At 38.0% G+C, this 144,179-nt stretch overlaps 4 protein-coding genes across 4 annotated transcripts in view; 1 reads left to right on the forward strand and 3 right to left on the reverse strand.

The window, feature by feature from the left end:
* Positions 1–5,368: 5,368 nt before the first annotated feature.
* LOC111191659 (SLX4 interacting protein) lies at positions 5,369–93,229 on the reverse strand. Its single transcript, XM_022667199.2, has 9 exons — positions 93,138–93,229; positions 91,255–91,300; positions 75,904–75,996; positions 73,741–73,861; positions 24,934–25,011; positions 22,810–22,898; positions 11,132–11,241; positions 10,852–11,020; positions 5,369–7,487 (listed from the first exon to the last, which is right to left on the reverse strand). The coding sequence occupies exons 2-9, from the start codon at positions 91,279–91,281 to the stop codon at positions 6,972–6,974; spliced, it is 1,203 nt and encodes a 400-aa protein (XP_022522920.2). The 5' UTR covers positions 91,282–91,300; positions 93,138–93,229; the 3' UTR covers positions 5,369–6,971.
* A 151-nt stretch (positions 93,230–93,380) lies between these two features.
* Positions 93,381–104,304, forward strand: mkks (MKKS centrosomal shuttling protein). Its single transcript, XM_022667198.2, has 5 exons — positions 93,381–94,018; positions 94,659–95,696; positions 97,870–98,051; positions 98,911–99,021; positions 102,469–104,304. Exons 2-5 carry the CDS (start codon positions 94,661–94,663, stop codon positions 102,871–102,873), a joined length of 1,734 nt encoding a protein of 577 aa, XP_022522919.2. The 5' UTR covers positions 93,381–94,018; positions 94,659–94,660; the 3' UTR covers positions 102,874–104,304.
* A 2,327-nt stretch (positions 104,305–106,631) lies between these two features.
* srd5a2b (steroid-5-alpha-reductase, alpha polypeptide 2b) lies at positions 106,632–126,318 on the reverse strand. The gene is made up of 5 exons (XM_022667227.2): positions 125,925–126,318; positions 115,304–115,467; positions 113,906–114,007; positions 110,535–110,685; positions 106,632–106,934 (listed from the first exon to the last, which is right to left on the reverse strand). Exons 1-5 carry the CDS (start codon positions 126,197–126,199, stop codon positions 106,868–106,870), a joined length of 759 nt encoding a protein of 252 aa, XP_022522948.2. The 5' UTR covers positions 126,200–126,318; the 3' UTR covers positions 106,632–106,867.
* A 6,122-nt stretch (positions 126,319–132,440) lies between these two features.
* The window catches only part of memo1 (mediator of cell motility 1), a 22,031-nt gene continuing 10,292 nt past the window's right edge, over positions 132,441–144,179 (reverse strand). Inside the window, exons 6-10 of the mRNA XM_022667196.2 lie at positions 143,223–143,365; positions 141,445–141,521; positions 139,763–139,867; positions 136,559–136,691; positions 132,441–133,795 (exon numbers count right to left, since the gene is read on the reverse strand). Coding sequence (XP_022522917.1) covers positions 136,560–136,691; positions 139,763–139,867; positions 141,445–141,521; positions 143,223–143,365 — 457 coding nt within the window. The 3' untranslated portion in view covers positions 132,441–133,795; position 136,559. The remainder of the gene's footprint in view (positions 133,796–136,558; positions 136,692–139,762; positions 139,868–141,444; positions 141,522–143,222; positions 143,366–144,179) is intronic.

The raw sequence follows: 144,179 nt of genomic DNA on the forward strand, positions 1-144,179 counted from the left end.
GTGTTCTAAAACTTTTGACCGATATATATAAATATACAATATCTAGAAAAAAAAAATAAGAGACTTAAAAATGATGAGTTTCTTTGTTTTTACCAACTTGAAAACATCTGGAATATTTAAGAGGAAGATGGATGATCACAAGCCATTAAGCTGAAGTGCTTACATTTATGCACCAAGAGTAAAGCAGCACAAAGTTATCCAAAAGCAGTGTGTAAGACTGGTGGAGGAGAACATGATGCCAAGATGCATGAAATTAAAACTAATGTTATTCCACCAAATATTGATTTCTGAACTCTTAAAACTTTATGAATATTGTTTTATTTGCGTTATTTGAGGTCTGATAGCTCTGCATCTTTTTTTGTTATTTCAGACATTTTCTGCAGATTTTCTGCTCTAAATGACAATATTGTTATTTGTAATTTGGGAGAAATGTTGTCTGTAGTTTATAGAATAAAACAACAATGTTCATTTTACTCAAACATAAACCTATAAATAGCAAAACGGCAAAATCGGTAATGCTGTAAATCAGGGGGATGTTAGGACCCACTGGTCTCCTGGAGCAGGGTGGGGTTTGTGTTGTTGAGATTGTTGAGTCTGTTTTGTGTTTAATAATTTTATCTGATTGTTTTATCGAAAGGAAAAACCTGTGCAGTCGTTTTGTTCATTTTTTAAATCGGTGAGATCAGAGATTTTTTTTTTGTTTGAGATTGTTCCTGTTGTTCCTGGCATATGTTTTGTCTTTGAAATTTATATTTATTAAATATTTTATATGAAAAGAATGTTTGTGTGAATTGGATCAGAATGTCCTTTTCATGATATAACAGAAGAACCATTTACAGTTCCCCAAAGAATGACTGTATATAAGCATGAACAAGTCTAGCGCCTCTGCTGGCTGGTTGCAGTATTAACAAATTCACTTTACTATCAGACAAAGATAACTATACAAATAAATATACAAATAAAAAGCAGTTTTAAATGATCATTTTGATCACCAATTTAGTTCCACTCTTCTTTACATAATTGTTATATTTCACACCCATTAGAGGATTTTCCAGCATTTGTAATCCATTCAGAGACAGTGAACTTGTAGTTTGTGTGCTTTGGGTCATTGTCCTGCTGCAGAACCCAAGTAATCCTGAGCTTGAGCTTCACTAAGGAACAGATGGAGGATTTTCTCCTTCAGGATTTTCTGATAAACAGCAGAATTCCTGCTTCCATCTATTACAGCAAGTTATCCAGCAGCTCCAGATCATCACACACACTACCACCACCATGTTTTACATGGTTCAGTATGATGCTCTTTTACTAAAGTTATGTATTTTATATTTTTACTCCAGATGTAACAGGACACACACCTTCCAAAACGCAATATTTTTTTTCTTCACTTTTTCACATATGTTCAGGTTGGTTTAGATCCCTTAAGATTCCCTTAATAATTAAAATGATTATTTAAAAACATTTTTTTAAATATATATTTAATCAGATTATCTTTGTCTGATATTAAAGTTTAATTACCAGAAAAAAAAATTAAGTATATGTAATTGTAGTAATTGACAGGCAGTTTTTGCTTAAACGGACCTGTTATCAGCATTAGGCTGAAGTTTGGTGTCGGGAATCATTTGCTTCTATGAGCTGTTTGGCTACTCCCTTATTGTGACATCACAATCACATAAAGAAAACCTGCATAGAACCACCCCGAGTCCACCTCTCACCCATCAACCCCCACCAGAGCCCCGCCCACTGGATCTTCTAGTTGTAGAAACACCATTTGGGACTGCTGGTTGAGAACCTCAGACGGTACACAGCAGAATTAGCCAGCAGACTTCTTCTGAGGGAGGGATCTGTACCTACTGTTCTGGGTGAGTCAGAAGATGAAGGAGATGTAAAGGGACTGAAAGTGGTAAGAATAGATTAGCTGGTGAGATCTTTATCTATATCTTTATGTGAGAGTGATTTTGTGTGAAGTACTTCATGAAAATGGTTTGTGTAGCTTATAGACCTACAGTATTCTAATTTGTGTAAAAAAAGAGTATAATATGTCCCCCTTCACAGATTAACACTCTGATTGATGTGAGCGTAAATTGGCCAATGTGCATGCCTCCACTGAAAGTGAGTACAGCTTTTACATTTCTGCAAATATTTTAGTATATATCAGTTTACCAACACGATAACAACCCAGACACACATCTCAAGATGACAACTGTCTTGCTGAGGAAGCTGAGGGGAAAAGGTAATGGACTGGGTAAGCACGTCTCCAGACCTGACCCACACAATTGAGCTCCTGTGGGGCATCCTCAAGTGTAAGTTGATGTCTAACATCCACCAGCTTTCAGTAGCAACATGTGAAGCTCTAGTGAACTCTAGTGAACACAAGAGAATTAAGGCAAGTGTTGAAAAATGTGTTTTTAACAATATATGAACCATAAGGCACTATCAATTTTCTATTTTGTGGTCTATTTTTATACTTTAGATCAGGGGTCACCAACATGGTGCCCGCGGGCACCAGGTAGCCCGCAAGGACCTTATGAGTAGCCCGCAGGCCTGGTCTAAAAATAGCATTTTTGTTGCTATTCTTTTTTTTTTTAAATCACAGTTGCATTGATGTAATTTTAGATTATATTACATTAATATTAGCTTAGAGATAGCCTATAGTTTATATATTATTATACAATATAATGTAATATAATATGTAATATTATATTAAAATATAATATAAAATGTAAACACTTGCAGAGATTTATAATAATAGTGTTGCCTATTGATATCTGTGTCTTCACATAGATGAATGTCATTAATTATTAATAATAACATATAATTAAAGGTAAATTGAGAAAATTTGTAATTTCACGAGTGTGTATCAAACTGGTAGCCCTTCGCATTAATTGGTACCCAAGAAGTAGCTCTCAGGTTCAAAAAGGTTGGTGACCCCTGCTTTAGATGCACCAGATTGTAAGGTACATTAAGCGATACTAGTTAGGATGCCTACATCGAAGTGAGCAAGGGTGTCGCTATGTTTCCCTTCTATTGGGAAGCATCTAAATAAACAAAACTGTAATTCTAAAAAAAAAAAATTATAATAACATTTTCTTTTAAAGTTAAACGAGTGCTGGATGATAATCTACTCCGATTTCTCCCTTGAAAACTGTTTATTTGGGTGATTAAAGTACTTCCGTTTATTTACAGGAAGCTTAGATTTCCAGTATTTTTTCTCCAGCGCTAAGGCTGGGTGCAGCAGCATTAGCATTAGCTGCTAACCACAGCACTAGCAGGAACGTAAATGCCACTCGATAGTGATACACTGAGGAAACCTGAGTCTTCCGGTAATTCAGTGCGCTAGGGGTCGACAATTAAGTTTGGACATGGACCAGGTATTTTCCAAGCCATTACGTGGCCGGCCACAAAAAAAAGAAAAAAAAAAACTCTATTTTGTAAAATGAAGTGTAATGAAGTGTAATGGGATGGAGTGCTACAGACTAGTAGCTCTCCAGCCCAGAGGGTTGTTGAACCCAATTGCAGAACAGATGGATAGATGGATTGATGGATGGATGGATGGACACACAGCTCCTCACCTGGGATGCAACCCGTGTCATCAGGGTCGTGGTACAATACACTACCACTGCCTCAAATAGTGAATTGGGACACGGCCGGCGAAGAAAAAAACGCCTTTATAAGGAGATAGAGAGCCCAAGAATGGGTGGAAAAACAGTCCGATTTACTCGCCTCTGAACAGTAAAAGAGCTAGCGATTACCACTGTTAGCGGCTAATGCTAATGCTGCTGCACCCAGCCTTAGTGCTGCAGAACTTAACTAAAAAAAAGAATTCATACAAAAGGAGCACCGGATTATAAAACACACTATTTAGAGATGAATGTCTGTGTGTGTTGAGTTATTTTCAGAAGACTGTAAATCTATCTATTGTTATACACGCTGTAAATTGACTACTCTAAGTTATATCTCCTTTTCTCTCCTGTAGTGTTGCTTGATGAAAAGATCTAATAAAATATTCGTATGAATAAGTGTGTTGGATGCTGTGTGAGCGTGATAACGATGATGGATGTAGAGAAGACACCTCCCAGCCCAGCGTTCACCACGCGCACTTCTGCCGCTGCTTTATTTCCCTCCTGTGAGACGCTTCTTCACTTCGGCTGTAATAAAGAGTAACAGCAGATCTGCAGATGATGAACGGCGGGAGACGACGGCTGACGAGGAAAGTGAAAAACACTGATCACTTAAGGCGTGCGAGAGCTGTGTGTGCGAGAGTTAGGAAATCAATCATGCGCTCGGCTAAAGCTGGAAGATCTGATGCTTAAGACGAGTGGAGCCAGAGATTTGGGTGGTAGCCATGGTGTTCTGGAGGCTCCTACATGTCTGTAGTTCAGATCTCCAGCAGGAAACTCAGTCTGAACGCAGGACGCGTGTTTCTGTTTAGAGCGCTGTTGGGTTTATTGGGTCGGCTCTTTTTTTAAGCGCCGTGTTCTCGTACGACGGAGCATCACGACGAAGAGTTCTCCAGAAATCTGAGCTCAGATCTCAGTAATCTCTCACAATCGGGATCAACAGCTCTCTGTGTTTGGCGTTCCTGTGGTTTTGTGTGTTCGTCTGCATTTCTAAGCATTTTTAAACATTTGTAAACATTAGTTTCACATACAGTGGCGTCCAAAAGTATTTACGTATACCATTACAGGATTTTGTCACATTACAACCAGAGATTTTAAATGATAGACCAACACAAAGTAGCACATAATTTTAAGAATCAATTCCCTTCAGAAGTCTCTAAATGAGTTAATAGAGGTCATCCAGCTGTGTGTAATTTAGTCTCAGTATAAATACAGCTGTTCTGTAAAACACTAGTGAACAAACAGCATCATGAAGACCATAGAAAATCACCAGACAACTGTTTCTACAAACCAAACACTGTGAAACATGGTGGTGGCAGCATCATGCTGTGGGGATGCTTTTCTTCAGCAGGGACAGATTTAGGAAGATGGATGGAGATAAATAAATACAGGACAATCCTGGAAGAAGAAAAGCTGTTGGAGGCTGTAAAAGACTTGAGACCTTCCAGGAAGACGATGACCCTAAACATACAGCTAAACAGAGCTCCAGTGGAATGATTTAGGTCAGAGAATATTCATGAGTTAGAATGATCCAGTTAAAGTCCTAAAGACCTAAATCCCATTGATCTTCTGTAGAGAGACATAAAAACTGCTGTTCACAGACGCTCTCCATCCAACCTGACTGATCTTCAGCTGCTTTATAAAGAAGAATGGAGTAAAAAATGAAATCTCTAGATGATCAAAGCTGAGATCCAAAAAAATCCCAAAACACCTTCAGGTGTAACTGCAGAGAAAGGAGGACCTACTAAGTATTGATATGGTATTCATTTATTTATTCATACTAAGTATTCATTACACTTCTCAATTATCTGAATCATACAGCAGTTTGTCCACATGTTTTGTGTGAATATAAAAGGGTTGGCTTTAAAAGTAGACCTATGAGTGCTGCCAGCATTGCTGCAGAGGTTGAAGAATTGGGAGGTCAGTTCGGTACAGTGCTCAGATCATACACCAGACACTGCATCAACTCTGCAAGTCTGCATGGAACCGTCTGAAAAGAAGGCCTCTTCTGAAGCTGATGCACAAGAAAGCCTGTAAACAGTTTACTGAAGACCAAGCAGTTCAAGAGCATGGATTACTGGAATCATGTCCTGTGACAACTGCCTCGCAGAAAAAGCTGAAGCGTAAGGTGCCAAGCATCTCCAGACCTAAAAAATTATTGAGCATAATAAGTGGGGCATCCTCAAACAGTAGTTGGAGAAAAGCAAGGTCTCAGAAAAGCTCTAGTGAAATCCATAAGCAAGAGGGTTAAGGCAGTGCTGGAAAATATTAATAATAACAGAGGAAATGTCTGTGTGTTGAGTTATTTTGAGGGAACAGTATATTTACACTGTTATACTGTAGCTGTACATTGACTACTTTACACTCCTTTAATTTCCCCAAACATAATCAGAGCTCCTTATAATCTGGTGTTCCTTATGTATAAATTCTACTAGTCAGATATTAAAAAGCAGTAAAGCCACTCCACTGAAGTACAAAGTTATACAGGAGTTTCAGTAAAGTTTCTCCAGCACCGAGACTGGAGGAGCATTAGCATTAGCTGCTAACCACAGCTAAGAACTAGCTCTTTCACCGCTCAGAGGTGAGTATATCAGACTGTAGTCTGTGTGTTTACCGTGTTAAGACAAGATCCGTGGGACAAACTGCTAGCTGATATCACCCTGGCTAACCAGATCACTCAGAGTCCCTGTCAGGTGGCATTAGCTGCTAATGCTAATGCTCCAGCTTTAGTGGAAATCTGAAAATCTAGGTGCTTAACTCACCTAAATAAACAGCAGAGACAGGTTTCAGGAGAGAAATCTGTGTAGATTAACATCCAGGGAAACATAGCGAACCCCCTGTTCCTTACTTGTGTCGCATAATGCACCTTATAATATATAATCCAGTGTGCTTTATAGTGTGAAACATATGGTACTATTGAATAGATATATTGTAAAAGGGACTGTATCTGTATGATCAAAAAAATAATACAAAAACAACCAATACATAGATATTGTTTAAAAATGTGTTTTAATTTTAAAATTAAGTTTTTTTATGTAAGATGATTAAACACGTTGAAGATTCTAAAGAATTACAAGCCCACTGCTTCTACTTCTTCTTCTTCTTATTTTTATTAAATACTATTGAAATGTGCTGAGTCCTTGGCGTAGGTGATTGGTTGATTGGGCGATGAGTTGTGCGTAGAGAAACGTGTATCCCGGTGGTGTCAGGGATCCTCTGCTGCTTTCACCCCGTAAATCGCCGCTTGCGGCTATATTTCTTCTTATTATTATTATTAATATCTTATGCTACAGAAGAGTCCTCTGCGTACGTGATTGGTTGACTGGTTGAGTGTGTCGAGTAATGTGGTCTCTCTCAGGGTTTTTTGACTCTGCGTAATCGGGAGACTCTGGGAGCGCTGGGTTTCTTGTCTGCAGCGGTTCTGGGTCCGGTAGAGGATCCGGAGGATTCGGACTCGGCGGAGAGGACTCTCAGACTATGGGTGATGTGTTTGGTTGAGATGCTGCTGCCAAGGGGGAGGGGCTGGGGCTGTTTTCCATGAGTAAGCAGCTCCTCTTCCAGAACCCCTTCAGAACCAGAACCAGCTCCAGCACTGGCACCGGGGCGACTGGACCTGGGGCCCAGCTCGGAGCTCCGCGAGCTAGGTCTGCCCGAGCCGCCGCCAGGCTCCCGGAGACACACCCGCTTGGCCTGTTGGTGGGCGGGGCCAGGGCTGCTCGGGAGGCGTCTCCTCCGCCGAGTCGTCTTGGGATTCGGGGGGACGTTTGGTTCGTGTTCAGGAGCGTGATGTTCTCCAGAACTCTGAACTGAACCTTCCCCAACCTGAAAGTCCTGTTCGATCTTCTCTGTATCACTATCATCAGCTTTTACCTGGAAACAAACAAACAAACAAACAAACAAACAATCACACATTCCCTGTATCATCATGCTCAGTTCTTACAACTTTCAAATAAAAAAAAACAAAAAAACAATTCAATCAATCAATCAATTAACTTTTATTTTCACCCAGTAATACACATTGACGCTAACCCTCATTTACAATGCAGCCGAGCATTAAACTTAAAAGGACTGAAAAATTTAATTTAAATCAAGTTTTAGTCAGGGGAGCTAAAATAAGGAACTTCATAAACAAAACAAAAAAAAATTTAATGGTAAAAGAATTAAAAAACAAGCAAACAATATAACATTTAATTAAGAGAAAATATAATAATTCAAAATAAAAGGATAAGTGCACTAGCTAAAATGTAAAAGCAATAAAATATATATAAAGAGGTAAATAATTAAAATAATGAAATATAAACACAAATAAAGAAATAGAGGACTAAAAATTAAGTAGCTAAAACATAGAAAATAGAATAAATAAAAGGGCAAAATAAATGAAATAAAAAGGTAAATGGCCAAAGGGTAAAACAGGGAATTAAATAAATAAAAGGATGACATGAAATAAATAAAATGGTAAAAGGTAAAAACAGAAAGGTAAATAAGTAAAAGGACAAAACAAATCAAATACATAAAGAGGTAAAGGGACAAAAAGTAAAACAGGGAATAAAATAAATAAAAAAAAGAAATGAAATGAATAAAAGGGTAAAAGGTAAAAACAGACAAGTAAATAAGTAAAAGGAAAAAATAAATCAAATATATACAGTGCCCTCCATAATTATTGGCACCCCTGGTTAAGATGTGTTCTTTAGCTTCTCATAAATTGAGTTTTGTTCAAAATAATATAGGACCACGATGGGAAAAAAAAGTAAAGTCCAACCTTTAACTCAAGTAAATTTTAAGGGGGAAATAAAATCCCTGACTAAGAAATAATTATTCTTCATAAAATCACCTGTTCCACAATTATTGGCACCCCTAACAATTCTTAGGAAATAAATTTAATAAAAGTATTTCTGTCACTTCTACAGTAGTTTACGAAGTTGATCAGAGTATGTAGGAACATTTAATTAGTAATTCACAACTTCCTGTTTCCCTGGGGTATAAATATGACGTGACACAGAGGCCATTTATCTTCAACATGGGAAAGACAAAGGAACATACCATTCAAGTGAGGCAGATGTGTGTTGACCTTCACAAGTCAGGCAATGGCTACAAGAAAATCGCTACTCGCCTACACCTGTCCATATCTACTGTCAGAGGAATTATTAAGAAGTTTAAAACAACTGGAACAGTGGTAAACAAGCCTGGACGAGGACGCAAGTTTATTTTGCCACCACGCACAGTGAGGAGGATGATAAGAGAAATAAAAAGTTCTCCAAAGCTCACTGTTACAGAATTGCAACAAATGGTAGCTTCTTGGGGTCACAAAGTCTCCAAAACAACCATCAGGCGCTATCTACATGCCAACAAGCTGTTTGGGAGGCATGCACGGAAGAAACCATTTCTCACTCACAATCATAAACGCAAACGTTTGGAGTTTGCTAAGCGGTACTATGACTTCAACTGGGACCGTGTGCTTTGGTCAGATGAAACAAAGATAGAGCTTTTTGGCAACAAATGCTCTAAGTGGGTCTGGCGTACCACAAGAGCTGAGTATGCAGAAAAGCACCTCATGCCCACTGTGAAATACGGCGGGGGATCAGTGATGCTGTGGGCCTGTTTCTCTTCTAAAGGCCCTGGGAACCTTGTTAGGGTGCATGGCATCATGAATGCTCTAAAATACCAGGACATTTTAAAACAAAATCTGGTGGCTTCTGCCCGAAAGCTGAAGATGGGTCATCACTGGGTCTTTCAGCAAGATAATGACCCTAAACATGTGGCCAAATCTACACAGAAATGGTTCACCGCACACAGAATCAAGCTCCTCCCATGGCCATCTCAGTCCCCAGACCTCAACCCCATTGAAAACCTGTGGGGTGAGCTGAAGAGGAGAGTGCAGAGGAGAGGACCCAGGTCGTTGGATGATTTAGAGAGAATGTGCAAAGAGGAATGGTCAAAGATCCCTCTTTCTGTATTCTCCCATCTTGTGAAACATTACAGGAGAAGATTAGGTGCTGTTTTGTTGGCAAAAGGGGGTTGTACAAAGTATTAACATCAGGGGTGCTAATAATTGTGGCACACATGATTTGATGTTAAATAATTATTTCTTAATGTGGGATTTTTTTCCTACTGAATAAATTCACTTGAGTTAAAGGTTGTATTTTACTCTTTTTTTCCATCGTGGTCCTATATTATTTTGAACAAAACTCAATTTATGAGAAGCTAAAGAACACATCTTAACCAGGGGTGCCAATAATTATGGAGGGCACTGTATAAAAAGGTTAATCTGCTACAGGCTGTGTAAAGGTGATTTTAGGAGAAATTTAAAGTTTAAAATGAGATTAATGTAGTGGATTGCAGCTCACTGCTGTTCTGTAGCTTAAAAAAAGGTTTTTCCCAGTTCAGTAAAAACTGTAGGAACCTGACAGGTGATCCAATCAGTGGAGCAGGTCTGATCATTACTGGTGTTTATAGAAACTGTGGATGAGATATAAGATACATATGGCAGGAGAGCGAGTTATAAATGAATGTATAGTTTAAAATTAGCCAGTGTGTTTCCCGTCAAGCTTCTGGCAGATAAGCATGAACTATGAGTTTATTTGCATAAAAGTACCTACTGTAAACTGGTAAGAATAGAGCTGGTGAGATCTTTATCTTTATGTGAGAGTGATTGTGTGTAAAGACTCCATGAGCATGTTTTGTATAAATTGTGTAAAATGTACCCAGAAATTCAGAGCTAAGGAACCCTGGGGTGGATTTTTACTTTCTGGACCTGGACTACCCATCTCTACTCTGTGTGTAACTATGGGTTTAAATAGGATCTCCGATGGATTTGGTGTTTTACTGAGACTCTAAGACTAGGTGACTGCACTTAGCAGGGTATTATTACACATGTTGTAAAGCAACATATAACATTGCAAAGACTGTTATTAGTGTAAAAATGTCTTTATTTTAAAACGTTTCTAACTGTTGTTCGTCTTACTGGCTTGTAGTGCTGTTAGAATGTTGCATGAATATTCATGAGCAAGAGCCGAAATCCTATCGTTTTCCCCGCCCCCTTCCGCTCCTCCACCGGATTAAAGCAGTGTTATACTGGATCACCAGAGCACTTCTTTTTTAACAAAAACAACCTGCTCACATGACATTTATTCATACTAGAGACACAACTAGACATTTTTAAATGAAAGTAAAAAATGATGGAATGAAACCTTTAAGGCATGAATTAATGATTTTTATTTGTAATTGGTGCTCTCACCTTGTCTGCCTCATGACCCCTCTGCACATCCTCATCTTCCTCTTCCAGTGCCCCTACCTCCTCCACTCCGTCAGCTGCTGTCTGTGTTACTGCAGCCCCCTGTTTCTGGTTCTGGTTGTGGGTTTCGTGTTCTGGTTCTGTTGGAGGATGGGCGTCGACCTGCCTGGCTCTGTTAGAAACCACACGTCTGTGTTTAGTTGAGATGTTCCGGCATCGCTGAGGTAAATCTTACCGTGGCCCGGTGCCAGACCGGATACGGTTACATCAGAACCATACTCACCGTATCTTCTGCAGGGCGGCCATCTTTGTTATTGTGGAGATGTTTAACGGGTGCAGGGTTTCTCTGGAGCTGGAAAAATACCCCGACCTGCTCGGTCCACTCTGCTCCGTCTTAATATAAACAGTGATAAAAAAAAATGAAGAAAATATTATTACTGGCTTCCTATAGAAATGCTGAGCTCACTGAAAAATCCCCATTACTTACTACAGCACCTGAAACTCAATCCCCACGACTTAACATCCAACCACGGTTCCACAACCAGAGGACTGAGCAGTGCTTTTCTAATCAGGCATTTACCTCAGTAGTGCTATTCTAATCATATACAGTGGCTTGCAATAGTATTCATACTCCTTGAATTTTTCCACACAAACTTAAATGTATTTTATTGAGATTTTAAGTGATAGAAAACTACAAAGTAGCACATAAATGTGAAGTGGAGCAAAAATGATTCATGGTTTTCAAAATTTTAACTAAATAAAAATCTGAAAAGTGTGACGTTCAAAAGTATTCAGCCCCCTACATCAATACTTAGTAGATCCACCTTTCACTGCGAGTTTTGAGGTTTGTCTATACCAGCTTTGATCATCTAGATACTGAGATTTTTCCTCCGTTCTTCTTTATAAAGCAGCTGAAGATCAGTCAGGTTGGATGGAGAGCGTCTGTGAACAGCAGTTTTCGTGTCTCTCTACAGAAGATCAATGGGATTTAGGTCTTTAGGACTTTAACTGGATCATTCTAACACATGAATATTCTCTGATCTAAATCATTCCACTGTAGCTCTGTTTAGCTGTATGTTTAGGGTCATCGTCTTGCTGGAAGGTCTCAAGTCTTTTACAGCCTCCAACAGATTTTCTTCTTCCAGGATTGTTCTGTATTTATTTATCTCCATCCATCTTCCATCCATCAACTCTGACCAGCTTCCTAAATCTGTCCCTGCTGAAGAAAAGCATCCCCACAGCACGATGCTGCCACCACCATGTTTCACAGTGCAGTGGGGATCAGGGTGTGTTCAGGGTGATGAGCAATGTTTCTTTTCCTCCCCATATAGCGCTTTATATTTAGGCCAGAAAGTTCAACATTGGTCTCATTTGACCACAGAAACTTGTTCCACATGTTTGCTGCAACTGCAAACAGCAATTTGTTTGTTTCTTTTAATAGTGGTTATCTTCTTTCCGCTTTCTTCTTTATAACCTGAGCTGTGGATCTCTGCAGCTCCTCCAGAGTTACCACGGGTCTCTTAGCTGCTTCTCTTTAACCCTGCTTTAAACTTCTTCTCCACAACTTTATCTCTGACCTGTCTGTTGAGATTCTTGGTCTTCATGATTCTGTCTGTTTACTATTGTTCACTAACAAACCACTGAGGACTTTACAGAAGAGCTGTATTTATACCGAGACTAAATTACATACAGCTGGACTTTATGAACTAATTAAGTGACTAATGAAAGCGATTGACTGTACTGGATTTTATTTAGGGGGTTCAGAGCTGAATACTTTTGCATGTCACACTTATTTTTTTTACTATCACTTAGAGTCATTATAATTTAATATTTACCGCAGTGCAATTCTAATTATGAATTTGCTTCAGTAGTGCTATTTTAATCATACATTTACCTCTTTAAATAAATCAGTTCAGCAGCTCATCTTATCTAAAGTGTGGTGCTGTATTGTTTATATAAAACCCACAGATCAGATGTGATCAGTATCACTATCACTCAATAATTAAAAGTGGTGGATCAGTCGTGTAAAAGTTATGTTTTATTAAAGCTGCACGTCTGTTTAAACACAGTGAGGGTAAGAAGAAGAGAGTGGGCGGGGCCAAACTCAGACTGTCCTGAACAGAATTCATTGTGCTGATACATGGTGTCGTCATGAGAACAGGACACGGGGACGGCAGTGTTTATACTTGGTCTCTTGGGCACTGCCATCAAAACACAAGGGGAAGCCTCTGATTGGCCGCAAACTCTTATTAGATCACACTGATTTCCTCCCCGTCTCTCGGCCTGCAGAGTCACGTTCACCGGGACGGGATACGCTCGCACACGAACGTGAAAAACACCACTGATTTATTCTCACCGCACTGCACTAATACACTTACACTGTTCACACTCAGTCACACGCGCAGATACTACAGGATGAGTCACGTTTTCTATCATAACACTGAAGAGAATCACAGAGAATCACAGTCCCCAGAGTTCACAGTGCTGACGTCCTGCACCCTTCACATCATCATACAGGACTGTGAGAAAGCATCGGGTGATCAGATGTTTTATGAAGAAAAAAAAACCTAAATGCTTGATTTTTGATCAATTCATCTCATAGTTGATTAGATAAGCCTTTCATAAACGTTTTTTTTTTTCTTCAGTTTTTGGCTTCATATTTTATCTGAAATGATGCATTAATACTGTGGTGTTTTATTAGGCTTTTATGTTTTTCTGACTGTCCTGCAAATTACACACTGCAGGATTCAGCACGATGGAGTTAAAAACAATAATGGTGTTGAAGGATGACGAGGTTGAGTGTGACAAGAGTTGACTGTGATGGGGTTCAGTGTTATGAGAGTTGAGTGTGACGGGGGTTGAATGTAACCATGTTGAATGTCATGGGATAAGTGTAAAGGGGTTTAGTGTGACACAGTAGTGAGTGACAGGGTTGAATGTTATGTGGTTGAGTGTTATGGGGTTGAGTGTGCCAGGGTTAAGTGTTATGGGGTTGAGTGTTATGGGGTTGAGTGTTATGGGGTTGAGTGTAACGGGATTAAATGTAACTTGTTGAGTGTGACGGGGTTGAGCGTGACGGGGTTGAGTGTTATGGGGTTGAGGGTGACAGGGTTGAGTGTGATGGGATTGAGTGTAACGGGATTAAATGTAATTTGTTGAGTGTGACGGGGTTGAGCGTGATGGGGTTGAGTGTAATGGGGTTGAATGTGATGGGGTTGAGTGTAACAGCATTAAATGTAATTGGTTGAGTGTGACAGGGTTGAGTGAGCCACTGCTGAATGTAACCATGTTGAATGTGATGGGTTGAAAGGATTGGGTGTGATGGGGTTGAGTGAGACAAGGTTGAGTGTGATAGGGTTAAGTGTGACAGGGCTAAGTATTGAGTGTGAAGGGGTTGAGAGTGACAGCTTTGAGTGTGATGGGGTTGAGTGTAACGGGATTAAATGTAATTTGTTGAGTGTGACGGGGTTGAGCGTGATAGGGTTGAATGTTATGTGGTTGAATGTTATGTGGTTGAGTGTGCCAGGGTTGAGTGTTATGGGGTTGAGTGTTATGGGGTTGAGTGTAACGGGATTAAATGTAACTTGTTGAGTGTGACGGGGTTGAGCGTGACGGGGTTGAGTGTTATGGGGTTGAGTGTTATGGGGTTGAGGGTGACAGGGTTGAGGGTGATGGGATTGAGTGTACCAGAGTTGAATGTGACAGGGTTAAGTGTGACAGGGCTAAGTATTGAGTGTGACGGGGTTGAGAGTGACAGCTTTGAGTGTGATGGGGTTGAGTGTAACGGGATTAAATGTAATTTGTTGAGTGTGACGGGGTTGAGCGTGATGGGGTTGAGTGTAATGGGGTTGAATGTGATGGGGTTGAGTGTAACAGCATTAAATGTAATTGGTTGAGTGTGACAGGGTTGAGTGAGCCACTGCTGAATGTAACCATGTTGAATGTGATGGGTTGAAAGGATTGGGTGTGATGGGGTTGAGTGAGACAAGGTTGAGTGTGATAGGGTTAAGTGTGACAGGGCTAAGTATTGAGTGTGAAGGGGTTGAGAGTGACAGCTTTGAGTGTGATGGGGTTGAGTGTAACGGGATTAAATGTAATTTGTTGAGTGTGACGGGGTTGAGCGTGATAGGGTTGAGTGTAATGGGGTTGAATGTGATGGGGTTGAGTGTAACAGGATTAAATGTAACTTATTTGAGTATGACGGGGTTGAGTGAGCCACTGCTGAATGTAACCATGTTGAATGTGACGGGTTGAAAGGATTGGGTGTGATGGGGTTGAGTAAGACAAGGCTGAGTGTGATAGGGTTAAGTGTGATGGCGTTAAATGTGACATTACACAATGTAACCATGTTGAATGTAACAGAATTGAATGTAACAGGGTTGATTGTGATGGGGATGAATTTAACAGGGTTGAGTGTGTGACAGGGTTCAGTGTGTGATGGGGTTGAGTGTGTGACGGGGTTGAGTGTGTGACGGGGTTGAGTGTGTGACGGGGTTGAGTGTGTGACAGGTTTGAGTGTGACAGGTTTGAGTGTGAAAGGGTTGAGTGTGTGATGGGGTTGAGTGTGACAGGGTTGAGTGTGACAGGGTTGAGTGTGACAGGGTTGAGTGTGTGATGGGGTTGAGTGTGTGACAGGGTTGAGTGTGTGACGGGGTTGAGTGTCTGACAGGATTGAGTGTGTGACAGGGTTGAGTGTGTGATGGGGTTGAGTGTGACAGGGTTGAGTGTGTGACGGGATTGAGTGTGTGAGGGGGTTGAGTGTGTGACAGGTTTGAGTGTGACAGGGTTGAGTGTGTGATGGGGTTGAGTGTGTGACGGGGTTGAGTGTGTGACGGGGTTGAGTGTGTGACGGGGTTGAGTGTGACAGGGTTGAGTGTGTGACGGGGTTAAGTGTGTGACAGGTTTGAGTGTGACAGGGTTGAGTGTGTGACGGGGTTGAGTGTGTGACAGGGTTGAGTGTGACAGGGTTGAGTGTGTGACGGGGTTAAGTGTGTGACAGGTTTGAGTGTGACAGGGTTGAGTGTGACAGGGTTGAGTGTGTGATGGGGTTGAATGTGACTGGGTTGAGTGTAACAGGGTTGCATTTTTTTTAATACTAGCCAAAATTCCATATTTGGCAGACAGTTGGTGTTTAGCACATTATAAAGTTGTAATTTTTGCAGCATTATTGTTTGTTTCTACACTTTATTGAAATGTTGAGCTTAAAAATCTCAATCTAATAATAAAAACATGGAATTCATGTAAAAAGTGACAGGCTTTAGCAGTTATTTGCAGTATTTTATATGGGGTATATAATGGTATAATGGTGTGACGGGTTTTAATAAACAGTGCCCTGAACTGTAAACAGGGAGTCATTTCTGTAACAGCCTGAAAATAGGTTATTGTTATTATGGGCTGGATTTGTGATGTTGATTAATGACTGGAACCTTATTATCTACCAGTTTTACTGTTTTTTTTTCCACAGACAGAAACCCAGGCTTTGAAGTGCTCTCTCTCTCATTTTACCTGTACTGAAGAACAAGAGAGAGAGAGAGACAGAGAGAGAGAAAGATACAGAGAGAGAGAGAGAGAGAGAGATACAGAGAGAGAGAGAGAAAGAGAGAGGATGGACAGAATAGGAGGAGAGCGGCTTATTGAATCTCTATAACGTGCTCCATCAACAGAGCTAATGACGACCAATCAGCAGCCTGATCCCTGAGTGAGCAGGAACAGAGCGGGGGCTTGTGCAAGTGATCTCTACAGGTAACGGATCATTGAGCAGCATTTAACCCAAACAACAACTAGAGCCCCGCCCCCTCCCCACCCCCGACCAATTATATTCCAGAACGGATCACATCTCAAACCCCGAACTCCGGCTAAACACCAGCCGTTTATTAGCAGGGTTAGTTAACCGTTAGATTAACCTGGTTGGATAAGTCCAGTTTACGCCATTGGTGATGCAGCATTAGCAATATTTGGTTTAGCATGATCACTAGCATTGCTAATGCACTGATAATCCTGGAACCCCCAGCATCAATCATTCAACCTTTATTTTGATTCATAAAATACTTTCAGGGCAACCCTCTTATTTTCAATGTAGCTGAGCATTTACATAAGCAGAGATTGATATGACAAATAAAATAATAACTACATTTAATCATTTTTAAATAACAGTGAATAAAAAATATCAATCAATCAAGCTTTGTTTAAACTCGGAGTACATTGAGGGTGGCCCTCATTTACAATGTAGCCCAGCAATTTCATAGAGAAGGGATTGACAAAAAAAAGTAAAAAAAAAAAAACTATTAAAAAACAGCATTTTAATAAGATATATAAAATTATTATTTCAAAAAATAATAATTAAAAATATATTATTAGGAAATAAAACAAAGAAGGTAAAAATATGAACTTAACAGTAGGAGTCATACAATCATAGATAAAAAAATCAAAGGTAATAGAACTAATAAAAATGCAACTACAGATGAATAAATAAAACTAAACACATAAGAGAGTAAAATATAAGTAAGCAATAACTTAAAAACAAGAAAAGAAAAAAGAAAGAAACAAAAAAGAAATATGAAAAAAAAAACAGCTAAAACAAACCAAGATTTAAAAATTAAAAAAGTTAACCTAAAAAAAAAAACAACAACTACAAACATACCAAAGATCATAAAAACTAAAATCAGCCAAAACAGTGGCAGGCTGTCTGAAGGTGGCTAGAGACTAGGAGTTTAAAATGATTGAGTGACACCAGCGAGCTGAGCTTTAGAGTTTCCTGTACTGATAAAAATAGATAAAAATAAGAATAGAATTAGAATAAAAAATAATAATAGTTATAAAAAAAAATTGGTTTAATTGATAGGAAAAGAAGATAAGATTAATACAACAAAAAAAAAACTGTTAAAATTAAGCTAAATCTAATTTTACAGAATAAAATAAAAAAATACAAATAAATGAATGAACTAAAATAAATAAATAAATAAATAAATAAATAAATAAATAAATAAAAGTAATAATAATAATAATAACAATAAAAAGGTTAAACATAAATAGTATGAAATTATTAAAATAAATAAATAAATAAATAAATAAATAAGGAAAGAATTAAAAAGAAAATAAACTAAGAGAAAAACAAAAAACTAAAATAAGAAACAAAAGTTAAATATAAATAAAAATAACAGATACTAAGAGAAGAACTAAATGAGAAATAAAAGTTAAGAATAAATAAAATTAAGTAAAACAAGTACTAAGTGAGGAACTAAAATAAGAAATAAAAGTTAAGAATAAATAAGAATTAGTAAAACAGGTACGAAGAGAAAAACTAAAATAAGAAATGCTAACACCGCCGCAGTAACAAGTAACAAGTGCGCCTGGTAGCTAGCAGGCTAAGGCTCCAGAAGCAGAGCAAAGCAAAGTTAAATGAGGCTCACAGCCAACATGCTAACAGTGCTGTAGTGATGTAGGATAAGTCTGGTAGCCAGCATGCTAACACTGCTGTAGCGATGTGGGATAAGTCTGGTAGCCAGCATGCTAACACTGCTGTAGCGATGTGGGATAAGTCTGGTAGCCAGCATGCTAACACTGCTGAATGTAAAATTACTGAATGTTTTTTTGTTTTTTTTTAACTTTACATTTTACACTCCTGTTAAAACCCCCCTCTTTGCTGAGTTCCTGTTTCTGGCTGCGAGTCCTGTGAGTCCTGCGGATTGTGAATCAGGCCAGAATCAATCCTGCATGAGCAACGACTGCATTTCTCCTATAACCACTTTCTATAACCCCACAAATCATGTGACTAATCTCTAAACCCACAGCGCAGATTACAAACATACCAGCACTCGCCCAGAGTCACAACAGCTCTGACTGAACATCAGTTACAGCCTAAAGCCTGGACTGCAGCCGCTACAACATGCTCTTATATACTATATATACCCTTATATACTATACTGCAGTACACAGGAGTATACCTAGTTCAGGGGCTATAGGGTATTATAGAGAGTGAAGGGAGATTAGAGTACTATTAATAATATAGGTTGGTATAGTGGAATACAGGGTTACAGGGTAGTATAGGGTATTATAGAGAGTGAAGGGAGAATAGGGTGGTATTAATAATATAGGTTGGTATAGAGGAATATAGGGCTTTAGGGTAGTAAAGGGTATTATAGAGAGTGAAGGGAGAATAGGGTGGTATTAATAATATAGGTTAGTATAGGTGAATATAGGGTTGTAGGGTAGTATAGGGTATTACCGAGTGAAGGGAGAATAGGGTGGTATTAATAATATAGGTTGGTATAGAGGAATATGGGGCTGTAGGGGAGTATGGGGAGTATAGAACTGTAAAGAGTAGTTTAGAAGATTAAATGGAAGTTTAGGAGGATAAAGGGAAGTATAGGGCGGTATAGAAAAGGTTAGGGTAGTTATAGCATAGTATAGGGATAATAGTGAAGTTTAGGGGTATATGGTATTATAGAGAAAATAGGGTAGTAAAGGTTACTACAGGGAAAAAATGGTAATTTTAACAGGTTAAACAGTAAAAAAGATTAGACAGTAGTTTAAGAGGGTATAGAGCAATATAGGGTAGTATAAGGAATGTAATGAAGTTTAGGAGGGTATAGGGTAGTATAGAGATTATAGGGTAGTATAGAGATTATAGGGCAGTGTACAGATTATAGGGTAGTGCAAGGATATAGGATAATTTACACGGGTGTAGAATAGTATATACATTACGGGGTAGTATAAAGATTAAAGGGGTAATGTAGAGATTATAGGAAGGTATAGAGTTTAAGGCAGTATAGGGAGTATAGGATAATTTAAGAGGGTATAAGGTAGTATAGAGATTATAGGGTAGTAAAGAGGTATAGGATAATTTAAGCGGGTATAGGGTAGTGTAGAGATTATAGGGTAGTGTAGAGACTATAGGGCAGTGTAGGGAGTATAGGATAATTTAAGAGGGTATAAGGTAGTATAGAGATTAATAGGGTAGTAAAGAGGTATAGGATAATTTAAGCGGGTATAGGGTAGTGTAGAGATTATAGGGTAGTGTAGAGACTATAGGGCAGTGTAGGGAGTATAGGATAATTTAAGAGGGTATAGGGTAGTATAGAGATTATAGGGTAGTATAGAGATTATAGGGTAGTGTAGGGAGTATAGGATAATTAAAGAGGGTATAGGGTAGTGTAGAGACTATAGGGCAGTGCAGGGAGTATAGGATAATTTAAGAGGGTATAGGGTAGTATAGAGATTATAGGGTAGTGTAGAGATTATGGGACAGTGAAGGGAGTGTAGGATAATTTAAGAGGGTATAGGGTAATATAGAGATTATAGGGTAGTGTAGAGATTATAGGGCAGTGTAGGGAGTATGGGATAATTTAAGAGGATATAAGGGAATAAATATACTATAGGGTACTGTAGTTAGTATAGGATAATTTACGAGGGAATAGGGTAGTATAGAGATTATAGGATAGTGTAGGGGATATAGGATAGTTTAAGAGGGTATAGGGTAATGTAGAGACTACAGGGCAGTGTAGGGAGTATAGGATAATCTAAGAGGATGTAGGGGAGTATATAGACTATAGGGTACTGTAGTTAGTATAGGATAATTTACGAGGGAATAGGGTAGTATAGAGATTATATCATAGTGTAGGGAGTATAGGATAGTTTAAGAGGGTATAAGGTAATGTAGAGACCATAGGGAAGGCATAGGCTGTATTCGGAATGGCATACTACTATACTGCGTACTGCATACTGCACTAGTATGTACTGCATACTACACACTGCCCAGTATGTAGTATTTGGTACTGCAACACTTTTGATTGTAGTACCCTACATGGCCCCATGACACACCAGTCAGTCCTCTGTAGTGCTCCGAATTCCTCACAGTGAGTTGTAAACAGAAACAACCCAAGAAAGTTCCAGTTATATTTAAATACGTTTTCCTATTTATTTTAGTAGATTACTATTTTCATCTATGTAAGTACCATCAAGAAGAAAACATTTAAACAAACTCTTATTCATATTTACACAATCTCAACTATAAAAGAAATGAGACAGGTTGCACAAGTGAAACAATTTTATTAATTTGTATTCAAATCATTCCCTTATTTAAAAGAAAAATATGTAGTAAAACTGAGGGAATTATTTATTAAATCAAAAGAACGATTTTTTAAACAAAGGTAATTATTTATTAAATTAACAGAACGATTTATTGGAATTATTTATTAAATAAAGAGAACGATTTATTAAAACTGATGGACTTATTTATTAAAATAACAATCATTTATTAAAACTGAGGGAATTATGTATTAAAGTAACATAATAATTTATTAAAACTGAGGGAATTATTTATTAAAATAACAGAATAATTTATTAAAACTGAGGGAATTATTTATTAAAATAACAGAATAATTTATTAAAACTGAGGAAATTATTTATTAAAATAACAGAATAATTTATTAAAACTGTATGTTGCTGCACACTGCGGAGGGTGCCGGCCGCGGAGAGCGTTCGGCGCGGCAGCGGAGGGTCCCGGCCGCGGAGAGCGCTCGGCGCGGCAGCGGAGGGGCTCGACAGCGGTGAGCCCATACTTCCAAAATAATTCCCCTAATTTAAAAATATATATATTTCCATAATTTGAAAATCTCTCGCACTCGCCACCATCTTGTTTTTTTCTGAAGCGAGCTGGAGGAGCCAGCCGCAATGCATGTTGGGATGCAGTACACCACGAAGACAGCTCTCCATGCACACTGCGAAATCGGAGCGGAGTAGTACACCATCCGGGTACCTGTAGTGCACTACAGATTCTCAGTTTGGTTGCATACTGCGTACTGCATACTAGCTTTAGGCAGATTTAGTACGCGAGTAGTATGTAGTATGCCATTTCGAATACAGCCTTAGTATAAGTTAGTAGTTAGAAAAGTAGTTTAGGAGAATATAGAGAAGTATAGGGTACATTATACTACTAAATACTTGTTATACTCATGAATTATCATTATCAGTGGCATAAACTGCTCTTTAAAATACCAAAATATTGTTTATCAATTATTACTGGGACAATTTAGCTGATTTTCTCGTATCTCTCGGCTCCAAAACCACCAGTGTGGTGAAGTGAGCGAGAGCGCCACCACAAGCCTGGAACCCGCCAGTCACCACGACACGTCCAAGCCCAGAGAACCACATCCTGAAGAACAGAACTGCAGAACAAGCCACTGGAAACTGAGTTACACAATCTGAACTCTCCACCCTCAGCCTGCAGCTCTCAAACCATTAGAACCGCCTCTTTCATTCAGAGCCAGAGCAAGAATAACAATAACAATAAAGCCTTTAACTGAAAAAGCCCGGACAGCAGCGTGAGGCGTGTACCCTGCACCAGGGTGGGCGGGGCTTCACACATTTCACATAAATCATTTTAGGATCGGAAAGACAATGTTAAAAAGAGAAGGAATCGTTTGGGTCTCAGAGCAGGACTTAACACTGACCCGGTGTTCACCTACCCATAATACACTGCACTGAACCAATCCCAGACTCCCCACCCACAACACAAACCAGCAGCACCACAGAACCATCAGTAACTACAGAATCAGGAAATCACTTAAATAGAACCTTTCTGACAACATGAAGCAGATAAAACATCTCAAAAAGCAGCACATTTTTCAACAACAGATGAGAAAACAAAGTTATTGATCATCTATCAGTCTGGAAAAGATAATAAAATCATTTCTAAAGCTTTGAGACTCCAGAGAACCACAGTGATTCACTATTATTCACTAATGGAGAAACTTGGGTTCTGCAGCAGGACAATGACCCAAAGCACACATGCGAGCCAAAATTCCTCCACAGAGATGTGAAAGACTTGTTGCCAGTTATCAAATATAATAACAAGATTTAGGGGGTAAACACTTTTTAATTTTTATACATTTGTATACATTATTTCTAGTATTTGCAGTCATTATCAACATTATTAACATATTAAAATATTAACAGTCTCACCACGTCCGGTTTGGTGCTTCCAGCAGGAGCTGTGTTTTCATCAGATCTGCTCACACACACCACAAACCGTTCAGGAAAAACACGCAGTTCTGTAAAAAAAACAGATTAATCACAGCCAATTAATAATCAGCTCAAATCTCATCGCATTCCACATGTTAAATTAGGAGAATTATGGAGAAACTATATAAGACTTTTTTCAGAGAGAGTGTAGGGGCTGAAGATTTCTACAGGCTATCTGCAGAAATTGAAAAAAAAAAATATATATAAAAAAAGAATTCAAACTTTTTTTAAATAGCCCTCACTACAAAAAAGTAATTCTTAGCTAATTAAGTCCATTAAATCTACCTTAAATAGCTAACATATCTATTTTTTTGCACTGCTGTCAATAAACTATTAGATATAAAAATGAATTATCTTGTTTTCAACTTACCTTTACTTTTTGTAAGCAATGCAATCTAATAAAAGTGTCTTTTGCTTGTTTTAATTGTCTGTTATTTCCTGAACTAAGCAAAAATATCTGCCAATACAATAAGACACTTAATGTCTTAAATCACTTAAAACAAGTACAAGGAAGATAAGAAAAATTACTCTGGCAATATCACCTTAATGATCTCAAAATGATAAATATTTATATGATATATATTTAATAGACATTAAAGAGGATTTTACTTGTGAATATATGGACACACATATGCTCACTTGCTGAAAAAACAACCTAAAGAATTTGATGAAATATTGACGTAAAGTAAAAACGTAAAGTAAAAACTATGAAAAATATATTGTATTGAAGAAAAACAAAAAAACAAAAAAATGTACACAGTAAAATTTACATGAAAAAACATACATTAAAAAACTGAGAAAAATATATATTATAGAAAAAACTGAAAAAAAAAACACGAAAAAAAAGTACATTAAAAAATGAGAAAATGTATAAAAAAACTGAATACAGTAAAAAAAAAAGAAAAAAAAAAGAGAAAAACAATGTATACTGTAATTGTGGGTGTAAGGTGATTTAAACCAATCAACGTGACACTTTGCCATTCTTTTTAAGAGTCACGTAAAAAGGGAGGGGAAACCAGCTAATCTGGCAGAATTTGGACATTTTGGTGTGCACCCACTTGTGTAGGAGACTTTTAGACATTAAAGTCTGTGTGTTGAGTTATTTTGAGAGTACAGTAAATTTACACTGTAATACTGTAGCTGTACACTGTATTAAAGCGTCATATCTTCAGTATTTCCCATGAAAAGATATATAAAGATATAATAAAATAGTTTCTGCTATTTTATCTGTTGTAAAATAAGTAAAATAGCCTGCAAACCAAATTTGGGAAGCACAAAATGCAATGCTCCAAAATAAAGCCTGTGGCTTTTTAAACACTTTTAGAAGATGAATTTAAAATATTTTAAGACAAATTAGGCCTTTATTAGCTAAATAAGTTTAAGATCTCTATCTTACACCCTGTTTAAGGCGTGTCCCAATGTTCATAGCTATCTTACACCCCACCAACTGTGTATTTTCACTCCTTTCTCCTGCCTGGTTTAAACAGCAGCAGAGCTTCTGAATATATCTACACTGATGGGCGTGGTGTTCTGGAAATGAGGTGTGTTCAGGTACATTTCTGGAGTTTTACTTGTTCATCTTGGTGACAGAAAACACAGGAGCTCCACTGACTGAATATAACCTAGACAGACGCCAACAGTCAGACGTTCAACTTTTACGTCAACAATAAACAGAATAGTAAATAAAATAACATTGCTGTTCCTGTAAATGAGCTGCTGGAGCTCCTTCACAGCGACAACCAGCAGCTCAGTTTCCTCTGCTGAGAAGCGTTTGTTGGACACGTCCAGGGAGCTGCACCGTTAAAATAGCAATCCACCAAAGTCTGAGCTCACCTGACTCTTAAAGGCAATGATGAGCAAGAGACGCTCTGATTGGTTTATTTCACCTTACGCCCAAAATTAACCACACCCATGATTAATTAAGAGAATTAGTACATGACTTTTGTGCACTTTGAGACGCACAAGGTGTACTTTTCCCGACGTTATGATAGTAAAGACACACTGACGGTCTATAGAGCAGGAGGAAACGGGTTCTGTGGGTTGAGGTAATGAGAGGTAACTCACTGTGGCGGTTGTGTCTGAGAACACAGCGCAGATTGACGTGTCTCTTCATGAAGTACGCTGCCAGCAGCAGAGCTCCTCCTGCCAAATCAAACACAGATCTGATTAAATTCACTCATTAAACCACCTGCAGATCTCAGATACTAAACTCACGCTCTGAGAACAGGAGTATTTACATACCACACTTCCCTCTCATCACCACCACAGAGAGAGAGGGGCGGGGATAAAGAAATCAGATGCAAAGAATCCAATAAAGCAGACATGATGTACAGTGAACTCAAAAGATATAAAGGTTAGTAGTAAACTCCCAGCAAAAATATTCTTTATTTAAAAACCAGAAGAATTGTATTTTGTTAAAACAAAAGTTAAATAATTTTGTATAAAAAATGAGAAGAAAATTATATACAAAAAACTCCCTGTAAAAACTTGTATATTAAAAAAATAAATAAAATCATTAAAATCATATTATGGCAAACCTAAAAGAAAACCTCAAAATAAAATAATGAGGTAAAGAAAATAATGAGAAACAAAATTTAAGGAAAAGAAAAAAAACAGTAAAACCGTAAAAAAACTAAATAAAATGTATAATGTAAAAAAAAAAAAAAAAAAAAGAAAAATGTATACTGTACAAAAAACTTCTAATTTATATTGAAAACAAAAAAATACACACTGTAAAAAACTGGATAAAATGTATACTGTAAAACAAATCCTGAAAAATAAAACAGAAAAAAAAAATGTATACTATATAAGAAACAAAAAAGTATTCTGTAAAAACAACAAAATAAATACTGTAAAAAAAACGTGAAAAAATTTATATTTGTAAAAAATAAATAAATAATTAAATAAAACTTTAAAAAACTTCTACTGAAAAAACACCACAACTGGAATTTTTTTTATAAAAAACTGAGAAAAATGTTTACTGTAAAAAAATATATCTGTTTTTTTACAAAACAATTAATTGGTAAGCAGCTTACAGCTAGTCAGTGGTAATGGAAATAAACTGAGTTTTGGAAATGGATTTTAAAAAATACAAATTTTCAATCTCTTTACTCAGTCTATAGTAAAGCTGTAGTGCTGGAACAGATGGAGTTACTGCTGTTACTCTCTACTGCAGCAGCATTCAACACTTACACACTTACAGCACATTCACACTTTCACCATAATAACTAGAAAACGACACACAAACACTGTAGAGAACTCTGTAACTATTAAAAGTAGAAGTTGTTTTCTTTAGAGAAATTACAGATGAAGTCAGAGAGCGGTGAGTTCTGTTTCCTACACCTTCAAAAGAGAAACTGGAGAAAACTGCTACAGGAAGACGTCTGGCTGACCCACATGAAAACAGCAGCTTTAGCCTTTAGCTCAGATTAACATGATTAAGGACTGAGTCTCAGTTAATATGACATTAATAGAAGAACTGTGGTAATAAAGTTATTAATAATAAAGATAAATCTAAAATAAAAAAGCAGCACTGCTGGTTACTGTTACTGAGCTGCAGCAGGAAGTTAAACAGAGCCAGAGTCGGACAGGCTTTTGAAGTTCACTATAACAACTCTGACTCAACACTACAGCTATTTACAATCTCCACTGAGAGAGTTTTATTATCATCAGCCTGAACTCAGCAAAACATCCACCTGGAGCTCCTCACTCTGACCATATATACTCTTCTCTAATGAGAAATATCATAGAATCACAAAAATATTCAATATAACAAAAAATCTAACTAAAATACTCTGTGAAGAAGCAAACTTCTTGAAATTCTTCTTTTCAGATCGACAGATCTTAAAGTATTTTATCTTTATTTAGTTGAGTTGTTGTTGCTTCTTATAATCTGGATATATTCACTGTATAGCTGTAACTCTACCTCTTCACTACTTTACTTTAACTGATGCTCTCAAACACATTAAGAGACAAGAAATTCAAGTAATTAACTCTTGATGAGTTCAGCACAGCTGTTAACTGAAAGCCTGAATTCCAGGTGACTCTACCTCATAAAGATGACTGAGAAAATCCAGCAGAGATGATCAAAACTGATCATCTAAAACAAGAAGAGCTTGTTCTACAATGCAGAACATTTTAAAATAATGAAAAAACACTGAATTTATGGTTAAGAGCTTTCAGACCTCAAATAATGCAAAGAAAACAAGTTCATATTCATAAAGTTTTAAGAGTTCAGAAATCAATATTTGCTGGAATAACCCTGGTTTTTAATCACAGTTTTTATGAATGTTGGCATCACGCATCAAGAAATCAGATGCAAAGAATCCAATAAAGCAGACATGATGTACAGTGAACTCAAAAGATATAAAGGTTAGTTGTAAACTCCCAGCAAAAAATATTCTTTATTTAAAAACCAGAAGAATTGTATATTGTTAAAACAAAAGTTAAATAATTGTGTATAAAAATTTTAAAGAAAATTATATACAAAAATTCTACTGAAAAAACTCCCTGTAAAAACTTGTATATTAAAAAATAAACAAAATCATATTATGGAAAACCTCAAAATAGGTAAAGAAAATAATGAGAGAACAAAATATAAGGATATAAAACAGTAAAAATGTAAAAAAAAATATTGAAAAAAATTTTTAAAAACTTAAAAATATATATATTGAAATCTGAAAAAAATAACTGAATAAAACTGAATAAAACGTATACTGTAATAAAATCCTGAAAAATAAAACAGAAACAAATAAAAATGTATACTATACAAGAAAAAAGTATAATGTAAAAACAACAAACTGTACACTGTAAAAAAAAAAAACTTGAAAAAAATTATATTTGTAAAATAAAAATAATATACTGAAAAAACACCATTTTGGTGAAATATTGTAGAAAAAAAAAACAGAAAAAAATTATATTAAAAAACCTGTTGGCATCACGTTCTCCTCCACCAGTCTTACACACTGCTTTTGAATAACTTTACGCCTGCACTCCTGGTGCAAAAATTCAAGCAGTTCAGCTTGGTTTGATGGCTTGTGATCATCCATCTTCCTCTTGATTATTTTCCAGAGGTTTTCAATTTGCTAAAATTCAGAGAGTTCTAAAGGAAAATATCAGAACATCTGTTCATTAAGTGAATCTGAAGAGAAGGTGGATCATTCAGCAGGACAATGACCCTAAATTCACAAGTCGTTCTACTAAAGAATGATTAAAGAAGAATAAAGTTAATGTTTTGGAACAGGGCCAAGTTAAAGTCCTGATCTTAATGTAATGTAAATGTTGTGGGCGGAGCTAAAGTGATCAGTTATCATGTGAGGAAATCCACCAACATCCCAGAGTTGAAGCTGTTTTTCTAAAAAGTAAAAAATATATAAAATATAAAATAAGTAAAAAGATAATAGTAAAAGTAGTAAAATGTTAAGAATGATAAGAAATGATAAAATTAATAATAGAATTTATAACAGAACAAGAATGAATTAAAAAAACAGAGTAAAAAATGAAAGTAATAATAAATAAATTAAATTAAATAAAAATAAGAAGAAACTAATAAAAAAAATGCAGTTTAACTGGGTTCTTTTTATCTACTTTTAGAACTTGTGATGATAAAATCTGATGATGTTTTTGATCATATTTATACAGAAATATTGAAAATTCTAAAGCTTTAAGCACTGCTGTATCTCTGAGCTGTTTTAATTTCCTTTATTTCCTGTAGTCAGGGTTCATACACTTTTTCTTTTTTTTTTTAACAAATACTGCCTTTTTTACATAAAATATTTAAAAGTAACTATGTAACTTTTACTCAAAGTACATTTTAAGATGGGTTTGAAATTGAGTACTTTTTTACTTTTAAACGAGTAGATTTTTAGATGGGTACTTTTACTTAAGTAGAATTTTAGCAAAGTAAAGGTACTTCTACTTAATTACAATTTTTCAGTACTTTTTCCACCTCTGCATTATACTGTGCGTAATTGAGGGAGGGGACATGGCAGGTGTGATGTATTTGTGCACTTGTGCTTAATTTCGAGTTGATTGTGATGTACTAAGAGAAAGTACGTGAGATTCTGACTACGCACGGTTTGATAAATTGATAAAAAAAATTCAGCTCTGAGCGTACAGAACATTTTAGTAGGACGTCCAGCAAGTAGCAAGTCTCAGTACATGAATCTCCTGGAATCCAGATTGTTGTGGTTCTTTTAGACTGGTTTCTCTGCCTGAACCCTTCCCTCAGTGAAATGACTTCATTCTGCGATCTGCTCTCATTCTGTTTTAATTTAAGAGGCACCAGGCGGAGAGACTGGAATCTCCTAACCACGCTCTGTTTGTCACTGCGGGAGGAATGCAGGGCAAACTGGGGTAAAGACGAGGCTGTGTTGCCTAATCTGAGAGGAATCTGCCGGCGAGGAGCGGGATCTGCTGAACCATGCGAGCAGGGGCGTAGCAGCAAATTCTGGGCCCTGTACACCCTCTATGTTAATGGGCCCCTATCCATGCCAGTAAACAAAGGAAAGTGAGCGAAAAAAAAATCAGGATTTTCATGGGCCCCTCTCCCTACTCGGGCCCTGGGTAGTCAGGTCCACTTTTCCCCCCACTACCACGCCCATGCATGCGAGTTATCTGCTGCTGCTGCTGTAAACAAGCAAACAGGCATGAGAACCATCAGCTCCGCTGCTTTAAACACATCCCCAGACACCCGGTCTGCTCTGAGAAACTGTAACACATCCCGACATCACCACAAACACACACTCGCCAACACACACACACCCAGAACCACGCAGCAGAACAACTCGTTAAGCTAACACACAACACAGTGATGAGCTATGGATCACAGGGAATTTAATACTTGATGGATTTAGAGCTTAAATCTAAGAGAATCTAAGGGTGCCTGGTTTAAATAGTAACTCACAACCTCAGAGAGTTCTTCGCCATGAGGTGGCATGTTGAAAATCCAGTGGTCAGAATCCAGAGAGAATTGAACCCAAAACACGAAATTTAACATGTCTAATACAGTAGCTGTGTGTTATGGGAGTTATTTTGAGGAAACAGTAAATTTACAGTACACTGTAGTAGCTGTACGCCGACTATTTTACACAGTATTAAAGTGTCGTATCTTCAGTGTTCTCCCATGAAAAAAGATATAATAAAATAATGGATTAAGAGCCTAAATCTAAGAGAATCTAAGGGTCCATCAGTCTGCCTTGTTTAAATAGTAACTCACAACCTCAGAGAGTTATTTGCCATGAGGTGGCATGTTGAAAATCCAGTGGTCAGAATCCAGAGAGAATTTAACACAAAACACCAAATTTAACATGTGTAATACAGTAGCTGTGTGTTATGTGAGTTATACTGTTATACTGTAGCTGTACGCTGACTACTTTACACTGTATTAAAGTGTCGTATCGTCAGTGTTCTCCCATGAAAAAAGATATAATAAAATAATGGATTAAGAGCCTAAATCTAAGAGAATCTAAGGGTCCATCAACCTGCCTGTTTTAAACAGCAGCAGAGCTTCTGAATAGATCTACACTGATGGGCGTTGTGGTCTGGAAGTGAGTTTTGCTTGTTTATCTTGGTAACAGAAAACACAGGAGCTCCACTGACTGAATACAACCAAGACAAACATCAACAGTAAGACGCTCATCGCTATCTTGGCAACACAGATGCGCTTGTTACGCATGAACATGAACAGACAGCAGCACAAACCCATATTTTACATCAACAACAATCAGTTTCCTCTGCTGAGAAGCGTTTGTTGGACACGTCCAGGTAGCTGCATCGTTAAAATAGCAATCCACCAAAGTCAGAATAATGAGGGAATGATGAGCAAGAGACACTTTGATTGCTTTATTTCATGTTACGCCCACAATTAACAAATAACCACACCCATTATTAATTAGGAAAATATTACATGCCTATTGCGCTGCGTTTTGAGATGCACAAAGTGTACTTTTCCTGTCGTTACGATAGCAAAGACACCCTGACACGCCCTAAATCAAACTGCACTTTGCATAGAACACGACTCGCTTATAGATCACTAAAATAGGACCTTAAAATGTGTATGATATTAGCAAATTATGTGTATGATATTAACAAACCCTACGTACACAACCACTTTATCTAGAGGGTTGTGAATGTTATAATCAATACATTTTAAGGACACAAGGAAGGATCTATTAAGTGCATTTATATTTTTGCTAAAATAAATTAGAAAACAGCTATCCTGAAGGTAGGTGATCATGCTCTGCTTCAAAATGTCACAGTGCATGTTGGAAGCACTCAGAGATCCCCAGACCACGATGCTACCACCACCATGCTTAACTATAAGCAAGGGACGGTTGTCTTGTTACTCCTCAACAGGATGGCGCCACACATGCTAAAGATTATCCGTGTCAAAGAAGTTTATCTTGATCTCGTAAGACTACAGGAAATGGTTCCAGTAATCCATGATCTTGGACTGCTTGTGTTCAGTAAACTGTATACAGGCTTTCTTGTGCATGAGCTTTAGAAGAGGCTTGCTTCCAGGACAGAACCATGCAGAGGCACATTGCAGTTGATGCAGTGTGTATAGTGCCTATGGTCTGAGCACTGCAGGCTGACCTCCCACTTCTTCAACCTCTGCAGCAATACTGGCAGCACTCATGCCTCTATTGTTTAAAGCCAATCTTTGGATATAACTGAACATGTGGACTTCTGTGTGGAACATGTTCTGGAAAACTGCTGTATGGTCTTAAGCATTGCTCTGTATATGAGTTTTAGGCTGTTAGCAATTATTTTATAGGCTTGGCCATCTTTATATAGAGACACTATTCTGTTTCTCACCTCCTCAGAGAGTTCTTAGCCATGAGGCGCCATGTTAAATATCTAGTGGCCAGTATGAGAGTTATTTTGAGGGAACAGTAAACTAACAGTGTAAACTTTACACTGTATCAAAGTGTCATATCTTCAGTGTTTCCCAACAATAAATATAAAAAGATATAAATAAAATTAAATATAAAACAATAAAGGGTGTACTCACTTTCTTTTACACAAATTGAACAGACGACCTGCGCTTTACACTGTGCCAAAATTTCTTGAAAAATGGACCAATAGAAATACTTCAAAATGACCCGAAATAAACTATTTCTAATTTTACATTGACTTCCATTGAAAGTTTAGAAGGTTTTTTCTCTCTCCTGTAAAGTTGCCATTTTGGAGATACTTGTTTTTCATTGGACAGTGATGATTATCATAATAAAGGTAACACTTTAAAATAAGACTTCCTTTATAAAGGGTTTATAAATGGTTATTAATTAGGTTGCAAATATTTAAAAACCCATTAATAAGCAGTTAATTCATATATAACACATATATAGAAATTGCAACAGTGAGCTGAAAATGAGCAAAATAATGATTTCGCACTTGTTTATACTGTCAAACATCAGATCTTTCTAGATACTTATTTTACTTTGTGTTTTCCATCAATCATCATTAAACCTGTCAAACTCATATTAATATATTTGAGTATGTTTAACTCTTTACCATATATTAAATGACTAAGTTGCCACTATGTCATGTGTGTAACTGCTTATCAATGGTTTTTTAAGGCATTTACAACCTAATCAATAATAAGTAATAATCTAATTTACAAACCATTTATAAATCCTTTATAAAGGTAGTCTTATTTTAAAGTGGTACCAAAATAAACAATATAGTTGGACTAAAACTAATCAAAACTGCAGACAAAACTGCGCACTTCCTTCTTTAACACACTTCTGTTCGGAAATACAGAAATCATCAGCTGAAAAACTCATCAGGGGGAAAACGGGGTTAAACTGAGGCCTGCAGCAACGAAACCTCATCCTGCATAATTGCCATCAATAAGAATGTTTTCCCCCCAGAGAAGAATAGAAAAAGAGCAATTATCCTGTGAGATGGGTTGGCCGACCTGCCGAGCAGGATCCTGCAGATGATATTTATGTCCTGGTTTCAGATGATGGGCGTTCCTCAGCTGAAAGAGTTCCCACGTGCAGCATCGGACGGGAATGACAACAAAAGAGCGTCCTGGAACGCTGTAGCTGAAGCTGCTGCTGCTGATTCAGATTCAGATAAAAGCGATGTTTCCTCAGGTGCTCCTCATAACCAGAACTGGTGTAATAAAAGGTCAGTAAGAGTGGAGAGGAGTTTAATATCAGATTCTCCGACTCCTGAGATGGGTTAAGTCCCTCAACTGCTGCAGGGAGGAAAAGAAACACCGGTGCAAAGACCAGAGATCAGGTTTTAATGCAACAATCGGTACAACAGCAGTCCATTTTCCAAACACTGGATACCGCTCCTCAGAGTTCAGGTCACTTTAGGAAGCTGCCTTGATAACCCAGCTGTACACAGACCGATGCTGCACTCGAATGATGAAATTCACAACATTTTTAAAATGCCTGTCCCCACTATGCTCGTGGAGGTAATACAGTAAATGACCCAGTTATGGTTAGCGAACCGCAGCTAATGCTAAGGGTGTGCGATATGACGATAACACCAAACACCTTTGTTTACTTCCCCTCCCCTTTCTCACGAGCATGTAGCCATGAAGGAAAACACAGCAAGAGGAGATTTAGTCCTCAAAAAAAAAAAAAAAACGTTGAAATCAATAATATGGATCTGGTTTTGATTTTTACAGGCCAATGTAAAAAGGCACAACAAACCATTTCAACAGCAGCTAGCGGAGGCTAATGCTACAGTTGGACCTGAACAAACAATGCTAATACATCATACATGCGAGCTTACTGCAGCTTAAGGTCTGAAGGACACTCTTAATGGTGGGGACTTGTGATTGGTGCTCATATGGTAAAAGCCTTGGAATTCTCACCATATTAAAATAACCTTAAACCACAGTAGAAACACAGTAAGTAAGTAAGTATAAGTATTTTAAAATGATAAAATGACTCACTTTAATTTACATAGCATGTTTTTCACACTATAAGATGCACCGGATTATAAGGCAAATTATCAATGAATTTCTATTTTCTATTCTATTTTCATTTAAAAGGCGCATCAGATTATAATGCGCATTATGCAACACTAGTAAGGAACAGAGGTGTTGCCATGTTTTCCTTCTAATTCAGCAGGTCTCTTAGATGTAAAGCTAAACTGTTTATTTGGGTGAGTAAAGCGCTTACAGTAAGTTTAGATTCCCGAATTTCTCCAGCACTAAGGCTGAAGCATTAGCATTGACATTAGCAGATAACCGCTAGCGTTAGGAGCTAATTCCACCAAACAGCACTACACTGAGGATCCCTGAGTGTTCCAGTAAGCCAGGGCGCTATTAGCTAGTGATTCGTCACTCGTAGTTTGTTTTAACACAGTAAACACGCAGACTACAGTGCAATATACTCACCTCTGAATTGCTAAAGATTTAGCGTTTAGCACAGTTAGCAGGTAATGCTAATGCTGCTACAGCAGCGCTAGTCGAGATTAGCAGCAGGCTAGAGGCTGATATTACTCACCTCTGAACGGCAAAAAAGCTAGCGCCTAGCACTGTGGTTAGCGGCTAATGCTAATGCTGCTCCAGCCTTAGTGCTGGAGAAACTTCACTGAAACTCCTGTATAACTCATAAGTTACACCGGATTAAAAGACGCACTGACCATTTTTGGGAAAATTAAAGGATTTTAAGTGCATCTTATAGTGTGAAAAATTACGGTCATATTAAAATGTTTTGTTTACACAGAATTACACTGAATAAACTTCAGAAATATAGTGTTAGTTAATTAACCTTTTTTTTAAACAAACTGGCAAAAATGGTTTGATGTGCTTTAGTGCTCTACTAAAAAATGGGCACACTGTTTGGTTGTACTCAATTAACATGAAACGAATCAAGATAAAATCATTATCGTGATCCTGAATAAAAAAAATAAAAAATTACAAAAATTACAGATTCCAGTCCGTTTCCACAGCAGTGTTGCACTGTTTGCTGTTGTGTTCTGTACCTGGCAGCCCAGTGTGAGGAAATGGGAGCGGGGAAATGTTTCCTTAATATCTGATAACATGAGCAGGATGTATGAGTTACTACAGAAAATATAATCCCTTATAGTCTTTTAAACAGCAGCAGCAGTGACTTCAGCAAAGAAAGAGACAAAGAATAGAAAAGAGAGAAAGCAGTGAGTAACGAGTGTGCGCTCTCTGTCTCTCTCTCTCTCTCTATCACTGTTCTTATCTCATCTGTTCCTAATCACTCAAGCCTGAGACCAGAACCGGCCCTTTAAGAGTTATGGGAAAATAAAACTCCTCAGTCACAACATTTGTCTTTCTCCAGAGCCGGCGGCGTTTTTCCTCTCGCTCCCTCGCTTTTTATATCCTCCACTCCAGCAGATCAATCCGCTGTTTTTTATGCGCTTGTGGGAAAAAAAGCTGCGATTCTGTCTAAATAAATGTAAATTAAAACAGAATGTCTTGCAAATCTCATACATCCATATTTTATTCACAATTTAAATAGAATATAACATATATTAGATGCTGAAAGTGAATCATTTTACCATATCGTAAAAAAAGAAAAGAAAAGTGTATTTCCACTTGGGTCTCGACCGCCCCTATAAACACTCCAAGCACAAAAAATAAGGAGCTGTTTTGCCCCTCCCTTATAGTGACATCACAATAAGAAAACCTGCATAAAAACCACCCCACCAGAGCTCCACCCACTAGATCAGTCAAAGAAATGCCATTTCAGTCATTTTGATTGAGAACCTCAGACAGTACACAGCAGGATTAGCCAGCAGATTTCATCTGAGGGAGGGATCTTGACCTACTAGAAGACTTTATCTTACAAAAAAGGAGATTTTTTTGGTGTGAAATGGACTTGGGTTTAGTGAAACGTGATAGTAAGTATAACCTTTTGTAGTATAGCCCACCTAGTTTCACCCCTAGCATTCCCAAATACAGCACTTTTACTTGATGCTCACAACAGGCTCACAATGCCGGTGACAGGTCATAGCTTGTAAATGGTGCAAAAAAGCCATTTTTTGCATGGGTATCTCTATGCCCCTATCATTAGCACTGTAGGCCTGTAGGTTGGGGGTATTGGCAAAAAGTTCTGTATTTGGAAATGCTGAGGGAGAACATTGTCATTCAGAGGTGAGTATATCAGCCTGCATCCTGCTGCTAACCCTGACTAGCACTGCTGGAGCAGTATTAGCATTAGCATTACCTGCTAATCGCACTAAGCGCTAGCTCTTTCTCCATTTAGAGGTGAGTATATTAGACTGTATTCTGATAGATAGATAGATAGATAGATAGATAGATAGATAGATAGATAGATAGATAGATAGATAGATAGATAGATAGATAGATAGATAGATAGATAGATAGATAGATAGATAGATAGATAGATAGATAGATAGATAGATAGATAGATAGATAGATAGATAGATAGATAGATAGATAGATAGATAGATAGATAGATAGATAGATAGATAGATAGATAGATAGATAGATAGATAGATAGATAGATAGATAGATAGATAGATAGATAGATAGATAGATAGATAGATAGATAGATAGATAGATAGATAGATAGATAGATAGATAGATAGATAGATAGATAGATAGATAGATAGATAGATAGATAGATAGATAGATAGATAGATAGATAGATAGATAGATAGATACTATTCTAAATTCTAGAAATTCTAGTAAGGCTACCCTTAGTGAAAAGTTTTATTTTTTATTATTATTATTATTTTGTATTGTTTCCTTAGCTTAGCTTAGCTTATTTTAGCTAAGCTGAATTAGAAGGTAAACATGGCGTCCCTCCTGTTCCTTACTAGTGTCTTATAATGCATATTATAATCTAGTGCGCCTCATAGTCTATATAATATATATAATGTATAACATACTTCACATTTTGAACTGATTAATGAAATAAAGTAACTTTTTAATGATATTCTACTTTTAGGGATGCACAAGTACTAAATTTTATTGTGAATAAACTATGAATATATGAGATTTTCAAATACATTTATTACATTTTACACAGAGAGTCTCAGCTTTTTCTTTTTTTTGTAATAGTTGGGTTTGTTGTAGCAGCTTTTTTTAGTTGGCAGCTGATAAAGTTCATGTGTTTCTGAGCAGCTTGTTGATCTGACTGTGCTGAACTTCTTTTTCCTCCCCCTCCTTTATCCTCATTCTCTACTCCAGTAAAGTTCAGAAGTATTTGTACTCTCTCTCTCTCTCTCTCTTCCCTGGTGACTGAAGAGAGCCAATTCCCAGGACAGGCTGACTGGGATGTCTGGCTGCGGAGTTGGGAACCACAAAAAGGCCCGATTTCAGAGATCAGCTGTTGCTGGACTCGGAGGCGGAGGGGCAACGCGAGTTACTCTTGGCCTAAAGCCCGGGTTTATGCTAGGCTAACGTTAGCATGCTGCAAAACGGAAAAAAAGACAAAAAAAAAAGCTGCTGAACTGAAGAACAAAATACAGATACTGATTCACATTCATTAAAAATGGCCTGGAATTCAGGCTTTCAGTTAACAGCTGTGCTGAACTCATCAAGAGTTAATTACTTGAATTTCTTGTCTCTTAATGTGTTTGAGAGCATCAGTTGTAAAGTAGTGAAGAGGTAGAGTTACAGGTATACAGTGAATAGTGAATATTTTAGTAATGTTCTAATCCAGATTATGAGAAGCAACAACTACTCAACTAAGTAAAAAAAAAGACTAAAAAAATGAAGAAAAATACGAATTTCAAGAATTCGAAAGCATCCTCAGGTACAGTTACTGCAAATACCAAAAAAAACATTATGCTGATGAAACTGGCTCTCATCAGAGTTAACAGCTCCCCAGATAAGGGCACCTAAATGCTTTACAGAGTATTTTGGTTTGTTTAACACTTTTAAATTACTACATTATTCTTTATGTGTTCCTTTATAGTCTGTTAGATAGTCTGCCTAAATTTCCTTCGGGATAAATAAAGTATCAATCAATCAATCAATCAATCAATCAAATAAATAAATAAATAAATAAATCTATCTTTACTATTCATTTACTATGTAGGAAAAGAATACTAAATATAAACACTGAATAAGAAGGTGTAAAAGATACACATATCAAAGCAAACAGCAGGGCTCGATCTAAACAACAAAGAAGACTTGGCCTGCCACCAACTATTAGTGAGTAATCCAGCACAGAAAAACAGAAAATTAAAATTCATTATAATGCTATTATTTCTGATCAATTATATTGCAACTATATTATCGTTCATTACAATTATTTCTGGAACAATATATATATATATATATATATACATACACACATATACATATGGATGTAGTCACCAAGAAATAGTTATCATGACAGGCCTATTCATAATTATATGTGGGACAATGTATCAATATCACAACATATAAGGGTTTATGAAAAGCCAAATGGCCATTTTTCCTACGTTTGACCTCACATTACTCTAAAATTCTACAGTAAAATCACTCAATACTTAAATCACTAATAGTATAGCAAGCGTTCTCTAAGAATTTAATGGTGTCATTTGATGACATTTGAACAGTTTGATTTGCTGGTTGTATAGAACTCCAAAATCTGGTTTATACAAGAGCGAACAGACATTTTACCTAGGTTTGAATTCTCATTACTCCAAATTACTACAGTAATATCACTTGAAACTTATCATTTTAATATATGAGAATAAGACATTTATGAATTTAGAGGTATATGATAACTCTTATTTTTTACATTTTATAGGAGTCTAAACTTACCATTCAATTAATTCAAATTCTTACAGTATTATTACTTAAAATATACATAATAAATACTAGTAAAAGTGTTCTTCTAGACTTCAGTAATGTTATTCAATAATCCTTGAATTTTCTTATTTTTAAGAGTCTATATACAACTAAATATGCATTTTTTTTACATCAAGTAACAATGAAATATCATTGAAAATTAAACATAATTAATAGTATAGAAAGTGTTTTTCAAGACTTTTCAAGTGTTTTTATTTGATAACACCTTGATTTTCTTCATTAATAAAAACATAGTGAATTTAATCTGAAAACAGATGTATTTTATGTTTAATAAGAGAAAGGTCTGTATATTCAGAATGTTTCACTGTTCTACAGATGGTAGTTGTTGTGTTTATGGTGTTTATGTGTGGATTAGAGCTGATTAAATGATGTTTATTAGGTGTAAAACTCGTTTCTGCAGGAGAAGCGAGCGCAGCTTTCTCTCCCAGCTCTGGTGTAAACACGAGTACCGTAATACACAGTGTATACACTCACTCACACTCTCACACAGATTCATCTTTCTTTTCTGCAGCAAATATCTTACTTTTGTATTGATTATATCTATTAGTTATTATTATGATGCTGATTTTTCATCAGCCTAATTTTTTGTGTAGTGCACTAAACAGAAGTGAGCAGGCTAGTGCACTTCTCTGTGCACGTCTGTTTGTTCACAGAGTCACCAGGGTTTGTAGAAAACAGAGAGAAAGACAGATTGTTCACAGAGGAGACGTGAAGATGAACTGTCTGACCCACAACCGGAATGCTCCATCACAAGACATCACCACAACATGTCGCCCCACAAGCTATACATACACAGAGCCAGAGACATACATAACCCAAGCCTCTTTACATCTCCACACACACACACACACACTGTACACACACACACCCAGACCTCCACCAAGAGGGAAAAAAAACACAACAAACCAGAAAAATGTGAAACACAATCTGAAGTGAAGAATACTGCACACGGAAAACATCTAAAAATCATTCCAAAACGATCAAATCAAACTTTAAACATGAATTTTAGCAAATAAAAAAAAAGTTGAACTGCTTGATTTTTTTGCACCAGGAGTAAATCAGCATAAAGTTATCCAAAAGCAGTGTGTAAGACTGGTGGAGGAAGAGAACATGATGCCAAGACGCATGAAATTAAAACTTAGATTACTTAGATAAACTAGGGTTATTCTACCAAATATTGATTTCTGAACTCTTAAAACTTTATGAATAAACTATGCTAATAAATGCTCTAAATGACAATTTTTATTTTTATATTTTTATGTGAAATTTGAGAGAAATGTTGTTTGTAGTTTATAGAATAAAACTGTATAAATAAACTTGGGTTGTCAACGTTAAAGCATTAACGCTTGCAATTAATTCGGAATCAGTACGATTTTTTGTTTATTTATTTTTTTGATGCAAGTTAATTATGCCACCAAGTCTGACCCCAACTTCTGCCATAATCTGCCCCGCCCCTGCCCAACATGCAGATTTTTATTTTATGGAACGGTTCGCTTGTGGTGAGAACAAGATCTGGTCTCGATCTGACCCAGCTATCAAATATACTTCTATTTTATTGAGCTAAACTGCTGATTAGGTTCAGTTGAATCTGATTTATATATTAGCCAGATAATATACTGCTATCTCTGCTGCTGCTCCATGCTGTTTACAGACTAAAATCACAGTACGTGCTGCATATACTGCTGTTTTACAGCATTCTTTGTTGGAACACAGAGTCTTCTCACTATATTTACTTTCACGCTCCCGCACCAGACAGCTCAGAGGAGCTGACCAATCAGAGGAGATGATGTGCTGATGTGGTTTATTGGTGCGTATTTTGGCGCAGTAGGTTTATGTCTGTGTGAAAACAAACCAAACAGAGGGAGAAACGCTCCAAATAAACAGCCAATAAAAAACGCAAAAATCAGTGCCTCAGAAAATTAAAATCTTATATAAGAGCAATTGGTACTTTTGGAAGTGTGGGCAGTGTGCCAAGTCCTGCTGGAAAATGAAATCCGCATCTCCATAAAATGTGTTTTCAGCAGAGGGAAGCAAGAAGTGTCCACCTGCTTTCCACTGCTACTGACAACTTTTATGGAGATGCAGATTTCATTTTTCAGCAGGACTTGGCACACTGCCCACACTGCCAAAAGTACCATATAATATTCTAATTTCCTGAGAGATTTGAGTTTTTTTTTATTGGCTGTTCACTATCATGGGTATCATAATGCGACAATATTGTATTGCAAGATGTTCTGTAATTGTTGGAATCTTGTGAATCTGAATGGAATTGATACTCAGCTCTGATATAAAAGTATATATTTTGTGGTATATACTGTAGTGTGATGTTCAGGTGAGGAGCGGCGGGAGTGTGTGTGGTCAGATCTGGGTTTTTCTGGAAGAACTTCACACCGTACGCGTGACTGCAGATAAGTCCAAGTCTCACATTCCATTCAACCTCTTCCACCTGAAACAATATTTACACACCCCTCTTCTCCTCAACATCTGCGTGACCCTCTCCACGCGGTCACCAAATGTAGTGGCGTGACCCAACAGAACAACCAGGACACCTCGTCACCAGCAGAACCGCGAAGAACTGCAGCGCCTTTAATCACCATTAATCAACATTTAAATATTAAAAATTGAATTTCATTACACATATCTAAAGCTGCTTTTCCACTGCAGGTCTAAATGAAACTAGCTAGCTAACTGTACTTTGAACTACAGAACCGTTCAGTGGGAGGAGCTTAAAGACTGATGGATCTGCCTATTGGCTAGCCAGGCTAATCCACCACTATACCATTGTGTGATGAACTCAGCCTAGCTAAAGCGATGTTAGCTATGTTGGATGGATTTTAGATGCTAACACAGATTTGGCATCGTTGGAAGAACCTGGTCACCAGCATTGCTAACACAATATTAGCAACATTGGATTATCCCGGTTGCAAGCCTTGCAAATAAGGAGTTAGTAACGTTGGATGAACCTGGTTGCCAGCACTGCTAACATAGTGTTAGCAACATTGGATGAGCCCTGTGGCTAACATTGCTAACATAGCATTAGTCATGATGGATAATCATGTTTTTCTCCGCAGAGTTAGCTAGCTAACTGTACTTCAAGCCATAGAACCATTCAGTGGGAGGAGCTTAAAGACTGAGGGATCTGCCTATTGGCTAGCCAGGCCAGTCCCCCACCATAGCAATGTAGGACAAACCCATCCGGCAGAATTGCTAAAGCTAACTTAGCGATGGTGGATGGATTTTGGATGCTAACACAGAGTTAGCGCCATTGGATGAACCTGGTTGCCAACGCTGCTAACACAGAGTTAGCAACGTTAGATAAGCCCAGTCCTGAGCATTGCTATTGTGGCATTAGCAACATTGGATGAGCCCTGTGGCTGGCATTGCTAACATGGCATTAGCGATGGCGGATAATCCCAGTCACCAGCATTGCTAAAAAGGCCTTAGACTTGCTTAACACTAGTTTTCTCAGCATGTTTAGCTAGCCACAGAACCATTTAGTGGGAGGATCTTAAAGACTGAGGGATCTGCCTATTGGCTAGCCACGCCAGTCCACCACAATAGCAATGACGTATAAACCCAGCCGACAGAGTTTCTAAAGCAGCATTAGCAATGTTTGGATAAGCCCAGTCACCGGCACTGCTAACACTGGGTTAGCACTGTTTAATAATACTGTCGCCAGCATTGCTAAAGCTAACTTAGTGATGGATGGATTTTGGATGCGAACACAGAGCTTTGTGCCGTTAAATGAATCTGGTTGCTAAAACTGTTAACACAGAGTTAGCAACATTATATAAGCCTGGTCACCAGCATCATTGGATGAGCCCTGTGGCTGGCATTGCTAACAAGGCAATAGTGATGGTGGATAATCCCAGTTGCCAGCATTGCTAACATGGAGTTAGCATTGAATGAGCCCTGTGGCTGGCGTTACTAACAAGGACAGCGATTTGCTTAATCCTGTTTTTTCAATCACAATTAGCTAGCTAACTTTACTTTAAACCACAAAACCATTTAGTGGGAGGAGTTTAAAGACTGAGGGACCTGCCAATTGGCTAGCGAGGCCAGTCCACCACCATACCAATGTTGGACAAGCCCAGCCACCAGAATTGCTAAAGCAGAGGTACTACAAACACGGAATTAGCAACATTGGATGAGCCCTGTTGCTGGCATTGCTAATCATTGCAATGATACTTAACCCCTGTTTTCCCAGCAGAGATAGTTAATCTTACCTGGGGCAACAGAACCGTTTAGTGGGAGGAGCTTAAAGACTGAGAAATCTGCCCATTGGCTATCAAGGCAAGTATGCCGTCATAACAACACTGGATAAACCCAGTTGGCGGTACTGCTAACACGGAATTAACAATGTTGGATGAGCCCTGTGGTTGCCACTGCTAACAAAGACACGGTTTGGCATGGAGATGAAGATGACATCACAACAAAAAAAAACTGCATCGAACACCCTGGCTCCACCCCTTAACCAGTCAACCCCCACCAGAGCCCCGCCCACAAGATCAGTTAAAGTTTAAAAGTTTAATTTTAGTCTGCTGGTTGAGAACCTCAGACAGTACACAGTACACAAGTGTTAGTTACAATACTGTCTTAATGATTATTATTATTTAATATCTAATTTTTCTGCTATATTATATGATGCACAAACAGTGGGAGCAGCAGAGTCAGTTTGGTCTGATTCCTAAAACTCAGTGAAGTTTTGGAAGGTTTGTGAGGATCTGATTATGTTGTGTTCCAGTCTGCGCTGGGGGCTGTAAATTAAACCCAGGCGCTCCAGCTTCTCATTAAAGCCAGACTTCTTCTGCTGGAACTCGCGTCCAACAACTCTTCTCACTTCTTATGTGTTTATGAGTCTGAGTGCATTAAAAATAATCACACGAGTCCAGAACAACTTAGCAAGAAAGACCTGGAAACTAAAAATCTTCAGTACAAATCAGGGCCTGATTGATACATGGGATAGATGATGCGGTGTACAATAAAATGAACATATTACACCTTTTTTTTTACACAAGTTACAATAGAAGAATATGTCTGTGTTCTATACAAAACACAAGTTTGTGAGGTTCTTTGTCCACAAAATCACTCTTGCATACAGATAAAGATCTCACCAGCTCTAGTCTCACCCTTTCAGAATGAGCCGTTTAAGGGCTCTGTCACTTCCTCATCTGCTGACTAGCCACAGACAGTAGGTACAGATCCCTCCTTCAGACAAAGTCTGCTGGCAAGTCCTGCTGTGAACTGTCTGAGGTTCTCAACCTACACCGACAGAAATCGAAAAGTTTCAAATCGAAAAGGTTTAAATATGCAATTGGTTCATTTTCCTCAATAATTACTATATTTTTTCATAATTTGTTGTTCCTGGTAACTTTAATCTTCCTTTCAAAAAAAAGATATGCAATTTAACACTAATGGGTGCTAATCTGTGTATAGAGTACTGTATTGTGTATAGGGGTCTGCCACCACTGCTAAAGAAATTTAATCGCAGATGTTGATGTTGGCTCCCCATTTACAGCTATTATAGCTTCAACTCTTTTATAAAGGCTTTCCACAAGGTTTAGGAGTGTGTTTATGGGACTTTTTGACCATAATATCACCTCCACCAAACTTTACACTTGGCATAATGAGGTCAAACAAGCACTGTTCCCCTGACAACCATCATGTGGAGTTATTACAACTCTGGTTATACATATACACAGAGAGAGAGAGAGAGAGATCCTCAGAACTGATTCTCCAATTCCTAAACATACTGCTTTGGTGAGGAAGCATAGTTAACCTGAGTTCACAGAGTGTGTGTGTGTGTGTGTGTGACGGCAGTGGGGAAGTGGTCACATGAATGCCACAGGGTTCAGGCTTTAACTTCCCAGAGCACGAACCCTCACACAGGAGAGTCTGGTGGGATGGAGAAACATCTCATAAACCTCTAACCTGTGTGTGTGTGTGTGTTTAGTGTATAATCGTAAATTTTGTGTAAATATGGAGAAATCACTGTGCACATGTGGAACATGTCCAACCCTCAGTACTAGATGCTGGTGATCTTTGGGCCCTCAGGTGGCAGTTTCTGAACTGAGATACAGCACAACAAAGAAGTTGTTCAGAGTAATATCTAGAGATCACTTTTAAAAATTGCTGCAGAGGTTGAAGAAGTGGGAGGTCAGTTCACTGCAGTGCTCAGACCATAAACCACACACTGCATCAACTCTGACTGCATGGAACTGTCCTAGAAGGGAGCCTCTTCTGAAGCTGATGCACAAGAAAGCCTGAAATAGTTTACTGAAGACAAGCATGTCCAAGAACATGGATTACTGCAACCATTTCTTGTGGTCTGACGAGATGAAGATAAACTTGTTTGGCTCAGATAGTATCCAACATGTGGACTACCAAGAAAACGGTCTTTTATCTACAGTCAAGTTACATTAATGAGGTTCTGCAACCTTACCAATACACATTTTATATTGTAAAAATACTGTAAATTTGAGCAATAAGTAACAATAACGTTTTAGCTCAGACCTTCCCCATTGGCTCTTGCAACCATTTATTTGAATACAGTGGGTGTGTCTGCCACTCTTCTCCCTCCCCCACCCTTTATTCACTATCAGTTTGTATTTATGCAAGGATTAACTGACCAGCAATTTGCCATTCACTGCAATTATTGAGTTTTATTAATGTGTAAAAGCTCACTGTCACACCGTCAGGACTGGGAGAAATAAGTTAAAAAATGTTAATGTTAAGACATTGAAACAAAATAAATTGAGCAAGGAGAGCACTAGCCAGAGAAGCAGCCAAGAGGACCATGGTCACTCTGGAGGAGCTGCAGAGATCCACAGCTCAACAGGTGCATCAGGAGAATCTGTCCACAGGACAACTTTAAGTCCTGCTCTCCACACATCTTGTCTTTAGTTTCAGTTTCAGAGTTTATTTGTCACACACATAGTTATACACAGTACACCATGCAGTGAAATGCTTTGAACAACTGTTCTGTACACTAGTCAACCATACTACAAAAGTGCAACAAATTGAGCAGCAAGGTGCTGTGCAAAAGAGCAAATAAAGTAAAGTAGAGTGCTGAGAGGTGAAGTGAGTGGTGTGAAAGTCCAGTGAGTTATGTTTTTTATGGTTTAGCCTTGTTTAGTGTCCGAATAGCCTGAGGAAAGAAACTCAGTCTCATTCTGTCCGTCTTTGATCTTAGAGAGCGAAACCGCTTTCCAGATGGCAACAGAGCAAAAAGTTTGTTGTTAGGATGACTAAGGTCTTTCACGATCTTCTTGGCTTTGGACCAACACCGCTTGTTGTAGATAGTCTGCAAGTCAGGGAGCGTCGTCCGCATGATGCGCTCTGAGGAGCGCACCACTCTCTGCAGAGTTCGTCTGTCCTGCTTAGTGCTGTTCCCAAACCAGGCTACCAGGTTTCCTGTAAGGAAGCCCTCAATGGTGCAGGAGTAGAAGTTTCGTAGCACCTTGGTTGGCAATCTGAAGTCCCTAAGGCGCCTGAGGTGGTAGAGACGCTGACGGGCCTTCTTTGCCAGGGAATTTATGTGACAAGACCATGAAAGATCCTGTGAGATGTGAACTCCAAGGTACTTGAAAGTATCCACTCTGTCCACTGTGGTTCCATTAATCCTTACAGTGTGGTAGCTCCTCTTCTGTTTCCTGCTGCAGTCCACTATCAGCTCCTTGGTTTTGCTGACGTTGAGCAGCAGATTCCCAAGCACCAAGTCTCCAAGTTGTCAATCTCCTCCAGGTAGGCCCTTTCATCATTGTCAGAGATCAGGCCCACCACAACGGTACCGTCCGCAAATTTAATGATGGTGTTGGAGTTGAAAGTGTTCACGCAGTCGTGAGTGTACAATGAGTACAGTAGGGGCGATAAAACGCAGCCCTGAGGAGCACCAATACTAATGGTGAGAGTGGGTGAGACATGTTTACCCACTCGCACTGCTTGTGGTCTGTTTGTGAGGAAGCTGGAGATCCAGTGACACAGTGAGGAAGAAAGTCCCAGATCTAACAGCTTGGTGATGAGTTTGGAAGGAATGATAGTGTTAAACGCTGAGCTGTAGTCTACAAACAGCATTCTAACATAATTACTCCTTCCAGCATCCAGGTGTGACAAGGTGGTGTGAAGTAGATGTAATATAGCATCATCTGTAGAACGGTTCTGACGGTATGCAAACTGTAATGGATCCAAAGAATCCGGTAATGAAGAAGTGATGAAGTCTCTGACCAGCTTTTCGAAGCACTTCATCAGCACTGATGTAAGAGCTACAGGGCGGTAGTCGTTGAGACAGGATGGCTGAGATTTCTTTGGAATAGGGATGATGATGGATTGTTTAAAGCATGCTGGAACAATGCCCTGTGACAGGGAAATATTAAAAATCTCAGTAAATACAGGAGCTAGCTGACCTGCACAGACCTTGATCGTTCTGCCACATAGTCCATCAGGTCCCGCTGCTTTCCTGGTATTTACTGCCCTGAACATCTTCCTTACATCACTCTCCGTAATGATGAACGGCTCCTGTCCACTGAGAGGCTTCGCGCGTGCGCCCTCGGCCGCACTGTTAGCGTTGCTGCTGTTAGTCCTGCCGGCTGCAGTCCCAAAGCGAGCATAGAAGTTGTTCAACTCACTTGCCAGCGACGCGTCCGCTCTCATTACTCCGGAGGATGTGTTTTTATAGTCCGTCATTGTCCGTAGTCCTTGCCACAGGGATCTAGAGTCACTTCGTTGAAACTGTGACTTCAGTTTCTCTCCGTAGCGCCGCTTCGCCAGTCTCACCGCTCTGCGTACTCCGTATGATGCGGCTTTGTAATCGTCCATATTACCGCTGATGAGCCCCGTGTTGTAAGCAGCAGTACGAGCCTTCAAGGCATCACGGATGGTTTTATCCACCCACGGCTTCTGATTGGGAAAGGTTTTTACAATTATTTTAGGGACTGTATCGTCCACAAGCTTCCCCACGAAACTCACAACTGCTTCCGTAAACACGTTGACGTCACCATGGGAGCTGGTTTGGAACATGTCCCAGTCCGCGTCATCCAGAGCATCTTGCAAAGCGTCCACCGATTGGTCCGTCCAGCGAGCGACCACCCTCTGAGCCGGGAAGAAGAGTGGAAGAAGAAAAGCATTGTTGAAAGAAAGCCGTAAGAAGTGATGTTTGCAGTTTGTAGCTATAAGTCATGTAGGAACACAGTAAACATGTGGAAGAAGATTCTGTGCTCATATCAGACCAAAGTTGAACTTTTTCTCCTAAATGCAAAGCAAAGCTATGTGTGGCGGATCTGTGAAACATGGTGGTGGCAGCATCGTGCTGTGGGGATGCTTTTCTGCAGCAGGGACAGATTTAGGAAGCTGGTCAGAGTTGATGGGAAGATGGATGGAGATAAATAAATACAGGACAATCCTGGAAGAAGAAAAGCTGTTGGAGGCTGTAAAAGACTTGAGACCTTCCAGCAAGACGATGACCCTAAACATACAGCTAAACAGAGCTACAGTGGAATGATTTAGATTTAGAAGAGAATATTCATGTGTTAGAATGATCCAGTTAAAGCCCTAAAGAACTAAATCCCATTGACTGTTCTTCAGCTGTTTTATAAAGAAAATTGGAGGAAAAATCTCTACAGTCTCTAGATGATCAAAGCTGGTAGAGACAAACAACTCCAAAAGACCTGCAGCTGTAACTGCAGTTAAAGGAGGGCTAAATACTGTTGTACTGTTGTAAAGAAAAGTTTAAAGTTTTAGAGTTTAAACAGAGTAAGGCAGAATAAGAGCATACAGAATTTAATACAGTATAAAGTTTAGAGGGCGTCTCAGGAATTCAGCTTCTCGTCTCCATTTCGTCTCCTCCAGAACTCGAATCGTCTCCCTCCCGCGCTCCGAGGCAGGTACACTTCAAACACAATGCAGCCAAAAGGGTTCGCTGGAACCGAGCCATGGAAGATCCATAGGGGACGAAACTGCTGCTGACACACGTTTCATCTTATTCAGCCTCAGGCCATAAAGAATCACCACCACCCACAACACAGAGAACACCAACACAACACAGAGAACACCAACACAACACAGAGAACACCAGAACAACCAACCACAACACAGAGAACACCAACACAACACCCACAGCACAGAGAACACCAACACAACACCCACAACACAGAGAACACCAACACACACAACACAGAGAACAGAAACATAACACAGAGAACCCAAACACAACACAGAGAACACCAACACAACACAGAGAACACCAACACAACACAGAGAACACAAACACAACACAGAGAACACCAACACAACACAGAGAACACCAGAACAACCACCCACAACACAGAGAACACCAACACAACACAGAGAACACCAACACAACACAGAGAACACCAATACAACACAGAGAACACCAACACAACACAGAGAACACCAACACAACACAGAGAACACCAACACAACACAGAGAACACCAGAACAACCACCCACAACACAGAGAACACCAACACAACACCCAAAACACAGAGAACACCAACACAACACCCACAACACAGAGAACACCAAGACAACACAGAGAACACCAAGACAACACCCACAACACAGAGAACACCAACACACACAACACAGAGAACAGAAACATAACACAGAGAACACAAACACAACACAGAGAACACAACACAGAGAACACCAACACAACACAGAGAACACCAACACAACACAGAGAACACCAACACAACACAGAGAACACAAACACAACACAGAGAACACCAACACAACACAGAGAACACCAACACAACACAGAGAACACCAACACAACACCCACAACACAGAGAACACCAACACAACACCCACAGCACAGAGAACACCAACACAACACAGAGAACACCAAGACAACACAGAGAACACCAAGACAACACCCACAACACAGAGAACACCAACACACACAACACAGAGAACAGAAACATAACACAGAGAACACAAACACAACACAGAGAACACCAACACAACACAGAGAACACCAACTACAACACAGAGATCACCAACACAACACAGAGAACACCAACACAACACAGAGAACACCAACTACAACACAGAGATCACCAACACAACACAGAGAACACCAGCACAACACCCACAATGCAGAGAACACCAAAACAACACATAGAACACCAGCACAACACCCACAATACAGAGAACACCAACACAACACATAGAACAGCAGCACAACACCCACAATACAGAGAACACCAACACAACACAGAGAACACCAACACAACACCCACAACACAGATAACACCAACACTGAGAACACCAACACAACATCCATAACACAGAGAACACCAACATAACACACAAAACACCAACACAACACGAAGAACACCAACGCAACACAGAGAACACCAACACCCACAACACAGAGAACACCAACACAACACACACACACAACACTGAGAACACCAACACAACACAGAGAACACCAACACAACACCCACAACACACAGAACACCACAACAACACCCACAACACAGAGAACACCAACACAACACCCACAACACATAGAACACCACAACAACACCAACAACACAGAAAACACCAACTACAACACAGAGAACACCAACACAACACAGAGAACACCAGCACAACACAGAGAACACCAACACAACACCCACAACACAGAGAACACCAGAACAACCACCCACAACACAGAGAACACCAACTACAACACAGAGAACACCAACACAACACAGAGAACACCAACACAACAGAGAACACCAACACAACACCCACAACACATAGAACACCACAACAACAGCCACAACACAGAGAACACCAACTACAACACAAAGAACACCAATGCAACAGCCACAACACAGAGAACGCCAACACAACACACACAACACAGAAAACACCAACACAACACAGAGAACACAAACACAACACCCACAACACAAAGAACACCACAACAACACCCACAACACAGAGAACACCAACACAACACCCACAACACATAGAACACCACAACAACACCCACAACACAGAGAACACCAACTACAACACAGAGAACACCAACACAACACAGAGAACACCACAACAACACCCACAACACAGAGAACACCAACTACAACACAGAGAACACCAACACAACACAGAGAACACCAACACAACACAGAGAACACCAACATAACACACAAAACACCAACACAACACGAAGAACACCAACGCAACACAGAGAACATTAACACAACACAGAGAACACAAACACAACACAGAGAACACCACCACAGCCTCAATGCTACCACACTCTGCGTTCCTGCTCAGCTTGTATACCCGGCTACTGGGAAAGTCTTTAAAACATCTCTGTGCTGCTGCTCATAGGAGGTGAGGACCTGTTTTTCTCTGTAAAAAGCTGCTTAATTCAATTTAATTCAACAGTCTCGGGGTTGTGCTGGTCTCTGCTTTGGTGAACACTCTCAGCCGCTGTTCGCCAGCACAGTTACACTGTGCTCCAGGACTGGTGGAGGGGGCAGGGGGTTTGTGTAGTGGAGGGGGCTGGGTCACAGGCATTAAGCCTTCTTCACAGGCTGTGCCAAGAGCAGTCAGGCTGGTACAGCTCGCAGAGTCTCCTCTCCCACGGCTATTACTGACCATTCATCTGGAGGAGCCTGGGAAAATGCCTCCGGACCCGCCACGCCGCCACGGCCAGCAGCCTGGCAGGTGTCCTGCCCCTGCCAGCGCAGCGGTGCCGGGAGCTCTGGCCCCCCCCACATTAAAATCATACCTGTTTCTAATAAAAAAAACTGTAAATTAAGACTAATATTGTCAATAAACAGACCAAACATGCAGGGAAACAACATGCCTGTCTCAAAAACTACTACTTCTTTCCTTTTTTTCCTAATTATTTTTCCCATTTTCTCACCTATAACTAGTGATACACTAACACCAGGAGGGTAAAGACTAGAACATGCGTCCTCTGACACGTAAAGTCAGACTCCGCCTCTTTTTGCAGAGTAGCATCACAGCGCTAAAGCTCGGAGGAAACCGCAGTGACTCGGTTCTGATACATGAGCTCACAGACGCAGCCTTGTGCTGATCCACATCACCCTAGAAGTAATGAGGGGAAAGAGCGCCCTCTACTGTACCCACCCAGAAAGGGATAGCAAGGACAATTGTGCTCTCTCAGGGCTCCGGCAGCTGATGGCAAGCTGCATGACCTGGATTTAAAGCAGCGATCTCCTCCCAATCATAGTGGCAGTGCAGTTAGCATTAGCATTTCCACCCTACATTTCAAATCAATGCTTTATAAACATGCCGTAGTTTTAGAGACTAGAAGTTTAAAATTTATTTTTTGAGTTTTAGAATTTCCTGTAGCTAAAAGTAGATTTTCCTTCTGATTACTAGGATGATTCTGATAACAAGTTGTGTTATTATTAATAAGTACTTGTGTGATGTATGGTGGCATATGTCCAGAAAGTGCTTTAAAAGTTTAAAATTAAAATTAGATAAAAATAAAACGTGCAAAAGTGTATTGCATGATTGATTGCATGTGTTTACATCCCCGTTCGAAAGTTAACAATGTTTTAGGTCACATTTATGCAGAAACATAGAGAACTACAGGCGTGAGAAATCCACTGGGATGGAATCAACAGTAACAGGGTATTAGCTGGTCACCTATAGAGAGCCATGAAAAGGAACATCTGGTAAAGCACTTATGTAAGAGTGTGTTCATAAAAACTGCACCCTCACTAAACGATTATAACACAGGATTACAGGAACACTTCTCAGTTTACACTGCGGCAAAATAATACAGTGCGTATCAGGAACACGGCGCACAGCCAAGCGTGATGACTCTAAAATACGAGCCTGAGATTCATCCATAAAGACATAAAACAGATCATTATTACATTACAAAGGGAATTCATAGTGTTATTAAAGAAATCTAACAGTTTTAGGTTCTTATTGTTATGGCGGATCAGTGCAGCAGGTACAGTACAGTCACACAGAGTCACACAGAGTGGTTTTCTGACCCAGACAACTCTGAATAAAATCCTGCAGCCAAGAGCAGAAACCCAAACCCAACCAGACAAACAAAACCAACTCCAGACCTGCAGCGTTCTCCCAGCACTGATATTATACTCCTACCATACCATAAAGAGCATTTAAACCATTACTCAACACGATAATCACACAGGGTTAAAACCTTCATTCTGATACGCGAGTTTTTGAGGCAGAGTGAGGAAGAGTGAGGTAGGGTGAGGTAGAAGTGAGATAGATTAAGGTAGAGTGAAGTAGAAGTGAGATAGATTAAAGTAGAGGGAGGTAGAAGTGAAATAGAATAAGGTAGAGTGAGGTAGGAGTGAGCTAGATTAAAGTAGAGGGAGGTAGAAGTGAGATAGAATAAGGTAAAGTGAGGTAGGAGTGAGCTAGATTAAAGTAGAGGGAGGTAGAAGTGAGATAGAATAAGGTAGAGTGAGGTAGAAGTGAGATAGATTAAAGTAGAGGGAGGTAGAAGTGAGATAGAATAAGGTAAAGTGAGGTAGGAGTGAGATAGATTAAAGTAGAGGGAGGTAGAAGTGAGATAGAATAAGGTAAAGTGAGGTAGGAGTGAGATAGATTAAAGTAGAGGGAGGTAGAAGTGAGATAGAATAAGTTAGAGTGAGGTAGAAGTGAGATAGAATAAGGTAGAGTGAGGTAGGAGTGAGATAGATTAAAGTAGAGGGAGGTAGAAGTGAGATAGAATAAGGTAGAGTGAGGTAGGAGTGAGATAGATTAAGGTAGAGTGAGGTAGAAGTGAGACAGATTAAAGTAGAGGGAGGTAGAAGTGAGATAGAATAAGGTAAAGTGAGGTAGAAGTGAGATAGATTAAAGTAGAGGGAGGTAGAAGTGAGATAGAATAAGGTAGAGTGAGGTGGAAGTGAGATAAATTAAGGTAGAGTGAGGTAGAAGTGAGATAGATTAAAGTAGAGGGAGGTAGAAGTGAGATAGAATAAGGTAAAGTGAGGTAGAAGTGAGATAGATTAAAGTAGAGGGAGGTAGAAGTGAGATAGAATAAGGTAGAGTGAGGTAGAAGTGAGATAGAATAAGGTAGAGTGAAGTAGAAGTGAGATAGATTAAAGTAGAGGGAGGTAGAAGTGAGATAGAATAAGGTAGAGTGAGGTAGGAGTGAGCTAGATTAAAGTAGAGGGAGGTAGAAGTGAGATAGAATAAGGTAGAGTGAGGTAGAAGTGAGCTAGATTAAAGTAGAGGGAGGTAGAAGTGAGATAGAATAAGGTAGAGTGAGGTAGAAGTGAGATAGATTAAAGTAGAGGGAGGTAGAAGTGAGATAGAATAAGGTAGAGTGAGGTAGAAGTGAGATAGAATAAGGTAGAGTGAGGTAGGAGTGAGATAGATTAAGGTAGAGTGAGGTAGAAGTGAGATAGATTAAAGTAGAGGGAGGTAGAAGTGAGATAGAATAAGGTAAAGTGAGGTAGAAGTGAGATAGATTAAAGTAGAGGGAGGTAGAAGTGAGATAGAATAAGGTAGAGTGAGGTAGAAGTGAGATAGAATAAGGTAGAGTGAGGTAGAAGTGAGATAGATTAAGGTAGAGTGAGGTAGAAGTGAGATAGATTAAGGTAGAGTGAGGTAGAAGTGAGATAGATTAAAGTAGAGGGAGGTAGAAGTGAGATAGATTAAAGTAGAGGGAGGTAGAAGTGAGATATAATAAGGTAAAGTGAGGTAGAAGTGAGATAGATTAAAGTAGAGGGAGGTAGAAGTGAGATAGATTAAGGTAGAGTGAGGTAGAAGTGAGATAGATTAAGGTAGAGTGAGGTAGAAGTGAGATAGATTAAGGTAGAGTGAGGTAGAAGTGAGATAGATTAAGGTAGAGTGAGGTAGAAGTGAGATAGATTAAAGTAGAGGGAGGTAGAAGTGAGATATAATAAGGTAAAGTGAGGTAGAAGTGAGATAGATTAAAGTAGAGGGAGGTAGAAGTGAGACAGAATAAGGTAGAGTGAGGTAGGAGTGAGATAGATTAAGGTAGAGTGAGGTAGAAGTGAGATAGAATAAGGTAGAAGTGAGATAGATTAAGGTAGAGTGAGGTAGGAGTGAGATAGATTAAGGTAGAGTGAGGTAGAAGTGAGATAGAATAAGGTAGAAGTGAGATAGAATAAGGTAGAGTGATGTAGAAGTGAGATAGATTAAGGTAGAGTGAGGTAGAAGTGAGATAGGTTAAAGTAGAGGGAGGTAGAAGTGAGATAGAATAAGGTAGAGTGAGGTAGAAGTGAGATAGATTAAAGTAGAGGGAGGTAGAAGTGAAATAGATTAAGGTAGAGTGAGGTAAAGTGAAGTATAGCAAGGCAGACTGAGGACATAGAGTGAGGTGTATACTAAGTTAAATCAAGGTTATGGATGGATGGATGGATGGATGCTTTGTTGATCCCATAGGAAATTTCTAATTTCTATTATTTTTTTTTCAACATTTAGCTAGACTGAGGTAGAGAAAGGCAGACTGAAGTAAAGAAAGGTAGATTGAGGTAGACTGATGTAAAGCGAGATGTCTGAGGCAGAGAAGACAGAGCGAGGTAAAGTGAGGCAGATGGAGATAGAGGGATCTTGAGTAAGGTCAGACTGAGGTAAATCAAGGTTAAGTGAGGTAGAGTGATGTAAAACGAGGTAAAACGAGGTAAAGACAGAGAGAAGTAGAGTGAGGTAAACTGAGTTAGATTAAGGTTAGTTAGAGCAAGTTGAGATTGAATGAGGTAGAATGAGTTAGAGTGAGGTAAAGTGAGACAGAAGTAGGTAAAGGAAGGAAAATTGAAGTAGAGTGTGGTAGAGTGAGGTAAAGAAAGGTAGAGTGAGGTAGATTGAGGTAGAGGGATCTAGAGTAAGGTCAGACTGAGGTAAATCAAGGTTGAGTGAGGTAGAGTGATGTAGAGCAAGGTAAAGCGAAGTAAAAAGAGAGAGAAGTAGAGTAAGGTATATTGAGTAAGATTAAGGTTAGTTAGAGCAAGTCAGAGTGAGGTAGAGTGTGAAGTGAGGAAGAGTGATGCAAAGTGATGTAGAGTGAGGCAGACTGAGGTAAAGAAAGGTAGATTGAGGTAGATTGAGGCAGAGAAAGCCAGAGTGAGGTAAAGTCAGATTGAGATAGAGGGGTGGAGTAGAGCAGGGTAAAGTGAGGTAGAGAGAGAAGTAGAGTGAGGTATACTGAGTTAGATCAAGATTAGTTAGAGCAAGTTAGAGTGAGGTTGAACAAGTTAAAGTGAGAGTGTGAGGTAGATTGAAGTACAGTGAGGTAAATCAGTGGAGTTAGGTAGAGCGAAGCAGTGCAAGGTAAAGCGAGGTAAAGTGAGAAAGAGTGGAGAAGAGTGTGGTAAAGCAAAGTAGAGTAAGGTATACTGAGCTAGATTTAAGGCTAGTGAGAGAGTAAGATAGAGTGTAGAGAGAGGTAGAGTGAGAGAATGAGGTAAAGTGAGGGTAGAGTGAGATTCAGTTAGAGGGAAATAGATTAAGTGTGAGTGAGGTAGTGTGAGGTAAAGTGAGATAGATTAAGGTAGAGTGAGGCAGAGTAAGAGTGGAGAGCTAAATTAAAGCTAAGGCTAAATTTGGAAAGCTTAGTTAAAGCTAAACCTGGAGAGCTAAATTAAAGCTAAGGCTAAATTTGGAAAGCTTAGTTAAAGCTAAACCTGGAGAGCTAAATTAAAGCTAAGGCTAAATCTGTAAGGCTATTATTGTATTGTGAGATAGCACTGTGATATTGTATTGTGATAGTATTGTATTGTGATATCGTATCCTAATAATGTATTATCATGGTATTATCGTATTGTAATATTGTATTGTGATATTGTATTGTGATATTGTATTGTGATAGTATTGTATTGTGATATTGTATCCTAATAATGTATTATCATGGTATTATCGTATTGTAATATTGTTTTATGATATTGTATTGTGATAGTATTGTATTGTGATATCGTATCCTAATAATGTATTATCATGGTATTATCGTATTGTGATTAGAGGCCGACCGATCGATCGGCCAGCCGATTTAATCGGTCGATTTTTGTTATTTTTTTATCAATCGGCATCGGACGATTTTCTTATTTGGCCGCGCCGATTTTAATCCGGCACATCTGCGGGCAGCTACTTGGAACGCAGCGCAAGGTTTCAAGAGTGAGCAAGACTTTCAACGGGTAAGTCATCCATTTTTACAATCCAGTGTCCCAAAGTCTATATTTTCTCTCATGATTAGTAATCTGTGATGTTGCTTCATTTACTGAAAAAGAATAGAATTTCAACTGCATGGTGTTGTAGCATTTCTCTCCAAACGAAACTATGCTTAGCGTTGATGGCAGGAGTGCATTTGGAATGCGCCCTGACTATGCAAGGCAAGCCCTATCTATAAGCTCTAGTATAAAATAACTGACGTCTCTTCTTCAGAAACGAAAATCTAAGTAAATAAAATCAAATTAACACTTGATATTTTCAGTATTTAAATTATTTTTAGACGAAATGAAAAAGGGCAGGACTAAAACTGTTTAAGGATATTCGCAGCATCAGCTGCGCTGAAATAATAATTACTGGTTAGTCAGGATTATTAGAGGACTGTACTTCTCCTTATATATAAATAAGCTTTATTGTAAACAAATTAATAAAACAAATAGTTTCTAAAATAATGGAGTTAAAATAAAACATCTCTTTTTCCTTCACTACAAACAGACATTAAATTATGCCGCCTCCTGCTGTTCTGCTGTAAAACTCACCCGTTTAAAGCGGTTTGCGCTGTTAGATATTAAATGAAACGATGAGCAGAATTTTCTGTTTTGTCGGGTTCTACTTTAGAACCCCCTCCAGACTTTTCTGATAAAAGCTCATTTTATCCTGAACCTATAAAGTCCGCGCTCTTCAGCTTTCTCAACTCATTTTCCGCTCACGCACCGAACCTCCAGTACAGCTGATGAGACGCGTTTCTCTGGCTAAGGAGCTCATTTGAAGAAGAAAAAAAAACAGATAAAGCTATATTTAAATTACAGCACCTGTCTGTTTTTGCATTATTTATAATTTTATTCTTAATTTAAACGTCACCCATTTTTGTAAAATAATAGCTGCAGCCCTAATGTGAACATTTTATAACATTGTCCTCCCATGTCCATTCGTTTTCAACTGCATGGAGTTGAAGAAGAAATGAGCTTTGCCGTTTTGGAGTAACTATCTAAAGTTGTCACATTATGGAAGTCTTCTTGCACTCTGTTAAACATATTAAAATGAATAATTAATAGACTAACAGACTGCAACAAGTCATACATTTGTTAATTAGTAGGCCCCTACAGTAAATTTTATATAATAGCCAACATAATATTTCTACTATAAACATGAATATATAGTGTATATAGAACATATGTTATATAATGAATAAAATAAAATGTTATGGATAATACAATCTAAATAAAATTTATATTTTTTTTATTAACATATAGTGATATAGTAACATTAAAGTCACTATAAAATGCTAACCTTATTTTCAATAAATTGTGTGAAGTTTACAACTGTTGTTCCTCCTCTTACTAGTATGATTTTAAGCATGCCAAATAAGTATAATACGATAGCATATCGGCCCTAAAAATCGGCAGGTCACATCGGCCATCGGCTGACTCTGACCACTAATGATCGGTATCGGCATCGGCCTTAGAAAAACCCATATCGGTCAGTCTCTAATTGTGATATTGTATTGTGATAGTATCGTATCCTAATAAGATCATATAGTGATAATATCGTATTGTGATAGAACTGTCTCATAATAGTATCGTATCTTGATAGAATCATACCGTGATATCGTATCTTTATCATATTGTATCATGATAACATTGTATCATGATAGTATTGTATTGTGATAATATTTTATTGTGATAAGATTGTATAGTGATAGTATCGTATCAAGATAAAATTGTATCCTGATATCGTATCGTGATATTACCGTAGCATGATATAATCGTATCGTGATATTATCGTAACTTGATATTATCGTATAGTGATATTATCGTATCGTGATATTATCGTATCGTGATATTATCGTATCGTGATATTATCAAATCGTGATATTATCGTAACGTGATATTATCGTAACGTGATATTATCGTAACGTGATATTATCGTATCGTGATATTATCGTATCGTGATATTATCGTATCGTGGTAGAATCGTATCGTGGTAGAATCGTATCGTGGTAGAATCGTATCGTGGTAGAATCGTATCGTGATATTATCGTATCATTGTAGTATCATACTGTAATAGTATTGTATTATGATTGTATCTTACTGTGATAGTATCGTATCGTGATAGTATCGTATCGTGAGATGCCCTGTGATGATAAGTATGAATAGGTATTTTCTATATAACAGGGCTTTGGAGAGTAAAAGGGTTAAACTTGTATTATTTTCCTCTCTTAAGGCGGTGAAGCATGTGATCTTTTTCCTTCCTCTAAAAAACATCTCACTGGTCGCTCAGCCAAAAGTCCGGCTCGCGTTCGAACCAAAGCCAAGACATTTGGTGGGAAAAGTTCCCCCTTTCCCGCCCTTTTCCAAAACATAAATAAATCAGCTCACTATGAGCTAATGCTGAGGCATGAGGTAGCCGCCGCGGGAAGCTAAAGGCCTGACTTTTGGAAAAAGGCCTGTGCAGCTGACATCCAGCAAACCAGCTGACCTGCTCCGACATGACTGCTAGATGTTAAACACACACACACACACACACTCACATGGATATGACTGTCAGTTTAAGAAACAATCATTCACTTAAAGATGATCTAATCTATCCTGCCTCTGAGCAAGACTTCCCTTTTACCACAAACACAATCCCTGTGTGATATTTTCTTACGTAGCCCTAGATATTGCTAAATGCAGTAAATGCTAAAGCTAAACCTAGAGAGCTAAAGTTAAAGCTAAATCTGAAGAGCTAAACTTAAAACTAAATCTGAAGAGCCAAAGGTAAACCTAAATATGAAGAGCTAAAGTTAAAACATCACCTGGAGAGATAGAGGCAAAGCTAAACATGGAGAGGTAGAGTTAAAACTAAGGCCGGAGAGGTGGAATTAAAGCTAAACCTGGAGAGCTAAAGTTAAAGCTGAAGCTGGAGAGCTAAAGTTAAACCTAAACATGGAGAGGTAGAGATAAAGCTAAAACTAGAGAGCTAAAGTTAAAGCTAAAGCTGGAGAGGTAGAGTTAAAGCTAAAACTGGAGAGCTAAGGTTGAAGCTACAGCTGGAAAGGTAGAATTAAAGCTAAACCTGGAAAGGTAGAGTTAAAGCTAAAGCTGGAAAGCTAAAGTTAAAGCTAAAGCTGGAGAGGTAGAGTTTAAGCTAAAGCTGGAGAGCTAAAGTTAAAGCTAAACCTGGAGATCTGACATTAAAACTAAACCTGGAGAGCAGAGTTAAAACTAAATCTGAAGAGGTAGAGTTAAAACTAAACCTGAAGAGGTAGAGTTAAAACTAAACCTGAAGAGGTAGAGTTAAAACTAAACCTGAAGAGGTAGAGTTAAAACTAAGGCTGGAGAGGTAGAGTTAAAACTAAACCTGAAGAGGTAGAGTTAAAACTAAACCTGAAGAGGTAGAGTTAAAACTAAGGCTGGAGAGGTAGAGTTAAAACTAAACTTGAAGAGGTAAAGTTAAGACTAAACTTGAAGAGGTAAAGTTAAAACTAAACTTGAAGAGGTAAAGTTAAAACTAAACCTGAAGAGGTAGAGTCAAAACTAAACCTAAAGAGGTAGAGTTACAACTAAACCTGAAGAGGTAGAGTTAAAACTAAGGCTGGAGAGGTAGAGTTAAAACTAAACTTGAAGAGGTAAAGTTAAAACTAAACATGAAGAGGTAGAGTTAAAACTAAACCTGAAGAGGTAGAGTTAAAACTAAGACTGGAGAGGTAGAGTTAAAGCTAAACCTGGAAAGGTAGAATTAAAGCTAAACCTGGAAAGGTAGAGTTAAAGCTAAAACTGGTTCCTTTTATTTTTTGAGCAGTGTATCTACGCTGAGGAGCTGCGTTGTTAAAATAGCAATTCGCCAAGTCAGAGCGCACCTGCCGCAGTGATATGCTGATTGGTTCTAATTCTAATCACACATTTACCTCAGCAATACTGTTCTACTCAATACATTTAGCAAGCTAGCTACATCAGCAGTGGAATTTACTGCTCAAGTAAATCATACATTTTAGCAGTGCAATTTCAGCCATATATTTACCTCAGCAGTTGCTACTTAATATATAATTAGCTAGTTAACTAGGGAAAGGCAGTAAATTTTTTTTGTTAAACAATGAAATAATAAGTCTAATTTCGCTTAGCTACTGTTACTGTTACTACTACTATCCTAGTCCTGTAGAGCTTGTATTTCTCAGCTGTTAAACAGACAGTGTGTGAAGAGGGAGTTAACTCATACAGGGTGTGGTAAATGATGCTGAATATTATTTTTGGTTACTGAATATTTGATTTATTCTCAATAAGCAACATTTATTTATTTACTGGAAAGTGATAAGTGCTCTTACAAAAAATAAGTTTATTCAAGTGTATAATTAGTAAACTTCTTTTGAACTAAAATTAAGCGAGTATGCTTTCAGATGATTTTTTGTATTTTCAGTGACATAATTTTACTTAATTATACTTGGCCTATACTGAGGAGTAAACAGAACAGTCTAAGTATATCTGCCATATACTTGTACTTAATCTGCTGATCAGGATGTACTTGAGAAAACTGCAATTATATATTCCTGCCTTGCAAGGAAAGTTTGCTTGGCTTATAGTTTAAGGTGGAATGATTACAGTGATACTGAACCTGATCATTTAATAAAAAATAAATCAGATTTTATTAAAAAAAATCATTTGTATAATTTCTAACATATTTATAGTGTTTTTACTCACTTTTTTTCTCTCTCACAATGTTAATCCTTTACAGCTTCAAAAACATAGCAACTTCTAGCGACTTTTAGGAGATTTTAGTAGGGGAAAAATACGATTTAAATCAATTTTTTTTGGGCCATATCGCCCAGCTCTAATAAGGCGCATTATTTTTAAAGTCAAACAAGCAGGGGTAATGCTAATGCTGCTTCAGCAGTGCTAGCTGGGGTTAGCAGCTGGCTAAAGGCTGATTATACTAAACTCTTAATAGTAAAAGAGCTATTAGCGTGGTTAGCGGCTAATGCTAATACTGCTCCAGTCTCAGTGCTGGAGAAACTTTACTGAAACTCCTTAATATCTGACTGGTAGAATTCATACATAAGGAACACCGGATTATAAAACGATAAGATGATTTGTGGGAAAATTAAAGGATTTAAACTGCACCTTATAGTGCAAAAAATGCGGTATATTTATTTTCATAAGGGTGGTAATTAAGCAGTTAAATTTGGCTTTGTTTACCTCTGTAAACACAGAGATTGGTTGCACTTTGGTGAAATACGTTGGCACAGGTTCTCTCTACACCCACAGCCCCACTGCCTGTAATCCCACACTGCGCATTATCCTGCTGCTGGCACACGTCCTGCCCGTACACAGGACTTTTATTACTGCATGCAGCTCTCAGCTTTCTTATCTCCAGCTACCGGCGTATAACACCCCCCCCCCCCCCTCTCTCTCTCTCTCTCTCTCTCTCTCTCTCTCTCTCTTTCTCTCAGCAGTTTGAGATTACCCATCACGCATCACCTATCAGAATCTTTCATCAGCATATCCTGACGCCTGCAGACATTTATACATGCATGATATGATATAGGTATATAATACACAGCAGGATATTTAGTAACTCAGAGCTTAGCAAACAGGTTTAAACACATAAAACACACTACCAAAAACAGAGGGGTCATTTTTCTCCGTTTTTATCAGTTCCTCTTTCAGGTCTTATAACACAGTAATTATATCAGACAGACACACGCCCTGATCTCTTTTACTCCAGAAGACATACGGCTGCTCAAAAATATAATAATTTAAAATGTAAAAGGAAGCAGAATTGTTATGTTTTCCTGGAACTGATCATGTTTTGTGAAAAAAATTACCAAGCGCCTGTTTTTTTTTTTTTTTAATGTATAGACTTTAAATATATTCACACCTAAAATATATTTTCAAAAATGGTTAGATTAGAGTGTTTATGAGTTAAATTCATAAGAATATTGATGATATTGAGTTCATTACATGGTTTATTAATTATTACTTTGACAAAATACATGGAGAGAGCATTAGGCGGAGTTATTTTTCTTGATAATCACACCTCTAGGATACATGTAGATACTAAAAACCTGACACTCAGAGCCTTACAGTATTTTGATCAGGACACACAAAGAAAACATATATATACAAAAATTTTAACTTTTTAGTTTAGAGTTGAAATAAAAATAAAAATGTTTAGTGCAAAATAACTACTTAGTAAAAATGTGAGTAGATTTTATGAGTAATTTGTAATTTTTAAAGTAGTTTTTAAAATCGTAATTTTACTTTTACTCAAGTACATTTTGACACAAGTAATCTACTTTGCTACATTGGAAAATTCCTAATTACTGAGTAAAAAAAATGCTGAAAAAATAAATAAATAAATAAATGGCACAGATGCTCGCGCATGAAATAGCGAGGCAATAACGTCCTCATGCAATACAAAATGTTCCTGTCCCGCCAGACAGAGCTGCAGCTTTCCAAACTTCCACATCAAACCTGTGAAAGCATGTGGTGTAAGTACTTTTATCATTAAACAATCTGCTTAAATATAAACAAAAAAAAACATGTAAATAGCAGTTAAATAGCAGTTAAAATAAAGCAATTGCAAGTTAAAAAATAATAATGAACTGTAAACCTATAAAATTACAGTTTTTAGTCACCTACAGTGCCCTCCATAATTATTGGCACCCCTGGTTAAGATGTGTTCTTTAGCTTCTCATAAATTGAGTTTTGTTCAAAATAATATAGGACCACGATGGGAAAAAAGTAAAGTCCAACCTTTGACTCAAGTAAATTTTAAGGGGGAAATAAAATCCCTGACTAAGAAATAATTATTCTTCATAAAATCACCTGTTCCACAATTATTGGCACCCCTAACAATTCTTAGGAAATAAATTTAATAAAAGTATTTCTGTCACTTCTACAGTAGTTTACGAAGTTGATCAGAGTATGTAGGAACATTTAATTAGTAATTCACAACTTCCTGTTTCCCTGGGGTATAAATATGACGTGACACAGAGGCCATTTATCTTCAACATGGGAAAGACAAAGGAACATACCATTCAAGTGAGGCAGATGTGTGTTGACCTTCACAAGTCAGGCAATGGCTACAAGAAAATCGCTACTCGCCTACACCTGTCCATATCTACTGTCAGAGGAATTATTAAGAAGTTTAAAACAACTGGAACAGTGGTAAACAAGCCTGGACGAGGACGCAAGTTTATTTTGCCACCACGCACAGTGAGGAGGATGATAAGAGAAATAAAAAGTTCTCCAAAGCTCACTGTTACAGAATTGCAACAAATGGTAGCTTCTTGGGGTCACAAAGTCTCCAAAACAACCATCAGGCGCTATCTACATGCCAACAAGCTGTTTAGGAGGCATGCACGGAAGAAACCATTTCTCACTCACAATCATAAACGCAAACATTTGGAGTTTGCTAAGCGGTACTGGGACTTCAACTGGGACCGTGTGCTTTGGTCAGATGAAACAAAGATAGAGCTTTTTGGCAACAAATGCTCTAAGTGGGTCTGGCGTAACACAAGAGCTGAGTATGCAGAAAAGCACCTCATGCCCACTGTGAAATACGGCGGGGGATCAGTGATGCTGTGGGCCTGTTTCTCTTCTAAAGGCCCTGGGAACCTTGTTAGGGTGCATGGCATCCTGAATGCTCTAAAATACCAGGACATTTTAAAACAAAATCTGGTGGCTTCTGCCCGAAAGCTGAAGATGGGTCGTCACTGGGTCTTTCAGCAAGATAATGACCCTAAACATGTGGCCAAATCTACACAGAAATGGTTCACCGCACACAGAATCAAGCTCCTCCCATGGCCATCTCAGTCCCCAGACCTCAACCCCATTGAAAACCTGTGGGGTGAGCTGAAGAGGAGAGTGCAGAGGAGAGGACCCAGGTCGTTGGATGATTTAGAGAGAATGTGCAAAGAGGAATGGTCAAAGATCCCTCTTTCTGTATTCTCCCATCTTGTGAAACATTACAGGAGAAGATTAGGTGCTGTTTTGTTGGCAAAAGGGGGTTGTACAAAGTATTAACATCAGGGGTGCTAATAATTGTGGCACACATGATTTGATGTTAAATAATTATTTCTTAATGTGGGATTTTTTTCCTACTGAATAAATTCACTTGAGTTAAAGGTTGTATTTTACTCTTTTTTTCCATCGTGGTCCTATATTATTTTGAACAAAACTCAATTTATGAGAAGCTAAAGAACACATCTTAACCAGGGGTGCCAATAATTATGGAGGGCACTGTATATTACCATAACTTTTTAATAGTAAAGAAAAATAATGGATCAGAGAAACCTATACCACTTGTTTTATGGGGTGGTCTAAAGAAATACTGCATGAAAGATCCAAATTCTTATATGGAATAATAGTTCATTAAAAACAATTTAATTTATGATTAGTTTTTACTTTTTTTTTACATCAAATAATAAAAAGTAACTATGTAACTTTTACTCAAAGTACATTTTAAATTGAGTACTTTCTACTTTTACTTTCTACTTTTTAGATGGGTAATTTTATTTTTACTTGAGTAGAATTTTAGCAAAGTAATGGTACTTTTACTTAATTACAATTTTTCAGTACTTTTTTCACCTCTGGTAGTTTCACACTTTTTCAGTGAGTCATTTACTGATTTTATTTGGTTTGAAACATCATATAAATATGTTTGAAGCACTAAAGGTAAATAATATTGGTTGGGGAAGGAGATCTCACTCTTTTAGGTGTTTTTCTCAATGGGTTTCTTGTAGATTTAGCTTTACCACACTGGGATGTCATCACTATTTTTAGAAAGAGTAAGTTTCACCCTTTCTAACCTTGTATGGATTATGTTTATGTGTAAAGGGATTCCTGAGTAATTAAGCTGAGAACACAAAGTGCGATTTTGGACCGTAAATCCGTCCGTAGGGTTCTAAGGGTTAAATGGGTTTACCCTAGAAGAGAGGTTGATATTAAAAATCAGTTAAAGAATCAGTTTCAGAACATTCTGTTGTTTTAGGGTGTTTTCACACCAGCACTATTTGGTTGGTTAAATCAGTCTCTGGTTGGTTTGTAATTTTAGTGTGGTTCGATTGAGCAGGTGTGAAAACAGTAATCACACTTGGGTGTGGATCAAAAGAACCCAGTTATCAAATATACTGCTTTTATTTGAGCTGAACTGCTGATAAGGCGCAGTTTAATCTGATATAATAACCAGATAACATTAATTAATTACCACAGCTATGAACAAACGCTGCCTCTGCTGCTCCACGCTGTTTACACACTAAGAGTACAGTATGTGCTGCATTCACTGCACGCATCTGCGCTACACATACTTTTAAAAACACTGTGTTTAATTGTGCAGCAGCAAATTTTCAGTGTTCTGTGTTAAATCAGCTTCACACTGCACAGATATACAGATAAACACACTGGAATACAGAATATTTTCACTATATTTACTTTCTTGCTCCCACACCAGACCAATCAGAGGAGACGATGTGCTGGCATGGTTTATTGGTGAGTATTTTAGTGTGTTTAGGTTTTTATACCTGTGTGAAAACAAACCAAACGGAGGGAGAAACGCTCCAAATAAACAAACTTATCAACTGATCCGGATCATAGACACTAAAACACAACTACAGGTGTGAAAAAGTTCTTAGAAAAGCTAAGGTAAAGTTAGAGACGTGTCTCAGTATTTTTCCTGAGTTTTTATTCCACTTTAAATGTGGATAATATTATCACTCCTTCCTCCTGCCTGGTTTAAATAGCAGCAGAGCTTCTGAATATATCTACACAGACAGACGGCAACAGTCAGACGTTCATCGCTTTCTCAGCAGTGAATTGTCAATACAAAGCCAACCTTTGCATCAACAATAAACAGAATTAACTAACGTGAAAGAGTAGCTCAGTTTCCTCTGCTGAGAAGCGTTTGTTGGACACGTCCAGGTAGCTGCACTGTTAAAATAGCAATATGCCAAAATCAGAGCTCACCTGACTCTTAAAGGGAATGATGAGCAAGAGACACTCTGATTGTTTTATTTCCCATTACACCCAAAATTAAACACACCCATGATTAATTAAGAGAGAGAGACTTTTCCTGTCGTTACGATAGCAAAGACACACTGACGGCCTAAATCAAGCCAGCAAATTACTAAAAAAAAAAGGGTCTTACTATGTAAAATAACTGGTAGGTTAGAAGGGGTTAATGGTACAATTACAACTTTAGTTCTCTAATCTGTAATTATAACTGAACTATTCCGAGTTGAATCAGGAAATGTGAACCAGAACTGAATCGATGGTGTGAATCAGTCCTGGTTTATACGCTGGTTGTAGGTCCTGACGATGTCCAGGCTGCTGAGAAAAGTGCACTGTGGTAATTTATTATGATACAGATGACATATCATCCTAATGCTCACCTCTCCTCGCGAGCCAAGAATGTGAAAGTGAGCAAACCATCTCAGACACAAGCCAGAACCTGAACCAAGCTCTCAAAAAACCCCCGCTAACAACATAGCTTATCTCTAACTATACAACTCTCATAATGGCTACAGCTCTTTAGGAGAACATCCAGCGCTGATAAACAAATAGAGCTGCTGTAGAAACTGGAAAAAAATCATTTATCATCATCACAATATATCTGTCTGCACCAGGACTGACCTAGAACTCATCACCGGCCAAATTACAGCACTGAGAAAAGTGTGGACACGCCTTAAATTCAGCGTTTTTACATTATTTTAAAAAGTCTGTGTATTAGACTATAGATGATCAGTTTTGCACACCTCTGCTGGATTTTCTCAGTCAGCTTTATGAGGTAGAGTCACCTGGAATTCAGGCTTTCAGTTAACAGCTGTGACAGCAGTTATCCATCAAGAGTTAATTACTTGAATTTATTGTCTCTTAATGTGTTTTAGAGCATCGGTTGTAAAGAGAAGCAACAACTATTCAACTAAATAAAGAATTAAAAAATGATTTTAAGAAAAAAATTAAGGTCATTCAGTCTGAAAAACAAATTTTAAGAAGTATCCTCAAATTATGATGGAACTGGCACTCATCAGGACTGCCACAGTAAAGGAAGAGCAAGAGTTTCCTCTGTTGTACAGGATAAGTTACTACATGATTCCTTATGTGTTCCCTCATAGTCTGATAGATCACTTAAGTATCCATTTAGTATGTAGGAAAAAAAAACTTTAAAAGAATAAAACCATTGAATGAGAATGTGTCCAAATACTGTATATTAATTAATGAAATAACAAGTTTAGCATTATTTTTTTATTTTTTATTTTTTAAAAATTTGGGGTTGTAAGGGGACACATTGTACTTTCTTAATGCTGCAAAAATAAAGCAATCATTGCTATTTAGGACATTTATAACAATGAAACTAAAGCTGCTTGTATGTAATGAAATATGTAATTATGTAATTATTAGCTGACTGTGCTACAAATGTGCCAACATTTACACACAGTTCACACACAGTCAATATCTGAAATAAAGTTATAATCTTATATTATACTATACTGTTCCATTTTCATAGTTTCACGAACTATGCAACAAATAGTTACAAATATTACTGTCTGTCAGCATCAGATAAACGTATAACTTCACACAGCAGCTATAAGGGCTTTGGGTTTAGGAGTGGTTTTAGAAGTTGTTGTGGCTTCATGGGGGATGGAACCTGCATTCTCCTGATTCCAGGATCAGCATTTAGAGAAAGACTTTTTAGAGGAAGCACAGTTCTCCATTTAGTTAGCTAGTAGACTCTGTTCCAGGTACCTCCTGGTCCTGATTAAACAACACTCCAAATGGAAATGGAACTGTACTGGGCTAACAGGTCCACACCGACCTGGCACAGTATGGCATGGCAAGGTACGGCATTGCATGGTACAGCATGGTATGTGTTGGCACAGTATGGCATGGCAAGGTACGGTACGACATGGCTTGGTACGGCATGGTACGTGCGCAGTACGGCATGGCAAGAGAAACCATGGCATTGCACAGTACAGCATGGCAAGGGAAGCCATAGCATGGCACAGTACGGCATGACAAGGGAAGCCATGGTATAGTAAAAGTAAAGCCACTGCATAGCATGGTATGGAATGGCCCAATACGGCATGGCACAGTACAGCATGGCAAGGGCAAGTGAGTCATGGCAAGTGAAGCCATGGCAAGGGAAGCAATGGCACAGCACGGCATGGCAAGGGAAGCCATGGAATAGCACTGTACAGCACGAAAAGCCACAGCAAGGAAAGCCATTGCATAGCACAGTATGGCATGACGCAATAAGGCATGGCACAGTACGACATGGCAAGGGAAGCTATGACAAGTGAAGCCATGGCAAGGGAAGCCGTGGCATAGCACGGTATGGCATGGCACAGTACAGCCTGACACGGGAAGCCATGGCATGGCACTGTATGGCATGGCACGGCCTTAGTAACCATTCAGCCCTGCAGTGGAAAATCAGCTTTGATGTGTTTTCCCTCTTTCTTTCACAAACCCATCATTCAGAATGAGTCAGCCTTTTCAGAAACACTAGATACCTACAGACTTTACATCTGGCCCAGGGGTGATATATATATATATATATATACTGCCGCACACACACACTCACACTCACACTCACACAATGATACTGCATTAGCAGTGACCCGGTGAGTTTATCAGAGAGAACTGATACATGATTGGTGTGTGTGGGAGGTGTGTGTGTGAGGTGAGTGAAGTGATGCGAGTGTTATGATGTGATGAGCTCCATACGGACAGTCTGGGAGGGTGAAGGATGTGTTTCTGCAGATTCATCACACAGGAACAGGTTTGAAACATTAAAAAACACAGAGAGAGCGGCGCTGTGGGGCACCACCGTCACCATATGCCGTGAGAAAGGCTGGCAGAGTCTACAGAAGAGAAATTTTATGAGAATTCCTACCCTGTAATCTCCCTCTCTCAGCTGGGCAGAGCTGTGTGGTGAGTCAGTGCTTTAGTCTACTGCTATACTCCAACAGTATACTGCTATACTCCTACAGTATACTGCTATACTCCTACAGTATACTGCTATACTCCTACAGCAGTATACAGCTATACTGATATAGTCAGATCAGCTGGAGATCTGGAGCCTTGATCTAATAATCAATATCAACCCCCCACCTGTCAGTATTTCAGGAAGCCTCCGTGTCTATGTTACCTTCTGGCTCTCTCCCTGTAGTTAAGCTGTTTTATTCAGATCTGCCGGAGTCATTAGATAATCACACTCTGATAATGAAATCACATTGCCTGTTTCCACATAATAAAGTGTTTCTGACTGCCCACCTGTCCGCTCAGACACTGATGGAAAAATGCATTTTGATTTTCAATTGAGAATCCAAAATGTAAAAAATGTGTTGAATATAATACCAAAAAGAAATAACAACTTGTATTTTCTGTTTTTTATTTGATGATCCAAACAAAAATGGGAAATATAAAAAAAAGCATCAGAAGCGGAACTTTGTTTTTTATTTTTCACCAGTGTCTTAACCGGCTTTCCGTTCCACCTTTAATGCTTACTACAGCAACACACAGACAGTCATCCTTCATGAGTAAAAGGTTTATTTCCTTTATTCATGACTAGACTGGAACTGACTGTATTTTTGTTCTTTTAGTTGCAAAAACCAAACTATGTAAATAACTGATGGTAATCACAGCAGCCCTGTAACAGATCATTTTTGGTAAATGCTCCTTCCCCTCCCTCAGTGATCCACTCTTCAACTGCAGCCCAAGCAAAATATTTCCCACAAAATACTAGGACTTTATTTTCTTGTAATATTACAACTTATTTGGGCCACACTTAAAAATATAAAAACACTTCACATCGAGAATAAAGTCACAATATTATGAGATAAAATCGTGATATTATGAGATTAAAGTTGTAATATTACAAGACTAAAGTCATAGTATTTTGCGGGAAATTCTAGTAGTTCTAATTGCATGGGCTGCAGATTGAGAACAGAGCATGATCTTGTACAGGGCTGCTGTGATTACTGTCAGTTATCTACATTTCAAACCTGCTGCTTATGAATGTTCTGTTGTTACAGTTGGATCATACAGTGTGCACATTTTCCCATGGTGGCATGGGAATGGGATTTTTATTTCCCATTTTTGTTTGGATCGTCAAATAAAGAGACAGAAAATACAAGCCATTATTTGCTTTTGATATTATATTCAAGAACAAAAATCGAATTTTGGACTTTCAATTTCGCTCTGGATAAGGGCGTCTGCTAAATACCCTAAATGTAAATGTAAGTGCAATTGTTAAACAAAAGAATGAATGATACACAGATTAATAAGAAATATATTGTCCAGCGCTAACTCAGGTATCAACAGCATTTACAGCGTGGAGGAATGGTGGTTCTACTTCAGCTGCTCTGTATACAAACGAGGTTCACGCCCAGGAGTTTCAACATTAAGATAACAAGAGGAAAAAATAGCTGCTATTTACACAGAGCTGGAATCACAGTTTACACACCGCCTTAAAGCAGCAGCGCAGGCCAAGGCAAACAGTCCGCCACTCTGCTATCACTGCAGCTGGAAAACCGGGACACACCCAGGGCGTGGAGGGAGCTGCCGAGTCTCGACTAGTTCTGTTTTTCTTCCTCCACCCCTGGTGGCATTCGGCAGGCAGGTATCTCACATTCCCTGCGGTGTTCGGCGAACACGCCCTTCCCCGACCCAGCGCCGCATGTTTACAGCGCGAGAGTCTAAGAAACTGATTATTAATCAGGAGACAAAGCTTCAGCAGATCTCAGACAGGTGGAGAAGTAAAGGAACGGAACAGTAAAGTATGAGATAGACCTGCAGGATACTGGGGAAAAAAAACACCACGGCTATATTGTGTAGTTCAGGGAATGTTTAGCAAATTTCCCCAAAAATCAATGACTCAACATGTCATAATGCATCATGTTATAATGCATCAAATACAGTGGTTCGCAATTTTCTTCCTCTAAAACCCCTAAATAAAATCTGGTGCAATCAATCACCTACAGAAATCACTTACTGAGTTAATAGAGTTAATCCAGCTGTGTGTAATTTGTAATTTGTATAAATACAGCTGTTCTGTGAAGACCTCTAACAAGTGGTTTGTTGTTTGTAAACACTAGTGAACAACTTGCATCATGAAGACCAAGAAACTCACCAGACAGGTCAGAGATAAAGTTTCAAGCAGGGTTAGGATCAATCAATCATCCAAAAATTAACAAAAAAGAGTATTCTACATCTGTTTCTACAAACCAACCAAGACATGACCATGATCCACCCGAACTGACAGATCCAGAGAAGCAGCCGAGAGGCCCATGATCACTCTGGAGGAGCTGCAGAGATCCACAGCTCAGGTGTATCAGGAGAATCTGTCCACAGGACAACTATAAGTCCTGCTCTCCACAAATCTGATCTTTATGGATGAGTGGAAGAAGAAAACCACGTAAGAAGTGCTGTTTGCAGTTTGTAGCTAGTCATGTAGGAACACAATAAACATGTGGAAGAAGATTCTGTGCTCAGATCAGACCAAAGATGAACTTTTGGCCTAAATGTAATGTAATGTGTGGAGTAAAAAGTAACACTGCTCATCACTCTGATCCCCACTGTGAAACATGGTGGTGGCAGCATCATGCTGTGGGGATGCTTTTCTTCAGCAGGGACAGATTTAGGAAGCTGGTCAGAGTTGATGGGAAGATGAAGATGGATGGAGATAAATAAATACAGGACAATCCTGGAAGAAGAAAACCTGTTGGAGGCTGTAAAAGACTTGAGACTGGGAGGGAGAAGTATTAAATATTTTGTAATGTCTGCATTTCTTTCCATAACATCTAAAAGAAGTTTTTTTTGTTATCAAGCTCTTATGCCACACCCTTGTATTGCTAATGGAGAGTCCTTGTTAAAATCACAGCTCTAAAAGGAGACCACACCACAATGCATGTTATAAAGTACTTCTTGTGCTCGGTATACCAATCTACTGTGTTTTTTTTTGTGGGCTGGATTTACATGTCCTCTTTTTTTGGCAGTTTTTAGTGTATTTCTGCAGGTTAAAGGAACACAGGGCATACAAAATACACTATCTGTCCCTGTATTACCCAGTGTTTACCAGTATTGCTCTGTGTTTACCATTATTTCCCAGTGTTTGCCTGTATTACACTGTGTTTGCCTTAATTACCCGTTTTTTCACCTGTATTATTATGTGTTTGCCTGTATTTCCCTGTGTGTGTTCTCATGTGTTTCCCTGTATTTCCTTTTATTACCCTGTTTTCGCTGTTATTACCCTGTTTTCGCCTGCATCACCCTGTGTTCGCCTGCATCACCCTGTGTTCGCCTGCATCACCCTGTGTTCGCCTGAATCACCCTGTGTTCATCTGTATCACCCTTTGTTCTCCTGTATCCCCCTGTACCACGCATGTATCACCATGTGTTTGCCTGTATTACCCTGTTTGCCTGTATCAGTATGTGCTTTCCTTTATCACTGTGTATTCACCTTTTTTAACCTGTGTTTGTCTGTATTACCCTGTGTTTGCCTGTATCAGTATGTGCTTGCTTGTATCACTGTGTATTCACCTTTTGTAACCGGTGTTCGTCTGTATTACCCTGTGTTCGTCTGTATTACCGTGTGTTGGCCTGTATCACCCTGTGTTTGTCTGTATTACCCTGTGTTCGTCTGTATTACCGTGTGTTGGCCTGTGTCACCCTGTGTTCAGTGATATTACCCTGTGTTTGCCCTTTATTTCCCTGTTGTATTATCCCTATTGAATTGACTTTCAAAGGGAAAAACAGTGTGTTGTATTTTCTGCTAAAGTTTAACAGCTGCACTCTTTACTGTAACCTTTTAATAAATCAGAAAAAAATTCTAATCTGATTAATCAATGGAATATTTGGTAGAATACTTTGTTAATAAAATGATCAATAGCTGCAGCCTATAGAAAGTAAGTCTCGTTTAATATTTAAATGTATTAAAAGTATGGTGTACTCTACCTTTAATACACAGAGGGTTGTGAGGTGAAAGCTCTTTCTTCTGTTTGGTTGGACCTTGTCTGGCCTCCAGAAACTGTCTCACTCTCTGGTCTACAGCATCCTTTATCAGAGCGCTCACCTCCTGCAGACCAACCAATCACAGATCACAACACGCTTTCAGCTTTTTCTGTTTTAGCATTATCTTTTCACATTTACTCACATTTTAAGTGACGGACCAACACAAAGTAGCACACATTCGTGAAGAGAAATAAAAATAATACAAGATTTTTCCTCCATTCTTCTTTATAAAACAGCTGAAGATCAGTCAGGTTGGATGGAGAGCATCTGTGAACAGCAGTTTTCGTGTCTCTCTACAGAAGATCAATAGGATTTAGGTCTTTAGGACTTTAACTGGATCATTCTAACACATGAATATTCTCTGATCTAAATCATTCCACTGTAGCTCTGTTTAGCTGTATGTGTAGGGTCATCGTCTTGCTGGAAGGTATCAAGTCTTTTACAGCCTCCAACAGCTTTTCTTCTTCCAGGATTGTCCTGTATTTATTTATCTTCCTCCATTCTTCTTTCCATCCATTAACTCTGACCAGCTTCCTTAATCTGTCCCTGCTGAAGAAAAGCATCCCCACAGCACGATGCTGCCACCACCATGTTTCACAGTTCTGCCACACATTGCTTTGCATTTAAGGGAAAAAGTTCAACTTTGGTCTGATCTGATCACAGAATATTCTTCCACATGTTTACATGACTTGTAGCTACAAACTGCAAACAGCACTTCTTACATCTTTCTTTCAACAGTGCTTTTCTTCTTCCACTTTTCTATAAAGGCCAGATTTGTGGAATGCAGGCCTTATAGTTGTCCTGTGGACAGATTCTCCTGATACACCTGAAAACTTTTTTGGGTTCATTTTTGGATGATTGATTGAACCTAATGCTGCTTTACACTTTATCTCTGACCTGTCTGGTGAGTTTCTTGGTCTTCATTATGCTGTTTGTTCACAAGTGTTCGCTAACAAACCATGGAGGCTTCACAGAACAGCTGTATTTATACTGAGACTAAATTACACACAGCTGGATTAACTCTACTAAGACTAATGAATGCGATTGATTGCAATTGATTTTATTTAGGGGGTTCAGAGTAAAGGGAGCTGAATAGTGTTTTACATCACACATTTGTTAAAAACCATTTATAATTTCATTCCACTTTACAATGTTGTGCTACTTTGTGATGGTCTATCACTTAAAATCACAATAAAATAAAAAAAGTATTTATCTATCTATCTGTCTGTCTGTCTGTCTCAATTTTAGGCAACACAAGTGAACACATTGAACATGTCCAAATTGTGAGACATTGATGTCTGTGTGTTAAGGTTTTTTTAGAAGACAGTAAATATACACTGGTACACAAAAATAAAGATTTTTCAGTTGGATGAACTGAAAACTGAAACAACTTAAAAATAAGTTCAAAATAATTTTAGTTTCTACAATTTTTTTTTCCGTGCACTCTAAGGTAAATCTAAGTTTAATTTCTATAGGGTTGTCTCATAAAAGGATGTAATACAATATTTGCAGAAATGTGAGTGGTGTCCTGTATTTTATGGAATATATGGCGCTTTGGATTTTAAGGCACCTAAGTAAACAAAACATTTTATTTTAGTGTTAAACGAGCGCTGGTTGTTAATCTACAAAGATTATTATCCTGAAATCTTTTTTTTTTATTTGGGTGAGTAAAGCGTTTCCGTTTATTTACAGTAAGCTTAGATTTCCAGTATTCTTAACAATGCAGTTATCTGCAGTTAGCGCCAGTACATGCCGCCTCATAGCGCTACACTGAGGAACCCTGTTCCAGTGTTCCAGTAATTCAGGGCGCTATCAGCTAGCAGTTTGTCCCACGTAGCTTGTTTTACCCTCACCTCTAAAGGGCAAAAGAGCTAGTGCTGAGGTTAGCGGCTAATGCTTATGCTGCTCCAGCCTTAGTGCTGGAGAAACTTCACTGAAAACTCACCCTTATAACACTATAGTTCTGCAGAGTGGCTTTACTGCTCCTTAATACCTGACTGGTACAAAGATAAACCAAACAACTAAAGGAATTACGTCAACATAAAAAAAATTACATATAAATGCAACACTGATGTTATATACATTGCAATGGAGCCGCTCCCATACCTCTCTGTGCTCCTCAGAGAACCAGCTGCTGCTGCTCTCTTCACCAGACTGAGGAAGAACGTGAAGATCCACCAGCACAGCAAAACTTCCACACTGAGAGAGAGAGAGAGAGACAGAGAGAGAAAGAGAGAGAGAGAGAGAGAGAGAGAGAGAGAAAGGGTTTAATATTTATATCACTAATAGTACAAAAAGGTTTCTAATAATATAAAATATCATTTATTCAAAGCAAATTGAATTTTTTTTTCTATGTATAACTTCCCAAACTATTCAAATGTCTACAGTAAAATCACTTGAAACATAAACCATGTTTAATTCATGAAATTCATTCATTCATTATGAATTTAGTGGTGTGACATGATAACCCATTAATTTCCATGTTTTATAAAACTCAAAATTCTGATCTACAGTATTCTGCAAAAAGGTTTAGGCACCTGTGGGAATTCTGAGTAAAGAAAAAGTTCTTATCTGTGCAGTAAGTGTTTATTAGCTCAGTAAAACACATTACAGCATTATAATAAACACAAACAGCAATTTTACAAAAGCTAAAGGTTTCATTAAAACATCTCCTAACCCTCCTCCTCATCTGAGTTTAAGAGACTTATTTCTAGTTCTCATCATATTAATCAACATCTGGTTTGGTAAATTGGTAAATGTAGTAAATCAGGTGAGCTGCTGCTGGAACTGAACACATGCTGAGCAGTAGTATCATGGTGGATCATGCAGCAGGACAACGACCCTAAATACACAAGTCGTTCTACTAAAAAATGATTAAAGAAGAATAAAGTTAACGTTGTGGAACGAGGCCAAGTTAAAGTCCTGATCTTAATCTAATGTAAATGTTGTGGGCGGAGCAGAATTGATCAGTTAATGTGAGGAAATCCACCAACATCCCAGAGTTGAAGCTGTTCTGTACGGAGGAATGGAGTTAAAGTTCCTCCAGAACGGATCTACAGATACCGGAAATAGTTAATTTTAGTTAATATTATATTATATAATATTTGTGTCTCATTTGTTTAACTGGATTCTCTTTATCTACTTCAATCAATCGATCTTTGTATAACTCATTTAAACATTTACAATGTAGCCAAGCAATTCCATAGGAAGGGATTGACAAAAAAATAAGTAAATAAATAAATAAATAATAATAATAATAACAACAGCATTTTAATAAGATATAAGATATTATAAAAAAAGATATAAAACACATAAGATTAAAAAAAAATTTAAGAGTAGGAATCATAAAATAATATGTTTAAAAAAAACAAATAAAATGCAACTACAGATGAATAAATAAGACTAATCAAATAAAAGAGTAAAATATAAATAAACAATAACTAAAAACAATAAAAGAAATGTGAAAAAAAACAGCTTAAACAAACCAAAATTATTAATAAACCAAAAGCAATAAGAGAACGACCTCAATAATATTAAAGAATCGTAAAAATCGTCTATTTTGTGTTTATTTGTATGTTTTGTTCACATATATAACAGTGAACAGTATTTAAGCTCCAGTCATGCTTCAATAACTGTGACTCCATAACATAAACACAGTGTGGACTAAAGTATGTGAAGAAATAAGTATATAATTCCCAAACTAATTATAATAAATGTTTCATTCATATTTTGTCTTTGAATGTAGTCTTTAAAAAGTGTATAGTTGCTTGTTTATGCAATTCTGTTACTATTATTTTAATTTCAGGAGAACTGTGAAGAATAAACATAAATAAAACGAAATATTTTTTTTAGAACAGCGCTAACCTAAACTAAAGCTTTACTAAAGAAGTTTTTTTTATTAATAATTGTTAAACTGTTAAAATATTATTTTGTCTTATGCTTAGGGGTAGGCGATATGGCCCTAAATTAATATCACGTTATTTCATGGTATTTTCACGATAATGATACCCATGGCGATATAAAAAAACAGTGAATTAAAAATAATAATAATATTAATTTAAAGAATACACTACTGCAACAAGATGAAAATGTAATTTTATTATTGCATATGATATGATACGGCACACCCCTAACTGAGATATAAAAAAAAATAAAGATAAGAATTTGAAGAAGTTGAACCCTGGTGTGATAATTAGGGGGATATGGTGATATATGGAACGATATTTCAGGGCATAATTTCGTTCACCATGTTCAAAAATGTAGGCGATATTATTGCATACGATACGATATATAGCACACTCCCACAAATATACAAATATATATATATATATATATATATATATATATATATATATATATATATATATATATATATATATATATTTTTTTTTTTTTTTTTTTTTTTTATATAAATAAAAAGCTGCAAACTATGAAAGTTGCATGCAAAAAAAAATACATTCCACTTTTTGTTTAATTAAACACTTTTATTTGCTTTTTTTTATTTTAACACTAAAAACTGAACACTACTGAACACTGAAGGACGATGCTGTGAGGAAGTGAGGAATTCTCTCTCTCTCAGTGGCCCCAGTCCCGCTCTGTCTTCACCCATAAGCCCTGATTTACTCCGCGTCGCACTGGAGGAGCCGTGCGATGGAGTAAATAAAACATCTCCAGCGTTCTCTGCAGCTTTTCCAACCTCCACATTCATCTGCAGTCAAACGGGATTACAGAACAGTATTAGCGCAGACAGGCGGTTACGGCCAAATTACTCCGCCAAACGGCTTTGTTTTTCACATGAAAGCATATTTTACTGTAATTGCTGCTCTGTGTTTAAACATGGGCAGGAGCTTTGGAAAAATGAGGAATGGGAGTCCTCCGCTCGCGCCGGAGAATGAAGCAACTCTCTTACAGCCCAGATCTGCAGGCTACCAAACAAGTCAGGACTTTTAACCAGGGGTGGAATCCATCACTAATCTAGCGGGTCGGATCATGCCACGGATTTCTCTTTCAGAGTAAAACAAGAATAAAAAAACACACAAATTAATCTTTAATTTCTGTTTAATAAAACATAAATACGTCTGAAGTACCTGCTGTTTTTTGACTCACTAAAAAGCAGTTTTTAAAACAATTTCCTCTATTAAGGCAAAAAATCTACACAAATCAATCAAGCACTGTGGAGGAATTTAGTTCCACTCTTCTTTACAGAATTGTTTTAATTCAGACACATTGGAGGATTTTCCAGCATAAACGTCCTGTTTAAGATCATCCACAGCATCTCAAACAGACTTTAACTAGACCCTCCTGAACCTTCATTTAGTTTTTGTTTTAAGCCATTCAGAGGACGACTTGACTTGTTTGTGTGCCTTGGGTCATTGTCCTGCTGCAGAACGCAAGTACACCTAAACTTGAGGTCACTAATGGCAGGTTCAAACTACACAATTTTGGGCCAGTTTTTCAGTCGCCGACAGTTTTTCATTGATTGCCGACAAAAAAATCTGCTAATAGGCAAATCGGGGATCACTCTGCACTTGTGCTGTCGCGTAGTGTGAACTACTGAAAGACGCTCACCGATCCGTCTCTGACTAATCACCGACCAGTCACAGAGCCCCAGCAAATAGTCAGCATGTTTAATATCTGACTCAGTCGGCGACTGGGAGTCAGGAGCAGTGGCTACATACAGCTAATGGGATCACAGAAAGAGAACCATGGGTGCAAAACACTCCAGAGCTGTTTATGGAGAGTCTGACCACCCTACCATTATATCAGTAATTGACTCTAGAGGGAGCCAATGAGTGAGTCCTCTATGAATAGGGGTGAATGGAGCTAAAAGCTAAAAACTTTACATTAAAATATTTATGAAATACTTGAATATTTCTTTAAACTAAGAAAGCACAGTAAGCACTAAAAGGAGGCAGAGCCAGGCGATGGATGAGTCACAATGACTGGTGAGTTTTTGTAGGAAAGGGTCTCAGTTCCTACAAATGTGTCCAATTATGGCTGCCCTGGATTTGATTGTGTTGCGTGTTGTTTTCCCTCTTTTTTTAACCCGAACTTTCAGTTTAAAATCGGAAATATGTCATTACAGATGAAGGCAGGAATGTTCTCAGTGTGAGACCGGTGGAGGAACGAGTTCACGCTCCTTCTCCAGGCCTTATGGGAGCTTCAGAGCCTCGGAAGATGGATTAAGACTTGGGTCAGCTAATCTATCAGTCTGCAGCTCTCGGCTTAGATGCGTCTGGTATGAAGGACAGTGCCAGTGTTCCACCGAATCAGAGTTTAATCTGGCCAAGAACCAAAACGTGACATCTGAACTAATATAACATGTTCCCCAGTGAAAACCTTATTAGGGATAAGTATGTAAAAGCTACAGTCTAATGCAGGGTTTCTCAACCAGTGGGCCGTGAAGCACCCCCTCTAGTGGTCTGGAGAATCGTAAAATAAAATTAAAAAAGATTCTAGAAAAAAATAAAATGCATCACGAATATAAACTCTATTTAATCTAACACATTTTGCACAAAAATCGTAAACCTGGCAACTTTTTCTTAAAGCAGACTTTGCACTATTGTGAAAGTGCAACAGGATAACAAGTACCATATTTTTCTTACTATAAACTGCACCGGATTGCAACGTGCATGATTATGAGACACTAGTAAGGAACAGGCCATGTTTCCCTTGTACTTCATTAGGTCTCAGCACTGGGTGGGGAGACCTGTAATGCTTAACTAAGTAAACAAAAAAACTAATTGATAAAAAAAAAAAAAGTTTTCTTTTAAAGTTAAACGAGCGCTGGATGTCAATCTACACAGATTTCTTTCCTTTATTTGGGTGAGTAAAGCGCTTCTGTTTATTTACAGTAAGTTTAGATAGATTTCCAGATTTACAATAAGGCTGGGTGCAGCAGCATCAAGCCAGGATGCTATCAGCTAGTGGTTCGCTCCACGTAGATTGTTTTATTACAGTAAACACAGTAAAGCAGACTACAGTCCGATATACTCACCTCTGAACGAAGAAAGAGATAGCGCTTCATGCAGTTAGCGTCTAATGCTAATACTGCTCCAGTCTATGTGCTGGAGAAACTTAACTAAACTCCTGTATAACTCTGTACTTGTGGAGTGTGTGAGTGGAGTGACTTTACTGCTTCTTAATACCTGACTGGTAAAATTCATACATAATTCATACTGGATTATAAGGCGCACTCATGATTTTTTGGGAAAATTTAAGATTTTTTAAAGTGCGCCTTTCACAAAATTCCCAAATACAGCACTTTTAGTTGATGCTCCCAACAGGCTAGTAATGCTAATGATAGGGGCATAGAGTTACCCATGTAAAGAAATCAATGTTTTTACATCATTAACAAACTCATAGTAGCTCCACACTTCACTGATATAATTTTGAGGATCCTCATATTTAAAATGTGGAACTGAGAATTTTGAAAGTGCACAGATAGTTTATTGAAAACATAAAAAAAAATAATTAAAACAACATGTCTGGTTTAAATAGCAGCAGAGCTTCTGAATATATCTACACTGATGGGTGTGGTGGTCTGGAAATTAGGTGTGTTCAGGCACATTTCTGGAGTTTTGCTCGTTTATCTTGGTAACAGAAAACACAGGAGCTCCACTGACTGAATACAACCTAGACAGACGCCAACAGTCAGACATGAGATGTCCAGGTTGCTGCTTCGTTAAAATAGCACATCTCACCTATAAATCACTAAAAAGGGGGGCTTAGAGTCATATAGGCAATATTTATTGATCTCCACATAAGGGGTGGGAGAAAGTATCAATATTGTGATATATTGTATAGTTTTCATGGCATTAAATATGGATATTTTTGTTGAAAATTAGACACTGTAAACTCTAAGACTCCCTCCAGTTAGACTTTAACTTCATTACTCCACATGGTGGCGCTATAACCAAATTATTAGGGTTAATAAAGCTGGGGCGAAGAATATTAACACCAATAAATTCATAATTCCTGGTATTTACTTATTTAGGAGTAACCCACCAAGTTGCTTGATTCTCTTATTAAACATAAAACACATCTGTTTTCAGATTAAATCCACTATATTTTAAACATTACGTTATTTATAGACCACAATTTAAACTATTATTAAAGAAGAAAATCAAGGTTTTATTTAATAAAACCACTAAAGTCTTAAAAACACTTTTCATAGTATTAGTCATGTTTCAGTTATATGATGGCAATTTAGATAAGTTGCTTATTTAGTTGTATATAGACCAGAATTTAGACCTCCTATAAAATAAAATAAAAATCAAAGGATTATCAAAGAACGCCGTTGAAGTCTAGAAGAACACTTGTGATAGTATTTATTATGTATGTTTTAAGTAATAACACTGTAAAATTTTGAATTAATGAATGAATTGGTGAATGTAGAGTTCCATAAAACCAGCAAATCAAACTATTAATAAATAACATTATTAAATCTTAAAGAACCCTTTCTATTCTATTAAAAAAATATAAGTATAAAGTGATATTACTGTAGCAAGTAATTGGAGGTCAATCTTAGGGATAAAGTAGAATAAAGGAGGGTTGGCGCTGCATATAGCAGCTGTTTTAATTAGCTACACTTTTCCAGGCTCTTTTTTTTTACCCTGTATAAAAGTATTTTTAGTTTTTTTTATGTTGCTGCATTAAGTTGTAAATGAGTTGTGATGGATTGAGCTCAGAGCTGTGAGGAGCAGAACGTAAGAGATGGGGTTGTGTGGTCTGTGTGGAGAATCTGTGGAGCACATAAACCAGATCTGACACATCCGCCATACGACCCCCACTTAAAATTCCTCACTTCCTAACAAACCGCTCTGCAGCTCCTTCCCCACACGAGATAAAAACGCAGGGTGACGTTTAGTAAAAAGCAGAGTGTGTGTGGGGGGGCTGCTGGTATTGGGGGTCATTTTTACATATTTCAGATTATCAAACAACTTTAATATCAGACAAATATAACCTGAGTAAATATAAAAATTAGATTTTAAATTACGATTTAAATTATTAAGAAATTACTGCCAGACCTGTAGAATCAAGAAATCACTTGAATAGAATCTGTCTGACAACATGAAACAGATAAAAGATCTCAAAAAGCAGCACATTATTATACCCTGATCTGAAGAAACTTAACAACAGATGAGAAAAAACAAAGTTATTGATCATCTATCAGTCTGGAAAAGATTATAAAGTCATTTCTAAAGCTCTGAGACTCCAGAGAACCACAGTGATTCACTATTATTCACTAATGGAGAAAACATGGAACACTGGTGAACCTTCCCAGGAGTGACCGGCCGACCCAAATTACTCCAAAAGGGCATGAAGAACTCATCCAGGAGATCCCAAAAGAACCCAGAACAACATTTAAAGAACTGCAGGATCTCATCCCCGACTTTTGGCATTGATCCGACGCCATAGCATTTGTAGTGATCTTTGTTGAAACATCACTGTAGATTTATGGAGTCCACACTCTTTAGTGATGCTTTTGTAATAGGGGTGTGCCATATTGTATCGTACGCAATAATATCACTAACATTTTTGAATCTGGAGAACAATATTATACTCAGAAATACGGTGCCGTATCACCCACCCCTAATTATCACATCAGGATTATACTTTTTTCCTTTTTTTTTTACCAAAATAAAAATTTACACTGTTCTCATAATTTCCCATTATATATCTACTAGAGACTATATCATATGCAATAATATTTTTTTTTTTTTTTGAATAAAAAAAAATATTTTTATAATTCAGTGTTTCGTCATATCGCCAAGAGTATTGTTATCGCAAAAATACCATCAAATATTGTGATATTATTTTAGGGCCATATCGCCACCCCTAATCATACCCAATAATATTATTAAATAACATTACTAAAAATGCTATTATTACTGTTCTGGTGACGCCATGGGCCCTGCATTGTTTAATATTGTGACATATATTGTCAAAATAGAACATGTAAAATTTTTCAAATATTGTGCAGCCCTAGTATCAACTTTAAAGCACCAGTATGTACATAGTAGTGGTGTCACGATTCTCTAAATCCTCGATTCGATTTTATTTCCAATTTTAGGGTCACGATTCGATTTGATTCGATTCTCGATTTTCTTTTTTTTTTTTTACAGCAGAGAGGCCTATGCCAGGTTTAGATTAGTCTATGATTAGTCATTGGTTTGATTAATCAAATTTACAATATCTTATTTCAAAAGGTGGGCTTGATATAAGTGATGCAAAGTAGGGCTGTGACGATAATTTTATTACCGCAATACCGCGGTTATGGGACGTCACCGCGGTGATGAGCTCATTACCGTCATTACCGCATTTTTTTATGGCTGTCAAATCTGATTGACTGCGTTTTGAGCGGTAGTAAAATGCTCCATATAAGCACAACTGTGGTGAATTCAGTATTAATATGTCAAGTGTAAGTCCTACACTATAGGGCTGTGCAATATATAAAATATATTTTGATCGCGATAGATATTGGTGTCAAACGATCTCAAAATTCATAATATCGAATATAAAATTTTTTGTCATTTATCTGTGCTGCCGCTGCACTGGCGCGGCGGCGAATGGGTTAAGCAAAACGCGGTGCGTGGTACTCATTGAGGCCAGAACAGCTCTGGAGTCTCCTGCTCACTTCGTCTCCATTGAGGCTGCTGAAGAGAGTGAAGATTAGCAGCACTAATATTGGCTCGGAAATGGAAGCTACAGGGCAGGCTCAGTAAGTTGAGAAAAAAGGAAGAAAAAGACTCAGAACAGAAGAGAATCATCTGCAAGATTTGCCGGAAAGTGGTGTCTGCACCTCTCGCCAACACATCAAACTAATTCACCCACCTCAAGGTAAACCATAGAGCCATGTAAGGTGTTCCGTGGTCACATTTTGAGAAAGTAAAATATATTAATTCATTGTCTGGCTGCTGGCTGTTCTGCGTGAGCACCGCGGAGAACCCGCGGCATTGCGCCTCAGTCTTGGTAAAAATAGTAAGGTTGGTTGAAGTGTAGTTCAAACAGCAAAGCAATGATATAAAACTATAACCACCATCTTTACTGAAATGTTGTTATCTGACCAAGTCTGAGGTAAAATGCGCTGCGCCTTGTCTCTTTCACAGCACGCGGAACTGAGTTCAGAAATACACAAATATAACCATATAAAACTCAGTTCAAATAAACTTCAGATGAGTAAGGACACGTAAAGTGAAACAAAAATTTTCAAACATAAAGGACAGGTTTCTATTATTTTAAAATGGAACTAATGTCTTTTTTTTGGTCGGTTGTCTCTTGCGAGCCGATTTCTTAACGTCACGACATTTTAATCAACATATTATATGACGCGGGTCCCGTCAGGATATCTTGCGGCACAGACAGAACTGAATTGTTATTGGCGGGAACAGGAGTTTAATCAATCCAGAGGATGTGGGAGCACATTAATAAATAGTTAAGAAAATTGTAATAATCACGCAGTGATTCTCATGCACGCAACAAAAAAACCCTAAGCACAAAAAAGGAGCGGAGAATGGACCGACACGCGCACACACACACCGATTTTTTTTTTGTAATGTGGTAAGAAACGTGACCGCACTATTCAGCGCGGTTTTAATAAATATTTTTTTAATTTTAAGCACTAAATGTAATTTATTAAATTTATTTAGGACCGCGGGGCAGGTGCGGCAAAACTGTGTATGTGGCGGGCTGATGCGGGATTAAAAGAAGGATTTTTTTTTGCGGAACGGTAACGGGACAAAAAAGAAATGATGTCTGAATTAATTTCCTCCAATCGAATATAATTTAACATGGTTTAAGAATATAAAATAATTTATAAACAAACGAAATATTTAATATTGAGCTAATAGCCCAAGTGCAAAAATACAAAATCTGTAATACTCTGCACTGCACAATTCAAACGAAATAGCCGTAACGCAGCTGCGCTCCTGCCCTGCGATGCAGCCGAAGCCTGGTGTGAGGCAGCAGAAATTCTGGGGTGAAAACTACATAACTACACAACATAAGGAGACATAATGCACTCCAAATATTCAGGAGGGAAGTGAAATAAATGATACTGTACAGATATAATCTGTATCTAGTAGATATTTAATGAGAAATAAGAAGAGTGTGAATAAAAAAAAAAAACAGACGCCTATCACAGACTTCTTGAGCCTTGAGCCCGAACGGCCCGAGGAAAGGGGTGAGAAATATATTTTTTTCGGGGCCGGGGGTCAGTGGAAAATTTTGCTGTGGATTAATTCGCCTTTTTTTTTTTTTTTTAAATGAATATTAGAATATTCGCTACCAATTACTGCCGAATATCCTGAGCTCAAAACCGCTATTCGGGCCAGCCCTAAAATAGATCTATGGATGGAGAAGGGGGAGGCGGACAAGCTCCTCCTTCAAAAAGTCTGCTCAGAAAAAGACAGGTTAGCTGTACAATGATGAATTATACAGGCAGCATATGTTCACTTGTTATGCTGTATTTATGGTTTATGTAGAGGTTGTATGTAGGCTGTATGGTTTGAAGAATAAAGATTTGTTACCAATAAATTTGTGGTGTTTTTTTTTTTTTGGGGGGGGGGGGGGGGGGGGTGGTTTGGGGTCTCGCGGTTAACCGCAATATCGCGGTGATGCGTTAGATTTTTACCGCGGTTATAAAAAATCAATACCGCCCCAGCCCTAATGCAAAGTGATACAAGTGATCTGTAATACACAACACTAGGCACTAATGGTCAAATTTAAATAATTTAATTAAGATATATATGTAATGCCATCTAGTGGCTTTTTTTGGTAGCAGCAGTGTGCACTATTAAAACAGCAATGTGCAACATAACAAAATAAATAATAAAAAATACAGTCATGTACAAAATAATAGAACAATTAGAGCCTTAACAAACTAAACTCTATCCTACTATAACAGTTAAACATGAAAAATAAGACTCTGTCTCTGAAAATGACTAGTTTTTTTCTTTAATAAAGATATATTATTAACTTTACCTGAGAGAAACATGCTCCTTAAGGTACCAAAACTATTAAACATATTTGAGGCTAGACAAAACGACTGTTATTTTTATATTTTCAAGTTTTTCTTTAAGAAGATGAGAATGTCCACATTCTCTGGAGAAAGGGCTGCTCTTTGTTGGAAGATAAATCTCTGTCCCAGTCTCAGGTCTTTTACAGAATCCAACAGGTTTTCTTCCAAAATGGTCCTGTATTTGGCTCCATCCATCTTCTCATCAATTTTGACCATCTTCCCAAATCTGTCTCTGCTGAAGAAAAGCAGGCCCAAACCATGATGCTGCCACCACCATGTTTCACTTTGGGGATGCTGTGCACTTTGTATTTAGGCCAAAAGGTTCAACTTTGGTCTGATCTGACCACAGAACCTTCTACCACATGTTTGCTTTTCAAACAGCACTTCTTATATCTTTCTTTCAACAGTGGTTTTCTTCTTGCCACTCTTCCTTAAAAGGTCAGACTTGTGGAGTGCACGACTTATAGTTGTCCTGTCGACAGATTCTTCCACCTCTCTGCAGTTCATCCAGAGTGATCATGGGCCTCTAGGCTGCATCTCTGATTCTCTGATCAGTCTTCTCCTTGTTTGAGCTGAAAGTTAAGAGTGACGGCCGGGTCTTGGTAGATTTGCAGTGGTCTGATACTCCTTCCATTTCAATAGGATCGCTTGCACAGTGCTCCTTGAGATGTTTAAAGCTCGGGAAATCTTTTTGTATCCGAATCTGGCTTTAAAAACTTCTCCACAACAGTATCTGGGAACTGCCTGGTGTATTCCTTGGTCTTCAAGATGCTCTCTGAGCTTTAAACAGAAATACTAGACTATCACAGAGCAGGTGCATTTATACGGAGACTAGATTACACACAGGTGGATTTTAATTATCATCATCAGTCATTTAGGTCAACATTGGATCATTCAGAGATCCTCACTGAACTTCTGGAGTGAGTTTGCTGCACTGAGAGTAAAGAGGTTGAATAATATTGCACGCCCCACTTTTCAGTTATTTATTTTTAAAAAAAGTTAAAAAATATCCAACAAATTTCGTTCCACTTCACGACTGTGTCCCACTTGTTGTTGATTCTTCACAAAAAAAGTAATTAAAATTTTGTATCTTTATGTTTGAATACTTTTGCAAGGCAGTGTAAAATGTGTGATAGATGGGAATGTGCTGGTGTAAGAAGGGAACTAGATAAAGGTTTAATTAGAGGAAATCTCAGCAGCGTGGTGATGGTACTGCTGGTTTAATGAGAGGGTGATTTGACGCTATTGTTCGGAGGTTCAGGGTACTGTGTGTTTCTGTGGTTGGGTGTCGGGCATGAGCGATTCTTTCCCAGGGAAGAGAAACACAACAGTATCATTATGCTCAGACTGGGAGGACGCGAATGCACTGAACTCGTGTGGTTCTCCCACAATGAAAAAGAGAGAGAGAGAGTGGGAGCGCGAGAGCGAGATACGATGGAATGCATGTGTAAGAGTGTGTATGACAGAGAGCCAGAAAGAGAGGGCGAGAGAGAAAATCAAGAGAGAGTTCCTGTAGAAACTGAGAGAGAGTGTGATTACAGATCAGCAGTGGGGCTGTGATACACAGGCATGGCTGAAATTGTTGGCATCTATTACATTTTTTTCACTGTTGGCGGAAACAACTGTAATCAATCTTTACTGATAATTAATAACGAGTCTCTGTGGAGGAATTTAGTTCCACTCTTCTTTACAGAATTATTTTAATTCAGACACATTGGAGGATTTTCCAGCATAAACATCCTGTCTTTAGACTTTAACTAGACCCTACAAACCCTTCATTTAGTTTATTCATCCATTCAGAGACAGTGAACTTGTTGTTTGTGTGTTTTGGGTCATTGTCCTGCTGCAGAACCCAAGTAGTGCTGAGCTTGAGATCATAAACTTGTAATGTTGTGTATCCAGAACAATTGGCCAAAATGTGTGGTACAGAAACATTTGGAAATACAGCTGTGTAGACTATTTCAAGAAGCTTATTAAAAACCTCTGTTTACATCCTATAATGCTAGCTTCAGGTCAGAGCACCACCATTACTGTACTGTACTGTATAATAACATACAGCACAGTAATGGCGGAGCTCAGAGCTTGTTTACTTTTTAAGTTATTAATGCCTCGTTTTTAAATGTCAGGACTCTCTGGATTCTAGCAAGGAGGTGTGGAGCTACTTTGAGCTGGATAACGGTGTAAAAAGCGATTTATCAGGGTAAATTATGCCCCGTATCACCCAGTCTGAAGAGTGTTTGGATAAACTGTTAAAATTACTAGATTTCAGAACACTGTGGGAGAATGGAGGTGTGCTATTCATCAAAGGTAAGAACTTTTTATCATGTTTTACTACAACAAAAGTCCATTTTACACCGGAGTTCTCCTTTAAGAAGAACAATAGTGTGTGTGTGTGTGTGTGTGTGTGATCTGAACTAATGGCCGGAGTTTTGTGAGCAATCCTGTAAGAAATGAAACACCACAAAAGAAAGAGATCCAGGGGTTTCCCAAAACTCCACACAAACATCTGATCTGCATTAGCCTGACGTCCATCCAGCCAAACAGCGCAGACAGACGGACAGACTGCCCAGGAAGATGAGAGCCTGGACAACAACACCCCTGATTACCTAAAGCCGAGTCTGAGACACGACCAAGCCAGAGATTTAAAACTTACAATAAAACACTAAACTCGCCTCCATTACTGCGGTAACGGCTGCAATTACACGTACTATACCCAGAGGACGTTTCATTTATCAGATACACATCATCATCATCATCATCGTCATCATCATCATCATACTACAAAACCTTCCTCTATAAGCCTATAGATTAAAGCTGAGCAGCTCTGAGAACTGTGGGCCAATCTGTAAAGCAATCCTGACCTCTAGTGGTGAAAACACAAAGCGCATCTTTAAAAAAAATTAATAAGAGAGCACCTAAAAGTGATGAGTTTCTTTGATTTTAGCAAATTGAAAACCTCTGGAATATGATCAAGAGAAAGATGGATAATCACAAGCCATCAAACCAAACTGAACTGCTTGATTTTTTTGCACCAGGAGTAAAGCAGCATAAAGTTATCCAAAAGCAGTGTGTAAGACTGGTGGAGGAGAACATGCTAAGATGCATGAAAACTGTGATTAAAAACCATGGTTATTCCACCAAATATTGATTTCTAAACTCTTAAAGCTTTATGAATATGAACTTGTTTTCTTTGCATTATTTGAGGTCTGAAAGCTCTGCATCTTTTTTATTATTTCAGCCATTTCTCATTTTCTGCTCTAAATGACAATATGTTTATTTGGAATTTGGGAGAAATGTTGTCTGTAGTTTATAGAATAAAACAACAATGTTCATTTTACTCAAACATAAACCTATAAATAGCAAAATCAGAGAAACTCTTCATTTTTTTCCAAAGATATATATATATATATATATATATATATATATATATATATATATATATATATATATATATATATATATATATATATACTAATTTGTTAATAGAACTGACCATGAAAACCTGAGAACTTAAAGCCTGAGCAATAATAGCTTAGAAAAGATATTTGGCAAGAAATAGTATGTGAACTCCTTGGAATTTCATTCCAGTTTTCTGCATAAGTGTGTGCTTAAAATATTAACACAAAAATGATGTTCTTGCAGGTCTCAAGTGTACATTTCTCTTCAGGTTAATTCATAGGATCCGAGACAGATCTGGGCTCTGACTTGTTTTTATCAAGCCATTGTCTTGTGCACTTGCTCTGGTGTTTTTGTTTTTGGGTCATTGTCCTGTTGCATGACCCAAATTCTACAGAGCATTTTAGCCAGTACCAATGATTTGATACATTTTTACATAGTTTGCTTTACTGTAGACTAGTGAATTTTCCTTTTTAAACACTTTTTAACCCCTTCCAGCTTCATGTAAATAAACAATTTTTGATCATTGATCCTCTGAAAGCTCTTTTTGGTTATTTATGGCTCACATATGCAAATCCTTCTTGTGCAAAGTGTTTTTTTATCAGTCAAATTAGTTCTAAACCACACCTCCAAACTAGCAAAACTTCAGGTATGCTAACACTTAAAACTAATGAGCTATTTCGAGGCCATTAACACAAGGGTGCACTATGAGTTTTTTTTAGGGTTGTTCTCAATAAAGACAATAAATAATCATATTTTTTGTGATTTTTTTAGGCACATTATATTTGTCAAAACCCTTGGCTTGGGTGAGGACCGGATTACATTTTATGACAGAATTATTCGAGAAAACATGAAATTCCACTGTGTTCTGGCACAAAATGTTTTGTTTGGTTGATTTTTTTTATTTATTATTTATTACATTTCAAACTCTTTATTCTTACACTTAAGGCAGAAAACTCACCGCTGTGTGGGTCATATTAAATACATTATATACATTTCCATAAATATAATCTGTAGTATAGCTGTAAATCTGCACCTACCTTTATCACAAACTTGGAGAGCTGCATTTCAAATTACCAGCAGCACCTGCAACAAAAGTATTATTAAAATATCTGTATTTCATGATTCAATTAACATTAAATAAACATCAGCTGATAAATCTATCTGGTGTAGTGAGGTCAGTCCTATCTATCTATCTATCTATCGATCTATCTATCTATTTGTATAGGCACATACAATAAACTGTACTGTTTAAGAAAGAAAGAAAGAAAGAAAGAAAGAAAGAAAGAAAGAAAGAAAAGAAAAAATAGCCATTTGCTGTGCTAAAGCTTTTTTGTTTCATGATTATAATTGTTTCTTAAAACCTCAAAACATTTTTAAACATTTTTTTTTCAGTTTATTGTAAATATTTGGCTACAATGTATTATTTATTATTTAGCTACTTTATTGAATGGATATATGTTTTTTATTCTTTAAAGCTTCAAGTTAATACAAAGAAATCACAATAGAAAACAGCATGAAAATATAGGGAGAATAGGAAAACAAAGAAAGATTAACAAGAGGTCAGTGAGAGCTCATCACAGGTTCTTACAGTTTTTTTTTTTTGTTTTTTTTTACATTTCCTATTGTTAGCAATTCTGAATGATTTCAAAAGTGAGGTAAAATCTAGTATAAAATATAACAAATTTTGGTATTAAGGTCGAGTATTTACATCACTGAATTTAGTGTTTACTTAATAAAATAACAATATTAATAATATACTCTATATCTAGGTTATTGTGTGGAAAATGTTGGTTTTCTTCAAAAAGAAAGAGGCAAAGTCTCACCAGAATTTAGAAACGATAGAACATTCAAGAAAAAAGATGTGATACTGATTCATAATCCGAATGACAAAAGGAGCATTTAATACTGTATGTATATTTTTTAATTATGCAATTTTCTCATTCGTAGGATCTATGTTGAAAATGTTATTTTCAAATGCACTTCCCTTGCTTTATTGAGGACACAAAATAACATGCTTTTTTCCTATTTATATCTGGGATCATGGTATTCAAAAAAAAATCCCTCTAGGTGTAACATTTTTTTAAATGAAACACATTCCTTATTGATTTATTATTATTATTTATTATTATTCTTCTTATTTTAGGCCGAAAATACAAACACTGCCTACTAAAAACTGACGTTCCTCTTTCCTGACCTTTTCATATGAAATCTGACCTTTCATAAGGTGAATAAGACAATTTGGGATCGCTTTTATGACAGAGTTGAATTCCTTATAAACAACAGGGAAACAGTATTTACTCATAAAATTACAGTCGGTATAAAGGTTCCCCTCCTCATTAAATAAATCAAGCAGATAGTCTATTGCTTTACTGTGCAAGTTCTCAAGATAAAGTGATTTACATCTTATCAGCATTAATTCATTATTACATAACTTTGTTTTCTGAGGGGAGAAATTGTGTACAAACCAAAGCTTCCATGCTGTCTGTCCGTCTGTCTAGTATGATGAGGTCAGTCCTATCTGTCTGTCTGTCTGTATAGTATGATGAGGTCAGTCCTATCTGTCTGTTTGTATAGTATGATGAGGTCAGTTCTATCTGTCTGTCTGTCTGTCTGTCTGTCTGTCTGTCCGTCTGTCTAGTATGATGAGGTCAGTCCTATCTGTCTGTCTGTCTGTCTGTATAGTATGATGAGGTCAGTCCTGTCTGTCTGTCTGTCTGTCTGTCTAGTATGAGGAGGTCAGTCCTATATATCTGTCTGTCTGTCTAGTATGATGAGGTCAGTCCTATCTATCTGTCTAGTATGATGAGGTCTGTCTCCCTGTCTGGTGTAGTAAGGTCAGTTCTATTAATTTGTCTGTCTGTCTGTCTGTGTATTTGAGAGTGTGTATTTCAGGTGTATATGGTATAAAGGTCGGGTTTACCGGGTGTAAAATGTAAATAAGGAGGTGAAGTTGAGCAGCTCGCGACGCGCAGATTCACATCAAAGCAAACAGGCAGCTTCCCGCGCTTCTCAAAGCGTCACGTGACCTTCAGGACCCCGACGCTGCCAGCGTTCCTATAGAAATCGCGGGTGGCTGTAGATCTGCCTGCGCGGACTTTGGAGGAGAGATATAGAAAAATATATTATAAATATATATATTTTAGATAAGATATATATTTAATTTATTTCAGTTAATGTGTTTTATGTTGTTTGGTCTGATAAATCTGTTATATTAGCGATCGAGAGGCGTTGGGCAGTTACCTGGGAAACAGACGCTAAGTTTATTACCAGTAGTGTTGCCAGATTTTTTTTTTTTTGCGAGTTTTGTTCTTTTTGCTAATTTGTATATAATATATGATATCTGTATGCCTTTATTGAAAACGTTTTTTTTGCTATTTAAACTCTTCATGTCCAGGTGGACGGAGTCTGTTAAATTGTAGGTGTTATATGGTAGTGCATATAAGCACATACAATAAACTGTACTGTTTTATAAAGCAGTGGAAATAAATAATAGGCATTTGCTGTACCAAACAAATTCGTTTTTTTGCTTTTTTGTTTTAAAGCCTCGAAACCGTTATTAAACCAATGTTTAGGTTAGTTGCAAATGCTCTGTTACTTCTAGGCAATTTATTATTTAAATTTCAGAGATTTATTATGGTGAATATTCGGGATTAAATGAGAATGGTTTGTCTGGAGCTTTTTAGAGCTATCTGGCAACCCTGAGTTGCCAGCAGCCTGAGCTAGCGTTAGCATGCTGAGTGTAAACTCAGCGACTCTGCCAACTGACAGACAGACAGACAGACAGGTAGACAGCTGTTGCGGGTAAGAGCTGGTTTATTACTGTGGGTTACTGTAGGATTTATTCCTCAGTCTAACAGTCTGTGGTAACTGTAGCTAAATAAACTCGCTAAGCTAACCGCTATCTAAGCTAACTATCTACTGTCTGTATGATTTACCAGCTAAGCTAAGCTAAGCTAACTGAACATCTAACCTATATATCCCATATTTTACCATAGCTTAGCTTAGTTTACCTTACTAACTGCTTAACTACTGCCTGTCTTTCTTTTTCCATCTCTTTGTTTCTCCATCTCTCTCTTTTTCTCTCCATCTCTCTCCCTGTCTCACTCTCCTTCTCTTTCTGCCTCTGTCTGTCTCTGTCTTTCTCCTTCTCTCTCCTCTCTGTGTTTGTCTCTCTGTCTGTCTGTCTGTCTTGCTCTTCTCTCTTTGCCTCTGTTTGTTCCTCTGTCTCTCTCTCTCCATCTGTCTGTCTGTCTGTCTCACTCTCATTCTCTTTCTGCTTCTGTGTTTGTCTCTCTGTTTGTTTCTTTATCACTTGTTTCAATTACAAAGAAACAAATTCAACAGTAATTACAAATTTAGTGATAACATTAGAGAATTAGAAATATTAATAATTTAAAACTGTAAAACTGTCTCTCTCTCTGTATGTGTCTCTCTCTCTCAGTAATGAGTCGTGTGTGTAAGAAAGCGGCGTCTCGCTGCACGGACGATCCCCTGGCTGTACCTGAGCTCTGGCAGAAGTTCGCCGTACTGCGGCTGATGCTCTCCTCCTGCTATGGTCCACGCGGCAGGTTCAAACAAATTCACAACAATGTGGGAGGACACGTTCTGACCACCTCTACCTCCTCAGTGTTACTCAGAGCGCTGACCTTCTCAGAGGATCTTCTGAAACTCGTAGCCGGGGCGGTTATTAACCACGCGGCACGGCTCGGAGACTGCGGACTGTTCACGGGAATCGTCTGCATTAACCTGGTTCAAAATGCCAGGGGGATGAACCTCAGCGCTGCTCTGGCAACCCGGGTGTACAGGCACCTGTTAGCAGAGTGCAGGAGGTACCTCAGGTCGGAGAGCTGCGGCTGCAGGGTGGAGGTGGACTTCAGCAACGTCCAGACGCTCATAACTTTAGCCAGAACTGTGATCTCCAGCAAGAGGGTCTGCATGCTGACGCCTGAAGAGCTTCAGCACATCAGCTCTGTAACAGTGCAGGCTTTCCTCCTGTCTGTCCCGTCAGCTCCATCAGACTCATCACACTCATCAGCTCCATCAGGTCCATCAGAATCATCAGAATCACCAGGCAGAAGATGCTTTGGTAGGACAGTGACCATACCGTTGGAAGGTCTGCCGGTGGGCGACTCGGCGGTTTTCCCCGGCTTGTTGCTGGACCTGCCGGTCCTACAGTCTGGAGATCTCCAGAGGTTGGGTCCCGCTCCCTATAAGATCGCCCTGTTCAACATGTCGCTGTCCGGAGATCTCTCAGACATGGAAGATGCAGCGCTGGAGATCCACGCAGGACTAAACCCAGACCAGGTTCTGCTGGACCAGCTGCTGAAGCTTGGAGAGCAGGTGGTCAGGGATGGTGTGGTTCTGTTCGTATGTCAGAGAGTGATCCACCCGGTGCTGCAGCAGTACCTGAGGGAACGTGGGCTTCTGGTGATCGAGAGGCTTGGAGCTGCTCTCGTGGAGCCGCTGGCTCAGATGACGGGTATGAACATGATAATGTTTCCAGTAGGGCTGCAACATTTAGTCGATATAATCGACAATGACAATTATTTAAATTTGTCGACTACAAATTTCATTGTCGACTAATCGTTCATTTCTAACAGTACTGCGTTACACAAAGTGCTGGAGACAGAAGAAACTTGGTCTGTGTCTCCAAAAGTGCCCAAACACAACAGATTACATATGTATTCACTAAATATCAGTACTCTCCACATTTAAACAATATGTGGACATTTAAATATCTTTTAAATCTCATGTTTAGCTGTTTTTCTGTTGTTGTTAGAGGTGGAGGACATGGCAGATATAATCGCTGACTAATTGACTAATCGAAAAAATGATCATCAGATCCAAATATAAACCAATAATAATCATCAGATCCAAATATAAATCAAAATAATCATTAGTTGCAGCCCTAGTTTCCGTACATATTACTTTAAAAACATAGTAAAACATAAAAAACCTGCACTATGGACCCATATATGATGAGTTCCCCAGTTTCTGACACTTACTGTCAGTGTGTAGTCATTCTCCCCGGGATACATTAGGTAAACTTGTAGCTCATACAGCTCTGGAAAAAGTTTTCTGAAAGTTCTCTGATTTTGCTATTTATAGGTATAGAAAATGAACATTTTATTCTATAAACTACGGACAACATTTCTCCTAAATTCCAAATAAAAATATTGTCATTTAGAACATTTATTTGCAGAAAATGAGAAATGTTCTTATAAGTTCAGAAATCAATATTTGGTGGAATAACCCTGTTTTTTTAATCACAGTTTTCATGCATCTTGGCATCAGGTACTCCTCCAGTCTAAAAAGTTTTCAATTTGGTAAAATCAAAGAAATTCTTATTTTCTTTTTTCCAGTGCTGTTTATTATGATGAAGTGTCTGGTCTCTGTGTTGTCGGCTGTAAGAACAAGCAGCATTTTCTGAGCTGCTGATTTTGTGTTGGCTGTGTGCTTTACTGTTCACTCTATAGCACTTAAATGAAATCAAAAAGAAGACTAAATACAAATCTGATTAATTAAAAAAGAATTAATGAAATTAACATACAATTGAGGCTTAGTAACTATAAATAAACAACTATTTAGGTAAATAAAATGTATACATGCTTTTAATGTATCAGGATAAAAGTTTTTAACATGCAGTATATTATTGTGTATAATTATTGTGATTTATTAGGAAACACATTTGTTGTCATTTTAAGCACTTAACTGTAAATATTTATCTATATCCCCACCGTGGGATTAATGAAGGATTGTCCTCTCTTAATTGATCAGATAATAGCTTATCATAAAATAATGCAACTCCACTCATTTGAAAAGTGGTTAAGTTTCTAAAAATGTTTAAATATTCTACATAGGTTAATAAATCAAATAAACCCTATTTTTAAATAAAGTCGACTTACAGTCAAGTTAATTGTGGCTAATATATATATATATATATATATATATATATATATACTTTATTTAATTTGAACTATTTTTTATCTTATTTGGACTTTACTTAACGTAGATCAAAATATTGGCAAAAAATTCTAAATGTCTAAATTCTGAAAATATTTGCATCTGGGCTGGTATGTTTTATTATTACAAAGCAATATATTTCAGCTATTAATGTAAAACGTAAAAACGTGTTAAGAGTGTAGTACAAAAACGCATCTGTGTAGTCTGCAACAGGTGTTACTCTCGCTCTTCCTTTTCTGGGGTGGTCCTGATGAGTGCCAGTTTCATCATTACAGTGTTTCTGATGGTTTTTGAAATTCTTCTTTTCAGATTGACTGAACTTCATTTTCTTCTTTATTTACTTGAGTAGTTCCTGCTTCTCATAATCTGGATTAGAACATTAGTCAAATATTCACTATTCACTGTATAGCTGTAACTCTACCTCTTCACAACTTTACTTTAACTGATGCTCTCAAACACATTAAGAGACAAGAAATTCAAGTAATTAACTCTTGATGAGTTCAGCACAGCTGTTAACTGAAAGCCTGAATTCCAGGTGATTCTACCTCATAAAACTGAATGAGAATAATCTACAATACAGAACGTTTTAAAATACTGAAAAAACACTGAATTCAAGGTGTGTTCAAACTTTTGACTGGTACTGTACTCTGTATTTGTATTTAAAAACACTGTTATGTGTTTTTTTTTAGGAACCACAATGATCTCGTCTATCTACTCTCCGATCCCGGCCCAAGCGTACGGCCTGGTTGGAGGACTCCGCCTCCATCACAGAGCATCTAAAGAGCTTCTCCAGCTCCTTCCTTCTGGAGATCCAGCCCTGAGCACCGTGCTGCTCTGCCACAGGAACCAGACCATGCTGGAGGAGCTGAAGGTCAGCTGATGCCTGAGGCCACTTCAATATACAGCTCTGGAAAAATGAAGAGAGCACTTCAGTTTCTGAATCAGTTTCTCTGATTTAGCTATTTATAGGTTCATGCTTAAGTTAAATGAACATTGTTGTTTTATTCTATAAACTACGGACAACATTTCTCCCAAATTCCAAAAACAAATATTGTCATTTATTCACAGAAAATGAGAAATGGCTAATTTTTAATTACAGTTTTCATGCATCTTTGCATCATGTTCTCCTCCACCAGTCTTACACACTGCTTTTGGATAATTTTATGCTGCTTTACTCCTGGTGCAAAAATTCAAGCAGTTCAGTTTGGTTTGATGGCTTGTGATCATCCATCTTCCTCTTGATTAAATTCCAGAGGTTTTTAATTTGGTAAAATCAAAGAAACTCATAATTGTGAAGTGGTCCCTTTTTTTAGAGCTGTATATGAGTATATTATTTTACCAATAAATTATGCTTGTTATCACGAAAGGCCTATTTAATTAAGGGTGGAACAATATTTCAGTATCACAATATGTTGTATTGCTTTCATTTGTGATGTATTATCAAAATATCAATATTTTGTACTGCTAATTTACTCCACATGCTGGCACAATAATTAAATTTATAGGGCATATATATATATTGGCTTGTAAGCTTGTTAATTGGCTGGTTCTTGGTCGATTCTGATGGTCAGCTGGTCTCGATTAGTGTTACAAATGTGCAAGAAAACATTAAAAACTAAAAGAAAGTAATGATAAATGCAGGGCGTGAAAGGGTTTAGTGTACTGGGCTGTGTGTGATTGTGATTTGTGTGATTTAACAGCATCATTCTGTGGTGTGTTCTGTGTTAAAGGTGATGTGTGAGAGGGCGGAGCATGTGCTGAGACTGACACTGAAGGAGCCGTATGCTTTGTTAGGAGGAGGCTGTACTGAAACTCTGCTGTCTGCTTACATTCGCTACACGGTGCGTACGTCTGATTTATCTACAGGACTAAATGAGAACGATGCATGTGAAACCTCTACAGCAGTCCCATTTTTAAACACCGGAGAGAGATGTCTGCCCTGCCCATTCCTCCACAGACACACCCACCCCTCCACAGACAATGAACCTACTCAAACGAGTCCAGTAACTTCTGTTATTGCAAGCATTGTTAAAAACAAGCTCATGTGGATTTTATATAACTTTATCCACGGTTAACTATTTAGCTTTATGCACAGGTAGCTGTGTTAGCCTTAGCCAAATACGTTATACCGGAAAAAATCCCACTGCTCTGGAAAAAATACACAACCCATAGCTGGAGTTACTACCTTACAGATCCCAGAAATGTAATGCTTAGTTCAGCAGATGACATATACAGTTGCAAGAAAACGTATATGAAGTATGCTGCATGGATTTCTGCATAAATTGGTCATTAAATGTGTTCTGATCTTCATCTAGGTAACAACAATAGACAAACACAGTCTGCTTAAACTAAAACCACACAAAACATTATATGTTTGCATATTGAACACAACATGATAACATTCACAGTGAGTGAGGGGGAAAAATGAATGTGAACCCCAAGGCTAATGACTTTTCTAAGAGCTAATTGGAGGCAGGATGTTATGAGATGTGATTGGATGTGTTGGTAAAAGCTGTCCTGCCCTATAAAAAAAACACACACCAGTTTTGAGTTTGCTGTTTTTAGGAAGCATTGCTTGATGTGAATCATGCCTCGCACAAAAGAGCTCTCAGAAGACCTACGTTCAAGAATTGTTGACTTGCATGAAGCTGGAAAGGGATACAAAAGGATCTCTAAAAGCCATGATGTTCATGTGTCCACGGTAAGACAAATGGAGAAAGTTCAGCACTGTTGCTACTCTCTCTAGGCGTGTTCATCCTGTAAAGATGACTGCAAGAGCACGGCGCAGAATGATCAATGAGGTGAGGAAGAATCCTAGAGTGTCAGCTGAAGACAAATCTACAATAAGGAAAACATTAAACAAGAATAGAGTTGATAGGAGGACACCACGGAGGAAGCCACTGCTGTCCAAAAAAACATTGCTGCATGTTTGAAGTTTGCAAAAGAGCACCTGGATGTTTCACTACTGGCTAAATATACTGTGGACAGATGAAACAAAAATTGAGTCTTTTGAAAGGAACACACAACGCTATGTGTGGAGCAAAAAGGCACAGCACACCATCATCAAAACCTCATCCCAACTGTGAAACATGGTAGATGGGGCATCATGGTTTGGTTTGGTGCTTTGCTGCCTCAGGGTCTGGACGGATTGCAGTCATCAACGGAAAAATGAATTTCCAAGTTAACAAAGACATTTTTGCAGGAAAACGTAAGACCCTTTGTCCTCCAACTGAAGCTCAACAGAGGATGGATGATGCAACAGGACAACGACCCAAAACGTAGAAGTAAATCAACAGAAGAAAATACGCCTTCTGGACCTTACCCCAATTGAGATGCTGTGGAATCATGACCTCAAGAGAGTGATCAATTCACAACAGATATCCCAAGAATATTGCTGAACTGAAACAGTTTAGTGAAGAGGAATGCTCCAAAATTCCTCCTGACCGTTCTACAGGTCTGATCTGTAACTACAGGAAACATTGGGTTGAGGTTTTTGCTGCCAAAGGAGGATCAACCAGTTATTAAATCCAAAGGTTCATATACTTTCCCCCTCACTGTGAATGTTAACATGTTGTGTTCAGTAAAACCATGCAAACATATAGTTTTTTGTGTGGTTTTAGTTTATGCAGACTGTGTTTGTCAATTGTTGTGACTTAGATAAAGATCAGAACACATTTAATGACCAATTTATGCAGAAATCCAAGTATAATCCCAAAGGGTCCACATACTTTTTCTTGCAACTGTAAATCTGCAGCCTGATCTAGATCTCAGTTATGATCTAAACTCACTGGTCTCAAGTAAAGAAAGTGAAGACTGGAAATGAATAATGTTTATCATTATTTGTTTTTGACACAAGAAAACGCTCAACATATAATCACATTCGTAGCTAAATTACATAAAAAGAGAGAGTTTACATTTCGGTTTCTGACCATTTTTCGGAGTGCTCATCACTGCTGATGTTACGTTAGCATGTGTAGGATGTCTGCATTAGCCAACATAGTCCAGATCACTTTAGCTAACCTTGCTAATCTTGCTATCTAGCTATCTCAATACCCTCTGCCACTGATATGAATGCAAACACTCAAAGTTTCTAATTCATTTCAAGTAAGCAAACCTAGTGTTTGTGATAATTGTCCTGGCTAAAGTACCTTGCTACCTGTTTAAGAAAAAAGTAGCATATCGGAGTCTGTCTTGCAGTCCTTCTGGGCTCAAAGTCTTCTTTACCTGTTGAACTCTGCCAATAGTTAACCCTCGTTTTATTTAGTCTTTGTCCAAAAGGCTTAGTTATTAAATGCCGAGGCTTTTTAGGCTGTGTAGCAGCAAATATTTGATTGCTAGCTTCCATTAGCAGCAGGTAAAATCAGAGGCCACACCCACACAGATTTCCATGAGGTACTGCACAGTTCTAGTAATAAAATACTGTCTTTAACAGTGCTTTAACTTAAAAAAAAAATGTTTAACTATTCCTTAATATCTGATGACACATGTTGATCATTTTATCATTTACTACAGAAAATATAATACTGAATATTTCCTTAAAGAGTGGGTCTATTAATTAGAAATATTATTTGGATTAATCACACTTTTTCTAAGACTTAAGATGGTATCAGATGTTTAAATGTAAGTTAATAAAAAAAATACAGTCTACCAGGAGAAGTCAAAAGAATTAAGTTGAAGTTGTAATGTTACGAGAATGAATTCAAAATATTATAAGAATGAAGTTGTTTTATATGTATATATATAATATTACGACTTTATTCTCACAATATTACTTTCAGGATTATATTTTCAGTGTTACGGGATTTAAGTCATATAGTTACAAAAATAAAGTTGCAATATTATGAGAATAAAGTTGTAATATTAAAAGGGAGAAGTAGTTTAATTTCTTGGGCTGCAGTTTTAGAAGCTCTGAGGGAAAGGAGCATTTTGTGCTTATGATCTTTTACAGGGCTGCTGTGATTACCATCAGTTATCTACTGATTGTAATTATTATAATAATATTATATACTATTATAATTTTGTTCAATCTAATAATTTATTCCAAATTATTTTTTAAAGATGTGTTTTAGATATGACCAAATGTAATTTGTTGTAACATGTAGGACATTAATAATATGATATTACACAAAAAAAAAAGAAACAAGAATTGCCCCAGAAAAGGAAGAGCAAAACTTCATCAGAGTTTTATTAGTTTTATATATATATATATATATATATATATATATATATATATATATATATATATATATATATATATATATATATATATTTGTTTTTTTTCTCCTCAGACTGAGAGTAGAGCAGCTGAAGTAGCTGCAGATCTGAGCTGCTCCCTCTCGGAGGTTCTGCTCGGTACCGAGTCATTCTGCCGTGCTCTGCTCTCTGTAGCTGGATCTCTGGAGCGTGAGGATCCTCCTCTCCTCATGGACCTGACCTTCGCTCACTGCTGGAACTCCCGGACCAGCGATCAGCTCTGCTGCAGCTGTGGGCTGATCATGAACAGTTCAGGACTGGAGCAGAACCCGATAAACACCGAGCATCAAGCCTTCCTCCCAGAACTTCCTCAGAAACCGGACCTCCACCCAACACTGCTGCTGGACTCCTTCAGTGCCAAGATCAGCGCTCTGAGCGTAGCTGTGGAGGTGGCCTGCCTCCTGCTGGATGTGAAATACACCATCAAAGACGTGAATTAAGTTACTTTTTACGTAATAAGAATCGTAATTGTAATTAAGTAATTGTGTATAGTAGTGTTAATCTCTATCCGGACGAGATTAGTTTCTGTGAAAAATATTTCACACTTCTACTCAGTGATAAAACTCCTGCATCCGGACTGCAATTTAGAAAAAAGGAGGTCCAGTGAGTTTTTTGGTGTTCAGTAGCTCCTCCATTTCCACTCACTGTTGTGTTTTTAACGTGGATCTCCATGGAAATGCGTGTCCAAAGAGTAATTACGGTGCGCGGAAGTGGAAATAGCTATTTTATTAAACGCGAGGAGACGAAACTCAAGAGATGTGCATCCGGGCGGGACTAAAATTACCGGAGGAACACGGAGTTCAGAGTAAAACAGTAGATAATTCAGCCTGTAATTTTCTGAGAAAAAAACGTACATGGTCCTTCCGGACAGGAATAAAATCACAGAGGATAATAAACTCCCTATAAAGAAAAATTTACAACAGAAACAGCTGAGAAACTAATCCCATCCTGATAGGGTTTAAGTGTCAGTAATGTAAAGATATTTTGTAATAATTTGTAATTTATTAGTTATTTATATAGCACTTTTCACATACCAAAGCTTACTTGCAGGACCATCACAAACATTAATACACATAATTTCCTATTAAAAAAACAATTGTTTAACCTCCTAAGACCCAAACTCTTGCATTGCATGCATTTCTTATGTCTCTTTGCTATTCGATTAGTGTAAAAACAAAGAATTATCTTTTTACATTATGTAGTTTCTTTAAATAAATTATGTCCACATATGAGGACTTGAGGTTAATATTTTGATAAAACACACTGGAGTCACAATTAATAATGATTAGCCTGAGTGCAAAACAAAAGTAGTAACAACAATTGTGCCTCTTTGATCAATACGGCTCATTTGAAGTGCTGCTTCAACACGAAGACACAGCAAAGTAAAAAACATAAACATTTACTGTATTCTGTATACTGTATACTGTTCATTTAAATTTCTGAACAAAACTGAAACTGGGACGTGTTAAACTCTTCTGCCACTACTAGGTGACAGTATAATGGCCTCATACGAGGACACCAGGCCCTAGTAGAGCAAAATTCTGTCGCAAAATGTGATGTCCGCACGTGTGGACGGCAGGTCCTAGGAGGTTAAAATGAACATATCATAGCTCTTTTTACAAAAGTTAAAATACTGTAGGTCTGTGGTCTATACAAAACATGTTCTGTAAAAAAAGGAAGTTCTTTGCAAAAATAATGACTCTCACATAAAGATAAAGATCTTACCAGCTCTATTTTTTTTTACCAGTTCTGTCACTTTTATGCAGATCAGTTGTTGCTGGACATAGCAAGTTTACCCTGACCTTGTACTAAATGGTAAAACAAAACACGAATATTTATGCTTAACTGTGATTAAAGCACAAAACTTATTATTTAAAAGTTCTTACATCTCCCTCATCTGCTGATTTGCCACAGACAGCAGATATAGATCCCTCCCTCAGAAGAAGTCTAATGATGGCTAATCCTGCTGTGTACTGTCTGAGGATCTCTACCAGCAGACCAAACAAAATGGTGTTTCTTCAACTAGAAGTTCTACTGGGTGGGGCTTTGGTGGTGGTTGATGGGTGAGGGGTGGAGTCAGGGTGGTTTAATGTAGGACTCCTTATTGTTACGTCACAATAAGGGAGGAGCATCCAAACAGCTCATAGAAGCAAATGATTCCTGATGCCAAACTCTGTCAGCTGATTGACAGAAATGGATGGATGGATGTTTTGGTGCTTTGAGTGTTTATGAGAGCAGAAAGCCCTAAAAGCACACAAAAAGTGAGATTTGCTTAATATGATCTCTTTAAGAATTAATTTACTATTTCTTAATCAAAGAAAAAAAACATCTAATTCTGTAGAAGATGTAGTACATTTATTATCAACTTCTATACAAACGTAATGGAAAAAGGTGGTCTTTTCAAACTAGTTTCAACACTTGCTTTTAATAAAACAATTTTGAACCATTTTCTACAAAAAGTTATTGTATTGTATTAAAGGAGAACTGAAAACTAAACTGGGCTTTTGCTGTAGTAAAACATGATAAAATGTTCTTACCTTTGATGAATAGCACACCGTTTTTCCACAGCGTTCAGAGATCCAGAAATTTTAACATTATAACCAAACACCCTTCAGACTGGGTGACATGGGGCAAAATTTACCCTGATAAATCACTTTTTACACCGTTATCCAGCTAAAAGTAGCTCCACACCTCCTTGCTAGAATCCGGAGAGCCCTGACATTTAAAACGAGGCATCAATAACTTAAAAAGTGCAGAAGAAGCTTATTAAAACCACTGTTTACATCTTATAACGCTAACTTCAGCTCCAAGCGCCGCCATCACTGTACTGGTAATAACATAGACATATATATACATAGACACTGCATCAGAGACGGTTCTTTAATTAGGCAAACCTAGGCATTTGCCTAGGGCCTCGACCAAATCTGTCCTCCATAGGGGCCCCCAAATCTGACCATCCCAGCTACAGTAAATACACCAAAAACAATGTTAATTTGTTACTTATGTAAAGTAAAGAAATAAATATTTCGATTAAAAAAACTACAGAAATATCAGTAGAATACCGAATTAATGTCTGCTTAACCCTAAACTCCTGAATCAGATCGGCTAATATCTGCCGATCGCCGATACCGTATTTTGGCTGAAAATCGTCTGATACCGATTCACTGCCGATCGATCATTCCATCTCTAGTTATTTGGTTTATGTGTGTGTTTCAAGAATGAGGGCCCCTTGTTTATATTTTGCCTGTTCTGCATAGCGCAGCAGCCAGTGCCAGCAGGTAGACTATGCAGAAATATATATGTTTAATACGTTTCTTCTGCACTTTTTAAGTTAGTAATGCCTCGTTTTAAATGTCAGGGCTCTCTGGATTCTAGTAAGGAGGTGTGGAGCTACTTTGAGCTGGATAACGGTGTAAAAAGTGATTTATCAGGGTAATTTTTGCCCCGTATCACCCAGTCTGAAGGGTGTTTGGATAAGCTGTTAAAATCTCTGGATCTCTGAACCCTGTGGGAGAACTGAGGTGAGCTATTCATCAAAGATAAGAACTTTTTATCATGTTTTACTACAACAAAAGTCCATTTTGTCCATTTTTCATTTGTGTCTCCTGCCTGCAGTTCATCACCTGAAAGCCAGAGGTCAGTAATTCTTTGGGAAAGATTTTTTTTTCTTTTTGAGGCATTCAAACGGAGGAGTAATACAGTAATAAAACACACCTTATCATTATGGTTTTGGAATTGTTCCTGTTTCTTTGAGTCCACAGACCATACTGTAAACTGGCCAATAAGGTTTTGAGCTAACTAGTCCCTGAAATTTCACACTGCATACACATCAGACAAAAGCCAAGACTACTACTGTCACTACCAAGTTCACCAATACACACACACACACATGCGCACACACACTCACTCACACACACACACAGACTCAAATACATCCACTACTGTTCTCACAAACACTAACATTGTTTAACTTCGGTTCCAAAACCAAAAATCAGTCTCTCAGAAAATTAGAATATTATATAAGACCAATTGGTACTTTTGGCAGTGTGGGCAGTGTGCCAAGTCCTGCTGGAAAATGAAATCTTCATCTCCATAAAAGTTGTCAGCAGAGGGAAGCATAAAGTGCTGTAAGATTCTGTGGGAAAACACTGCACAAGCGTTAAAATTAAAACAGTGATTAAAAACACTAAACTCAACATCAGCATTAATCAATTCAGCATTTATTTAGAGGATTATCAGTAAGGACTGTCAAGTTTTTATAGTGGATATTTAAATGCATAAATAATTAACTTGCGTAACTTACTGATTTCAAATGAATTGCATAGGTTAACGTTTTAATGTCGACAGCCCTTAAAAAAATAAATAAATAAAATAACCCAGAGTTATGTTGTAGAAATATACAGTAGCTCTGATCCTGTGAGACGCTGAAGGTGCTCAGAAGATGAAGGGTATTAGACACTTCTGTGATCTGGGGAAGTCCTTAAACGTATCCTTGTAGAATCTGGGAAGTTTCAGACAAATAAAGACAAATTAGACATTAAACAGTTAAAACATGATGTGTACGAGTATTAAAAACAGTTAAATCTTTAAGATCTGTAGGAGGGGTCTCCTTACAGCATGTCATAGTTGAGTCTGAGTCAAGACCAAGGCTTTTAGTATTCAAGTCTGAGTCAAGACCCAAACTTTTTATAGTCAAGTCTGAGTCAAGACCAAGGCTTTTAGTAGACGAGTGTGAGTCAAGACCAAGACTTTTAGTAGTCAAGTTTGAGTCAAGACCAATAGTTTTATTAGTTGAGTCTGAGTCAAGACCAAGACTTTTAATAGTTGAGTCTGAGTCAAGACCAAGACTTTTAATAGTTGAGTCTGAGTCAAGACCAAGACTTTTAGTAGTCGAGTGTGAGTCAAGACCAAGACTTTTAGTAGTCGAGTGTGAGTCAAGACCAAGACTTTTAGTAGTCAAGTTTGAGTCAAGACCAATAGTTTTAATAGTTGAGTCTGAGTCAAGACCAAGACTTTTAATAGTTGAGTCTGAGTCAAGACCAAGACTTCCAGTAGTCAAGTCTAAGTCAAGATCAAGACGTTTAGTAGTCGAGTCTGAGTCAAGACCAAGACTTTTAGTAGTCGAGTGTGATTCAAGACCAAGACTTTTAGTAGTCAAGTTTGAGTCAAGACCAATATAGTTTTAATAGTTGAGTCTGAGTCAAGACCAAGACTTTTAATAGTTGAGTGTGAGTCAAGACCAAGACTTTTAATAGTTGAGTGTGAGTCAAGACCAAGACTTTTAGTAGTTGAGTGTGAGTCAAGACCAAGACTTTTAGTAGTCAAGTTTGAGTCAAGACCAATAGTTTTAATAGTTGAGTCTGAGTCAAGACCAAGACTTTTAATAGTTGAGTCTGAGTCAAGACCAAGACTTCCAGTAGTCAAGTCTGAGTCAAGATCAAGACGTTTAGTAGTCGAGTCTGAGTCAAGACCAAGACTTTTAGTAGTTGAGTGTGATTCAAGACCAATAGTTTTAGTTGTTGAGTCTGAGTCAAGACCAAGACAAATTACGTTACTCTCCTTCCCAAAAATTACAGCAGTACAGAAAATAGATATACTGTATAATACAAAAGAATGGGAGATAATATATGTACATAATAACAAGGACACAAATAGTCCCAATTAAGACCAAGACTTTAAGCAGTTAAGTCCCAATCAAGACAAGACTTTTAGTAGGTGAGTCCCAATCAAGACAAAGATTTTTAGTATTTAAGTCCTTGTCAAGACTAAGAACTTTTGTAGCCAAATCCAACACGAGACCTTTTGAGATTTTGTAGTGGAGACCAGATTAAGACGAGATTAAAATTGTTCTGATCATATAGAAATAATAAAAATATATTTTACATATTGAATAATAATTTAGTAAACAATTTATAATTAATGTTACCCCAGAAGCAATTACTGAGTCCACCCCTCTACGTTACTGAGACAAGACCGAGTCCAAATAAAGTCAGAGATCACTTGTTTATGGTCCTGAGACCAGTCTCAAGACCAAGACTGGACCAGCACCACCACAAACCTCACAGAACCAAAGAGAACCTTAGAGAACCTGACCTGAAAGTCTTTTTCAGGGATGAAAGGGTGGAAATTCCCAGAACAACAACTGAGAACAAGAACTTCTCTAAATAGAGTCTTTACGTTCTGGTTAACGGGGGAAAGATTACGATAACGCTTGCTTCTGGTATTTTCCTGAGTCACACATTAATCATCATCATTATTTAGCTGTAAATCAAACACTACATCTGCAGTGGTGTCATCCGCTTATTTACAAAGGCTTGGGTCCAATGCTAATATTGCCTGAGGAGCTTCCTAAAATACTAACTTTAGAATCACTTGCAGCTGCTTTACAGTACTTGGAAAAAAACATTTCACTGTTATTTTTAAAATAATCTGAATGTTGTTTTTTGGTGATTCCGTTTCTTACATAGTAAACAGTGAAGTGATCTATCAGACCAAGGAACACATAAAGAATCATGTAGTAACTTAAAAGTGTTAAACAAACCAAAATACTCTGCGAAGAAGCCTTAGGTGCTTTTATCTAAAGAGCTGTTAACTTTTGGTTTCTGAGGCTGGAAACTCTGATGATCTTATCCTGTACAACAGAGGAAACTCTCGCTCTTCCTTTCTGATCCTGATGAGTGCCAGTTTCATCAGTATAACGTTTTTTGATGATCTTTGAGGTGACTGCCCTTGAGGATACCAAGACCAAGACTTTTAGTATTTAGTTTTGAGTCAAGACCAAGACTTTTAGTATTTAGTTTTTAGTCAAGACTAAGACCTTTAGTATTTAGTTTTGAGTCAAGACCAAGACTTTTAGTATTTAGTTTTAGTCAAGACTAAGAGTTTTAGTATTTAGTTTTTAGTCAAGACTAAGACCTTTAGTATTTAGTTTTTAGTCAAGACTAAGACCTTTAGTATTTAGTTTTGAGTCAAGACCAAGACTTTTAGTATTTAGTTTTAATCAAGACTAAGACTTTTAGTATTTAGTTTTGAGCCAAGACCAAGACTTTTAGTATTTAGTTTTGAGTCAAGACCAAGACTTTTAGTATTTAATTTTGAGTCAAGACCAAGACTTTTAGTATTTAGTTTTGAGTGAAGACCAAGACTTTTAGTATTTAGTTTTAAGTCAAAACCAAGACTTTTAGTATTTAGTTTTTAAGTCAAGAACAAGACTTTTAGTATTAAGTTTTGAATCATGACCAAGACTTTTAGTATTTAGTTTTGAGTCAAGAACAAGACTTTTAGTATTAAGTTTTGAATCATGACCAAGATTTTTAGTATTTAGTTTTGAGTCAAAACAAAGCTTTTAGTATTTAGTTTTAAGTCAAAACCAAGACTTTTAGTATTTAGTTTTAAGTCAAGAACAAGACTTTTAACAGTCGAGTCCGAGTCAAGACCAAGACATTTTAGTAGTCGAGTCCGAGTCAAGACCAAGACTTTTTAGTAGTCAAGTCCGGTTCAAGACTAAGACTTTTAGTAGTCGAGTCCGAGTCCAGATCAAGACTTTTTAGTAGTCGAGTCAGAGTCAAGACCAAGACTTTTAGTAATCGAGTCCGAGTCAAGATCAAGACTTTTTAGGAGTCGAGTCAGAGTCAAGATCAAGACTTTTAGTAGTCGAGTCCGAGTCAGTCGAGTCCGAGACAAGAGTAAGACATTCAGTAGCCAAATCCGAATTAAGACCAAGACTTTTAGTAGTCAACTCCTAATCAAGTCCCCCATTTTGTAGTTACAATTTTCTTTACTGTAAAATCAGACTAAAATCAGGCTGAGGACTGCAAAGGGACTTAACTGACAGAGGGAAGGTAAAAGGTAGACATTGTTAACAAGACTATACACACTGATGGTGAGCTAGAGGTGGGCGGGGACACACACATTATGCGAATGAATGATGCCAGGAACCAATAGTTATATCAAATTTGATAATATAAGTTGGAAACACTTTGAAATTACAATTTAGAGTTGCTATGTTTTAAATAGTAGTCACAGTGCACTAAAATATGCTCATTGTGTTTTTAATATAAATTTTATTTAGTGTAAAATAGCTGTGATGTGTCTGTATGACCTGTGATGGTGGTAGGCTCTAGGTCCAATGAAGCACATGGTGAAAAAAGCGAAGGAAAATGTCGGCAGGGACCAGGTCGCAATGGCATAGCCTGACCATTCCAAGATCTCCCCGAAGAAATTAGCCCCCGATACGTATTCAAACAAGCCACCTGAGGAAAACAAAGACATAAAATAGCCGATATATTTCATATACCGATAATACATCAACCCAGATAACAGAGAGCGTTAAGCTGCAACCTGTATATACAGTATAACGAGAACGTTTGTGGAAAAAAAAAGGATGCTTAGATGGAAGATGTTTCCTACAACCTACCACATGCAGAAGCTTCCAGTTATAGACTGGAAAAAATAGATTTTACTCCATATTTCTAGTAAATGTTACCTAAATTTAACAGCTAACAGAGTGTTGTAGGCTGTAAGAGTAAGCTACCATTATATTTTCTGTAAAGTGTGGCTTCATCTTGGCTCAGTTCCTTTTTTCGTTTTTCTGCACAATTACTACTGTATTTTTCGCACCTAAATCCTAAATCATAATATCCTTTATTTTTTCCAAAAATTTCATAAAATATGTCTTATAATCCGGTGTTCCTTATGTATGAATTCTACCAGTCAGGTATTAAGGAGCAGTAAAGCCACTCTGCTGAAGTACAGAGTTATACAGGAGTTTCAGTTTAGTTCTCCAGCACTGAGACTGGAGCAGCATTAGCATTAGCCGCTAACCACAGTGCTAGGTCTTTTACTGTTCAGAGGCAAGTATATAAACTGTAGTCTGTGTGTTTATCGTGTTAAAACAAGCTATATGAGATGAACCGCTAGCTGATATCACCCTGGCTTACCAGAACACTCAGGGTTCCTCAGTGTAGTGCTGTTGGGCAGCATTTACTAGCGCTAAGCACTGCTGCTAACCATGCTAAAATATTGGAAATTTAAAGGTACCGTAAATAAATGAAAGCGCTTTACTCACCCAAATAAACAGTTTTCAGGAGAGAAATCTGTGTAGATAAACATCCAGCACTCATTTAACTTTAAAAGAAAATGTTTTTTTTTAAGAATTACAGTTTTGTTTACTTAGCCCCCCATAGCAGAGAAGGGAAACATGGCGACACCCCTGTTCCTTACTAGTGTCGTTTAAAATGCACCTTATAATCTGGTGCGCCTTATGCATGAAAACAGACAAGAAAATAGACATTAATTGACAAGTGTGCCTTATAATATTTTGGAAATTAATCCTTTCTCAATCAAAGACCACAAACATATAAACCACATGTGGTTGTTGTAAAGATTTTCTCAAATTTTTGAAATTAATTGGAGAAGAAAAGCACTTTAAAATGAACAGTATAGCACACAAACAACAAAGAGTTAGCATCTTAGCTTGATTTTACAGCCTACAACATCAAGACCAGGTAAGTTAATCATAATACTAGTGCATCTCAAAAAAATCTTCAGTAATTCAGTTGAAAATGTGAAACTCATATATTATATAGATGTGTTAAAAAATACATCTCAGAAAATTAGATTATGTAATAAGATCAGTCGGTACTTTTGGCAGTGTGGGCAGTGTGCCAAGTCCTGCTGGAAAATGAAATCCACATCTCTGTGACAGCAGCAAATGACATGTCTCTCCAAACCATCACTGATTGTGGAAACTCCACACTAGACCTCGAGCAGCTTGGACTGAATATTTACTGATGATCAGTGATGGTTTGGAGAGACATGTCATCTGCTGGTGTTGATCCACTGTGTTTTATTATCAAGTCCAAAGTCAGTGCAGTTTTTTCCCCACAAAATCTTCCCTCTGCTGATAACAACTTTTATGGAGATTAGGATTTCATTTTCCAGCAGGACTTGGCACACTGCCCACACTGATGAAAGTAACAAGAGGTCTTATATCATCAACAATAAAAGGAATAAATATTTAAATATTAAATATATTTTAGTGTGTTTAAAACATCTATATAATAAATGAGTTTTACATTTTGAACTGAATTACTGAAATAAAGTTAATTTTCAATTAATTTTTATTTTTTGAGATGCACTAGTATATGATCTATAAGTCACTGATGGTAAGTTTCAGAACCTAAAGGGGCACACCCAATATGCGAACAGGTTGTGCCAGAATCCAAATAACTCAAATATCTCCTTTTCAAATGTTCACTTAACTCAAAATACTTAAGGAATGTTTGAAAATGTCAAATTTTGAGTTTAAACTAATTGTGGATTTGCAGTGAACTGGAGGAAGTTTTGTGTTTCCAGGATTAACTCCTGGGAATTTGGAGGCATGAGGAAGCATCACTCATCATATCGGTGCTGAGATCAGAGGAGAGCTAGCTTTGTACTAAAGCCAAATCCTTGCGGCTAAGATTAAAAGCTAATATGACTAATCCAGAACTAAAGAACCGCATTTCAGCATGTTTTATATCAATCGTTCATAAAGGGGAAGATAAAAAAACTGGGATTCATACCAATCTAAATTAATATTCCCATAATACCATAAACACAAACAGACCGAAATGTTGTTTCTTTAACTTAAAAAACTTTTGTGCATTGTTTATACAGAATATTTACTCAGCAATGCTTCAACTGACAAAGACGGAAAAAAACCCACCAAAATAGGCCGGGGTTCTAATTATTGTATTAAGAATTGTTGTTTTTTTTAGTGTATTTTAAGCCCTATCCGGACGGAATTAGTTTCTCATGGGGACGTCTGTTAAAAATATTTCACATTTCTACTCAGTGATAAAATTCCTGCATCTGGACTGTAATTGAAAAAACAGGAGGACCAGTGAGTTTTTAGCCTTTCTCTGTCACATGACATCACGTTCAGTAGCTCCTCCATTTCCACTCACTGTTGTGTTTTACATGGATCTCTGTGGAAACGCACGCTCAAAGTGTAATTATGGTGCGTGGCAGTAGACAAATAGCTATTTTATTAAACGCGAGGAGACCACACTCAGAGATGTGCGTCCGGATGCAACTAAAATTACCGGAGTTCAGAGAAAAACAGCAGATAATTCAGCCTGTAATTTTCTCAGAGGACATCTGAGACAAACACATACATGATCGTTCCGGACGGGAATCAAATCACAGAGGATAAAAAAAACTCCCCATAAAAGAGAAATTTACCCCAAATTCCTGGGAAACTTCTTAAATGTAACCACCCATTTTTTTACAGGTGGCTGCCATTTTCATAGAGCATCCCAAGATGCATTGTTCTACAGTTTTAAGATGGAACTTTGTTAAACAGTTATTTACTGTAAAAAATAAAGCAATTGGTTACAGTGCATGTATCACTCATCAGTGTTAACTATGTTTTACTTTATTTTCTCTTTATTTCAGAAAATTGCTATACCTCGTAAAAATAGTTTATACCTCGTGGTATTTTGTAGGAGATTTCCCCGGGTTTTCTCAGGTTTCGTAGAATGTGGTCACTGTGAATGTTGATGGCCATTCCTGTAAAAAATATGAGCAGACCTGAAAAGTATACGTTAAATTAGTGACTGAAACATTATACTTTTAAAAACTTCTGTTGATTTAAATACAGGGCTGTGAAAAAGTATTTGCCACTCTACAGATTTCTTCTGTTTTTGCTTTTTTATGATACTTACATGTTGATATAAGACAAAGATAAATATTAAGTTTTTAAATGATAACTTTATTTATTAAAGGAAAAAAATATCCAAAGCAACCAGGCTGGAGTAAAAAAGTGATCATCATCATAACACTACCACCACCATGTGTTACAATGTTCAGTATGATGATCTTTTACTGAAATTATGTGTTTTATAGTTTTACTCCAGATGTAACGGGACACACACCTTCCAAAAAGATCCACTTTTGTCTCGTCAGTATAAAGAATATTTATCCAAAGTTCTGGAGATCATCAGGATGTAAGTTGGTAAATGTGAGACGGGTGGTTGTGTTGTTTTTGATGTTAGTTGGTAAATGTGAGACGGGTGATTGTGTTGTTTTTGGTCAGCATTGTTTTTTATTTTGAAATTTTCCCATGGAGACCATTTTCACCCAGACTCTTTCTTATTATTGAATCATTAACACTGATCTTAACTGAGGCGAGTGAGATCCTGCAGTTCTTTAAATGTTGTTCTGGGTTCTTTTGGGATCTCCTGGATGAGTTCTTCATGCCCTTTTGGAGTAATTTGGGTCGGCCGGTCACTCCTGGGAAGGTTCACCAGTGTTCCATGTTTTCTCCATTAGTGAATAATAGTGAATCACTGTGGTTCTCTGGAGTCTCAAAGCTTTAGAAATGATTTTATAATCTTTTCCAGACTGATAGATGATCAATAACTTTGTTTTTCATCTGTTGTTGAGTTTCTTCAGATGGGGGTTTAATAATGTGCTGCTTTTTGAGATCTTTAATCTGCTTCATGTTGTCAGACAGATTCTATTTTCTTGATTCTACAGGTCTGTAATCAGTAATTAGGTCTGGTTGTCATTAGTAGTGAAATTCAACTCAGCTTTACAAAAAAGTGATTAATCACAGTTAATTTATGGGGGGCAAACGCTTTTTCACACAGGGCTAGATTGATATGGATATATTTTTATTTGATAAATAAGTGAAATAATAATTAAAAACTGCTTTTTGTCTGATATTTAAGTTTGTTTGAAAATCTAAAAACTGTAAGTATGACAAAAAAAAAGCAAAACCATACAGGTCTATAAAGGTGGAAATACTTTTTTCACACCACTGTAATTAAAGAAAACACTAACCAATAAGAACTAAGCTGCTAAGAGAAGAAAGTGATGCCTCACCAATCAGTGTTCGGCCGTCGGAGAGCTGCACGTGTGAATGTTCAGTACAGTGGAGTAGATAGTGTGCTTGCAGGAATCCGTTAATAGAGCAGAAGACTATTGCTGACACCATGATGTTCAATGGAAATGGACGTCCTCTGGTCAGCAGAGAGTAAATACATGACCTGAAATATATCAAGGAGGTAAAATCTCACACATATATAAAATTATTTTTCATTAGGCTTTAATTATAGTACAGATGCAAAGAAATTAAACCTTCTCTTAACAAAATAAAGACCAAACATTCATTTCACCCTTCTTTCTCCACTGCATGAATTAAAGCTACAAAAATACAAAATCTAAAAAACACAATATAAATTTACCTTAGCAGTGCTATTTTACTCCTAACTTTACTTCAGCAATGCTATTCTAATCATACATTTACCTCAGCAGTGCTAATTTAATTATAAATTTACCTCAGCAGTGCTATTCTAATCATAATGTTTCTTAAGCAGTGCTATTCTAATCATACATTTACCTCAGCAGTGCTATTCTAATTATAAATGTACATCAGCAGTGCTTTTCTAATCATAAATTTACCTCAGCAGTGCTATTCTAATCATTAACCTTTCCTTAGAAGTGCTATTCTAATCATAAAATTACATCAGTAGTGCTAATCTAATAAACATTTACTTCAGCTATACTGTTCTAATCATACATTTACCTCAGCAGTGCTATTCTATTAATAAATTGACCTTAGCAGTGCTATTCTAATCATACATTTACCTCAGCAGCACTATTCTAATAATAAATTTAACTCAAGCAGAGCTATTTTAATTAGCACTTTTCCTCAGCAATGCTAATTTAATAATACATTGACCTCAGCTTAACATTTATCTTAGCAATGCTATTCTAATCATGAATTTAGCTCAGCAGAGCAATTCTAATCATAAATGTACCTCAGTAGTACTAGCCTAATTATACATTTCCCTCAGCAGTACTATTCTAATAAACATTTTATCCCAAGCAGTGCTATTCTAATCATATATTTATGTAAGCAGTACTATTTTAATCATAAATTCACCTCAGCAGTGCTATTTGTGACGCCAGGTAGTGAGGAGTGACGCGAGCCGAGTTAAAAATACAAACAGGTTTATTAGCAGTAAAGCTAACAGATACTGCTAACAGAATAGCCAGGCAAACAAAGATCTCACCGATGACAGAAGACGTAGTCAAAAATACAGTCCGAGTTCGTAACCGAGAAACAGTCCAACCATACATCAAATCCAGAAAGGGCAAAACAAAAGACATAAACCGATAATCCGAAAACAGGGTCGTAACGAGAAGGCAAAAACAATACACAGGAAAACGCTTAGTATGTAACATGAGTTAACAATACCTCGCGGAGTTTGTTTACAAGCGGCCGCCTTAAATACAGGAAGCTAGAGGGGAATGAACCGGAACTAACTCAGAACACAGGTGAGTCTGAGCGTCGGAGCGTAACATGATTGGGTGAAGGTGAGCGTGTGTTGTTGACGTTATTGTTCATGGGATCTTGGGAAATGGAGTCAGGTAGCGTGGAAGGAGAACACGGCCGCGTGACAGTACCCCCCTCCAAAGAGTCCGAATAATCCGAAGGATGAGGACGACACAAGGAGACAGCCCCCCCAACCTCAGCGGAGTCCTGAACAGGTGGCCCAGAAACGGGAACGGAATGGATGGAAGCCCTGGACCTGGGACGACCCCTCCTGGGACTGCGGACCGAACTGAGGGACCGGACAGAGACAGAACCACCGCGTCTACCCCTTCTTGGACCTGGAGACCTTCTCCTAGGGCGACCTCTGGGGCGTGGTGCAGGACGGGATGGATGAGACCGGTGAAAGTCATCCACCATTAAAGGATCCAGGACATCAGTTGCCGGAACCCAACTTCTCTCCTCAGGTCCGTAGCCCTTCCAGTCCACCAGATACTCCAGGGCTCCCCTTCTCCTCCTGGAGTCCAAAAGTCGTTCTACCGCATAAACCGGGCCACCGTCCATAGCCACCGGAGGAGGAGGAGACGCCCCAAGCGATGTCTCATCCAACGGACCAGGGATAACCGGCTTTAATAAAGACACATGAAAAGAAGGGCATACACGGTAGTGAGAGGGTAGATCGAGACGGTAGGTAACTTCATTAATTCTCTTAATGACTTTGAAAGGACCAATATACTTAACTGAAAGTTTCTTATTAGCATCTGGTTGCCGGAAATCCCTTGTAGATAGCCAAACCCGATCACCAGGAGAGTAAAGGGGGGTCTCACGGCGTAGGCGATCAGCCTGTTGTTTCTGCCGTTGTAAAACAGCCTCAATGCGTCTGTGAGTCTCCTCCCACACTTCCTCGCTCCGACGCATCCAATCGTCTACCGCAGGAATATTAGAGGGTTCGGCTGACCAGGGCATGATGGGTGGTTGATATCCTAAAAAGCATTGAAAAGGTGTCATTTTAGTAGTGGAACTGATCAGTGAGTTCTGAGCTAGTTCCGCCCAAGGGAGAAATTTGGCCCAATCATGGACGTTGTTAGAACAATAGACTCTCAAAAACTTTCCTAGCTCCTGATTCATTCTCTCACATTGTCCATTGCTTTGAGGGTGATAGCCAGAAGATAAACTAACAGATATACCCAAACTACTCATAAAGGCAGACCAAACTTGAGAAATAAATTGGGGACCACGATCAGAGACAATATCTTCAGGGATACCAAAAACACGAAAAACATGAATAAAAATGGCTTCAGCAGTTTCTAGGGCCGTAGGCATTTTACTAAAAGGAATGAACCTAACTCCGCGAGAGAAACGGTCTATAACTGTCATGATAACTGTTTGACCCATAGATTCAGGAAGATCAGAAACAAAATCGACAGCTAAGTGAGACCAAGGCCGAGCAGGAACAGGCAGAGGTACTAATTTACCGGCAGGTAGAGTACGGGGAGTTTTACTCTGAGCACACACAGTACAGGAGGATACAAAATTGTGGATGTCAGATCGCATATTTTCCCACCAGAAACGACTCTCTAATAATTGAAAAGTGCGGGTCTCGCCAGGATGTCCTGAAGTAGGAGAAGTGTGAGCCCAAGTAATGAGTCTATCTCTGCACTGGTCTGGTACATAAGATTTGTCTGGGGGGCACTGCAAAGGAGGAGGGGATGTAGAGTTAATTAGATTGATCTCCTCCGAGATATCCCATCTGATAGGAGCTAGAACTATACCTGGTTTTAAAATTGTAGAGGGTTCTGAGGTTTCTACATTATCTTCCTCATAAATTCGTGAGAGGGCATCTGCCTTGGTGTTTCTGGAGCCAGGTCGATAAGTGATTACAAAATTGAAACGAGCAAAGAAGACAGACCAACGTGCTTGACGTGAATTCATGCTTTTCATAGATCTCAAGAATTCTAAATTTCTGTGATCAGTTATTACCACGAAAGGATGTAGTGCTCCCTCTAACCAGTGTCTCCATTCTTCTAAAGCTAATTTAATGGCCAATAGTTCACGATCACCAATACCATAGTTCCGTTCAGCTGGGGAGAGTTTGTGGGAGAAGTAGGCAACAGGGTGCATCTTACTGGGAGAGCCCATATTTTGGGAGAGGACAGCACCTACTCCAACACTGGATGCATCTACCTCAACAACAAAGGGCTCTTTAGGATCTGGATGTTTTAACAAGGGAGCTGAAGTAAACACCCCTTTAAGAGAAGAGAAAGCATTTGATGCTTCTTCAGACCAGATCAACTTTCTAGCATTCCGTTTCAATAGATTGGTCAATGGAGCAGCTACAGAACTATAATTACGAATAAATCTTCTATAAAAGTTTGCGAAACCAAGAAATCTTTGTAGTTCCTTTACTGATCTAGGGGTTGGCCAGTTAACTACAGCCTGAATCTTCCTATCATCCATAGTAATGCCTCTGGCACTAATACCATAACCCAAAAAGGAAATGGTAGACAGATTAAATTCACATTTTTCCGCTTTAACGAAAAGCTGGTTTTGGAGAAGACGGGTCAATACAGCACGAACATGGGAAATGTGTGTAGTCAAGTCAGATGAATAAATTAGAATGTCGTCTATAAAAGCTATGACAAATTTTCCTAGCATGTCACGGAGTACGTCGTTTATGAAAGATTGGAATACGGACGGGGCGTTCTTGAGACCAAACGGCATAACTAAGTATTCATAGTGCCCCCTAGTGGTGAAAAAGGCAGTCTTCCACTCATCACCCTCTCTAATTCTCACCAAGTTATAAGCACTGCGGAGATCTAATTTAGTGAAGATGGAAGCTCCGCGTAGTTGTTCAAGCGCTACAGGTACTAAAGGGAGAGGATAGGGATAAGTTTTGGTAACTGCATTTAGTTGTCGATAGTCGATACATGGGCGCAGACCTCCATCTTTTTTTTTGACAAAGAAAAAGGATGCGGCTACCGGAGAAGTGGAATGACGAATGAACCCCTGAGATAGAGCCTCCTGCACATACTCCTCCATGGCACGTTCCTCAGTTTGAGTTAAAGGATATATACGTGACTTGGGAGGTATCTGATTGTCTATAAGCTCTATAGCACAGTCATAGGAGCGATGTGGGGGAAGTTGAGTAGCATGTGACTTGCTAAAAACTTCATTCAGATCAGAGTAATCAGGAGGAATATGTGCAAGTGACTCCAGGCCAGGACTCTCTACAGTAGTAGATTGGATCATTAATTTAGGAACAGTAATGCAGTGATCATGACAGTATGGAGACCAAGAAATAATTTCACAGTTAGACCAAGAAATCAGAGGATTATGTTTTTTCAACCATGGAAGTCCTAATATAATCTGATAATTAGTGTCCTTCATCACAAAAAACCTGATCTCTTCTGAGTGCAGAGCGCTGACGTTGAGCTTAACAGGTGTGGTGGTGTGGGAAACAGCTTCTCGGCCAACTGGGGTCCCATCCACCGCAGACAGTCTCATAGGATTTTCCAATTGTTCGAACGGAATCTGGAGTTGTCTGGTCAACTGCTCGTGTATAAAGTTCCCCTCGGCACCGGAATCAATCAGGGCTGGAAACACAAATGAAGAAGACTGGCAGAACAGAACAACAGAAATAATAAAAGATCTTGAAAACATATCAGGACTAAGTCGGCTTACCCCTTTAGCGTGTGGAATCCTCTCCACACGCTTTCCCGAGTTAGTAGCAGATGGCTCATATGGACGGTCCGGGTTGCCATGATAACCATGGGAGAGCCCACCGTAGGACGAGCCTGAAGTATCTTGGCGTTGAACTCGGGAGGGGCAAAGCTGACAATCTCGCAACACATGATCTGCTCTACCACAATAGAAGCATAATCCAGCTTGAAATCGTCGCTTTCTTTCTTCTTTTGACAAACGGGTAGCGTCTACTTGCATGGGTTCCTCATCTCCGCGTGTGGTCCGTGGAGTAAATCCAGATGCGCGTGGCGTAGCAAAACGAGGAGAAGTAGCAGCAGCTCTACGGCCAGGTACTGAGCTCTGTTTGAGCTGATCAAGTCTGATGGCTAAAGATATAAGTTCATCCAAAGGCAGCCCATCATCCTTGCAAGCTAATTCGGCCAAAACATCAGCCCTGAGTCCATTTCGAAACATCACGCGTAGAGCTGGTTCATTCCAACCACTACCAGCAGCCAAAGTACGGAATTCGAGAGCGAAATCAGACACGGGTCGGTTTCCTTGACGTAACTGAACCAATAACTCTCCCTGAGATTGTCCATGATGCGGGTGATCAAAAACCAACTTAAATTCCCTGAGGAAATGCTCGTATGGGTTATTTTCAATACTAGGCCAAATAGCAGTAGCCCAATCCAAAGCCTTGCCGGTGAGACGAGATATAAAAAACGAAATACGCGCAGCGTCGGCACTAACTGCTGAATTAGCAAAAAATAGTGACATCTGCAAGAGAAAGCCTCTGCATAAATCTGGAGAACCATCATATTTATCAGGTTTGCTTACCGGAAAAGCGGCTGCCGAGGGAGCGATAGCAGGAGAGCAAACCGGGGCCTGGTTAGCAGAGGCTAGGCTAGCTGGAGTGGCCACTCTCAGCTGGGCAAGCTGAGTAGCGATATCCTGAAGGCTAGCAGTTATCTGAGCTAGCTGAGAGTGTTGATCTGACTGCTGGGTAGTAAGAGCAGTAACGGTGTTAGCAAGGCTCTCAAAAAGCTGGCTATGCTGTTCGAGAACCCTCCCCTGATTCCCGACCGCCTGCTGGAGATCATTAAACTCGGCCATCACTTCAGGCGAGGTATTCTGTGACGCCAGGTAGTGAGGAGTGACGCGAGCCGAGTTAAAAATACAAACAGGTTTATTAGCAGTAAAGCTAACAGATACTGCTAACAGAATAGCCAGGCAAACAAAGATCTCACCGATGACAGAAGACGTAGTCAAAAATACAGTCCGAGTTCGTAACCGAGAAACAGTCCAACCATACATCAAATCCAGAAAGGGCAAAACAAAAGACATAAACCGATAATCCGAAAACAGGGTCGTAACGAGAAGGCAAAAACAATACACAGGAAAACGCTTAGTATGTAACATGAGTTAACAATACCTCGCGGAGTTTGTTTACAAGCGGCCGCCTTAAATACAGGAAGCTAGAGGGGAATGAACCGGAACTAACTCAGAACACAGGTGAGTCTGAGCGTCGGAGCGTAACATGATTGGGTGAAGGTGAGCGTGTGTTGTTGACGTTATTGTTCATGGGATCTTGGGAAATGGAGTCAGGTAGCGTGGAAGGAGAACACGGCCGCGTGACACTATTCTAATCATGCATTTATTCATGAATTTACTACTGTAGTCACATGTTAGTAAAATTTACACACAGAAAAACAGACTAAACCAAAAAAATGCTAAACTAGCAAATGCTAAGGCTAAGTGGTCATTATGTTACTATCCTACTGAATGATTTCATTGAATGTGAATTAGGCTTAAAAATTAGTCTAAACCTTCTCTTTTTCTCTGCTTTGTATTCAGCAACCCTCTGATATGCAGTGCCACCGGGAGGTGAGGGGGTGGAGTCTAGTTAAAAAACCCTAATGTTAGAGTGAACAATTCAGTATGACTTTTATTTAACTGTTTAATATTGGTAGAAATTATTCTAGAAATAAGTCTCTTAACTTTTTTTTATTTTGACATATTTTCGGCGTAATCATTTTGGTTGCCAAATATTCGATGCATCCCTGAATAATATTGTGCTGCAGCCCTGAGTGAGGGCTGCAGCAGTGTGGGTTCATTCGTATCAAAAAGGAATTTCCTGAAATAGACTTATCACAGTGAATATCTCCAGGCTGTCTGCAGGTTTGTTTGTGTCTGCAGGTTCGTGCACGCGTTTTAGCTTTCTGCATTTTAGTTATAGAAAAGCATTCGTGATTTTTTCCATAACCGCTCAGGTTATATCTGGGGTAGTAGTTTGTGTTTTTATTTTTGTGTAATTAATTGTCAGCACAGAATTGCGTGGCTTTATTAACGTATTAATTAAATATTGTACAGATTTTTCTGACAGTGTCCAGAGCATTATATACACCATGGGTCAAGAACATTATCCCTGTGCTTCAGACACACCAGTTATTCTGATTAGAGGAATAATAATCCTGTAACGATTCTGGCCGGATTAAAAAGGAATGCATTGTGCAGAATGCAGCTTCCCTGATTGCCTGGCCGACTGTGCAATGTGAACAGTAGAATTGTTACTGCTGTACTGTATAAAAGAATATGCATGCAATGTAAGTATAATAAAAAAAGCATTTTTTTTATTCCTAAACCACATTACCTCACTGATCAGTACTTTACTAATCCCTGTACTACACTACCTCTGCAGGTTCACTGCAGCGTTACTCTAATCTTAAACTTACCTCAGCACTGCTATTGTAATCATGCATTTACCTCATAACTGCTATTTTACCTCCAAAAGAATAGATTATGCTATATATCTGGTCACATGTTATAATAAGTGTCTCTAATAACTGTGTAGTTACACAGTAACAATAAATGTAATAACAATGTAACTACTGGTGAACTATGCATTATTACAGATTTATTACAGTTGTACAGGTATGTAATCACCATGAATAATAGTGTCAGTTAGAAGTTTAGCAGAATATCATATATCTTTCTGTTATAAAATCTGAAACTTAGCACTTCTATTTTATTATAAATCTACCTCAGCACCACTATTTTAATCATAAATTTTACATCATCACTGCTATTTGAGTCATAAATGTACCTCAGCACTGCTATTCTAATAATAAATTTACCTCAGCAATGCTATTCAAATCATAAATTTACCTCAGCACTGCTATTTTAAACTCAAATATCCATGTTTACTAAAGATCACTCCTGTGACGCACTGGTTTCCTTTTACATCCTGAAGACAACCTTTACCCCCTAAACTGTCATTGTACAGTTTGCACCCAGGGGCAATTCATACCTATTGTAATCATACAATGCACTGCTATTAGATTTATGTGTTTACCTCAGAAGTGCATTTTAATCATAGATCCACCTCAGCACTGCTATTTTAATCATAGATCCACCTCAGCACTGCTATTCTAATCATGAATTTACCTAAGCTGTGCAATTTTTATTATAAATTTACCTCAGAAGTGCCATTATAATCATGAATTTACCTCAGCACTACTATTTGAATCATACAATTCAACTTGTTCATTAAGGTAGCACCTGCACAAGCCTGGACAGTAGGTTGCAAGTAGCTACTATATAAACTTGTTAATGTTCGAGTGTTTGAATTTAAAATAAAGATGTGAATATCAAAACTAAAAGCTTTATACTCTGGTGGCTCTAGGTCAGTAGTGAGGAATTGGTTGCTTAGATATATGAGAAGTTCTATAGTAAACTCAAATATTCATGTTCACTGAAGATCACTCCTACAATGTGTGGGTTTCTCTTTACATCTTGAAAAAAAACTTGACCCCCCCCCCCAACTGTGCTATTTTAATCATAAATCTACCTCAGCACTGCCATTTGAATCCTAAATTAACCTCAGCACTGCTATTTTAAACTTAAATATCCATGTTCACTGAAGATCTTTACACCCTAAAAAAAAACTTGACCCCTCCCAAATGTCATTGTACAATTTACACCCTGGGGCGATTCCTACTTCTACCTCAGAAGTGCTATTCTAATCATAAATTTACCTCAGCACTGCTATTTCAATCATACATTCACCCCAACACTGCTATTCTGATCATGAATTTACCTTAGCATTGCTTTTCTAATCATTAATTCACCTCAGCACTGCTATTTCAATCATAAATTCACCCCAGCACTGCTATTCTAATCATGAATTTACCTAAGCTTTGCTATTTTTACTATACATTTACCTCAGAAGTGCTATTATAATCATGAATTTATCTCAGCAGTACTATTTGAATCATAAATTTACCTCAGCACTGCTATTTAAATCATAAATTTACCTCAGCACTGAATCATACATTTTTTACTTCTTCATTAAGGTAGCACCTGCACAAACCTGGACAGTAGGTTGCAAGTAGCTACTATAGGAACTTTTTAATGTTAGATTGTTTGAATTTAATTGGTTGCTTAGATGTATGAAAAGTTCTACAGTAAACCCAAAAGTGCTAATTTAATTATGAATGTACCTTAGCAGTGCTAATTTATTTATAAATGTACCTCAAGAGTGCTATTCTAATCACGAATTTACCTCAGCAGTGCTATTCAAATCATAAATTTACCTTAGCAGTGCTTTTTTAAACTTCAATATTCATGTTCACTGCTAAGGTGTGCTGGTTTCTCTTTACACCCTGAAGAAAAATTCTACCCCCCCACCCCCCATCTATCATTGTACAATTTGCACCCAGGGGCGATGACTACCTATTTTAATCTTAAATTTACCTCAGCACTGCTATTTTAATCATAAATTTACCTCAGAAGTGCTATTATAATAGTAAAGTTACCTCAGCACTGCTATTCTAATCATAAATTTACCTCAGCACTGCTATTCTAATCATACATTTACCTTAGCACTGCTATTCTAATCATACATTTACCTCAGCACTGTTGTTTTAATTATAAATGTACCTCAGCACTGCTATTTTCACCATAAATTTACCTCAGAAGTGCTATTGCAATCTAACATTTACCTCAGCACTGCTATTTTAATCATACATTTACCTCAGCACTACTATTTGTATCATGTTGTCACAAAATAGCTTTACAGAAACATGATCATAGGACAGAGAATCAGGCAAAACATTAAACATAAAAAATACAGAAACCCCAGTGAGCACTTGGGTTTGAGTTTACCATTCCAACTTAATTTTTAAGGTGAAAAATGTGAACTTTAAAACTAAAAGCTTTATAGTCTGGTGGCTGGAGGCCAGTAGTGAGGAATCGGTTGCTTAGATATATGAATAGTTCCACATTAAACTCAAAAGTAAAAACAAACAATTTACCTCAGTAGTGCATTTTTAAGCATAAATTTACCTTGGCAGTGATATTGTAATCTTAAATTTACCTCAGCAGTGCTATTTTAAACTCAAATATCCATGTTCACTGAAGATCACTCCTACGATGAGTTGGTTTCTCTTTACACCCTGAATAAAATCTTGACCCCGGGGCGATTCCTACCTCTGGAAGTAGTGTAGGCAGAAGGTGGTCAGCAGGAGGCAGCGTCCTGTTCGGTGGGAATCACTGGTGGTCAGCAGCAGCAGGACGGGCAGCAGCAAGGCGGGGAGCTCCTGTAGGAACCAGGCCACCCTGGCGGGGACCGTCCTGCAGCCGGGGGAGGTGCGGGCGTAGCGTCCGTACGGAGCGTGGGACTTCAGCAGGAGAATGAAGTGCACCAGACCAGCCAGGATCATACTCCAGCTCAACCACCTCACCAGCAGCTGCTGACACTGCATAGCTAAACACCTTTTGAAAGAGACCTACTAAACACCTTCCAGTCTCAGTACTGAGACACGGAGACGTGGGCACGGTACTCAGCCCTGTCACTCCTGTACTTTTCCCAGCCCAAACTAACCCTGCCCTCCACACAGCTCCTCCCTGAGAACCTCAAGAGGTGAACTCCAGCTCCCGCACTGAAATATGAGAATCACTGAGCCTTAAGGAAAGAATATTCTTCCCCTTCCATTCATACAAACTGAAATAGGACTGAAAGGGTGTTAAAAGCTCTAATGTAACAGTTATAATCATCACATAACAGAAAATGAAGGGGAAATTATCTTAAATGATCTGTTTTATTAGTACACAGTGAACTTTGATTTAAAATTACACATAAACGGAAGGAAATAAGGTTTTCTTAATTCAAAATGAGAAAAGTTAGGATTCAAATTCAAAGGAAAGATCATTTAAAAGCATAAACCTTCATCACTTTGTACTGTTAAAAGGACAACCAATGGGAGCGTCAAACCTGCTTCAAAAGTCTCTATTGTCTTGTGCTGTTCATACACCACACCACTTTGAAAAGACTTTGAGAAGACTTTTAACAGACATGCTTCTGGTGTAGTTTACATTCTTAAATACATATTACATATTAAATTACAAATAATGTGTATATCAATACTGTTTATTTTTTTGCCACACTGTTAGTTCTTGATATTTTTTAAAGGTCTCATTCCACTAAAATCCTCTTTTTCTTGTTGTTTGTGAAATACAGTAGGTCTCTCTGAGTTGTATATGATGCTGCACATGAAACTCTTCTTCAGTAGCTAGTAAAAGAAAATATTCAGAAAAACAAGTCCATCAAAGAGACGTTAGGGTCTCTATGTCAACCAGTGAGTTTGTGGCCTCGCCTACCTCAGCTCAGGACCGCCCACAGGCAGTGGTAAAGCCGGGCTACAGCAATAGGAGCTATAACTAAGGAGGAGCTAACTGCTCTGTTTACAGCTTCTGTTAAGAGAGCTAGTTAGCGTTAGCTGTCTTGCGCAAGTAACTGTAGGTTTAAATCGGATCTCCGGTTGATTCTGCATTTTACAGAGACCTTTAAAATACACTATGGAAGCATGGTTTACAATACAGTTCTACGTCAGATTTTCTGATATAGAGCGAAGTCTGGGGCTTCGATGTGGTGAAACTTCCCAAGCAATGAATCACCAAGTCCCAAAACCTCTCCTTTTTCAGAGACCTCTAATTCAATTCAACTAAAGCAGGGCTAAATAGAAATACCTGAGCACTTTTTTCACACATTCATACTAGACACCACACCAAGTAATGTTTAAAATATAGTGGATTTAATCTGAAAACAGATGTATTTTATGTTTAATAACACAAAGAACTGTATATTCAGAATGTTCCACTGTTCTACAGGTAGGTATTTGTTGTGTTTCTGGTGTTTATGTGTTGATTAGAGCTGATTAAATGATGCTTATTGAGTCTCTGCAGAAGAGGCGAGCACAGCTTTCTTCCCCAGCTCCGCTGTGAACACAGCTACCATAATAAACAGTTTATACACTCATTCCAAATCTCACGCAGGTTCATCTTTCTTTTCTCCAGCAAAAAGCTTACTTTTGTGTTGATTCTATCCATTTTTTATTTTAAATATGCTGTTATTAGGATTACTATTATTATGATTAATTTTCACTAGTCTGATTATTTGGTGCCTCCCGAGCACTCCTGAGTTTATTTTTTTCAAATGACATAAAATGTAATGTCAGGGTGGTGAACATTTAGTGAATAAATCAAGCCTACAGGCTCTGTTTGTTTTTTGTGGTTCTTTTGACGATGCAATTAAGTACAACGCTTGCCAGCAGCTTGCACCGTCTGCTGCTCAGGTGATGAGTGATATTTTTTGGCTTTTATTTTTCATGCAGTATACACTATCGCTCAAAAGTTTAGGATCACTTGCAAATTTTCCACTTTTTGAAAGAAAAACACATTTTCATGCAGTTTATAAAATATATGTCATTTTTACAACGACTGTAAGTGTATCAGATTGTATTGTATTAAAGTATTATTTTTGTATAGATGCTTATTTTGCATATAGTCCTATTATCAGCATATCCCCCGTCCTCTGCGACACCCTTGCTCAATTATGGTGCACAGCTGAAAAACATTATACTAATAAGTGAGCATAAAAGGGAGCAAAACATTCAAGGTTAGTTTAGTATCTAAATCATCAGCAGTTGTTGAATTGCTTACAGCTTCAAAATGGCCAGAAAGAAATAACTTTCTTTAGAGACCCAGTGTTGTGTTAAGGAAGAAAGGCTATTCAATGTGAAGACAGGAAAAGGAGTGGGAGGCCCCGATGCACAACTGTGCAAGAAGATGAATATCTTAGAGCCTCACAGGCTGTCCAATTAAAAGCTGCACTAAATAAAACCCGTCAAACACCAGCGTCAGCATCAACTGTCAAGAGGCGACTTCAGGATGCTGGACTTAATGGCAGAACTGCCAGGAAAAAGCCAAACCTCACACTGGCCAATAAAAATAAAATTGGAAATTGGACACTGGAAGACTGGAAGAAGGTGTTGTGGACAGATGATTCCAAATGTAAGGCCTTTGGATCAAACAGAAGAACATTTGTGAGGTGCAGGACCAATAAAAAGATGCATGACCGATGCGTAATGCCATGGTGGAGACAGCATGATGGTCTGGGGATGCTTTGAAGGTGGTTACAGGATAATGACCCCAAACACACCTCCAAATTGTGTCGCAATATTTAAGAAATAAGGAGTCAGCAGACTTTGTCTGAGGGAGGAATCTGTGTCAACTATCTGTGATGAGTCAGCAGCCGGAATTCTGGCTGTAATGGAGTGGCTCAGCACAGTCTCTGGATCTGAACCCTATTGAGCTGTTGTAGGAGGAGCTTGACCGTATGGTACAGAGGAAGACTGCATCATCCATGTTGTGGGAGATTAAGCTACAGGAAGCACAGGGTAAAATCTCATCAGATTACCTCTACAAGTTGACAGCTAGAATGCCCAGAGTCTGCCAGGCTGCCATTGCTGCAAAAGGTGGAGCAAAAAGGTCAAATTTAAAGTACACAGTCATCATTTTCATTAAAATCCATATTTCTTACTCTGACAGTGTTTGCATGTCCTGTTTATTTGCTTTATTTTATAATCTAAAGTGTGTTTCCATTAAAAACAAGAAAAGTTAATTGTGATCCCAAACTTTTGAGCAGTAGTGTAGGTAGTTCTAGTTTTGAAGTCGGAATTATAAAGGGCCAAGCAAACACAAATGTCTGATCTAAAAAACTTTATTCACCTGCTTCATGACTAACCAACGTATCACCTGGACGAAAGCCCATCACCTAATCTCAACCCAAGCCCAGCTCTTCATAGTGATCTCTTAATCCTCTATAACAGCTCCTTTTTTACCTGATCTACTGAGGCCTGTTACCATGGTGAAGTCATGGTTGATAACCATCTACACAGTTTTTCTCAGCTCAAGTTGCAAAACTGATTTATTTTAACAGCAGAATCACTCGCTATATCCGCTAAAACTCAAAACCTGTTCTGCGTGTTTATTTATTTACACTTGGCAAACTTCAAACACCATAGAAGTCCATCCAAAAAAAAGGAGGTTCTGTCTGAGGTTCTCAACTGTCTGGTTAAGAACATCAGACAGTACACAGAAGGATTAGACAACAGACTTCGTCTGAGGGAGGGATCTGTACCAACTATCTGTGATGAGTCAGATGATCTTCAGAACTTTGGGTAATATTCTTTACAAGACTGACAAGACAAAAGTGGAACTTTTTGGAAGGTGTGTGTCCCGTTACATCTTGAGTAAAACTATAAACTAACACATAATTTCAGTAAAAGAGCATCATACTGAACGATGTAAAGCATGGTGGTTGTAGTGTGTGTGTGTGTGTGTGTGTGTGATGATCTGGAGCTGCTGGATAACTTGCTGTAATAGATGGAAGCAGGAATTCTGCTGTTTATCAGAAAATCCTGAAGGAGAAAATCCTCCACCTGTTCCTTAGTGATCTCAAGCTCAGGAGTACTTGGGTTCTGCAGCAGGACAATGACCCAAAGCACACAAACAAGTTCACTGTCTCTGAATGGATTAATAAACTAAATGAACAGGAGGTTTATGCTGGAAAATCCTTCAATGTGTCTGAATTAAAACGATTCCTGCACAGAGAAAACCTGCATGACTCCACGCTATCTTCACTCCAGATCATCCCTCAGGTGTGTGATGGGGTCGTTGAGGTCAGGACCGGTCGATTAGTTCTGCACACTCTCACTCAGTCATGGCGTCGTGGAGCTGGCTGTCTGCACTGCAGTCATGCTGGAACAGGAATGTTCCTGAACACAGAAACATTAAGATTTCCCTAAAGAACTAAGGGTCCTGGACCAACCCCTGAATACAGCCCCATATTATTATCCCTGCTCCACCACACTCCAGCTGGAGCAGTGCAGTCAGGCAGGTAATGTTCTCCTGCCGTTCCCCAAGCTCAGACTCGCCCATCTGATAGTTTCCACTGATCCAGAGTCCAGCAGTTGTGTGATTTGCATCAAAACACTGTACTGACTTTAGACTTGATAATAAAACACAGTGGATCAACACCAGCAGATGTCTCTCCAGAGCATCACTGATTGGTGGAAACTTCAAACTAGACCTCGAGCAGTTTGGACTGTGTGTCTCTCTCTTCTCACTCTTCCTCCAGACTCCGCTTCCCTGATTTACAAATGAAATGTAAAATTTACTGATGATCAGTGATGGTTTGGAGAGACATGTCATCTGCTGGTGTTGATCCACTGTGTTTCATTATCAAGTCTTAAGTCAGTGCAGTTTTGTTTTCCCTCAAAATCTTACAGCTTTTATAGAGATAAAGATTTCAATTTCCAGCAGGACTTGGCACACTGACCACACTGCCAAAATATTATATTTTTCTGAGACTTATTTTTGGGTTTTCATTGGCCTAAAATAGATCACTCTGTGTGTATTACTTCTATATAATATATGAGTTTTACATTTTAAACTGAATTACTGAAATAAAGAAACTTGTCAATGATGTTCTAATTTTTGAGATGCACTAATATAAAGCTCTGGAAAAAACGAAGTGAGCACTTCAGTTTCTGAATCAGTTTCTCTGATTTTATTATTTACAGGTATATGTTCGACCTCAAATAATGCAAAGAAAACAAGTTCATATTAATTAAGAAACAATACTAATGAGTTCAGAATTCAGTGTTTGGTAGTTTTAACAACCCTTATTTTATTTATTTTTTAGTTCCTACCTATTCAAATGACATCAAGTGACCTACAAAAAGAATGGCAGATGGCAGCTGGGGTTAAGTGCAGTGAAAGAATAGGTTTAGACTCGAAACACGCTTAAAAAGGTCATTAACTAATTCTCTTAATTAATCATGGGTGTGGTTAATTTTGGGCGTAACGTAAAATAAACCAATCAGAGCGTCTTTCGCTCATCATTCCCTTTAAGAGTCAGGTGATCTCTGACTTTGGCTGATTGCTATTTTAATGGTGCAGCTACCTGGAAGTGTCCAACAAGCGCTTCTCAGCAGAACAAACTGAGCTGCTGGTTGACGCTGTGAAGGAGCTCCAGCAGCTCATTTACTGGAACAGCAATGTTATTTTATTTACTATTCTGTTTATTGTTGATGTAAAAGTTGGTTTTGTGCTGCTGTGTGTTCATGTGTGTGTAATAAGTGGGGGTGTGCGCTCGGCTCGGTGCGCCTGTGTTACCGAGATAACGATGAACGTCTGACTGTTGGGGTCTGTCTAGGTTGTATTCAGTCAGTGAAGCTCCTGTGTTTTCAGTTATCAAGAGAAACAAGTAAAACTCCAGAAATGTACCTGAACACACCTCATTTCCAGACCACCACGCCCATCAGTGTAGATATATTCAGAAGCTCTGCTGCTGTTTAAACCAGGCAGGAGGAAGGAGTGACTGTTGACAGGGTGTAAGACAGCAAGACTGGCCGCTCAATTACACTTAATAGTTACTGCTTCATTATTTCACATGGTGGCGCTATATTACTAATTACCCCTAATTACTAATAATGTCTACCTTTATAAAAGACTGCAAATGTCCAACTGACACCATGTCCCTTTGATATTCATATTTATTGCAAATTATTTGCTGGAAATCAAAAAGAGAAGATGTTGACAAATAAGAAAAGGGGGAAAAATAAACTCAACAATAAACTCAATAACTCAACAATGGCAGAGTAAATTTTTCAGTCATTTTACTCTTTTTTTTTCTTTCTTCGAAACATCAATCATGACCGTTTCATCTTTCTCAGCAAAGCACTCTTTAACTCTTCATCAATGTAACCTGAGATTCAAAAAAGAACTCCTTCACTCAGGAGTGTTTTAGTTAATCGTCCACGTAGATGGATCCGTGACAATGTGTAAACCGGTGTTAACATTAAGCATAAACCAAAGAATATATATATATATATATATATACTAAAATGAACAACAACAAAATAGAATAAACTATCCTAACAAACAGTACACAATATGGTTATATTCTTCAGAGCAGGGTATTTGAACGGAGCTTGAAAGCTGACATAAGCATTTGAAATCTATTTACTTTTAATTAACTTTTGATCAACTTGCACTTTTTATGGCATAAATCAAATTTACTACTTTACCTCATTAAAAGCTTGTCAGAAATTGGTATATCTGACAAATGCCTTGAAGCATGGGCTGAAAACTTGTGGTTTTTTTTTGCCAAAAAGTGATTAATTTTTTATTTTTGGTTGCACCCCATGCAAATAGTTGGTTTAGCACATTTGTCCTTGCTTTTTAAACGTAACAATGCGCTTTTTTGTGCGTTTTAAACAAGTGAGGTGCTTTGAGGTGGTGAAATTTGCTTTTAAAAACATATGTTGAAATAATAAAATTATGATTTTCTGATTTCAATAGTAAATACTCTGATCCAAAAATTAAAATTAAGGCAAAACATTTGATTCAAAATATGATTGTAGTCCAGAGGTAAAACAAAGAAAGATGGAAAAGATCTGGAAATAAATTGATTGTAAATTTATATATATATATATATATATATATATATATATATATATATATATATATATATATATATATATATATATATATATATATATTTTTTTTTTTTTTTTTTTCTCAACAGCCACTTTTTTTTTTACAATGAATTATGCCTTTAAATAAATCGTCGCTGTTTAATGAAAAACATGTATCTCCATAAAACAAAAACAGCAGTATTACAGGAGAGATAAAACCTTCTTGACTTTTAGTGAAAGTCAATGTAACAAGAGTATATTTTTAACACAGTGTAAAGAACAGTTAATGTGTATGAATTATGTGGTAATCCAACAATCGATAAAAATGGAGATACTTGTTTTTCATTGAACTAAACACTTGTGTCAGCTTTTAATCTCCATATGTGACGGAGAGGCTCAGACCTCCCATAATGAATTGGCAAGGCAGACAGATCCTTCCCCGTACACCTTCAGAAGAGTGGGATCTGCTGAGAACATCTACGAGGGCAGATGGAGGCAGGCCCGGTTCCTCTGGGCTGAACACTGGGAACTGTGGGTCTGAAGCACAAGGCAGGAGGAAAAAGACGTTTTTATTTTAGACCTTTAACACAGAAAACGATGTTAGACCCAAGGCACGTCTGCATGGTGTGACCGGTGACCGTTCTCTGCACAAAGATCAGGTCCAATAACTAGCCCCTGGGGCGACGGGGACGGGCGACACTACCGCTTTTCTTCTGATGGCTGTCAGATGAAGTGAGGTTAAGGTAGGTGTCTTGCTGCATTGTGCTCATTGGGAAAAGGGTGCGGGGCTTTAAAAAGGAGATGGGGGTGCTAATTTGCTATTTGTAAAATAGCTACACTTTATATTGCCAAAAGAAGTTTCTCATCCATCCAAAATAACTGAACTTTCATCTCCACAGGTATGCATGCAGACTCCTTCTACAAACATTAGAGAGTCTCAGAAATGAGAATTTCTTAACTGGAATTCACTAGTCAGCGCCAAGCGTAAAGTTTAGTGGAGGGGGAATTATGGTTTGAAGTTGTTTTTCAGGAGTCAGCAAAGTGAAAGCAACTGGGAATAATAGTGTCGATGCCAATCGTAAAGTTTGGTGGAGGGGGGATAATGGTCTGAGATTGTTTTTCAGGGGTTAGCAAAGTGGAAGGGACTGAAACAATAGTGTCAGTGCCATGCATAAAGTTTGGTGGAGGAGGGATAATGGTCTGAGGTTGTTTTTCAGGGGTTGGGCTCTTTGTCCCCTTAGATCTCTAAAGTGATGAATCTGGCTTTTACCTCTAGCAATCGGAAGGACAAGTCAGAGTTTGGTCTTGGTTGCCAGAAGAAAAGATGATTACTTCTCTGACTGCACTATGGCAAGTGTATAATTTGGTTGAGGGGGGATAACTGTTTCGCAGGACTTAGCTTTGTCCCATTGGTTCCAGTGAAAGAAATCTTAATTCTTTCAAAAGACCAAGAGATTCTGGACAATCTTTTGGAAGCAGTTGAGGACTGACATGACTAAAAACCAGTGCACAAAGCAAGCTCCATAAGTCCTGACCTCAACCTGAAAGAACATTTCACAAATGCACTTTTGGAAGAATGGTGCAAAAATTCCCATAAACACACTCCTAAACCTTGAAGCTGTTTTGGGTTGACATATTAAACTTAGATGGATTCAAAACTGGATGTCACTGAAGTTCATATGGGTGCGACCGTGGACGAGCGAATACTTCTGCCAATATAGTCTTTTCCTTTGTTTAATTTTTATATATATATATATATATATATATATATATATATATATATATATATATATATATATATATAATTTCTACATTTTACCCCAATTTTACCCAACTTAGAAGGCTAATTTAAAATTCAGGCCATGGCACTGACAATGCTCCCAACACTAGTTTAAAGTTAAGGTTAATCAAAATACGTATGCCTCCTCCGATATTTGTAAAGTCAGACTCCGCCTTTTTTCTAGTGTCCACCAATCAATGCAGCATCACTAGGCATCACTCCGAGGAGGAAAGCGCCGAAACCCAAGTTCTGGTACTTCAGCTAACCACTAACAGACGCCTGTGCCGACCAGCAGTTCAACGGGAGTGATAAATAGGAGAGAGAGCGCCACCTACTGTAGCCATCCAGATAGAACAGCGTGGCCAACAATTGTGCTCTCTCTCGGACTCCTGCTGCTGATGGTGAAAGGCAGCATAGTCCAAGATTTAAACACCAGATTTTCGGGTTTTCTGTATTAAAAATAGCAGGAAACAACTGCTCTGACCAGCAAATGAACCAAGACCTGGGAATGAAAAAAGAAACTTAAAAAAAATTCATGTGTTTTAATGAGCTACCAATTTTGCTTGTAGATAATATATATGAACGTGTGCGTTAACAATATCATAAAATAAGCTAAATAATAATAATAGTCACAAAAGCAAAACAAAAAGGGAGTAAAGTTAAGTAAGACATTTTAATTGCCTAAAAAGTCAAAAATAAAAGATATAATTTTTGGTATATATTGTTCAGCAGAGGGTTAGAGGACTTGATATTGTTTAGCCCTTTGTATAAAACAAAACTCGAATGTTCTGTGAACAGTGACGTGGCAGGAGATAGAGAATCACTGTTAATCTCAGTAAGTAGAAGTCTTTTACTTCTCACTTTTATTTTTATTAATTTCTGTAACACTAAGTGTTTCTTAGCTTTTATGATGCCTTTTAGAAGGTTACACGGCACACACCTGCAGAATGTCATGTAATTAGTGTAATTAATGTAAATATATGGATATATATATATACGTTTTTATTTTTCTTTATCTCAACTGAAGTATAGTTTCTCTCACTCAAACTTATACGTATATAAGAGCTCAGAGGACACCTGAAATCCTCACAGGGCAAACTGCAGATTTTATGTGATTTTATCCCCCTACAAAAAAAAATTACAGGAAAGCCCAAAACAAAGAAACTGAAGCAAACAAACGAGAAAAAAAATAAAATAAAAAAAATTCCACAGCAGCTTATGCTGCAACTGCACTTCAAAATCTCTAGCATCAGCCAGACCGTCTCAGTTACAGAGACCGGGAGTAAAACAGGAAGTAAAGTTGGAAAGGTGGGGGGTTAGTATCTAACGCTTTACAGCTCATTTCAGTAAGTATAATGTCCACCCCCTAGAAGAGGAAAAGGCAGGGGAGGGAGGGAGAGAGGGAGGAGGAGGGAGGGAAGTGGAGAAGTAGTACAAGGCCGGGGGTCTCTAGAATAAGGGGAGGAGGTTTCTGGAGGTCTTCAGAAGGAGCCGTGGTCCTGGCCCCCCAGAGAATTCACCTCAATGTACGACCAGAGCTCCAGCGGCGTAACTCACTGAGCTGTCTGACCAGTTTCGGCACTGACTGGACTGAGCATAGTTCAGGAAAGAAAAGTTCATGTCTAACCCGTTCTTCTTCAGCTCTGCCACGGCCTGGAAGAAAGTGGAAACAAAGCAAAAAAAAAAAAAATCAAAATTTAAAAACAAAATATTTCAAATTTCATTTCAGCTCGTTTTCATTCTGGCTTCTCATCGTTTAATAAGTAAAAATATAAAAAGTGCTGGTTTCTAAACGACTTCAAGAGTAAAAACTGGAGATACATACAGAGTAATGAAAGGAGATACTTTTCCCACCTTTGCTTTAAAGAAACCCAATATCAGAGATGTTAAATGATTAATGAGGAGATCAACCAATTAAATTCAATCACGTTTTGAATGGAAGTTCTCGTAATGCTCATCATGGCATCTGCTTACAGCAAAAAGAGCCAATCAGCTTCCTGGTTGCACAGAGGAGGTATGAGGTCTAGTGGTGAAACCCCCTCCCAAACAGGTTATCATATATGCTCATGTTTGAGCAAAATGGCTGATCTAGTTTACTCTAATTAATTAACCAGATGATAATGACATTTCTGCTGCTGCTCCATGCTAAGCTATTTTCACACGGAATGTGGTATGTGCCATTTCCCCATTCAGAGGTGAGCATTATCGGCCTGTAGCCTGCCACTAACCCTGGTTAGCACTGCAGGAGCAGCACTAGCATTACCCTACCAGTGCTAGCTCTTTCACCATTCAGCGGTGAGTATATCAGACTGTAGTCTGTGTGTTTACTGTGTGTTTAAAACAAGCTACGTGGGATGAACCTCTAGCTTACTGGAACACTCAGTGTAGCCCTGTCAGGAGGCAACCGCTAGCGGTTAGCCGCTAATGCTCCAGCCTTAGTGCTAGAGAAATTTGGTAATCTAATCTGACAGTAATTAACAGAAACTCTTTACTCGCTCACATAAACAGCTTTCGGGAGAGAAATCTGTGTAGATTAACATCCAGCTAGGCCTGTCACAACAACAAAATTTTCAGGACGATATATCGTTCCAGAAATTATTGCGATAAACAATAATATTGTAATTTTTAAGCACCACTAGAGAATTTTTTCCTGCTTCTGGGCTCCAAAAGGTGCTTTAAGACAATTTGCTACACTAATAATATAATAGCATAAAACTATCACACCATTTTACAGTTAAACTAAGTTTATATTATAAAGAGCAGACATTGGGCTCCCAATATAAAAATATTTTAATATCCTAAATAACTAAAACAAATAAAGTACACCCACCCTGGGTTCTGAAAAACTGCACTGAATATTACACAGACCTTTATTCAAAAAAGAAAGTAACAAATAGATTAAAGTAACATTTACATTAATTATTTTTTAAAAACTCTGAACACATTTGCTTAGTCCATGTGATTGAAGACACTTGCTATAAATGTATTTTTAATGTAACTGTGTCAATGTAAATTCTAAGCAAGAAGCAAATTATTGCGACAGGCCTACATCCAGCACTTGTTTAACTTTAAAAAAAAAGTTATTTTTATTACAATTTTGTTTACTTAGCCCAACTTTACCTAACTTAGTTACCCTCCCCCCACCTCCACTACCACACAGCGGTGAAAAATACAACAAGAAGGGATTATCATCAACCTGTGGTTGGCTGGTAAGTCTGATGAACTTATCTTGTACAACAGAGGTAACTCTTACTCTTCCTTTCAAGATGTGGTCCTGATAAATGATAATGTTTTTGATGGTGATGGTTTTTTGATGGTGTTTGAAGTGACTGCACTTGAGGATACTTTTAAAGTTCTTGAAATCCTTTTTTTCAGATTGACCGACCATTTTTTTCTTAATGTATTTTTTTTATATCTTTATTTAGTTGAGTAGTTCTAGCTTCTCATAATCTGAATTAGTACATTACTCATATAGAGTTATTCACTGTATACCTGTAACTCTACCTCTTTACTACTTTACAACTGATGCTTTTAAACAGATTTAATAGTTTGTGTGTATGTGGAAAGTGGGCTTTATTAAAAAAATAAATGACTGAGTATTTAAGCATTTGATCTCACTAATCAGAAGGAATGTATAAAGACTTTTATCTGGACATTTAGGGGCAGTTTCCCAGACAGGGATTAAGCTAAGCCTTAGACTACACAGCATTTTAAATGGAGATTTTCCACTGAAAGGAAAATAAAGTCTATGTCTACGACTAGGCTTAATCCCTGTCTGGGAAACTGCCCCATAGTGTGTCATTCTCCCCCGACTCAAACATTTTGATGGCAGCACATCATCTATCAGACTCCCTAAAATCAATATTTGTGCTGTGATAAGCTGGTGATCGCTAGAAATCAGATTTGAGTCACTTTCATATGTAGTTCTAAATCAAACATGTATCCGTAAACGGTCATATGCTGAATTAATGTGTCTTTTTGCTTTTACGTATTAGCATTAGCGCTACATGCCTCTCTCTCGTAAACATCACACATCTCTTGGTGCAGCTGTGCAGCTATAGCTGCAAAAACAGCAAAAGCAAACCTCCTGTCCTTTTTAACCTCCTGGACCTGAGCATGAACTTCAGAGCAGCTGTTTACTCTCCACTCCAGCTAAAGATGCTCCACATATGATCTGCTAACTCATCCATTTCCCTTTATAAAGCTACGAGTCTCTCGCCTCTCTAATATGAGGTTTTTTGTTGTTGGTGAAGAAGGAGGCGTTTTTACAGGTATCAGTGTGCAGCATGTGAGATGTTTCAGGAACAGATTCGTTCACAGTACACATATATTATACAGATCACTTACATTTGTGAGTGTGAACCATCAAGACAGACAAATCTGATCTGAGCAAAAAAATCAGATTTGAGCAATGTGGCTTTTAATGTGAACGTAGCCTAAGATACAGTGTAAAGCAGTGAGTGTACAGCTACAGTGTAAGAGTGTAAATGTACTGTTCCCTCAAAATAACTAACACACTGTGTGTTGATTATTTTGAGGGAACATTAAATGTACTCTACTATACTGTAGCTGTACGCTGACTACTTTACACTGCATTAAAGTCTCATATCTTCAGTGTTTCCCATAAAAAAATTAAGATTTACATTAGGTCCTACATTCAGTATTTAATAATTTTTGTGGCTAAATATTAGCCACAAAACAAATACCGGTAAAATAAAACTTACATTCAGTAGAACACCAATGGGGTGGCGACCACAAATAGTATTGTGATATTTCTTCAAGTAGTTACTAAAGGAAACTGGGTCCAGCTGTTCTATAATTCCCATACCCTGGAGAGAAAAACAAAAACAGACATACAAAAAAACTATTGTTTTAAACAGATATGCACACAACAAGAGGTTCAGGCTAAATTAGGTCAGGCTTAGTTTACGTTACTATCCTAGCCCTGTACAGCTTAGTAGTAAACTGAGTAGCTGATGCAGATGTGTGATTAATGACGTTGAATGCTTGATTTAATTCAACTTCATTTATGTGAGTAGTGTATAAAATAGAGTGTAAATTTGCCTATTTTCCTGCCCTGTGTGTAAAACATCATCTATCTGCAGAGCAGGAGATCAGGCTGTAGTTTTAGAGAAGCTAGGCTAACGCTAACCACAAGTTTTATTTCTTATTTACAGTTACTAAAGCTGCTAGACTAGTTAAACAAGACGTGTCAGTAAGTTTATTATTGTATCTCACTCCCATGTAGCAAACAAGTTAGCATTAGCGGTTTTCCCAGTGTTTTCCACTCTACCATTCAACCTTAAATGCACTAAAACAGCAGTTTTAAAACACGCCCTCATTTTAGAGATAAATAAAATTAGAGAATTTTATTCTCATTTTAATTATCCTAGATTAGTTAAACAAGAAGAGTCTGTAAGTTTACTTCTCACTAGCATTTTGCAAACAAGTTGGCATTAGGGTTTTCCCAGTGTTTTCCACTATACACTTCCACCTTAAATGCACTAGACCAGTAGTTTCAAGACATGGCCTAGGTTAAGAGAAGCTAAGCTAATGTTAGCTAAAAGTTTAATTCTCATGTAAAAGTTACTAAATCCTGCTACACTAGTTAAACTAGACGAATCCGTAAGTTTATATCTTGCTCGCATTTAGCGAGTTTAGCGCACTTAGTTAGCATTGCCTGAGATTTTATTATTTTTTTTATTGTTTTTCAACTTAAAATGCACTAAACCAGCAGTTTCAAGACACGCCCTAATTTAAGAGAAGCTAAGCTAACGTTAGCAACAAGTTTTCTTCAATTTACTCTCACTCGGTGTTACCAGAGCCTGCTAGAGCAGTTAAACAAGATGCGTCTCATTTTTAGCAAATGTATGATCTCAGTCGCTCCCATTCCACTTTAATTGGCATTTTTCTGATCTTGAAGTTGTGTGGAAATGTATGAGAATCACAGCTGAGTGTATGTTTATATGACAAGTAAACTGTTATTGTGTTAAGGAGATGTTTAATAATATTAACGTAATTAAACATTAACATAACTGTTTCCTGACAAATCTTGGGTTCGTTCTTTATGTAAACTCTAATATTTTTAATAATGGTGGTACGTTATGAGTGTTGATTAAACAATTACAACATTTGTGAAGTAAAAATCTCCTTCATCTGAACTAAACCTGTAATTATAACTAAAACAACCCTAAATTACGCTGAATTGAATCAGATCGATTCTGTAAATCAGTGATGTCAAACTGCTACATCACTGGACAAAGATGACTTGCCAATGGTCTTCCCTCCCAGACAGAGAGATGTCTATGACATCACACAAAATGAAATATGTAATCTCTAGATGATCAGGCTAACAGAGCCTTGGGTTTTATGTGTTTCTAATAAAAAACAGAAATTATAATATTACCATCTTGTCGAGATGCTCGATAGATCTATAAATCTCGCCTTGATTTTCATCGTAGTAGGTGTAGCGGAATCGCTGACCTGGGAAAGAGAAAGTAAACATTTTTGAGAAATTATGGAAATCTTCTAAGTTTAAAAGGTCTGATGTACAGTGGCTTGCAAAAGTATTCATTCCCCTTAAACATTTTTCACATTTTGTCAACCATACAACCACAAACTTATGTATTTTATTAAGATTTTAATAAGTGATAGACCAACATAAAGGAGCACATAATTGTGAAGTGGAATGAAAATTCTACAAAAATGTGACGTTTTTTTTTTTGACTAAATATATATCGTGATATTAAACAATGCAGGACCCATGACATCACCAGCCCCGCCCCCACCTGTGTGCTGTCTCACGCCAGAGATCCAGACCAAACCGAAGGAAAACAGCAAAAAAACAAACAAAAAAAAAACAATCATTTTCCCATTTAAAAAAATTTAATGGCCTTTTAAAAGGTAAATAAGAGAGTTTTTCTGAGATTAAAAGCTCAGTTTTGGCTGTAACTGGAAATATCTGTGCAAAACTGTCCCAGAATGAGGTGCACAGCTTTTTGGCTGCCACTGTGTTTACAAGCACATGCCCAACCATGAGATGACCATGCAGTTACCTTTTTTTTTTACGCCCCTCCCCCTCCCACTCCTTTATGTGTTCCTTCATAGTCTGGATCACTTCACTATTCATTTATAATGTAGGAAAAATAAGATTAATAAAAACATTGAATAAGAAGGTGTGTTCAGACTTCTGCCTGGAAAAAAAAAAACTAGTTAGTATTAGCCATTAGTCTTATAATAATTGCTACTCATCAATATTAAAAACAATTATAAAATCTGCATTGTCATTTTTAGTATTAAACATTATAACATCCTGAATTTTATATGTATTTTATTAAGAATGCTCAGCTTTCAGCCAAAAGAATGTTTCAGAATAAAGCGCTATCCGGACGGGATTAGTTTCTCAGGGGGACGTCTGTGCAAAATATTTCACTCTTCTATTCAGTGATAAAACTCCTACATCCGGACTGCAATTGAAAAAACAAGAGGACCAGTGAGTTTTCACTGACATCATCTAGTTCAGTAGCTCCTCCATTTCCACTCGCTGTTGTGTTTAACATTGATCTCCGTGGAAACACGTGCCCAAAGTGTAATTACAGGGCGCGGCAGTGGACAAATAGCTATTTTATTAAACGCGAGGAGACGAAACTCAGAAGCTGATCCACACGAGACTAAAATTACCGGAGCCTATTACTCCAGAACACTAATTACCATACATAGGAATAAGTGAATTTGCACACTAGGCTTTAATTACGGACCCAGGTGTGCTTGCTCCTTGAGTTCGGTTTGTTCTGTTTTTCTGTTCTGTTGCAAATGTGGAAGCCATCTGCTCCCAGTGCCATGTGTGAGGTCGAGTGATTGGATCATTTTGTCACATACTGTAATAAGTACGTAATAAGCTATGTGGGGTGAGTGCTGGTCTCTAAAACTCTGTTCCTCACCACTTGAACGTGATTATATCCAATAAGTATGATTATTTAAATCAGAAAGCGGACTAAGCTTCATTAAGTTATTTACATGTAATCATTAGCATTAGCATGGTGGATTTTACTGCTGTGATTTTGTGATTGCTGTGGGCTGGTTAAGAACTTATTTAGAAGTCCAGCCCTCTTTACAGATACTATAATGTGATTTGGAGCACAGCCTCAGGAGTCCCTACGTTAGAGAGAAGATCTAAACACTCACCCCAGTGGCAGAAGTCTGATGAGATGATGAACAGGTTAGAAGGATCAGCTAGATATTTGCTGAGCAGCTTGCCGTACTCCTGTTCTTTAGACTCGCTCAGAGCTCCCACCAGAACGGGAACAATGCTGAACTCGTCTTTATAGCTGTGAACAAGAGAATGTGACTTTGTGGATTATCAGCAACTCATCACTTATTCAGCTCTTATTGTAAGAAGCAAGCTGATTGGATGCATTTGTTAAAGGGTGAGAATTGAACGGACATTGGGTTGAGCATTACGAGAACTTCCTGCCATAATTTAGTCAGTGGCTAATCTCACAAAGTTTTTTTTCATTCATTTTAAAATGTCTAGTTGTGTCTAGTATGAATGAATGTGCCACCATGTGAGCTAATTGGACTCTGACTGGCTAACAGCACTGCGAGGCAGCGAGACGGAGAACAGTTATAAACGTTTTAAAATAAAGACATCTCACACTAATAACAGTCTTTACAAAGTCAGAGGTTACTTTACAACATGTGTAATAATACCCTGCTCAATGCAGTTCAGCAGTCCACCGGAGATCCTATATAAATCTATAGTTACTTACACACAGAGGTGGGTAGTCCAGGTAAACAGAACTGTTGTAAACATATACCTACCTATCTCAATTGTACTTGGCTGGTGGTGTTTCTCCATAGACTAATTCTAACCATTTGCTCTTTAGCTCTGAATTACTGGGTTACGTATCTAAACACTGATGTGATATTCGCACAAATAACACAGGAATGAACTGCATGCTGTTCCTAGTGCTGTTGGCTCCTATCTGACAAGACGGCGTCGCCGCCTGGCTTTAGCTCGTCTGTAAGCGGTCCCTATATATTCATAGTGTTTCGTGCTGTTAACAGGAGTGCAGGACTCTTAGCATTTAGCAGATTAGGAATGAGGAGCTTACTCCGCTTTTGCTGCATTTGTGATGGACC

Source organism: Astyanax mexicanus, chromosome 25 (assembly GCF_023375975.1).
Source record: "Astyanax mexicanus isolate ESR-SI-001 chromosome 25, AstMex3_surface, whole genome shotgun sequence".
In the NCBI taxonomy this organism is placed as follows: domain Eukaryota; kingdom Metazoa; phylum Chordata; class Actinopteri; order Characiformes; family Acestrorhamphidae; genus Astyanax; species Astyanax mexicanus.

Excerpts from the sequence above, each read along its gene's own strand:
- mkks (XM_022667198.2), top strand. The coding sequence starts at position 94,661 with ATGAGTCGTGTGTGTAAGAAAGCGGCGTCTCGCTGCACGGACGATCCC. Across the intron at positions 98,052-98,910 it reads CCATGCTGGAGGAGCTGAAG|GTGATGTGTGAGAGGGCGGA; the intron begins GTCAGCTGATGC and ends TCTGTGTTAAAG. Across the intron at positions 99,022-102,468 it reads CTGCTTACATTCGCTACACG|ACTGAGAGTAGAGCAGCTGA; the intron begins GTGCGTACGTCT and ends TTTTCTCCTCAG.
- srd5a2b (XM_022667227.2), bottom strand. The coding sequence starts at position 126,199 with ATGCAGTGTCAGCAGCTGCTGGTGAGGTGGTTGAGCTGGAGTATGATC. Across the intron at positions 115,468-125,924 it reads TGCCTACACTACTTCCAGAG|GTCATGTATTTACTCTCTGC; the intron begins GTAGGAATCGCC and ends GATATATTTCAG. Across the intron at positions 114,008-115,303 it reads CGACGGCCGAACACTGATTG|GTCTGCTCATATTTTTTACA; the intron begins GTGAGGCATCAC and ends TATACTTTTCAG.
- LOC111191659 (XM_022667199.2), bottom strand. The coding sequence starts at position 91,281 with ATGCAGCTCTCCAAGTTTGTGATAAAG. Across the intron at positions 73,862-75,903 it reads TCTCTGAGGAGCACAGAGAG|GAGGTGAGCGCTCTGATAAA; the intron begins GTATGGGAGCGG and ends GTTGGTCTGCAG. Across the intron at positions 11,242-22,809 it reads GAAGCACCAAACCGGACGTG|ACGGAGCAGAGTGGACCGAG; the intron begins GTGAGACTGTTA and ends GTTTATATTAAG.